The 144,179-nt window shown below is 44.6% G+C and overlaps 6 protein-coding genes, 2 long non-coding RNA genes and 1 pseudogene across 10 annotated transcripts; 3 read left to right on the plus strand and 6 right to left on the minus strand.

Annotated features, from left to right (window-relative positions):
• The first annotated feature begins 1,198 nt into the window (after window positions 1-1,198).
• On the plus strand, window positions 1,199-10,393 carry LOC106562990 (vacuolar protein sorting-associated protein 37B). The gene is made up of 4 exons (XM_014128167.3): window positions 1,199-1,383; window positions 6,385-6,556; window positions 7,529-7,611; window positions 8,854-10,393. The coding sequence occupies exons 1-4, from the start codon at window positions 1,270-1,272 to the stop codon at window positions 9,250-9,252; spliced, it is 768 nt and encodes a 255-aa protein (XP_013983642.1). The 5' UTR covers window positions 1,199-1,269; the 3' UTR covers window positions 9,253-10,393.
• A 150-nt stretch (window positions 10,394-10,543) lies between these two features.
• LOC106562989 (tubulin alpha chain, testis-specific) lies at window positions 10,544-13,799 on the minus strand. The gene is made up of 6 exons (XM_014128166.3): window positions 13,660-13,799; window positions 13,291-13,513; window positions 13,026-13,174; window positions 11,716-11,868; window positions 11,016-11,543; window positions 10,544-10,903 (listed from the first exon to the last, which is right to left on the minus strand). The coding sequence occupies exons 1-6, from the start codon at window positions 13,660-13,662 to the stop codon at window positions 10,607-10,609; spliced, it is 1,353 nt and encodes a 450-aa protein (XP_013983641.1). The 5' UTR covers window positions 13,663-13,799; the 3' UTR covers window positions 10,544-10,606.
• An 8,361-nt stretch (window positions 13,800-22,160) lies between these two features.
• On the plus strand, window positions 22,161-23,021 carry LOC106563015 (uncharacterized). The gene is made up of 2 exons (XR_001319163.3): window positions 22,161-22,667; window positions 22,782-23,021. It is a non-coding gene; the product is annotated as an uncharacterized LOC106563015 (long non-coding RNA).
• Window positions 23,022-30,430: 7,409 nt separating this feature from the next.
• On the minus strand, window positions 30,431-33,740 carry LOC106562991 (tubulin alpha chain, testis-specific). Its single transcript, XM_014128168.3, has 6 exons — window positions 33,621-33,740; window positions 33,141-33,363; window positions 32,897-33,045; window positions 31,600-31,752; window positions 30,905-31,432; window positions 30,431-30,792 (listed from the first exon to the last, which is right to left on the minus strand). Exons 1-6 carry the CDS (start codon window positions 33,621-33,623, stop codon window positions 30,496-30,498), a joined length of 1,353 nt encoding a protein of 450 aa, XP_013983643.1. The 5' UTR covers window positions 33,624-33,740; the 3' UTR covers window positions 30,431-30,495.
• Window positions 33,741-38,711: 4,971 nt separating this feature from the next.
• On the minus strand, window positions 38,712-40,715 carry LOC106562992 (polyubiquitin-B). Its single transcript, XM_014128170.3, has 2 exons — window positions 40,522-40,715; window positions 38,712-39,636 (listed from the first exon to the last, which is right to left on the minus strand). Exon 2 carries the CDS (start codon window positions 39,627-39,629, stop codon window positions 38,712-38,714), a length of 918 nt encoding a protein of 305 aa, XP_013983645.1. The 5' UTR covers window positions 39,630-39,636; window positions 40,522-40,715.
• Window positions 40,716-42,514: 1,799 nt separating this feature from the next.
• LOC145859183 (uncharacterized) lies at window positions 42,515-44,901 on the minus strand. Of its 2 annotated transcripts, none has more exons than XR_014379433.1 (3): window positions 44,750-44,901; window positions 42,867-43,170; window positions 42,515-42,727 (listed from the first exon to the last, which is right to left on the minus strand). It is a non-coding gene; the product is annotated as an uncharacterized LOC145859183 (long non-coding RNA). The 2 variants fall into 2 exon arrangements; XR_014379434.1 differs by having other exon boundaries at window positions 42,867-43,241; window positions 44,750-44,886.
• A 63-nt stretch (window positions 44,902-44,964) lies between these two features.
• Window positions 44,965-113,381, minus strand: LOC106562994 (seizure 6-like protein). The gene is made up of 17 exons (XM_045689890.2): window positions 113,003-113,381; window positions 71,081-71,569; window positions 70,708-70,847; window positions 67,581-67,776; window positions 64,738-64,923; window positions 64,386-64,557; window positions 64,060-64,226; window positions 63,760-63,954; window positions 63,321-63,459; window positions 50,774-50,970; window positions 49,938-50,132; window positions 49,456-49,647; window positions 47,651-47,845; window positions 47,278-47,313; window positions 46,491-46,605; window positions 45,920-46,025; window positions 44,965-45,784 (listed from the first exon to the last, which is right to left on the minus strand). Exons 1-17 carry the CDS (start codon window positions 113,088-113,090, stop codon window positions 45,755-45,757), a joined length of 2,838 nt encoding a protein of 945 aa, XP_045545846.1. The 5' UTR covers window positions 113,091-113,381; the 3' UTR covers window positions 44,965-45,754.
• Window positions 113,382-121,076: 7,695 nt separating this feature from the next.
• On the plus strand, window positions 121,077-124,758 carry LOC106563016 (nucleoplasmin). Its single transcript, XM_014128186.3, has 10 exons — window positions 121,077-121,332; window positions 121,554-121,627; window positions 121,721-121,803; window positions 122,028-122,144; window positions 122,434-122,527; window positions 122,760-122,875; window positions 123,066-123,091; window positions 123,215-123,248; window positions 123,430-123,468; window positions 124,663-124,758. The coding sequence occupies exons 2-9, from the start codon at window positions 121,591-121,593 to the stop codon at window positions 123,460-123,462; spliced, it is 540 nt and encodes a 179-aa protein (XP_013983661.1). The 5' UTR covers window positions 121,077-121,332; window positions 121,554-121,590; the 3' UTR covers window positions 123,463-123,468; window positions 124,663-124,758.
• LOC106562995 (uncharacterized) lies at window positions 124,389-139,274 on the minus strand (annotated as a pseudogene). Its single transcript, XR_014379311.1, has 11 exons — window positions 139,116-139,274; window positions 137,681-137,878; window positions 137,369-137,512; window positions 137,082-137,171; window positions 136,794-136,906; window positions 136,479-136,596; window positions 130,958-130,967; window positions 130,357-130,428; window positions 130,067-130,184; window positions 129,657-129,842; window positions 124,389-126,723 (listed from the first exon to the last, which is right to left on the minus strand). The product of XR_014379311.1 is annotated as an uncharacterized LOC106562995 (transcript).
• Window positions 139,275-144,179: the final 4,905 nt, after the last annotated feature.

A 144,179-nucleotide genomic window follows, 5' to 3' on the forward strand; every position in this document is an offset into this window, starting at 1 on the left:
ATACCTTTAAAAAAAGGGGCACAATGGGCCTCAGGATCTCGTCAATGTATTTTTGTGCATTCAAATTGCCATTGGTAAATGCAATTGTATTCATTGTCCATAGCTTATGCCTGCCCATACCATAACCGCACCGCCATCATGGGGCACTCTGTTCACAATGTTGACATCAGCAAACCGCTCGCCCACATGATGCCATACACGTGGTCTGCGGTTGTGAGGCCGGTTGGACATACTGCCAAATTCTCTAAAACAACCACGGTAGCGGCTTATGATAGATAAATTAACATTTATTTGTGTAATGATCATTCTGTTTTGTCAGCTTCTTGATATGCCACACCTGTCAGGTGGCTGGATTATCTTGGCAAAGGAGAAATGCTGACTAACAGGGATGCAAACGAATTTGTGCACAACATTTTTGACCTTTTTTTTGTGCTGTTGGAAAATTTCTGGGATATTTTATTTCAGCTCATGAAACATTGGACAAACAATTTACATGTTGCATTTAGATTTGTGTTTTCTGTGTGTGTGTGTTTGTGCCTCTCTCTCTCTCTATTATAATTGTTTTGGACATAAAATAAAAAAATCTTCTGAAAGTGATGTTAATTTAGGAAATCTGTTACCAATTATTCCCATGCATAAATAAGAGGCATATGTGATAGTATCCCAATGTAATCAAGGTTTGAAATTATTCTGTTTTTGTCAAATACTGTATCTGTTTGAGCTTCTTGCGGTCAATTTGCAGTGTACAAATGATGTATAACTATGTTCAACTACGTTCAAGAAAAAATTGAATCGCGGATGAATGTAATTTGGAACCCCTGGTTTATAGCATTTATTCGGGGTATTTTGCATTCAGTGCATTCACCTTTGAGTGTATGTATACATTTCAGAGTATATTTACTTTGTATTGTAAAGATTTACAAACAGATGTTAATAAAATAGTATGCAAATATGCTACAGGTCTTGTCTGAATTTAGTGCGATTTCTTTTGCCCTGAGCATTTATCCTTTAGCATGTAAACAACCTAATAACGTCATGGGCTTCTCAGATACGTTTTTAAGAAACAGAGAACTAGCATAAAAGTAAAGATAATGTTGATTGAAAAAGTTGCCAGCTAACTACATCAGAAATTCTACAATCATTTTCATGATTTCTACACTCCCTTCTGATTTGCCAGAAATCGTCCCTATTTCCGGTTTGTGATCCAAACACTTCTCTGTTCTGAGCCGAAACAACTGTAGCTAGACTGATCGATAGACAACAACCATCATGGGTGAAATGGCAGAACTCACGGATAAATTCAGCTCATTCACAATGACTCAATTAAACGAGTTGCTTGAAGACGATGAAAAACTAAATGATATTGTCAAAGAAATGGACGAGGTAAGTTTCCATTGTGTTTTGCTAACGTTAGCTATCCCTAGTAACGCTAACCAGAATCAAAACATCTAGCTAGCTGTGCACTTATGTATGTCGTCAGGCAGACCTGGCTTCATTCAGAAATCCCGTGTGAATGCATTGAGCGAGCTCATCAACATCCACCTCTTTGCAGCACAGTTGAGAAGCATGCTTCTTGTACTGTACTCAACATTTGGCACCTGTGTTGTGGATGCCATTTCCATATTTCTATTGTCGAATCACTTTCGACATTAACCCTGTTTGTGTACATTTAGCAGGTCACAAAATGTATTGCGGCATTGTCATTACGGCACAAATGATATCTGATGCCAATTTTTTTACAGAAGTAATGGACCCACCAGCGTTTAGGAACTGAACAGATTTGAAGGGACCTGGTCCCTGCTCTGTTTTATGGTACCTAGTAGGGGTGGTATTTTCTTCCTATTATATGCTAAGGGAACACACAAGACAACCGGTCATCAGCTCTCTGGAAGGTGCGACATCTGTGAAAAGTTGGGAGAGGTTTTGCTATTGAGTGACACATTTAGCACACAGAGCACAGCAGGTTCATACGCAGATATATTATGACTATAAACACCTAGGGCTGGGCGGTATACCGGTATTGATGCACGGACCGGTTTGGGTTTTTACTTTACTTTCAATACCGGTATTTGAATGTTTGGTTTGTTAAATGTGAAACGCGGTGTGTAACGTCCATTTTCATAGTTTACTTCGCTACTTGAGCCATCTCCACTCTCTATGCCGCTTTCCACACGGACCTAGCCAAGCCCCCTGTCACTCAAGGAGCGCATTTGACGTTTCTCAGCCATGAGACGCTTGTATTCAGTCGGCATAGTCAATGCAGCATATGCAACACTGTTGATGACAACGATGCCGTTGTCACTTTGCTTCTTAATATAAATACACTAGCATTCTAAAATTACACTAGCATTCTAAAATTAAACTCTCTTGTGTTTCTTACATCTGCAAACAGTTAGTTTGTCTTTTCTTCGAAAGTTGTTCCTAAATCTTGTCAGCCGCAAATGCTAATCGCCAGCTAGCTATTAAATGTACTGAGTCAGAGCAAGCGTTATTAGCTATCCAGCCTGATAATACCAGTGATTGTGTAGACCTAAATCAGCATGTTGTTTTTGCAACAGTGTCTTCTAAATTAGAGGTAAACGCAAAGCAAGAATATGTTAGCTACATGAAGTAGCTAAGAGAACACATTCAATGTAGCAAAAAAAACAAATATAACCAAATATTATAGGGTCCCCTAGGAAACACCTCTCAACACATTAGTTCCTACCCTGTCACAATAACTCCTCCCTGATATTTTCATTCGTTGTCATGTCAAACAACACTGTATTAAAAGTGCCCACCATTACATTCTAACAATATAATTAGAATATACATTATATTCCGATGATTCCAACAGTTAACCCAAGTGTTTTGCTCTAAATTGCAAGTCAAATTGCAACATTTGGTTAAAAATAAGGCCCAGATTACCAGCCCTACGTGGCAGTGTGGAGATGATCTCAAATGCAGAAATTTATGAAAATGTTGAGTTTTTTTGGGGTTGAGGTTGAATTGAACAGTATAAAACAATCAGTATGGAGAAAGACCCATTGAAATCACTTAGAATATGTGTTGCCACCCTAGGGTCACGCACTACTCATAAAGCAAATTTAGAACTTTTATTATTAAAAAACAAAATAACGTCGTAGCGTCATTTAAAAAAAACAATTATACCGTGATATAATTTTTTGGCCATATCGCCCAGCCCTATAAACACCTCTCACAGCCTGTTGACATCTGGTTAAATAAGATATACTTTATTAGTCCACGCAAGATGGACATTTGTCCTCTTCGTTTATCCAACCCCACCGATATATACACACATTAGGTTGGAGAAGCTGGAGCAGAGGACGGATGTCAGTGTTTCCAAAAACTGTGTACAGCATTCTGCCACCATGTTGTTCATCATCTCGCCATCCCTGGCTAGTCTTGTGTAGTGTAGGTATTGGGAAATCTGTGTCTTCTGGCTTCTTCATCTTCTGTATTTGTATATCCAGTAGACATGTACAGTACCAGTCAACTTTGGACACACTGACTCAATCAAGGGTTTTTATTTTTACTATTTTCTACATTGTAGAATAATAGTGAAGACATCAAAACTATGAAATAACACATATGGATGCACGTAGTAACCAAAAAAGTGTTAACCTGTTAGGGCTAGGGGGCAGTATTGACACGGCCGGATAAAAAACGTACCCGATTTAATCTGGTTACTACTCCTGCCCAGTAACTAGAATATGCATATAATTATTGGCTTTGGATAGAAAACACCCTAAAGTTTCTAAAACTGTTTGAATGGTGTTCGTGAGTATAACAGAACTCAAATGGCAGGCCAAAACCTGAGAAGATTCCATGCAGGAAGTGGCCTGTCTGACAAGTTGTGTTTCATCTTGGCTCTTTTTATTGAAGACTGAGGATCTTTGCTCTAACGTGACACTTCCTACGGCTCCCAGAGGCTCTCAGAGCCCGGGAAAAAGCTGAACGATATCGAGGCAGCCTCTGGCTGAAACACATTATCGCTTTTGGCAAGTGGCCGATCAGAGTACTATGGGCTTAGGCGCGTGCCCGAGTCGACCCCATGCTTTATTTTCTTTCGTCTGTTTACCTAAACGCAGATTCCCGGTCGGAATATTATCGCTTTTTTATGAGAAAAATGACATAGAAATTGATTTTAAACAGCGGTTGACATGCTTCGAAGTACGGTAATGGAATATTTAGACATTTTTTGTCACGAATTGCGCCATGCTCGTCACCCTTCTTTACCCTTTCGGATAGTGTCTTGAACGCACGAACAAAACGCTGCTGTTTGGATATAACTATGGATTATTTTGAACCAAACCAACATTTGTTATTGAAGTAGAAGTCATGGGAGTGCATTCTGACGAAGACAGCGAAGGTAATAACATTTTTCTTATAGTAAATCTGACTTTGGTGAGTGCTAAACTTGCTGGGTGTCTAAATAGCTAGCCCTGTGATGCCGGGCTATCTACTGAGAATATTGCAAAATGTGCTTTCACCGAAAAGCTATTTTAAAATCGGACATATCGAGTGCATAGAGGAGTTCTGTATCTATAATTCTTAAAATAATTGTTATGCTTTTTGTGAACGTTTATCGTGAGTAATTTAGTAAATTCACCGGCAGTGTTCGGTGGGAATGCTAGTCACATGCTAATGTAAAAAGCTGGTTTTTGATATAAATATGAACTTGATTGAACAAAATATGCATGTATTGTATAACATAATGTCCTAGGGTTGTCATCTGATGAAGATCATCAAAGGTTAGTGCTGCATTTAGCTGTGGTTTGGGTTTATGTGACATTATATGCTAGCTTGAAAAATGGATGTCTGATTATTTCTGGCTGGGTACTCTGCTGACATAATCTAATGTTTTGCTTTCGTTGTAAAGCCTTTTTGAAATCGGACAGTGTGGTTAGATTAACGAGAGTCTTGTCTTTAAAATGGTGTAAAATAGTCATATGTTTGAAAAATTGAAGTTTTTGCATTTTTGAGGTTTTTGAATAACGCGCCACGGGATTACACTGGCTGTTACGTAGGTGGGACGATTTGGTGCCACCTACCCTAGAGAGGTTAAACAAATCAAAATGTATTTTATATTATTCAAAGTAGCCACCCTTTACCTTGATGACATCTTTGCACAGTCTTGGCATTCTCTCAACCAGCTTCATGAGGAATGCTTTTCCAACAGTCTTAAAGGACTTCCCACATATTTCTGAGCACTTGTTGACTGCTTTTTCTTCACCATCTTCTGTATCTACCTTGTCACAACACCACTGATTGGCTCAAACGCATTAAGAAGGAAAGAAATTGCACAAATTAACTTTTAACAAGGCACACCTGTTAATTGAAATGCATTCCACGTGACTACCTCATGAAGCTGGTTGAGAGAATGACAAGAGTGTGCAAAGCTGTCATCAAGACAAAGCGTGGCTACTTTTGAAGAATCTCAAATATAAAATCTATTTTGATTTGTTTAACACTTTTTTGGTTACTACATGATTTCATGTGTTATTTCATAGTTTTGATGTCTTCACTATTATTCTACAATGTAGAAAATATTACAAATAAAGAAAAAAACAGAAATGAGTAGGTGTGTCCAAACTTTTGACTGGTACTGTATGTGGCTGAATGGAGACTCCCCACCATGACGCTGGTGGAAGATGCTAGTCCTTACCCACCAATGTGGAAATAGCTATACACAAACAACCTGTGAGCAGAGATGCAAATCTGTGGTTGTGGCTGCCTCTACGGCTGGAAGGCTGTCTAGTGCCTGCTACTCTGGCCTGATGCCAGCATACTATCCCAACCATGTTATTTATGACTTAATTATAGCTTAGTTCATTAGTACTGATATCTTTATAATCCCCTTCACCAAAACCTACACACGGATTATAAATCCCTGTAATAGACACACGAGTCGTAGGCCACTATATCTGCATTGTAGCTAGTACTCCACTGTAGAAAGCAGAGCTCTGATCGCTCTGAGGGCAGTGAAATCAATACAGGACAAACACATTCAAACACAGTTTAAACACCGTCAGTGATAGCCTGCTGAACTCTATAGTGAGCCGGTGCAGGGCTGTGGTCATGCAGGGCTAAAACACAGTATTCAACAAAGATATGGAGTAATCAGTGTCCTCCATAAGAATAGACTCATATATTTAACCTCCAGCGGTTAGGCTCTAAGCTGGTTTGTCCCTGACCTATAGGTCTACGTACCACGGCGTGGAGGTCAGGATGGGTCGATCTCTCTCTGTCTGCATGTATTGTGTTTAGTGCTACTGACACCACCTTCCCTCTGTCTCCTTATCTCCCTTTTACCTCTCTCCCTGTGTGTACGGTGTGTGTACGGTGTGTGTACGGTGTGTGTACGGTGTGTGCGCGTTATAGATGCGTGAGGTGCAGCAGGTGAAGGAGCTGACCCTAGGCAGTAACATCAGCCTGGCTGAACAGAACCTCCAGGTGCAGCCAAGACTGGACCTGCAGAAGAACCAGCTCACCTCACGCTACCGCCACCTACAGGAGCTCTACGACAACTACCAGCTACGCAAGTCCACACTCGGTAAGCGCCTTTGTAACTAGTCCACACTTGGTAAGAGCCCTAGCTAGTCCACACTTCGTAAGCGCTTTAGCTAGTGCACGCTAGATAAGAACGCTAGCAAGTCCACATTACTAAGTCCACAGCGTGTACCAGTCTCTGTCTCTACATCTCAATCCGTGCACTCTTGCTATCTGAAAGACTAGTCTTTCTCTCTCTGTCTGTGTCGGTAGCTGACTGTTTTCTACCACCTACATGTCTGCCTGGTCTTGCCAGTTCAGTCAGTTGTCGTTCCAAGATACTGATCCTCTGTCATTCGGGTTGTCAGAACATGACCAGGATAGAAAGGAGGGAAGCACACAGCCTTTCTAATATGGCTGTGACGATACCAGTATCGCAATATTTTTTTTCCCCAGGTCAAAAATTCAAACACGAAGCAGGCCAAACTCTTTGGTCCTTTAAAAACTTGCTGTATGTAAAATATTGTGTGGTACAGCTTGGAAAATAAATACATGTGACTCTGGATGACAACATAATTATTTTTGTTTCCAACATTATGGTTGTTTTCCTAAAGAAGTTAAATCCGCTTCATGTTTTGTTTCCTTTCCACAGTACTAACAAGTATCGCGATCGTCCCGGCCCTACTTTCTAACCACAGTTTCCACCACCAACCTAAGCCCTAACATTAACCCCTAAATCAAGAACAGATATCTTATGTGCTTGATCTTCCAATACATTTACTTTGTCCTTTCTAGCATGGCCATCTCGTGATCACTGTGTCAGTCAGCTGTTACCTGATACCCCTGGCTTTCCTGTACTCAATGCTGCTTTGTGTCCTTTGAATGGCCCAGCCAGCCAGCCAGCTACTGTAGTCCCATCACATTACAGCCCTGACCCAGAAATCAGGTCACGACTTAGATTCAGGACAGTGATTCACTGTGTGGTGATCAGTGTTTGTTTTAGTGTTTTCTAACTGTTTCTCTCGCTCTCTCTCAGACCCTGGTTCAGAGAACAGTTCTCTGGACATTCTGCTGGCTCTGCTGCAAGCTGAGGGAGCAAAGATAGAGGAAGAGACTGAGGTGAGAGACACACTATAATACACTCACAACTACACTTATGCTACAATACACTCTCACAACTACACACGGGCACAGATCAATACAGTCATGTACACACTCTGGGTTGAAAGTAAAATTAATTTCTTCCCGGTACAGGATCTCCTATATTTGCACGTGCACCAACATTTTTTATGGGCCAAATATTCAAATATGTAATTCTATCTCATTTTTATTTCACCTTTATTTAACCAGGTAGGCCAGTTGAGAACAAGTTCTCATTTACAAGTGCAACCTGGCCAAGATGAAGCAAAACAGTGCGACAAAAACGACACAGAGTTACACATGGGATAAACAATCGTACAGTCAATAACACAATAGAAATATACAGTGTGTGCAAATGAAGTAAGGAGGTTAGGCAATAAATAGGTCAATAGTGGTGAACTAATTACAATTTAGCTATTGACACTGGAGTGATATGTGGGATGAGGATGTGCAAGTAAAAATACTGGTGTGCAAAAGAGCAGAAAAACTAAAACAAATATGGGGATGAGGTAGGTAGTTGGTTGGGCTATTTACAGATGGGCTGTGTACAGCTGCAGCGATCTGATATAAAATCCATATTAATTCAAAAGGATCTCTGTGGGCCTTGTCATAAAGACTTGTCATTTCACTTTTAAAATGTATTACCTTTTATTGGGGCATAAACACAACCAGTCATGTTTTTTATCTGATTGTCAAACAATCACTTCAAAGGGCTTTACAAGGCTACACGCACACGTTCACACATTCCGTTCTCCAAACAGTGGTAAATGGAACGAGACATGTTACACAAAACCTCAAAAAGTGTAATGACATTTGGCGATTGTTATTAGGCCAGAATGTGTGTGTCCCTTCTGTCCGTGCACGTCTCTGTATCGGCCACTCCTCTCTGCCTTGGCAAAATGTCAGTGTTTTCGTTTAACCACTTCGGATTTTGGAGTGTAGGCTATACCACTTGTTTTCAATACCATTTGCATTTTTCATGCCTCAGACATGCGGTAATGATAAAAAGGAGTGTAATAGCCTACAGTTTTCTTGACATTTTATTTTAATTATTGTGATAGGTTCATGTTTTACCAGTACGGCATACCCTCACTATTTATTTTGCCGGGATACCGTACAGCCTTACTTTCACCCCTGCTACACGTACAATAATACTCTCTAAGGTATTTTGTGTTGACGTGTGTTAGTTTAAGTGTGTATGCTTGTGCCGTCCCTGTGTAGAACATGGCAGACTCGTTCCTGGATGGAGAGCTGCCTCTCGACTGCTTTATCGACGACTACCAGCGGAGGCGCCATCTTGCTCACCTGCGCCGCGTCAAGATTGACAAACTCCGAGAGCTGGCGCTGAAGGGTCTCACTCGGCCCCCCCAGATCCCCTCCCAGCCCAGCCGACCCCAGGACCTCCCCTCTACCAATGGGGCCCCCTCCCCCCAATCCACGCGAGCTGCCCCTTCTCCCTCCCCTCAGCACAGCGGCCTACCCTATCCAGTCGCCCCCTATCCCCCAATGCCTTTCCCCAGCTGCCCTTACATGCCCCAGCCCTACCTTCAAACCCCCCAGCAACACCCCATCTCGCCCTCTCCACACCTGCCCCCCAGGACTGGCTTCATCATGCAGTGAGGCGGTGTCCATCCGCATAGAAACGCCATGGATGACCTTACCTACCGTTTGACCTGTGACTGTGGCACACTGGAGGGATGACCCAATGAGGGTTGGTGACCTAACCAATTATAGCCCCTCTGTCAGTAACACTGAGGGAAACCTCCTCTGACCAGCTTCTCAGAGAGGCTCTCACAGACGGACTCTGTCCAGTGACTACAGCCTGGACGGTACATTAGGGGTTGGTTCTCTTTCAGTTTTATTCCAAGACTAACTTTCTGATTTAATCTTCTGAACACATAGCTAAACCTAACCATCTGTCTGACTGGTAGATATGCTGTGTATATCAGCTATGGTAACTTGCAGTATGGATGAGTTTTTGTAAGCTAAAGGGTGTGGGTTACATGTGTGCGCACACACAGAGGTTGGTATAACATAGTTAGCTCAAAAGTTCCTATTCCTCTAAAGGAAGGAGTCCTGTATTGTCAAATAGAGCTGGTCCATCAACAATGAACTGAACTACGCATCTAATAGTACATTTTCATTTCAAAATGTACTGCATGGCATCGTAAATATTTTTAAAATCGACTAATTGAGTCTTGCTTTCATATTCATTGTTGGTAGGTTCTTTCCAGCTGGTTGGATGTGAAGTGCTTATAAAGACTAGGGATGTACCGTGTTAAGGAGATGGACATGAAGCTTACGACACACTTGGCATAAGAGGAATTGATAATTATGTAACATTTTTAGAGCAATAACCATGCAGCTTGTCCAGGGTAGGGAGTGTTAGTATGCCTAAGTAGTTCTGTTTCCCTGATGGGCTGTGTGCTCACCAGCCAGGCTACAGCACTATTGGACTAGTATCAGTGATTGATCCTATTCAATTATTTTAATAACTAATTCTATGCACTACACCTAGTGGGGAAGAGATTACAGCTAGCTGTATCTCTACAGTGGGTTATCCCGAGTTGCACTTACAGAAAAGCTCACGTCAAGTAAAGAAAGCATATGGGGGTTCAAATATGAAATGTGTAAAGGTATTTTTTGAAAGCACCCCCCTCCCATATGGTACACCTGTTTTATACTCCATTAGAAACTAATGTAATGCTAGACTAGCAGACTTGCTCACTTTCCATAATAATCAATAAACTTTTATAATTGATACAGTGTGCTCTGCCTAATGTCCCAGTCGTCTGTTTGTTGTCATCAATTGGACACCAAACATTAGGAACAGATGGTACAAAAGATACTACCATATTTTCCTGCTTACTTGAAAGGGTTTGAAATGATCATTCAGGAAAAACCACAGGAGAATAGACCAAAGAACATTTATTAAAATTGACAGCAAAACATTGGTCTATAAGTAGGTCAGGATTCAGTACTCCTCTCCTTCCTCAGCCTCTCCCTCCACTGAATCCACTCCAACTTCCTCGTAGTCCTTCTCCAGGGCAGCCAGATCTTCTCTGGCCTCAGAGAACTCTCCCTCCTCCATACCCTCTCCCACATACCAGTGCACAAAGGCACGCTTGGCATACATCAGATCAAACTTGTGGTCGAGTCGAGCCCAGGCCTCAGCGATGGCTGTGGTGTTGCTCAACATGCAAACGGCTCTCTGGACCTTGGCAAGATCTCCACCTGGCACCACTGTGGGTGGCTGGTAGTTGATACCTACCTACAGGGAACAAGAAGAAAGAAAAAAAGTATAATAATCTGACTAGCCAATTATACTTGAAAAGTTTAGGAACATAGATCATTGTGAATGAATAAACCCATTGCTTGTTTACCTTGAAGCCGGTGGGGCACCAATCGACAAACTGGATAGTGCGTTTGGTCTTGATGGTGGCGATGGCAGCATTGACATCCTTGGGCACCACATCCCCACGATACAGCATGCAGCAGGCCATGTACTTGCCATGGCGAGGGTCACACTTCACCATCTGGTTGGCTGGCTCGAAGCAAGCGTTGGTGATCTCTGCCACAGAAAGCATCTCGTGGTAGGCCTTCTCTGCAGAAATGATGGGTGCGTAGGTGACCAGGGGGAAGTGGATACGGGGGTATGGCACCAGGTTGGTCTGGAACTCAGTCAGGTCCACGTTAAGGGCTCCATCGAAACGCAGCGAGGCTGTGATGGAGGAGACGATCTGGCCAATGAGCCTGTTGAGGTTAGTATAAGTGGGGCGCTCAATGTCCAAGTTACGACTGCAAATGTCGTAGATGGCCTCGTTGTCGACCATAAAGGCACAGTCTGAGTGTTCCAGGGTGGTGTGGGTGGTCAGGATAGAATTATAGGGCTCCACCACAGCTGTGGACACCTGAACACATACACAAGAGGTAGAACAGTCATCTGGTGTCACGTTTTGATAATAAGCATCTCAATATAGAAGAAAAGTATTGAGTACAGGACAATTAAGTACAATACGATTTTGCTAATGTAGAAATCTACCAAATATTAATGTGAGCAAGTAAATTAAACCACTGCCATACCTGAGGTGAAGGGTAAATGGCAAACTCCAGTTTAGACTTTTTGCCGTAGTCCACTGACAGTCTCTCCATGAGCAGAGAGGCAAAGCCGGAGCCGGTTCCACCACCAAAGCTGTGAAAGATCAGGAAGCCCTGAAGCCCAGTGCACTGGTCTGACTGGGGTGAAAAACAGACAGGCCCCACAGGTTTAACACCTGCCGCAGGTAGATTTTTGGCATTTGTGGCTAAGATGGCTTTCACCAGCCACGTTGGCAGGTGGTCAGGACTCCACAGTGCAAGCATTACACTAGCATTTGAATTCATACTTTTCATTCATATCCATATGGTTTGGTTTCAATACCTAAACCAATTGGAAGGTCCAGGTAGTCACAAAAATAGATGGGTGTCAAATTGTGTTTAATGAATGGAGAGAATTTTTGTGTGAGCATGGAGCGGATTTTAGCAGTGGTAGAAAAGGACATGGAGTACTGAGAGGAGCCGTAATTAAGGCCATTTTCTAATCCCGCTCATTGCTCTCTGCTCACATACTCATGACAGGCACAAACATGGCCTGAGTCGCACTACCACGGGAACCTACTGCCCTTAAAGGGTCAGGTGCAATTAAGTCTCATCTGTGATATTTTGGTTAAGACACATTACTGCTTACTAGTAATACATGTATTGTTGTAGAAACATTACAAAGCATGCTCATCTGTTTTCAGAAGTAAACAGCCACTGTCACGGCTTTTAAGTCATGTTGGCTTGCAGTGATGACGCAAAAATGTATGCATTCAGTTGTACAATTCACTAAGTATACTCCCTTCCCTGTCCTTTTCTTGTTTTTAATCTGCGAGAGAAGCGCTACACCTGGTGGAGAGAGGCTATACGACACAGAATGAGTTGCAATTATGCGCGCTGTACGTTACGTCATGACACGTCACATTTTAACGTATAGCGTCAGAGGGGCCCGTTTTTCAACTTTTCACCAATACTATCAGGTGATCTCAACCAACGCTTGAATAGAAAACGTAGTTCCCGCCCAAGATTGACGCCAACAGTCCCACTAGTTTTCATTGCAGCCTCGTTTGAATGCCACGGTTGCGCAAATTTGTACGGAATGTGATTAGTCAACAGTACATTTCTTAACTTGAGCGCACACGTTCTCGTAAAATGGATAATCATAGAGCCATACAATACAACAAGAACGTTACTTTATTTGTTCCCCCAAAAAGGAAAACGCTGCTGTACAACTATAGTAGCTAGGTTACACAACTAGGAATCGAAAGCACATGGTTTCCGTTCAGGGTAACAAAATGACTGCTAACATTACTCACCAGCTTGCGAACTCGGTCCAGCACCAGATCCACGATCTCCTTGCCAATTGTATAGTGGCCACGGGCGAAGTTGTTGGCGGCATCCTCCTTACCGGTGATGAGCTGCTCCGGGTGGAACAACTGACGGTATGTCCCGGTGCGAACCTCATCTACGAAAACAGTTCAGGCGCGATTTCTTAAACGGGCCTTTTTTATACAAGTTACATTCGCTAGCTAACGTCACCTAGATTAACATTTGAATACCAACTTTATTTTCGTCCTTTACCAACAACAGTTGGTTCGAGATCCACAAACACAGCACGGGGGACATGTTTTCCCGCTCCAGTCTCGCTGAAGAAGGTGTTGCATGAGTCATCCCCTCCGCCGATGGCTTTGTTACTGGGCATCTGCCCATCGGGCTGGATCCCATGTTCCAAGCAGTAGAGTTCCCAGCAGGCATTCCCGATCTGCACACCAGCCTGACCAACGTGGATAGAGATGCACTCACGCTGTGGGTAGAAATGAAATCATTATATTGACTGGCTAATTAATGTTAGCTAAAGCAAGGTAATTCAGCTAACGTTAGTTAGGCCAAAATGAGTTCGTCCGTTGAGCTAGCCACCGCCACTAAAGTTACTCTCGACATAAAACGTACCATTTTGATTCTAGAAAGTATGACCTGCAGTTATTATGGCTTGCTAAGAAACGTCGGTCTTGACTATGTAATTTCAAACGGTTAACTGCTCAATTGTTTTGAAAAATATACGTCGATTCACGATGATATATACCCCAGAATGAGCCCCGCCTTTGTTTCAACCCGATTGGTTGCGTCTGTGTGACGTACTTCTTTCACGTCATTCAACGTTCGAAGCATTTCTTTACGCCTAACGTCTTCACGGAGCCCCGCTAATGAACAGACAAAACATATTCCGCGTTCAAAACAACTGGGAACTCTGAAATAAACGCTCCGACTGGGAGAAATCTATTTGAACGGTCATCAAACTCGGACACTCGTGCCGCGTTCGAAACAACTGGGAACTCGGAAAAATACGACGTCAGTGATCTTCAGGTTGGAAATAGTTGGAATTCCGAGTTGGATGACCCAACTTGCTTTTTTCCGAATTCCCAGTTGTTTTGAACGCGGCATAGATATATTTCAACGCAAAATGGAGTCTCTTGTCAGAGATCGCATTTATTTTGGGCGATTGCAAAATATGATCCTGTCATTCGAGTCAGGATAATTATGTTGCTTCAGGTGACATTAAAACATGTTTTGTTTAGTTACGTTTTCCTCAACTTGGTTCTCTAACTTTACTGCAGGCCAAGCTAGCGCCGCAGAGCGCTAGTTTATGCTTCATCTGGAAATGTGGCTCTGTACTGAGGTTGTGATGCAATTGCAGAGGCCGAATCGCCTTGCTCCTCCCATATTTTGCATTTTATAACAATGCGAGGGCTCTGTATAGCACCGCATTGACATGATTGGTTGACAACCATGGAGAACTTTAAAGCAAGGCTATCAGAACAAGGTCACAAATAAAAAATATATTTATGGTACCTCATGTAGGGATTTCAAAGACGCGAAAATGGGTTGAAATACTGGAAAGAGGTCAATGGAATGCAAGGACTCTGGATTGGCGCACATTCAACAAATCTGATCTAGGAAAGTGGATTTTTGTCAAATCCATAATTATTTATGTATTTTAACAGTCCCAGAATGTGGTTACTAAAATCCGATTTGGATATATTTGGCTGGTTTCGTTGCATAACATTTGGAAGCTGTCCCTTTTCAGGTTAAGAAATGTGACTGCGCAATGCTAACTCCCATTCGTATAAGCTGGTAGCATAGTTAGCATATAGAAATCGGTGGTGGTAGTCAAAGTAGTTTTTAACTGTAATGCATTTCATTGATGACGTCAACATGTATTGGGGTTGACATCCATACAAGCATTATTCTCCAATTTATACCTCAACAGAGTGAAATGCACATAAACAAAAGCCTAAATGTAGGCACATTTTGCTGGGGGGCAATTGGGGGATTCGGGAACTAAGGTAAAGACAGTTTCAGGTTAGATATTTGCGCTTTCAAACCTCAATAGCTTTCAAGCCACTTGTGCCACAGACTCCAAATATGTGTCAAGATGTTGTAAAAATTGCGCACAACATTGCAGAGATCTTATTTTCACAATTTTGACCTTAATTCGATTTGCAAAGCTGATAAACATGTGGAAATGTGAGCAACATTTTTTCTAGTTTAATTAGGAGTGTAAACAAAGTCCAAACTTTTTTTAACATTTGAATTGCAATAGCTCCTTGGTCATGTGACCTACAGACTTCAAACAATGTTCAGAATGTACACTCAGTGGCCCTACACATTGCACACCCTTTAGTTTGCCCATTTGCATCTCACACGTGTTTACATGGATTTTTCAAACTTTCAAATGTCAATAGCTCTTTGTTCATGTGACCTACTGACTTCAAACAAGGTTCAGAATGTACACTCGGTGGGCCTACACATTGCACACCCTTTAGTTTGTCAATTGCATCTAATGCAATTTTACATTCATTTTAAATTTTTCTAATTTCAATAGCTCCTTGGTCATGTGACCTACTGACCTCAAACCAGGATCAGAATGTACAATCAGTGGGCCTACACATTGCACACCGTTTAGTTTGTCCATTTTCATCTCACACAATTTTACATGAATTTTGTAAACATTCTAATTTCAATAGCTCTTTGGTCACTCACACACCTATTCACTTGAGGCTTTTCCCCATTGACCTGGTGACCTCTGACTCCTGGCCTCTAGGCCTACACTCCCTGCCCTCTCCCTGGGCCTGAGAGTGTATAGCTTACCTGGAATTACTAAGACGTCTATAGTCCCGCTGTCAGGAACCACATGCACAGAGCCTGTTACGGGTTACCAGGTGCACGTGGTTCCTGACAGCAGGAATTTGAAACAGGCTCTGTGAATCTGGTGACCTGCCTGTTTTTTTCTGCTCACAGTCTAAGCTTTCTCACAGCTGCTCTTGGGTTGAGGAGTCATTCTCTTCAAACCTAATCGCAAACAAATAAAAAGAGGGGGGGGGGGGGGGAGAGACTTCGTGTCAGGTAAGCAGCCTCAAAGTCTACCCTCACCAACTTACCAGACTGACTGAGTTCTAAACAACCCTTGCTGTTCTCTGATCCTGCGTCCAAGTCTTATTGGGGCTCTTACTGGTGGCTCTGTCTTGACTCTTTAGTGTGTTTTTTTGTTCTTTCTCTGGCTTGCCTGAAAAACACAAAAAGATGGCACATACATAAGGATAACAACAAATCCACATATTAGCAAGTAACGACATTACAGCGTTCCCCTTGCTTTACGAAAGCAGCCAATCTACCGTCACCAACTTACCGGACTGAGTGAGTTCTGAAGAACCCTCGCTGATCCTGCTTCCAAGTCTTCTTGAGTCTTCATCTGTATCCAAGTCGATCTGATCCAAAGACTTGCCTTAGTATGCATGTGGTCCCTTTTCTATTGCTTGCTATCAGCAATTTGCTAACTTTGGCAAGCTGCATGGTATTCTCATGACCCATAAACTTAGCGACTTGGTCCATTTTGTGATCTTGTAAATTCATCATCTGTTTTCTACGTTTAGTTGACCTGAGGCGCTCAGGATATTCCGCTCCGCAGACAGAGGTAAAGTGCCGTAGGCAGTCAGATCCCCTGATGGGTGTGTTGGACGACAGTCTGGCAAAGAGGGTTTTCTTTGGGAACTCCCACCTGGCTCCTATGTATTATGAGGATGTCAATAGATGATGCTGTACGGTCTGTGAGAAGAACAGGAACTTTTTTGATGTTGATAGTTGTTGTATTGCATCATCTTCCACACCCCTGAGATGAGTATGAAGTTTATTTTCATCTTCTGTAAGGGGAATGAAGTCATCTTTGTTCCACTTAGCTCGTTTAAGAGTGTTACGTACACCTCTTGATACAGACGTGTTTCAGCTTGTCTCCAGTAACTCAATGAATTTGAAAAAATATTATAGTGTATACTATGGTAGGAATACTATAGTATTCGCTGTATTGTTTTGGCTGACTTTACTGTAATATTCGCTGTAGTATACTGTAGTATTTACAGTTTACTATAGTATACAGTAAATGCTGCAGCAAAAAAAGATGAGTATATACTATAGTATATACTCATCGTGTTTTTGGTGGACTGTAGTGTTTTTATTTTATTATCTTTGACATAGAAGTGGGGGAGGGAGGGGTGGGTTTCTCCTTGAGGAAAACTACTGGAGAAATACTCAAAGAGCACATTTTAAATAACTTCCATAACTGTAGAAAACACTAAGTATTTAATTTGCATATACCCTGCCCATTCCCCTCCCCCGAAGCTCTAAATTCACCTTCAGAACACAGTCCTATACTTGCAATTCGAAGAGCTGTCATACGCATCCAATAAATTGTTCTGCACTGCACCACTCTATAGCCATCCAGCTAATTAGAAGCAACTTGCTAAATTAAAAGACAAGACCTTACCTTACCTTATATCTCTTCTGAGATGTTGGAGTCTGTTTCCCGGTGCATGACATAGTAGCTCAGCCAAGATAATAGCATGAAGTAAACACTGCACCGTTTCCCTACCTGCATCTCCATCCCGAATCACCGAGGTAAAGACAGATTCAGGTTGGATATTCCACCAACAGCAGTTAGGGCAGTTAGGGACCGTCAACATAGTGACAAAACTAAGTTTTCAAATTTCAATATCTCTTTAACCATTACTCCTACAACTTTCAAAACTGGTTCTAGCTGACCCGAAGGCATAGACACACATTGCACACACTTTTTTTTTTGTCGATTTACATCTCGCACTTTTTAAAATTATTTATTTACATTTTCAATAGCTCTTTGGTCATGTGACCTACTGACTTCAAACAAGGTTCAGAATGTACACTCAGTGGGCCTACACATTGCACACCATTTAGTTTGTCCATTGTCAACTCACACGATTTTACATTAATTTTGTAAACATTATAATTTCAATAGCTCTTTGGTCATTTGACCTACTGGACACAAAGAAGATTCTGAATGTCCACTGACTACCCATCTATATTTCACACCCTTTAGTTTATCCATTTTCATCTCACATGATTTGACATGAATTTTTCAAGCTTTCAAATTTCAATAGCTCCTTGGTCATGTGACCTACTGACTTCAAACAAGGTTCAGAATGTACACGGACTGGCGGAGACGGGCGCTGCGAGGCATCCAGTGCAGTAACGCGACCGATCCCAGAGAAGTTGGCGGGAGCCCCGGGGAGAGTTCTCTTTTCTTTGTGAAGGGCAGGGCGCCCTGGAATGGGTTCGCCCCAAGAGAGGGGCCCAAGCCCTTGAAAGCATAGCGGTTTTGGCGTTGTCCGGTGAGCTCTCCCTGGCCCTTGAAAATCTGGGGGAGAGGGTGTAAATCTTACGCCGGCCCATACCGATATCCGCAGCAGGTCTCCAAGGTGAACAGCCTCTGGCATGTTTTAACAATGTAGGTAAGGGAAGTTGGCAAAAAAGATCCCTAACTTTGGGATAAGGATTGGATCTAAGGGCTGGGTCGGTCGGGCTGGGGTGCGAAGCGGGGCTGGGCTCGAGCTGCGTCTGGGGGAGCAGTCGCCACCATTGGAAGTTTGTTGTGCAGCCCATCTCGTTGCGTCTCATTCGTGGTCTCGCAAGGGGCTGCATGCGGGGGTTCATGGGGTGGTGTCCGTCAGCGGGCCGAAGGCGGACCGGTGGGAGGTTGGGTCCTGCGGTTGGCGGCGGCAACTCTGGACATGCGCCGGGCCCTTCTCGCAGATGTCCCCAGCTACGGCGCTCGCCGGCCCCACACATTGTAGGGGGGAGGTCTCCTCTACGCTCACTAGACTTGAGGCGGAGACTAAACCCATTGGCCCCTCAGTGATAGGGCATTGCATGGATCTGGTTCATGCTCTACGAAGTGGGTAGAGGTATCTCCAGCTTGTCTGGGGAGGGAGGCCTACATCTGATGTGGGTAGTACCATCCACTCCAATGGATTTGCTGCGGAACCATAAAACGGACAGAAGAAGCCTAGGTTCCCACTGGGCACTGATCACTGAATGTCAACTTGATGAAATTCAAAGGAGTGTACCCACCTGTCAATTGGTATTTGCGCTGGAAATTGATGTCAATTGGGTGTAAAAACCCAGTTAAAGTCTGCTGAAGGTTAGTAGCGGCAACTGATGTCCAGTTTGTAAGACAGAAATGCCTCTGATGATACCACTGGCGTGACTCAAATGGATGTCAATTTGATGATATCTGATTGTAGCATGCTACCCTTCACGGTCGCACTCAAACCACCTTCGGGGTAGCTGTGACCCCCTCATGTCAACGTGAGGAAATTCAATGAAGCGGGGGTAAACGGCAGGACATAATTAAGAGTCTCTTGAGGTAGCCAAATGCCTCGTCATCTAATTAGTGACGCGCATGAATGGATGAACGAGATTCCCACTGTCCCTACCTACTATCTAGCGAAACCACAGCCAAGGGAACGGGCTTGACGGAATCAGCGGGGAAAGAAGACCCTGTTGAGCTTGGCTCTTGGCACTGTGAAGAGACATGAGAGGTGTAGAATAAGTGGGAGGCTTCGGCCGCCGGGATAGCCTCTTTTGGCAGGTGAGTAGAGTCGTTCGTGACAGGGTTGGGGTGCAGCCGGATGAGTTGCTGCCCCTCTCATGATGCGCACCGCATGTTTGTGGGGAACCTGGTGCTAAATCATTCGTAGATGAACTGATTCTGGGTCAGGGTTTCGTACGTAGCAGAGCAGCTCACTCGCTGCGATCTATTGAAAGTCAGCCCTCGATCCAAGCTTTTGTCGGGGACGGAAGCGTCTTCCTCCTCCATCCTCCTTTTTTACGTACGGGTTACCAGGTACACTGAGAAGGACCAGCGGCCAGAGGCTAGACACAGTGTGAGAGAGCACAGGCAGGTGGGTAGAAGGCACAAGACATTGACATTGGGCTCTGGATAGGTAGGGGACTAGGTGGTGGTCGCCCATCCACTCGGGCCCGTCCTCTGGTGGGACTGGGAGTCAGGTTGAGACTCGCTGTGGAAGTCAAAAGGTCACCAGGTGCACTCAGAGTCCGAGCAGGGGCGGCCGGACTCAGAGGCTGGGGGCAGCACTCGGGCTGTGGAGGTTGGGTTGGGGACTTAGTCTCTGAGCGGATAAAAGCGGGCGGATCACCAGGTTCACAGAGCTTGTTTCAGGTTAACAGGTGAACACGGAGGCCTCAATAAAGGCGGAAGGGGAACTCCGAGTCCAAGCAGGGGCAGCCGGACTCGGGGGCTGGGGACAGCACTCAGGCCATGGCTCTCCGCGGCCAGTAAAAGGCTAGCATGCGATGAAGTTCACACAAGTGAATGGGAGAGTTGTAAAAGATGAAAAGCTTTTTAGACATATCTCCAAAATGCAGGTCATTGTTGAGCTCTTGATTTGGTTCTGCTCTTTTTTTATTTGTATTATTTTTGTGGTGGAAAACAGTGTGTCGAGCATAACACGTCAACCCGGTTACCCATAGATAATTGCAATTTCATTTTTTGGGTGAAGCTTGCATTCAATTGCCACTTCCTGTGGTACACAACACGCTTCCATTCCCCCTGTCACAAGGAATGTATGCATGATTTAATATGAAATCCTGTTATGGGCAACCGTTAGTTTATTTGGCACTTACTATAGTCATTTTTTCATTGAACCTCTTGAGATGGGGAAAAAAACGTTTTATTTTAGTTTTTATTCATTTGAATGTGTTAGGTGAAGTTTAAGTTATGAATATAAACTGGCAATAATCTACAAGCATACCCCGTTCAAAGGAACTTAAATATTTTGTCTTGCCCATTCACCCTCTGAGTTGCACACACAGACAATTCACGTCTCAATTGTCTCCAGGCTTACAAATCCATCTTTAACCTGTCCTGTTCCCTTGATCTACAAGTGACATCAATAAGGGATCATAGCTTTCACCTGGATTAACCTGGTCAGTCTGTCATGGAAAGAGCAGGTGTCCTAAATGTTTTGTACACAGTGTATTGTTTTCTCTTTATTCAACCTGCATGCCACCCACCCGCCTGGGGACTGTGGGTTATGAGACAACCCCAGCATCACTAGCTTGCATGTTCTGCAGCCTTGTAAAGATAGGGAGAGGATGACTGGGAGGCAGGTTGGCATTTATTGTCATGAATCTTGCCCTGGAGGCAGTTCTGCAAAGTGGTCACTAGCTGGCACAGGCATAAAATAATAAAATCTGATTTTAAACCTAACCTTTACAACACTGCTAATCCTTAACTTAAATTAAGACCATAAAACAAAATGATTTTCCATAAATGTTTACGATATAACCAATGTTGACTTTGCAGCTGGTATATCTAGAGGTAATCGCGCAGTTCTGCCTCCAGGGCAAGATTCATGACAAATATCAACCTGCGACTGGGAGAGGCAATGTAAAATCGATAACAAAATTGTTTTGACAATTAACATGCTTTTTCTTGCTTCAAGTATGTTTTATTATGAAAACTACAATATATTCATGTACAATTCGTTTTTCAACCTAAAAGACATCAAAAAAAAATTGTACATTGGTATTTCAACAGTGTTATTGTAAGAATTGAAATGTTTAAACAGAGGATACATCAAAAACAGTACAAACAAGTGCAGTATGTTCTGAGTATGTTACTTTAACGTCACACTATAACTACATGGGATTCTTGTGGAAAGACTGCATGTTGTTTTGGGTGTATTGAGTTACGTCTTCATCAACATTTGCAGAATATTCCTGTAATGTTTTCACCTCTTGTCAGATGGCAGCAGCCTAGTCGGCTGCAGACACTCATAAGGAGTTCAAGTAGTTTATTTTCCATTTGCAGGTATTAAAAGTAATACATACATTGGAATTCCTTGTAGGAGCTCTCTCAAATATAGGAAAGTGCATACCAGTGGTGGCAGCTGAGGGGAGGATGGCTCATAATAACGGAGAGAATGAAATGGCATCAAACACATGGAAACTATGTGTTTGACGTATTTGATACCATTCCATTCATTGCGCTCCAGCCATTACAACGAGCCTGTCCTCCCCAATTAAGCTCCCACCAACCTCCTGTGGTACATACACATAAGCAGTAACAAAAACTTCAATAAAAATGCAGTGGAAAGATCATAAAATAAAAAAAGGTTCAGTTATGTTCTAAAAGAATGATTAAAAGCAGTTTAGGTCCCAGATAGAACTGGGATAGAAGCTGTTCTTTAACCTGTGATCACTGGTCCTCACTAGACTGGTGCCCTGCATGTCTATTTTTTTATTGGAGTTTTTCAGGTTTTGAATTGATATCTGTGTTTGTGGAACCACTTAGGGCTGGAATGAGGTGTCTGTTTGTTCCCAATTCTATCAGAAATTAGGGTCCTCAAGGTCCTGTGTCAGGAAGGTGCGTGTGTGTGTGCGTGTGTGTGTGTGTGTGTGTGTGTGTGTGTGTGTGTGTTGACAAAGCATACAAGACAGGTAGCTTGTTAATGCCAACTAATATATTTGGGTTCAGTTGTCTTAACAAAACGTTTGTTTGTTTTCAGGATGACATCTTCATCCCTGAAAATGTTTTCATCCTGGAGGAGACTGTGCAGGAGGCAGAGGTGGTACATGCAAATCCATGTTATTTCTAAGGCTATTGTTTATTTCAAGTATATGCAGTGATTCTTGAATATAACTATAGCCTAATAGATGTCTTAATTGTTTTCTACCAACAGGAAAGAACGGTTAGTACAGCATGCCAAACTGACCCCTGGGTGCCTGAGTGTTCCTCTGCTGCGGCGGAGAAGAGGTCCACCAGGACCACCACTAAAGAGCTCGAGGCCCAGCTAGATTGCACTGACGACCATCAGTATACAACCGAGGCCTGCCCCTATACGCCACAGATGGAGCTGACGGAGAGTGAGATGAGTGAAGACCAGGACTCGCTGTATGAACCTGAGTGCACAGAATCACAATCATCACAGTGCGAGCCAAGAGATACTATCGATCACTTTGGGGTAGCGGGATGGCATTCCGAAAAATGGGAAAGGAGCATGCCATTCAACAGCGAATTCAAAGATACACCCATCCATAAAGGGAATCGGAGTGGAATAGTTTTTCCGCAGATAATTTTTTTTTTTTTTACAAATATTACGTTTCAATGGATGTGCAACCTTGTCCTAGTCCTGCTGTTTCAACTCTCTCTTTCAACCTATCAATTCTCAGTTATGAAAAGCCAACTGACATTTGCTCCTGAGGCGTTGAACTGTTGCACCCTCTATAACCACTGTGGTTATTATTTTGATGTAAAATGGGCTTTTGTAAAAAAAAAACAAAAAAAAAAAAACAAAAAAAAAAAAACATTTGATTGATTGTCTGACTGATGGGACATTTTAATAGTATCTGTAACATATTTTGGTGCGTATTTAATCTGCATTTCAACTTCATAAAGTGGCAATCCGCAGTAGAAACAATAACAAAGTGTCTCCCTGCTCCTCTTTCTGTAAAAAGCTGAGGGATGGGGCTGGAGAAATGTAAGCACTCTCAAATGCATAGACAGAGCTATAGATGCAAGGACTGACCATCCATCCATGATATCAAAATTATAAACCTGTTTCTATGATCTGTTTCCACTACCATGTACCCAGTTCGCTTCCTTTCCAATAGATGGCAGCCAAAGCTAGTTTAAGTCGCTACTCTAGCGACAGGGACACGGGATTAGTGCGCACTGAAAGTTGTTTATTCTTCAAAGCAAGTTTATCTGGTTACGCTTGAACCTGTTATAGTGGACAAGCTAACAAATAGTATTTTTACATAAGGTGCAGGCATTAGGTCTATGTCTTTAGGCTAGGCTAGATTTACTAAATGAACTGGGTTTATTCAATGCTATGCGCGCTTCATGGAAGAAACGACAAACGCAGGGATGAGATACCGTACACCTCGTCCAATTCTCACTCCCCATTATTGGTTAGAATGAGATTAAATGAATCATGACGCTGTCTGCGATTCGGACTCCGGTCGTTTAATCAAACGTTAAATGTGTTACCAACGCGCCAAACAGCGCTGATGATGAACATCGTTATAGGATACTGATTATATATATTGAGCACCTACCCACGACTGATATAAACCTTAAACAATTTATAATCAAGCAACATTTCGCCAATTATTTAACTGGCATATCGGCCGCTGACTGGCCGAGTAACCTATTATTTTGTATTTGTTGTTTTCACAATACAAATAAAATAATAAAAACATGTACTTTTTTGTGCACTCACAATTATTTTATTTTTTTATATAAAAAAATAAATATTCTGCAAGGAAGTCCTTCATAAGAATTAGTGGCACGTCCAATAAATACATTGCCATCCAGACACTGACAGGAACCTATCCCACCTGGACAAGAGGAATACCTATGTAAGAATTCTGTTCATTGACTAGAGCTCAGTATTTAACACCATAGTACCCTCGAGACCCTGGGTCTCGATCCCGCCCTGTGCAACTGGGTCCTGGACTTTCTGAAGGGCCGCCCACAGGTGGTGAGGGTAGGAAACATCTCCACCCCGCTGATCCTCAATACTGGGGCCCCACAAGGGTGCGTTCTCAGCCCTCTCCTGTACTCCCTGTTCACCCATGACTGCGTGGTCATGCACGCCTCCAACTCAATCATCAAGTTTGCAGACGACACTACAGTGGTAGGCTTGATTACCCACAACGACTAGAAGGCCTACAGGGAGGAGGTGAGGGCCCTCCGAGTGTGGTGTCAGGAAAATAACCTCTCACTCAACATAAAAAAACAAAGGAGATGATCGTGGACTTCAGGAAACAGCAGAGGGAGCAGCCCCCTATCTACATTGACGGGACAGTAGTGGAGAGGGTGGAGAGTTTTAAGTTCCTCGGCGTACACATCACGCACCAACTGAAATGCTCCACCCACACAGACAGCGTGGTGAAGAAGGCACAACAGGTGCCTCTCCAACCTCAGGAGTCTGAAGAAATTCAGCTTGTCACCTAAAACACTCACAAACTTTTACAGATGCACAATCGAGAGCATCCTGTCGGGCTGTATCACCGCCTGGTACGGCAACTGCTCTGCCCACAACTGCAAGGCTCTCCAGAGGGTAGTGCGGTCTGCACAACGCATCACCGGGGGCAAACTACCTGCCCTGCAGGACACCTACACCACCCGATGTCACAGGAAGGCCAAAAAGATCAACAAGGACAACAACCACCCGAGCCACTGCCTGTTCACCCCGCTATCATCCAGAAGGCGAGGTCAGTACAGGTGCATTAAAGCTGGGACCGAGAGAGTGAAAAACAGCTTCTATCTCAAGGCCATCAGACTGTTAAACAGCAATCACTAACATAGAGTGGCCGCTGTCAACATACAGACTCAAATCTCTTGCCACTATAATACATTTAATAATGGATTTAATAAAGGTATCACTAGGCACTTTAAATAACACCACTTTAATAATGTCTACATATCCTACATTACTCATCTCATATGTATATATTGTATTCTATACCATCTACCGCATCTTGCCTATGCGCATGGCCATCGCTCATCCATATATTTATATGTACACATTCTTATTCATCCCTTTACATTTGTGTGTATTAGGTAGTCGTGAATTTGTTAGATTAATTGTTAGATATTACTGCACTGTTGGAACTAGATGTCACGCCCTGGCCATGTAGAGGTTTTTATTCTCTATTTTGGTTAGGCCAGCGTGTGACTAGGGTGGGCATTCTATGTCCTTTTTTCTATGTTTTGTATTTCTTTGTTTTGGCCTGGTATGGCTCTCAATCAGGGACATCGTTGTCGCTGATTGGGAGCCATACTTAGGTAGCCTGTTTTCCTTTGGGTTTTGTGGGTGGTTTATTTCTGTTTTGTATTACGTACCTGACAGAGCTGTTTGGCTGTCGTTTTGTTTATTTGTAAAGTGTTCATTTTTTCCCATTAAATTACAAAGATGAACAAATTCCATGCTGCACCTTGGTCTCTTCACAATGACAGCCGTTACAGAACCACCCACCACCAACGGACCAAGCAGCGTGGGAAAAAGGAGTCATGGACCTGGGAGGAAATCCTGGATGGGGCAGAACCGTTGACAAGGCCGGGAGAATACCGCCGCCCGCCGGAGGAGATAGAGGCAGCGAAGGCAGAACGGCATTTCTGGGAGGATCGGCTGGCACGGCAAGAGGAGGCTGAGAGGCAGCACCCAAAACATTTTTTGGGGGGGGCACACGGGGAGATTGGCGGAGACAGGCGATAGACCTGAGCCAACTCCCCGTGCTTACCGGAAGCAGCGTGGTACTGGTCAGGCACCGTGTTATGCGGTGAAGCGCACGGTGTCTCCAGTGCACGCTCATAGCCCGGTGCGCTATAGGCCAGCCCCCCGTAAGTGCCATGCTAGAGTGGGCATCGAGCCAGGGCGGATTGTGACAGCTCAGCGCGTCTGGTCTCCAGTGCCCCGTCTCGGCCCAGGGTATGCTGTGCCGGCTCTGCGTACTGTGTCTCCGGGGTGCTGGGAGGGCTCAGTTCGTCCTGTGCCTGTGCTCCGCCCATGCCGGGCGAAAGTGGGCATTCAGCCTGGAAGAGTGGTGGCAAGCCTACTCACCAGATCTCCAGTGCTCCCCCACAGCCCGGTCGATCCTGTGCCTGCTCCCAGAGTCAGGCCTCCTGCATGTCTCCACAGTCTGGTGAATCCTGTGCCTGCGCCCAGAGCCAGGCCTCCTGCATGTCTCCCCAGCCTGGTGAATCCTGTGCCTGCACACAGAGCCAGGCCTCCTGCAAGTCTCCCAAGCCTGGTGAGTCCTGTGCCTGCTCCCAAAGCCAGGCCTCCTGCAAGTCTCCCCAGCCTGGTGAGTCCTGTGCCTGCTCCCAGAGCCAGGCCTCCTGCATGTCTCCCCAGCCTGGTGAATCCTGTGCCTGCGCCCAGAGCCAGGCCTACTGCAAGTCTCGCCAGTCCTGAGCCGCCAGAGCCGCCCGCCTGTCCGGCGCAGCCAGAGCCGCCCACCTGTCCGGCGCAGCCAGAGTCACCCGCGGCGAGGGTCCCCAGTCCGGGGTCGGCGGCGAGGGACCCCGCTCTAGAGGTGCCACCAAAGTGGGGTGAGCCAGTGGTGGAGCGGGGTCTGCGTCCCGCCCCTGAGCCGCCACCGCGGATAAATGCCCACCCGGACCCTTCCCTAGAGGTTTAGGTTTTGCGGCCAGAGTCCGCACCTTTCGGGTGGGGTACTGTCACGCCCTGGCCATAGAGAGGTTTTTATTCTCTTTTTTGGTTAGGCGAGGGTGTGACTAGGGTGGGCATTCTATGTCCTTTTTTCTATGTTTTGTATTTCTTTGTTTTGGCCTGGTATGGCTCTCAATCAGGGACAGCTGTACATCGTTGTCGCTGATTGGGAGCCATACTTAGGTAGCCTGTTTTGCTTTGGGTTTTGTGGGTGGTTTATTTCTGTTTTGTATTACGTACCTGACAGAGCTGTTTGGCTGTCGTTTTGTTTATTTGTAAAGTGTTCATTTTTTCCCATTAAATTACAAAGATGAACAAATTCCATGCTGCACCTTGGTCTCTTCACAACGACGGCCGTTACACTAGAAGCACAAGCATGTCGCTACACTCGCATTAACATCTGCTAACCATGTGTATGTGACCAATAAAATTTGATTTGATTTGAACCTCTGACTGGATGTAATACAGCCACCATCCACTGGGATTTTCTGCCGTATCGCTACCATCTCTCTATCACAGTGCCATCCATTTTGTCACCAAAGCCCCATATACTACCCACCACTGCGACCTGTTTGCTCTCGTTGGCTGGCCCTCGCTACATATTCGTCGCCAAACCCACTGGATCCAGGTCATATATAAATCTTTGTTCGGTAATCTCAGCTTACTGGTCAACATAGCAACACCTACCCGTAGCATGCGCTCCAGCAGGTATATTTCACTGGTCATCCCCTAAGCCAACACCTTGTTTGGCCACCTTTCCTTCCAGTTCTCTGCTGCCAATGACTGGAACGAACTGCAAAAACCACTGAAGCTGAAGATTTATCTCCCTCTAACTTTAAGCATCAGCTGTCAGAGCAGTTTACCGATCACTGTACCATTACACAGCCAATCTGTAAATAGCACACCCAACTACCTCATCCCCATATTGTTATTTATCTTTTTGCTCTTTTGCACCCCAGTATCTCTACTTGCACATCATATGCACATCTATCACTCCAGTGTTAATGCTAAATTGTAATTATTTCGCCACTATGGCCTATTTATTGCCTTACCTCCCTAATCTTTTACATTTGCACACACTGTACATAGATTTTTCTATTGTGTTATTGACTGTACGTTTGTTTATGTGTAACTCTGTGTTGTTTTTGTCGCACTGCTTTGCTTTATCTTGGCCAGGTCGCAGTTGTAAATGAGAACTTGTTCTCGACTGGCCTACCTGGTTAAATAAAGCTGAGAAAAAGAAGAAGAAAAAACACACTCATACCCTAGCCATTACCTGGCAGCATCCCCCACTCACACCAGTTTGTTTGCCTACGCCGACCTTCTAGCTGAGGTGTTTCAAGCGGCATATCTGTGTTACTGCTACGAGAACAAACTCTTTGATCTGGGGCAACGATCGGCTCAAACATGAACGGCTTCAGTAGTTTTATTGGCTCCCTAACATTATTTCATTCTCTGTAATAAACTCATTCTCAGACTTGGAGCTACTCGGGAAATTCAACCATTTGTGGGAGTTCCAAAATGTTCTCCCCTGCCAGTGATGCAACAATGCCAATATGGCGATTCACAGTTAGCTGATGTTCTAAATCATAGTGTTTCCATTCCCATTTAAATTATGCCAATTTACATTTACATTTACATTTAAGTCATTTAGCAGACGCTCTTATCCAGAGCGACTTACAAAATGGTGCATTCACCTTATGATATCCAGTGGAACAACCACTTTACAATAGTGCATCTAAATCTTTTAAGGGGGGGGGGGGGGGGGGGGGTTAGAAGGATTACTTTATCCTATCCTAGGTATTCCTTAAAGAGGTGGGGTTTCAGGTGTCTCCGGAAGGTGGTGATTGACTCCGCTGTCCTGGCGTCGTGAGGGAGCTTGTTCCACCATTGGGGTGCCAGAGCAGCGAACAGTTTTGACTGGGCTGAGCGGGAACTGTGCTTCCTCAGAGGTAGGGGGGCCAGCAGGCCAGTGGTGGATGAACGCAGTGCCCTTGTTTGAGTGTAGGGCCTGATCAGAGCCTGAAGGTATGGAGGTGCCGTTCCCTTCACAGCTCCGTAGGCAATCACCATGGTCTTGTAGCGGATGCGAGCTTCAACTGGAAGCCAGTGGAGAGAGCGGAGGAGCGGGGTGACGTGAGAGAACTTGGGAAGGTTGAACACCAGACGGGCTGCGGCGTTCTGGATGAGTTGTAGGGGTTTAATGGCACAGGCAGGGAGTGCCTGGATTAGGACCTGCGCCGCTTCCTGTGTGAGGCAGGGTCGTACTCTGCGAATGTTGTAGAGCATGAACCTACAGGATCGGGTCACCGCCTTGATGTTAGTGGAGAACGACAGGGTGTTGTCCAGGATCACGCCAAGGTTCTTAGCACTCTGGGAGGACACAAGGGAGTTGTCAACCGTGATGGCGAGATCTAATTTATGTGGCTCGTGCAATGGAATGTATTTGTAATGCTAGTTGCATTGATTCAACAAATCACAGCAGACTGATGGTACACTTACTGCTTTGCTCCTATGGGTACATTAGCAATAGCGAGAAATAGTAAAGGCGTATTTTTGTAGGCACCAACTCCACCATGGTTTGTTGGACAAAGGCTTTTAAGAAAACGAATGGCGTTTTTGGATAAAAGCCGAAAATAAGGTCTTTGATAAACAGACTTAGATCTCATACGTTTTTTTTTTCTGAGATAATCTTCATCAGCTAATGTTACTTTTTTGTGAATGTTGGAAGAATTTGTTATAAAAAAGTACCTAAAGGCTTCATAATTCCTAAATATAATGTTAAATGACTGCTATCATCTCATTGAACAAAACATATAAGATCTCCTAAACCTGTTAACCGCTTAGTTATTCATATTAAACATGCTCTACAAATCTTCAAACAAGGCCTTTTCAAAAGCCCCCCTGGTACTGTATACCTGTTTTATACTCCATAGGAATTTACAGTAATCTGATAAAACTAGACTAGCAGACTGGTTGATTTACCCATTTTCCATTTAATCAATAAATGTTTAACTGATAATTATATTTGCTCTGCCTAATGTCCCAGTAATCTCCATTTGTTCTATCAAGTGGACATAGTGAGTTATATATTCTGTGCAGATACTGTTAACTGAATAATTTAGTGAAAAAATCCACAGGAGAATAGACCAAAAACAGAACTTTTATTAAAATTGTCAATCAACAGTAAAACATTTTTCAATCAGGTCAGGATTCAGTACTCCTCTCCTTCCTCAGCTTCTCCCTCCACTGAATCCACTCCGACTTCCTCGTAGTCCTTCTCCAGGGCAGCCAGATCTTCTCTGGCCTCAGAGAACTCTCCCTCCTCCATACCCTCTCCCACATACCAGTGCACAAAGGCACGCTTGGCATACATCAGATCAAACTTGTGGTCGAGTCGAGCCCAGGCCTCAGCGATGGCTGTGGTGTTGCTCAACATGCAAACGGCTCTCTGGACCTTGGCAAGATCTCCACCTGGCACCACTGTGGGTGGCTGGTAGTTGATACCTACCTACAGGGAACAAGAAGAAAGAAAAAAAGTATAATAATCTGACTAACCAATTATACTTGAAAAGTTTAGGAACATAGATCATTGTGAATGAATAAACCCATTGCTTGTTTACCTTGAAGCCGGTGGGGCACCAATCGACAAACTGGATAGTGCGTTTGGTCTTGATGGTGGCGATGGCAGCATTGACATCCTTGGGCACCACATCCCCACGATACAGCATGCAGCAGGCCATGTACTTGCCATGGCGAGGGTCACACTTCACCATCTGGTTGGCTGGCTCGAAGCAAGCGTTGGTGATCTCTGCCACAGAAAGCATCTCGTGGTAGGCCTTCTCAGCAGAGATGACGGGTGCGTAGGTGACCAGGGGGAAGTGGATACGGGGGTATGGCACCAGGTTGGTCTGGAACTCAGTCAGGTCCACGTTAAGGGCTCCATCGAAACGCAGCGAGGCGGTGATGGAGGAGACGATCTGGCCAATGAGCCTGTTGAGGTTAGTATAGGTGGGGCGCTCGATGTCCAGGTTACGACGGCAGATGTCGTAGATGGCCTCGTTGTCGACCATGAAGGCACAGTCTGAGTGTTCCAGGGTGGTGTGGGTGGTCAGGATAGAATTATAGGGCTCTACCACTGCTGTGGACACCTGAACACATACACAAGTGGTAGAACAGTCATCTTTAGGTTACACATAATGAAAATGTACATATTAAACAAACACAAGTATTGAGTACGAGGACAAAGTACAGTACTAGTTTTGATGGCATGGAAATCTACCAAATATTAATGTGAGCAACTAAACCTTAGAAATACCTGAGGGGCGGGGTAAATGGCAAACTCCAGTTTGGACTTCTTGCCATAGTCCACAGACAGTCTCTCCATGAGCAGAGAGGCAAAACCTGAGCCGGTTCCACCACCAAAGCTGTGGAAGATCAGGAAGCCCTGAAGCCCAGTGCACTGGTCTGACTGGGGTGAGAAAGAATAAAAGGGGTAAGGGTAGAGTCCTGCATCGTGTTGGATACTCACGGTTCGATGCGGTTGACCAGCAAAAAAAATCAGCTGGTGGGAAATAAAACATTCTTTCAGCCCCCAGTTCAGAACAGTTATATTGCAGGTCAGAAACTTTTTAAGTCAAGATAATACTTATTTTTTACAACCCCAGGAGCTTAATTTTTTATTGTGGTGCAAATTCCATTACGCTACATGAGCAGTGAGGCAGACATAGCCAGGCCTAGAATACAAGCCACGCAGTGAGAGAGTGGAGCAGGGAACTGTCCATCCGTAGGCCTATTTGTGTGGTGCTGAAACATTCCGAATTTTTCCAAGCGCAGAGTTCATGTTCCCTTCCCCCACTCGACAATACATTGCCAAATTGATTTTCCCTGACTCCTAGATCATGCAAAATTGGCTAATGAAATCCCCCGGTTTGGAAGGATTTTGGAGTCATTGAGGACAACAACCTGGTAGATGGATACACAGCCAGCAAAAGTGCAAGCAGGTATTTGTTTACAACAATTTAGTCAATTATCAGATAATTATTACATTAATTCCGGCTTTTGTTCATTTACACTACACACAGGCCATATAAAGTTTAAACCTGTGCGGCTGGTAAATGCTAATGCTAGTAGCCAATAGCCTACTAAATACATGTAGGCACCTTTTGCAGCAAAAACCCAATGATCATCAACTAGATTCTGCCTCAGGCCACTTTTTTCTTGAGCTGATGGTCAGGGGGCCAGAACATAATTGCAAACAATTTGTAGACTGCAAACCCAAACAGATAATATTTGGCTAAGACATACTTATGTCAAGCCTGGCTTACAATCACATATCTTTCTATTATACAATTTTTTAAATATATATATTTTTTTACTTGAAGCTGATTTGCTGGTGTTTTAACAGTCTTTTGATGTTGAATATCAGTTTAGGCTTGGCATTGATGTGGCCGGCGCGGGGGTGCAGATCCAAAAAAAACCTGACCTGTGCAAGACACTAGGTCAGGGACAGACTGGCCTCACTGGTGTACAACCCTGTTCAAGTAGCTTGCAAGTAAAGTTACATAACTTCTAGTTGGAAACACACCGCTATGAGTTCGCATGCTGTTACTCACCAGCTTGCGAACTCGGTCCAGCACCAGATCCACGATCTCCTTGCCAATTGTATAGTGGCCACGTGCATAGTTGTTGGCGGCATCCTCCTTACCGGTGATGAGCTGCTCCGGGTGGAACAACTGACGGTATGTCCCGGTGCGGACCTCATCTATGAAAAATCACAACTCAGTTCAGGCGGGATTTAAAAAAATAAATGTAAAAAATCTTAGTCATGTCAATATTTTAGGAAATGTTCATTCTTACCAACAACAGTTGGTTCGAGGTCCACAAACACTGCACGAGGGACATGTTTTCCCGCTCCAGTCTCGCTGAAGAAGGTGTTGAAGGAGTCATCTCCTCCGCCTATGGTTTTGTCACTGGGCATCTGCCCATCGGGCTGGATCCCATGTTCCAAGCAGTAGAGTTCCCAGCAGGCATTCCCGATCTGCACACCGGCCTGACCAACGTGGATAGAGATGCACTCACGCTGTGGAGAAATAACATTTGACACAATTTACTAGCTCTTAAGACAAATGTGTAAAAGCTGGCCGATTTAGGTTGATGTTGCTTAGCTAGCTATTACATCATTGCTGAATTGTTAGTTAAGAGGTAGCTAATATTAAGTTAGCTAGCTAGCTAGGTAGCCAATGTAAAAAAAAAAAATGTTTGCCAATGTTAGCTACCATTATATAATTTGACCAAAATTGTTTTGTTGGTCACTCATCTTCTTGACAGAAAACTTACCATGTTGATTATAAGTAAGACCTGTAGCTAATTAATGTTTAACAAAAATGCGTTCGACGGTTGGCTAGCTAGGCTAACTTGGCCCTACAACTTCCAACGGTTAACTGACAGAAAAATTGAAAATCATCGCGGATTCGCGATAATATAGGTCCCTGAATGAGCCCGCCTTCCTTTAAACCCAATTGGGTGTATTTCAAACAGATGCTGTGTCAATCAATCTTTATTCTTTTGCAATTGGACCATTATATAATTTTTCAAAAATCAACTTGATTTACGGCTGTTATATTGGCTTGTTTGGTTGGACCAATCCTGCATTTTCAAATGACAGCGCGGGCTTTTTAGGTCAAGTTCAAGAAATTCAATTTTACCCAAGTCAGTGAGGTGAATTCAATGCTTCCTTCTGCTATTCACTACTGTGTAGCTGGCAATATTGGAATTGATGATTATTTTTGATTCAGCTCAAAGAAAAAACGCAAAATCTTATTTATGACAAAAACTTACTGGTAAACTTGTAACTGGCCAAGAACTGGAAACAGCAGTAGCCTACTAGGTCAAGGCTAGCTCTTATTTTAGTCCTGCAGCATGCTTTATCTTCTAGCCCAAAGTAAACTGCTCTATAGCCCTTTTCCAGGGTTACCGATAATGATGCTGGACAAAGTGCTCAAATGAACTCATCTTTCTGATGTGTGTGTTGTTGTCCTTCTACTCATCTGAATAAAATAAATGAATAAAAATGAAAAGACAACATATTTTCCAGCATCATTTGGAAGCAGAGGAGGAGGGTGAGACAGGAGGAGAGAAGGGGAGGAGTGAGTGAGGGGAGGAGAGAACATAGCTCAATTGTGTTGGGGATTACAGTTCAATAGGGTTCAATCTGGTTTGTAGAACAGGTATTCTATTAAGAAACATTTGAAAAAGAGTTAGATAAACAAAGTTTCACTCCACAAATGATACAATGGTTGACAATATAAAATACAGATACAAAAAAATTACATTGTAGACCACTCAAATTAAATAGTTTTAAGACACTAAAAGCAGTCAAACATGGGACATCATTAAAGCCATAAACTAGCATTGGTGTAAAATACTTAAGTAAAAATACTTAAAGTATTACTTCAGTCGTTTTTTGGGGTATCTGTACTTTACTATTAATATTTACTTCATTACATTCCTAAAGAAAATAATGTACTTTTTACTCCATACATTTTCCTTGACACCCAAAAGTACTCGTTACATTTTGAATGCTTAGCAGGACGGGAAAATGGTGCAATTCACTCACTTATCACTACTGCCTCTGATCTGGAGGACTCACTAAGCACACATGCTTCATGTGTAAATTATGTGTGCCCCTGGCTATCCATAAAAAAATACATGGTGCAGTCTGGTTTGCTTCATATAAGGAACAATAAATTATTTATACTTTGACTTTTGATACTATACTTAAGTATATTTTAGCAATTACATTTACTTTTGATACTTAAGTACATTTAAAACCAAATACTTTTAGACTTTTACTCAAGTAGTATTTTCCTGGGTGACTTTTACTTGAGTCATTTTTTATTAATGCATCTTTACTTTTACTCAAGTATGACAATTGTGTACTTTTCCCACCACTGTAAACTAGATGTACTAAAACTAAACTTTTATTGGCCATATTAATTAATCATGATAAATTCAGAATTAACTGCTCTTAGCACTTGGTCTACTAACTTTATGGTGTCGAAGAGACCTCCCACAGCCTTTAGTTTAATGACCATATGAGGTCAGCTCACCCAGTGTTTCTTTATCAGAGTCCTTGACACCGTTTCACATTTTCTATCAGAGATGTTAAATTATCTTCCATTTAGTTCACTAAGTACGTTGTGTAAAGAAGGGGACTGAGCATCATGATGTACTAGACTACATTTCTTTATAGTGTCATTTCTGCCGCTGTTTTGCCTGTCTGGGACATGGGCTCAGGGAGAGAGTGGAGGGGTCAGAGAGACTGACAAGACTGAGGGAGAGAGCAGAACGAGAGGACTTGATAGCCGAAAGACTGAAGCTGCAGAGATGTCCCAGAAACAGCCAAACAGCCAAACCACCACCACCACCTGACATTTGGGCTGAGCTGAGAGCGCTGAGAGACATGTTGGTGGAGCAGAGAGTGGAGTTGAGGAACATGGAGACCTGACTGGGGGACAGTGAGGGGGAGGTGGAAGAGCAGAAAAACAAGGTGATGGTACTAACAACGGATCTGGGAATCACCAAGAATGAAGTGCAGTTCCTAAAAAACTAAATTGGCAAGCTGGAGACAGAGAATGCAGATAATGATAAGAGCAAATATATATTTGAGTTAAATGAAGTTTATGAGACAAATTAACTCAAGTTCCTCTCTTATGTAATGACTGCCATGGGTGCCAGAATGACAGCCAGTGAGGGAGGTGGAGGAGCAAAAAAACGAGGTGACGTCTCTTGGAGAGGTACTGAGCGCCACTAAGACAATTGCAGCCCCAGAAGAAAAAGGTGGACTAGCTGGAGAAAGAGAATGCAAGTAACTGTATTTAGGAATGGAATACTTCACATTTGTAACTTGATCAAGATAGAAGGATAAAGCTTGTTATGAAAGTGTTACTTATTGATTCAGTGGCCACTTAGCCTATTCAAAGACTTTTCCTTTCTGTTCAATTTAACCCCGGAGGCCAATGACAGACATTGATACACTAATCTACCATTTTCTGGAAACAGCCTTTGAGGACAGACTGAACACCAGGAAGGTGAAGGAGCTGAAGAGAGAGAATGGCAGTTAAAATACCTTATATATGACCTTCTAATTCACAGAAACATTCCACGTTTCAACATTTGTAGTATGAGGTCTGTCAAGATAGGGACTTTCCTTTGTTTGGGCTTCAAAATATAGTGTGGTGAAGGCAGTGGTGTGCTGTTAGTGAATCTTTGAATTCACTAAAAGACCAAATGCGTCCTTCTCCGCTGTTTTGACTGATGGAGTCGTAGGACCCCTCAATACCGAAACCTCACTGGTCTACAACAAAAGTCACCACCAACATTTGCACGGCCTACATACCAAACACAGGTAATGAATAAGGTGACCAGTGACCAAATTAATCTACACTAGTAAGAGTCTACTACTTCAGGTTCACTGCCAGGGATTACAGATCTCCGTAATGGATGGGTGTTTACCTATACCACAATGACCAGACTTACGTGGAATAGGGAACAAAACAATGGTAGTGAAAGTGATATATACATATCTAATGCATTGTCTCTATGGCTGGAGGAAGGTGACATGGTCTACATGCATCTCCCCTCAGTTCAAGGGCTATATGATGGTGCTGAATACAGTCCCAACACCTTCAGTGGCATCCTGCTCTTCCTTATGAAAGGGACTTTCTGATGTGAGCAGTTCTGGGGTTAAAGCCCTCATGTCTACTGGACGTAATAAACATCAATAGCTCTGGAAAAAATTAAGAGCCCACTGCAAAATCATCAGTTTCTCTGGTTTTATTATTTATAGGTATGTGTTTGGGTAAAATGAAAATTTTTGTTTTGTTCTATCAACTACTGACATTTCTCCCAAATAAAAATGTGATTTAGAGCATTTATTTGCAGAAAATGACAACTGGTCAAAATGACAAAAAAGATGCAGTGCGGTCAGACCTGAAATAATGCAAAGAAAATAAATTCATATTCATTTTTAAACACAACACTAATGGTTTAACTGAGGAAGAGTTCAGAAATCAATATTTGGTGGAATAACCCTGATTTTCAATCACAGCTTCATGTGTCTTGGCATGCTCTCCACCAGTCTTTCACAATGATGTTGGATTACTTTATGTCACTCATGGGCGCAAAAATTCAACCAGCTCGGCTTTGTTTGATGGCTTGTGACCATGCACCTTCCTCTTGATCACATTCCAGAGGTGTTGAATGGGTTTCAGGTCTGGAGATTGGGCTGGCCATGACAGGGTCTTGTTCTGGTGGTCCTCCATCCCCACCTTGACTGACCTGGCTGTGGCATGGAGCATTGTCCTGCTGTAAAAAACAATCCTGAGTTGGGGAACATTGTCAGAGCAGAAGGAAGCAAGTTCTTTCAGGATAACAGTGTACATGGCTTGATTCATGTGTCCTCCAAAGACATCTGCCCGATTCCAGCCTTGCTGAAGCACTCCCAGACCATCACCAAGCCAGTCTCACAACCACTGTGACATGTCAGTAGTTTAAACAAAAATCTGTAAAACCAGAAAATTTGGATTTTGCAGTGGTCTCATTTTTTCCCCAGAGCTACATAAGCATTAAGAAAAATTACTTTTAATCCATTGATACATTTCCTTAATGGTATATGCAATCTGCAGTGAGTGTCAGCTTAGTCTACAGGGACATCTTGTGGTTATAAGTATGAATGACATTTTGCTGTAGGTACTGAATACCTATAGTACCATGAAAAGAGGTTTGATGTAAACCAATCTGAAACAGTCAGATCAAAGCAAGTCATGTCAGTTATTACTCAGGCAGGATGCATTTCAAACTAATCCCTTAGTTCTAGTGCCCACACAATTTAAGGCCTTCAAGCATGAATTACGCAGTACATTAACCATGCATCTCAATTTTTGATTGATTGCGCAAGTGGTAGCTCTAAGTGGTGTCAATTACCCCCATAGGTATTTACAGGCATCCCTTGATTGCAATGTCTTATGTACATCCATTGCACTGACCAGCCCATCTATTTCCTACACAACGAGTACCTCCAAATTTCCCATAGATAACTTCAGAAGTTGAAGTGAGTTTGAATATAGTACTGAACTCGTACCTCTAAAAGCATGAGGCATTTCATTAGGTTTAACATTAAAACATCCCAAAATAGAACTTCCTTCAAGGCTTTGTACTTCAAAAATTTGACTTCAAAGACAACGTCAGGAATGCTTGAACTTTATTGAAATTTAAAGGAATGAAGAGCTGGGATGAGAGGTTAGGGGAGAGGGGAAAGAAAGTCAGAGGTTGGGGTTAGAGGGAAGGGGCGGTCAATGGGTGGGATTGGAGGTAAGGGGGGAAATTGGGGTTAAGATAAGACATCGTTAAGAGCAGAGGAGAAGCTGCTTAGTTGCCACCACGGAGACGCAGGACCAGATGAAGAGTGGACTCCTTCTGGATGTTGTAGTCGGAGAGAGTGCGACCATCTTCCAGCTGCTTGCCAGCGAAGATCAGGCGCTGCTGGTCTGGGGGGATGCCCTCCTTGTCCTGGATCTTGGCCTTGACATTCTCGATGGTGTCACTCGGCTCAACCTCCAGGGTGATGGTCTTACCAGTCAGGGTCTTCACGAAGATCTGCATACCTCCCCTCAGACGGAGCACAAGATGGAGGGTGGACTCCTTTTGGATGTTGTAGTCGGAGAGCGTGCGACCATCTTCCAGCTGCTTGCCAGCGAAGATCAGACGCTGCTGGTCTGGGGGGATGCCCTCCTTGTCCTGGATCTTGGCCTTGACATTCTCGATGGTGTCGCTCGGCTCAACCTCCAGGGTGATGGTCTTACCAGTCAGGGTCTTCACGAAGATCTGCATACCTCCCCTCAGACGGAGCACAAGATGGAGGGTGGACTCCTTCTGGATGTTGTAGTCGGAGAGCGTGCGACCATCTTCCAGCTGCTTGCCAGCGAAGATCAGACGCTGCTGGTCTGGGGGGATGCCCTCCTTGTCCTGGATCTTGGCCTTGACATTCTCGATTGTGTCACTGGGCTCCACCTCTAGGGTGATGGTCTTGCCGGTAAGGGTCTTCACAAAGATCTGCATACCTCCCCTCAGACGGAGCACAAGATGGAGGGTGGACTCCTTCTGGATGTTGTAGTCGGAGAGAGTGCGACCATCTTCCAGCTGCTTGCCAGCGAAGATCAGACGTTGCTGGTCTGGAGGGATGCCCTCCTTGTCCTGGATCTTGGCCTTGACGTTCTCGATGGTGTCACTGGGCTCGACCTCTAGGGTGATGGTCTTTCCGGTAAGTGTCTTTACGAAGATCTGCATCTTGACACTAAGGAAGATAAAATATATATTAGACTAAACTGCTCCCAAGACTAAAAGCAATTAAAATTTAACAGGCTAGACAATTCAAACTTGGTCTCAATCTAGTGTTCATATCAACTTCGTGGGCGAATTTCTAAATAGGGCAGCGCAGAGAGCCTCCCATTGGGGGCAGTACTCAGCTGACGTTGACATCAGCAGGCTCCAGGTGCCACCATTTTAGAACAATTTTGGGTCGTCACTTGTTAACACGCCACATAGCCCTAAACCCGCCTATTTCTAAAATGTATCTTCAAATCTGATAGTCGTCAAGTACGGACAAGCTGGTTGATCATTTGGAAATTCTATGGAACAGCCATTTCATTTGTCGTCGACACGTATTTAACGTTCTCCTGTTAACAAATTAATGTTACATAATTCTAACATTAACTTAATTTCAATTAGGCCTAATCTAATGCCCGTTCAGCCGAATAAGAGATCGTAGCAAGTTGGGTTTAGTTCACGAGCTGTGCCTCACACTATGCTAGTCACTTACTGTATTTGAATGGCGCCTCAAATAAAACGTTAACTAAATCGCTAGCTAAGTCGAATGAAGGTTAAGGCTATCAATAGTAAATAATCATACGGTTGCACACCTTTTTAACTTGCCAATTTAACACCATACAGTCAACTCTATTTTCTACTTAAACAAGCTAGTTGCAGTAGCTAACGTAAACTAGAAAATTAGCTGGTCTGACCAGCTAACGTAACAGCAACGTTAGCTAGCGTCGACGTTTGCTTGTACATACACAATACGAACGGAAAAGCATCGAGCTACAAATATACACCAAGCTGAATGAAATGTCTGAAAAATGTTTAGTCATTCGTGCTTATTTTTGGATAATACCCTACTTACAGAAAAAATGATCCACCGGTGTTCTGCCTCTGTCTTCAGGAAACGAGTCTGTTATCGCAAACAAAGGGCTGTGGTATTTATACCTTACCGTCACGTATCCTTCCGCCGTTACACCCAAGTCGAACTATAAACTGCGGATTCGATAAATATCCGTTATCATATGGATTCTTTTGGATGAAGGGACAAAATCTACGACATACCACAGTAAAAACGTTTTATATCAAAGTTAATTTTTAACTCGAAGTACCTGTGTAGGAATGGACGGTCGGATAAAAGAAGTCGATCGTTGGGCGGAGATAGAAATTAGCAAAAATAGTGATTCGTCGTTCTCTAGCAACAAGCTGCTCAGTCAACACGAAACTAGTCGGCCTCGGGCAGTATCAACCTTGCCAGCTAACTAGTCAAATCGGTTTATGTGTTGGCTATGTCAGTAAAGCCTCAAACTTTACTTTTTGAGTAAGCATAGTTTTGCTACATTTACAAGCATCAACATATTAGGATCTCTCCCAGAGAATATTTTTTTGGGTGCATAGAATACTGTATTATTTAATTTCATGCAACACAGATGTGGACGGTTTATTTTAGGGCATCAACGTGATTGTATAGAAATTGCATTAACAGATGGATCAACATTTTTATTCTACACAAACAGGAAAGGCCATTTCCCTCCAAGCCAGACTCCTTCCTAAGCTCCACCAGCAGATCTAGCACTTATTCAGATCTATGAGGTCTAGAGAACACGCACGGGTGTCCCTTTTGACTTAGTGCTGAGTCAGCAGACTTTTGGTTGACGTTGTTGTCTTTCCTGAGAGGTCATACTGACCATTGTTCCAGACGCTGACACTTTCTATCTGTGAACCATTCATGGACGTCTAAAGAAGGAAGTAGACAGAACCAACGTTGATTAGTTCTGTAGTAGAAACAGTCAATAAACAGTAATCTAGACATTGAGGATTGGTGGTTCTTCTGATAGACTAACCAGGGCCGTCCTTTCATATGTAGGCCTGTTACAGGAGTTTTAAAGTCTCCCCTTGATCTAAACTTATCAGAGAGAGGACATAAGGTTTACATCAGCAAAACCATGTGTGTGTGTGACCTTACCCTCTGTGTGTTGTTGAGGACCTGTGGGTCAGGCTGTCCGTAGTTAGGTGGCTTGGCTCTGGGGTGGCAGCCTAGTCTCCCGATAGCATCCATGTCTGCCACTACGTCTGGGGGGATGTGACCTAACCACTGAGTCATAGCCTTCACGTTCACTGGCCTCATCACCTGGTCTGTGGACCACGCCGTGCTGACACACACGCACACACACACACACACACACACACACACACACACACACACACACACACACACACACACACACACACACACACACAAACCCTAAACCTAACCACTAACCCCTTACCCTAATTTTTAATTGTAACCCTAAACCTAACCCCTAAGCTTAAAATAGACTTTGTCCTCATGGGGATGTGGGAAATGTCCCCACAAAGGAGAATTTTCCTTGTTTTACTATCCTTGTGGTGACTTTGGGGGATTTTAGGTCCACACAAGGATAAAAGGACCCCCCCACCCACACACACACACACACACACACACACACACACACACACACACACACACACACACACACACACACACACACACACACACACACACACACACACACACACACACACACACACACACACACACACACACACCTTAGTGCATTGTGCCACATGGCCTGTGTGGCTGGGCTCCACTTGGCCAGGCAGTGCTTGTAGCTAGAGAGGTCAAATCCACCGGTGTCTTGTGGTGTCTGTCACACTTGTGGTGTCTGTATGGCTGATATGTGTCAGCATGTGATCACAGCAGTGTTTGTAGTGACAGAGCCTTTTTGGTTCAGTAAGGTCAGCGTATATATGTGTCTTCTCGACGGAGGTATGTGTATCTGTGTAGCAAAGTACATCAGGCCTACTTGGGGAAGAGCTAAGCGAGATACTGAGCGCTCTTCAGAGTCAAAGGGTCTTTATTGCAGAGTACAGGTGATATCAGGTGATAACAGGTGAAACTATGATATCAAGAAGGAAGGCAGTGACCACTCGGTCCAGGACCACGGTGCTGACCCCCTCCTCCTCATTAGCCCAACCTCAGACCCAGCAGTCTGGTCACAACCCTTGTCTCCTCCCCACACCACACAGCAGGGTGGGCATCCAGCACGGCTCTACACACAGTGGGAAATAAGACAGAGATCAAAATGACAGGGTACAGAGGTAAATACATATTTTGGGGATTCTAATAATACAAGTACATGGGTAAATACAAGTAAATAAATACTCTCCCCCTGCTCTCTCTTGATGTACCTCATCACGGTGGCTTCCCGGAGTGAGGCACCCCTCCCACAAACACCAGAGGAGCATCAGCACTGACCCTCCACCTGCCCTGGACCGGCACCGTCACAGGTCTACCACCACCCTGGAACGACCGCCGGCAGGGCAGACAGAAACGGCGGAACTGGGTCAGGGTATAGAGTCCACCCAAGATCAGGACCCCTGTTAATCCCATCCGTGCTGACACACGCATCACCGATGGAGATGGTGGTGCTTGGTCATGGTCCCTTGGTCACAAGTAGTAGGCCACCCGTGTGCGCTGCTTTTTTGACGAGGTCTTTCTTGCAAAAGAGACGTTTTAGTTTCAGTGAGACTAACCTTGGTGAAATGTACAGAGAGAGGTACTTTCTGGAATAGAGGGAGAGAAACAAGACCGAGGGAGATTTTATTTCTCATATTCATACAGAAACAAACTCCCTCTTCTGTCAACACTGCAGAACGGGAGTGTTTATCTGAGATGAAACTATTATGGCAGGTCCATCCGAATGTCCACTTCCCTCTCCACATATCTCTGAAAAAAAAGCCTGGAAATGTTTTTTTGTTTCAGAACAGAAATGTTACAACACACCTAGAACTATTCCTGCAGAGGGGAAATCTTTCCTTGGCATAGATGGAAAAGTTTTGTTTAAATCTATGCAAATATAAAGGATAATGGTAATGCAGCAAATTCAAACAAACCTCTTGTCCTGACTCTTTCTGTGTTGCGTTAGAGTTAATACTGTATTATTATTCATCGAGTCAGTGCCTGTCAGTAACTGTGAAACGCAAACTTCACAAGGTCTTATCAGGCATTCTAGAACCTTCGCTGTTACTCCAGTGATCAAGGTCAGAATTAGAAGAGATATGCAGCTAGACAAACCAACAGAGTGATAAAGGGAGAGAGAGGGAAGGTGGAGGGGACAGAGAGCGAGAGAGGGATTTGCAAGTGAAAGAGATACCAACAAGCAAGAAAAAGGTCAAATGAAAGTAGACTTCATGCTATAAAACATTGACATGAGAGATACGTTTGCCGCGCCTTAACGGACGGAAGAGGAAGTTGAACTGTGGTTGAACTACTTTGACGGTGAAGGCTGGCGCGGAACAGAGTGACTTAGAAAAGGACAGAAGTAAGAATGAAGAGGGGTTAGAGAAGAGAGGAGAGGTTGAAGCATTTTTCAGGCCTGATTTCTCTGACTCACTAGACCTTATCCTGTTTTATATGTACACTATAGGACAGAAGTCACCATGGCAACTTCCATTTTGATTGAAATGTCATTTGAAGGAAAATCTCCCCTGACCCTACATTAAAAACACATACAGTAACTCATATACTTGCTCCATTGTTCTGAGGCTTAGGGTATGGCTTTTTTATTGTTGACGCTCGACCATCTTGTCTACTTTGTGTTGCACTACTGAGTTAAGCCTGCCTTTACATCCTGAGGGCTTTGTATGACTCTGACACCCTCTCTGTTCAGCTGTTTTGTTGGGTAATTACACATATGCCCTGACAGACAGACAAATACACACACACACACACACACAGTTGTTTTCACAACTGTTAAGTGTTTAGTACCTGCTTTCGCAAAAGTAACTTTTCATTTGTGAATAGCAGCAATAGGCATTGAAACAGAAAGCAACTTCGTTTTTGAGGCTGTTGTCTACTGAGGGGGAACAAAGCTGTTGAGTCAGAATGAAAGTAAACCAGTTCCAACAGCTCTGTCACCTCTGCTGTGTGAGAGATTGTGGTAAAGGATCTTCACACACGAACGTGACAAATAACACGTTTGATCGCCAGACAGCCTTCCTGTGCCATGAAGTGACTGGAAGTGCACACAAAAAAGTCCAGTGTCTGGAATGGATCCAGTTCTTTTACCTACCAGACTGTGTTCTTGAAGGAAAGGAGACTAGGAGCTGTGATGGAGAATCGAGACATAGCCTGTGTGTGCGTACGCGTGTGTGTGGATATACTGTTGCATTAGCAGGACAACACTGCACAGTGTCAGAGGAGAGATTGTCATCTTCTTCATGTTCCCTGTTCTGCCCTGTGACAAAGGGAGGGACTCTCAAATAAATAACTGACAACAAAGACAAGTGCGTGTGTTTTATTTTAATAGAAAGATTCTTTCATACTTTTTATTTTTACCATTTATTTAGGGAAGTCAGTAGCATGGTACATCTTTTCTTTTTTTATTCTCAAAATGAAAATGTACATTCATTAATCCGCATAAAACATCACATTTACATCAAAATAAATACATCATCTTGTGGTATTCTCTTCTGGTGTTGTTATGGTTGGTTGAGCTTGTACGGGTCAGTTACTACGGTAAAACCAGTACTATAAACAGGTCTAAAACAAGGCCTTAGAAATGACTGCAGGCAGGAAGATGGGGTACAACCAGGAAGAGATGATGACCTCACTTCCTGTGAGGTCACTTCCTTCTATCTTTCACTCCTCTTTCTCGCTCCCCTTCTCTCCCTCACCTCTCCCCCTCTCTCTCCTTCACATATTCCCTCCCTCCCTGTCTCTGTATTTGTTCTCTAATGGTAGACACATGAGTAAATAGACACAACTTGTCACAAGTGCTTCAGTCTCTTTATCCCCCGAATCCTGCAGCCCCCTTTCACAGTATCTCCTGTCCTCCCCTTTGTCTTCTCCCCCATTGCCTCTCCGACTCAACTTCCCTCTCCCTCATTCCTCTCTTTGTGATTGGAGGACAGGGTCATGGGGGTCATGGGATCATGGGGGGTAGGGGCAAGACTATAGTCAGTCTGTATTTACATAACTTCCACCTGGGTCGGGTCTAAGGAGGAGGAGGAAGGGTAGGGGGATGGGTTGGTGGGGTGGATGCTTCATTTTGGGATTCCAACAGTGGAGATGGTCCTCATATTGATACCTCATATTCGCGGTTGTCCTGAGAGAGAGGGGAGAAAGAGAGAGAAATGTTAAAGACCAGTAGTAAGGACCCTCCTGTCTCATACAATGACTATGTTCGCGTGTGTGTTTTCACTACGTGTGTGTGTGTGTGTTTGTGCGTGTTCTTCCTCACCCCTCCTGTCTCGTAGAGCGGGTTGTCAAACTCGCTCTCCACGGTGATCTGACTGTAGGGGTGTGGGTAGATGAGCGGCAGCCGCAGGTTGGAGTGGTAGCGGCACCTGGTGGCCAAGAGAGGAACAGCATGGTGTCAGGAGTATAAAAACACCCAGAACCTTCAGGACACCACCACTGTTTCCATGAGCAGAGAGAGAGAGAGAGTATGACCTAACACCTCATTCATTTGAGTCTATACATTGACGTGAAAAGTTCAGCACGTGGCAGATAGAATTGTCACATGTAGAGCAGCTGACGTGATAATATCATATGACAGAGAATAATATCTGTTCTACACAATACATTCCTATCTGAATGTTCTGTGACGTTGCAGCCTCCTGTTATTCAACCATGTCAAAGGCTGCACAGTCAAATAGGAAGGTAGCCAGGGCAGTTTGTGTTTATTCAATCGTCACAGAGTTTCCATATGATCACGGACAATATAGCGTTTAAACCGAATTGAATACAGAATATTCAGCTCCAGTGTATTCAAATAAGCAATGTTGAGGTGAGAGGGGGTGTGGTCTAACCTTGTGATGTAGACGTAGGCTCCTCCCAGCAGCACGGAGAGCAGAAGTACAAGGATGAAGATGGCCAATGCCATGTTGCCACCATCCAGACCTGACCCGGCTGCTGCCTCAACAACTGGAGGAGATGGAGGAGATAGATGGATAGAGGAAAGGAGAGGGGAGGGAAGAGGAAAGGAGAGCAGGGGGGAATAAAAATACTCAAATAAATGAGAGATAGACATGGTGGCTTCATTGAAAAGGTCAAAACAACAGATAAGCATTATAAAAGGCAAAAAATATGAAAGCGACTCCAACAGGCATCGACAATTAATATAGCATACGGGTAGTTAGGGAAAAGAGTGCATCGCCATCATTTACATTTGAGTCATTTAGCAGATGCTCTTATCTACAGCGACTTACAGTTAGTGCATTCATCTTAAGATACCGTAGCTAGGTGGGACAACCACATATCACAGGCATAGTAAGTACACTTTTCCTGAATAAAATAGTTATCGGCAAAGTCAGAACTAGAAAAGGGGGGGGGGGGGGGGGGGGGTCGAGTGCAAGTGTTGGTTCTTTAAATATAGATTTTTTTGTATCCCAGATAATCTGCCCAAAAAAAATAGATTGACAGCCCACTGGTCACAGATGTAATATTTAACGTCTATTCCACGTTGGTTCGACGTCATTGGAAACAACGTTGATTCAACCAGTGTGTGCCCAGTGGGAGACATGCAGACAAGAACACGGACAGACAAAAACAGAGACAGACAGGCAGGCTCACAGAGAGAGAGACAGACAAACTCACCTTCCAAAGCGTGGTTGCCAAAGCAGTCATGGTTGGCTGCAAGACATCAGACATTCTCTCAGACATTGACAGGGTAGATAAGGTATATCATACTGGTGGCAGGTACAGTATTTCTAGGGCTATCTAGAGATCATACATTTTCTATACAGTTGCACTACTTCTGACCACAGCCCAGCAGTCTTAAACAACTACAGAGAGTGGAGGAACTACAAATATGGCTGCCGAGAGCTGTATCATGCACAGGGACAGTATCATTACTTAAACAAGCACCATTCACATGTAGCATGTCTATGTGGAAAGTCATGGTGAGGAATGTTCCATTCCATGCAGGTCTGCGGGGGTGGCGTGTGGGTGCTTGGCGGCTGGGCCTCACCCCTGCACAGTGGCAGTGGTCCGCTCCAAAATGACGGGTTCCCCAGGATACACTTAATGGCGACCTCGCCTATGAGCTCGAAGCCTTGGTAACAGATGAAGGTGAGCGACTCGCTGGGCAGGTAGAGGCGCTTGGACAGGATCTGGTATCCGTTATCAGGGAGACCAGGGTTCTCACAGGAAACAGATTCCTCCGCTGGAGCGAGGGACGGAGAAAGAGATAGAAAGTGTGCACGCGCGAGTGAGAGAGAGAGAGAGAGAAAGGGGTCAACATTAATCTGCTCAACATTTATCGAGCCCTTGACCAGTTGAATCAATGCTAGAAGTGAAATAGCTCAATTAAGTGGAACAGTGTGGGGTACTGGAGGTAGAGGGCTGGAGAACTGGTTCTAAGGAGGTGTGTCACACAGTCCGACAGATAAGGAGGGTAGGGTGTTTGATTGACAGCTTCTCCTCCTGGTCTGACAGCCTCAAGCCGAGCTGCTATGACTAATGGGTAACCTCCGCCCCTCTTCCAGGTGGCAAGGGCCTGATCTGCATACTGCATTAGCATATTAAACGCCTCACACACGCGCGCACGCAGCTGCGCACACCCACGCACATTCACATAGACACACATTAGCAACCATGAGAACGCAGAGAGGAGAAGGAAGTTGTCATACACACACACACACTCATACACACTTTAATACCCATGAACATACACGCTGGGAGCGGTGTCAGCAGAACAAAGAGAGAGACAGCCCCTGTCGAGTTGTCTCCGCCAGAGATCAAGTGTTCATCACAGATTACCTCTGCAACATCAAACGCTATTAAAATAAGCCTCTGGTCTACCGGAGAGAGCGAGAGAGTGAGAGAGAGAGAGAGAGAAAGAGAGACAGAGAGAACTGCACTGTTCAGGTTTAATATACAGTGACTGACGGTCGACATGCAGCCTCACCTCCCGGAAAAACACACTAGGGGAGAGTGGGGTAAGCGGAGTCCTTTTTTTTAAACATTCAGTATCACTCCGTCAAGGGAAATATAGTATTCTGTCTAACAAAGATATCTACTTATATTTCAGGATGTTGTGTATCCCTGGAATTCATATAAACATGTCAGTTTTGAAGACATAGCTTTTCCAGAAAAAAAAGTGGTCTCTTGGCACCACCTACCCCGGGTGTGAGGTAAGTTGAGCCACCTAGAAATGTCTGTACTGAATTAAATACTACCACTACCTCGATCCTTATTTCTCAAACGCATTGCAATCGCTTTTTTTGTATTTGAATCATTTTAAGCATCTTTTAACACACTTAACATAAGCCAGGCCCTGTTGTTACCTCATATCCCAGCGATAATGCCTTGCGATAATGCCTTACTCAACTTGCCATTTTGACTATATTAGCCTACACTGCTACAAGGAGCCACTTTCATGCTAGGTTTAGGACTTCATGTTGAAGCTTACAGAGACCCCAACTGATGTATAAAACAATCTTACAATTATCTACTTTGGTTTAGATACAAGCATCATTAAACCTCTTACACAATAAATTAATTTGACTCGGTGAAAATCCTTTTTTGGACCAAACTTGCTTACCACTTTGTCCATGTAGTTTCTTCCTTCGGTCAAATGATACATTTTGTATAGAGTTTCCTAGAATCTAAGGTGGCTCAGCTTACCCCTTTGACTCAACTTACCGCAGTCCAACTGTAGCACAAACTCATCCATACATAGCCTGCGCCCAAATGGCACCCGATTCCTTATATAGGGCACTACTTTTGACCAGGGCCGCACTTACGCACGCATGCATACACACAGGTACTCACAGACACAGTGGGGTAGTTTAGACGTCCAGACAGGGGTGCCAGGCTCTCGTCCGTAGCAGGTGAGTGTGGCACCGCCCTGCAGGATGAAGCCGGGGTAGCAGATGTACTGGATGGTGGTCCCCACCAGGAGTTTAGGGTCTGACAGTGACCTGGTAGAGTGTTCCACATGACCCGGGTCTGAACAATACATTACTGAAGAGAGAGGAGGGGGGAGGGAGAGCGTGAGAGAGAGGGGGAGAGCGAGAGAGAGAGAGAGAGCGAGAGAGAGAGAGACGAGAATGGGTGTCAGTGGGGTTTGTACTAGGCAAGAACTCTCAATCTCTCACACACACACACACACACACACACACACACACACACACACACACACACACACACACACACACACACACACACACACACACACACACACACACACACACACACACACACACACACACACACACACACACACCCTCCCCCATCCACCCTAGCTAACTCACTCTTCTCGCAGAAGGGGGGCTGTGTGCTCCAGGTGAGGTCTAGCTGACAGGTCAGAGTCTCTCGTCCAACCAGGTCGTAGCCTGGGTCACACTGGTAGGTGATGCGAGCACCCCGCACCAGGGCAGTATGGGATGTGGTCTTCCAGCCATTCTGGATCTCCGGCAGGTCCGGACACGAGTCGTTACGGGACACCTCTGTGGAGACACACAAACAAACATTTGCAAATGCTTATTAATATTTACATAAATGTATTCTTACATACAAAATAACAAAGGAGAAGGGTTGCAGATGTATTTCTGCAGGCACGTCTTTCTAATTTTCTGTTGAAAGAAGTGTATATATGTGTGGGTGTGTACAGTGTACATATAGAATGATCGAGTGTGCATATTCTAATGCGATTGCATGTTCGTGTTTCCTCGTGTGAACGTGGAGAGCATTCCAAATAATTGCGTGTGTGTGTGTGTGTGTGTGTGTGTGTGTGTGTGTGTGTGTGTGTGTGTGTGTGTGTGTGTGTGTGTGTGTGTGTGTGTGGGGCGGTGAGGAAAATAGGATGTGATTGAATAAGGGCAGAGAGAGAGAGCGAAAGAGAGAGAGAGGAGGGTAAAGTGGAGGAAGAGAAAAGGGAGAGGAGACAGAAAGACAGTCTGGGACATTACACTGTCTCTCTCATTTCCTCATCCTCCTCTTTATCTCTCTAGCTCTGTCTCTCTTTCACTGACTCCCCGTTTCAACTCGGCTGCCGACTAGGCATATATCCAAGTCGTCTATTCCTCCAATATTGGCTACCGTCTCTCATCAATTCATCTTGTTACTTCTCCTTCCCTCCCTCGCTTACCCATGTAGTTTATGATGAAGCCCTCTCCCTTGCCGAAGACGAGGCCGGCGGGGTCGGAGTGGAAGGTCACGGTAAGGTCAGGGGTCGTGGACTGTATCTTGAAGGGCCCGGCTCCGCCCACGTACTGGCCCAGGATATGGGTGGTGACTTCATCACCGTCCAGTATGGTCAACATGTCACTGTCACTCAGGTTCAGACTGAAGGGGGGGGGGGGGGGTGAGAGAGAGAGAGAAAGGGAGAGAGTGCATAGTTGATTCAATTTCTAGTTGTTGAATCAGACATTTTTCGAATGGTAATTTTGCCCTGTGGAATTGTCCGTTGCTTTGGCAATAAGTAGCCTACTTTTGTCATGCCCATAAACATTATGAATTTAAATTGGACACATCCAACACGTCCCAAAGCACATGATATGAGTGTATATGGTATCAGCACCATATGGCAAACTCTGTGCAATGGCGACCCGTCATTCATGTTTTTAACCCCACCTGTTTAAACAACAACAAAAAAGTTGGCCTGTTTTGCATGTAAATCTGGCATTAATTCGTGTCACATATAATTTCAGCAAACAATGTAAAAAAAATCCTTGAGTTAATAAAAGCAGCATACAAACTTGGCCTCTTTCTTTAAGTAAGGCAGCTCCAAAATGCAGCAGTTTCAGCCTAGCTCAGTGCTTTCTGTAGTGGAGGGGCAGCCAGCGAGATAACAGAGCGTAGGCATTGTTTATCTCTAGTTGCGCCGTGATTGGCTCAGGGTTCTGTCGTTTTTCTGTGCTCCATTTTATTTACTTAACAAATAAGGAACACTCGAAATGTGCACTTATAAATCCTAACAATTGTAATCAAAATACAGCTGTAGACAGAAGTCAAAGATCAAACATCACATATACAACTGATGTCTCTCATGAGTTCCGCCCCATAGGAAAAGTCCAAGTTGCTTTTATCATGCTTGTAGTCAACCCCCTGTGATATCACGTCATCACCTGCTACTCCTCAGACCAAGCCCATGCATACACAGTGATACAAACTTGCAAGAGATACAATAGTTCCAGTGTTTTCTAAGGCCTCAGCAGTAAATGTCCAATCCCCCAAGTTGATTTATAGAGGTATGTCTGACTGGCCTCTTATCTCTTCTACTCCCCTGCAGGGCTCTTTGTTTATCTTTGAAATGTTTTCTCACGACCCCATTTCTTTATACGATGCAGAGACTTAGAAAAAACTGTGGAACAATTCTAAAACCTTACAATGAATATATATATATATATTGTTAATCTGTAGTCTAGGACCCTATAAATTTAGAGGAGCAAGGGTCCCACAGTCCCTCCCCTTCTATTAATACAACATATTCTAATCAATTATTATAATACATCAAACATTTGGTGCAGCCCTATCATGACCCCATCAGTACTGTCACTCATGGGGACACCACGTCACCGCAGAATCTGCGGGAGAGCTAGGAAGATCAAGCCCCCCTGCAACCCTACCATAGATTTACAGTAGAAGTGCCTGTCCAAGAAGGCTCAAGGTCATTGGCCACAGACAAAAATTACGTCAAATCACGCTATCAACTCAGCAAAAAAAGAAACGTCCTCTCACTGTCAACTGTGTTTATTTACAGAAAACTTAACATGTGTAAATATTTGTATGAACAAGATTCAACAACTGAGACATAAGTTCCACAGTGTGACTAACAGAAATGGAATAATGTGTCCCTGAACAAAGGGGGGGGGGGGGGGGGGGGGGTCAAAATCAAATGTAACAGTCAGTATCTGGTGTGGCCACCAGCTGCATTAAGTACTGCTGTGCATCTCCTCCTCATGGACTGCACCAGATTTGCCAGTTCCTGCTGTGAGATTTTACCCCACTTTTCCACCAAGGCACCTGCAAGTTCCCAGACATTTCTGGGAGGAATGGCCCTAGCTCTCACCCTCCGATCCAACAGGTCACAGACGTGCTCAATGGGATTGAGATCCGGGCTCTTCGCTGGCCATTGGCAGAACACTGACATTCGTGTCTTGCAGGAAATCACACACAGAATGAGCAGTATGGCTGGTGGCATTGTCATGCTGGAGGGTCATGTCAGGATGAGCCTGCATGAAGGGTACCACATGAGGGAGGAGGATGTCTTCCCTGTAATGCAGTGTTGAGATTGCCTGCAATGACAACAAGCTCAGTCTGATGATGCTGTGACACACCGCCCCAGACCATGACGGACCCTCCACCTCCAAATCGATCCCGCTCCAGAGTACAGGCCTCGGTGTAACGCTCATTCCTTCGACAATAAATGCGAATTCGACCATCACCCCTGGTGAGACAAAACCGCGACTCGTCAGAGAAGAGCACTTTTTGCCTGTCCTGTCTGGTCCAGCGACGGTGGGTTTGTGACCATAGGCGACGTTGTTGTCTGGTGAGGACCTGCCTCACAACAGGCCTACAAGCCCTCAGTCCAGCCTCTCTCAGCCTATTGCGGACAGTCTGAACACTGATGGAGGGATTGTGCGTTCCTGGTGTAACTCGGGCAGTTGTTGTTGCCATCCTGTACCTGTCCCGCAGGTGTACCGATCCTGTGCAGGTATTTTTACACGTGGTTTGCCACTGCGAGGACGATCAGCTGTCCATCCTGTCTCCCTGTAGCGCTGTCTTAGGTGTCTCACAGTACGGACATTGCAATGTATTGCCCTGGCCACATCTGCAGTCCTCATGCCTCCTTGCAGCATGCGTAAGGCACGTTCACACAGATGAGAAGGGACCCTGGGCATCTTTCTTTTGGTGTTTTTCAGAGTCAGTAGAAAGGCCTCTTTATTGTCCTACGTTTTCAGAACTGTGACCTTAATTGCCTACCATCTGTAAGCTGTTAGTGTCTTAACGACCATTCCACAGGTGCATGTTCATTAATTGTTTATGGTTCATTGAACAAGCATGGGAAACAGTGTTTAAACCCTTTACAATGAAGATCTGTGAAGTTATTTGGATTTGTACAAATTATCTTTGAAAGACAGGGTCCTGAAAAAGGGACCTTTCTTTTTTATGCTGAGTTTCTCTCTCGTAGCTTTGATTGGACATCATACTTTCAAAATCTTGGCTAGCTTGTCGTCATTGAATGTCGTCATTCCAGCCCCAGGCTGAAACACATTATCGCCTTTGTCAAGTGGCCGATCAGGGGACAGTGGGCTTAGGCGCGTGCACTGGTCGCCCCTGTCTTTCTTTTTTTTCCTCTATTTACCGAAACGCAGATTCCCGGCCGGAATATTATCGCTTTTTTACGAGATAAATTGCATAAAAATTGATTTTAAACAGCGGTTGACATGCTTCGAACTACGGTAATGGAATATTTAGAATTCTTTTGTCACGAAATGCGCCATGCTCGTAACCCTGATTTACCATTTCGGATAGTTTCTTGAACGCACGAACAAAACGCCGCTGTTTGGATATAACGATGGATTATTTGGGACCAAACCAACATTTGTTATTGAAGTAGCAGTCCTGGGAGTGCATTCTGACGAAGAACATCAAAGGTAATCAAACTTTTGTAATAGTAAATCTGATTTTGGTGAAGGCTAAACTTGCTGGGTGTCTAAATAGCTAGCCCGTGATGGCTGGGCTATGTACTTAGAATATTGCAAAATGTGCTTTCACCAAAAAGCTATTTTAAAATCGGACATATCGAGTGCATAGAGGAGTTCTGTATCTATAATTCTTAAAATAATTGTTATGCTTTTTGTGAACGTTTATCGTGAGTAATTTAGTAAATTGTTGGTAAATTCCCCGGAAGTTCTGAACGTCACATGCTAATGTAAAAAGCTGGTTTTTGATATAAATATGAACTTGATTGAACAAAACATGCATGTATTGTATAACATAATGTCCTAGGGTTGTCATCTGATGAAGATCATCAAAGGTTAGTGCTACATTTAGCTGTGGTTTGGGTTTATGTGACATTATATGCTAGCTTGAAAAATGGGTGTCTGATTATTTCTGGCTGGGTACTCTGCTGACATAATCTAATGTTTTGCTTTCGTTGTAAAGCCTTTTTGAAATCGGACAGTGTGGTTAGATAAAGGAGAGTCTTGTCTTTAAAATGGTGTAAAATAGTCATATGTTTGAAAAATTGAAGTAATAGCATTTCTAAGGTATTTGAATATCACGCCACGGGATTAGACTGGCTGTTGCGTAGGTGGGACGATTTGGTGCCACCTACCCTAGAGAGGTTAATACGTTTGAGCCAATCAGTTGTGTTGTGACAAGGTAGGTATGGTATACAGAAGATACAGTTGAAGTCGGAAGTTTGCATACACTTAGGTTGGATTCATTAAAACATCGTTTTTCAACCACTCCACAAATTTCATGTTAACAAACTATAGTTTTGGCAAGTCGGTTAGGACATCCACTTTGTGCATGACACAAGTAATTTTTCCAACAATTGTTGACAGACAGATTAATTCCCTTATAACTCACTGTATCACAATTCCAGTGGGTCAGAAGTTAACATACATTAAGTTGACTGTGCCTTTAAACAGCTTGGAAAATTCCAGAAAATGACGTCATGGCTTTAGAAGCTTCTGATAGGCTAACTGACGTCATTTGAGTCAATTGGAGGTGTACCTGTGGATGTATTTCAAGGCCTACCTTCAAACTCAGTGCCTCTTTGCTTGACATCATGGGAAAATCAAAAGAAATCAGCCAAGAACTCCACAAATCTGGTTCATTCTTGGGAGCAATTTCCAAACGCCTGAAGGTACAATGTTCATCTGTACAAACAATAGTACGCAAGTATAAACACCATGGGACCACGCAGCCGGCATACCGCTCAGGAAGGAGACGCATTCTGTCTCCTAGAGATGAACGTACTTTGGTGCGAAAAGTGCAAATCAATCCCAGAACAACAGCAAAGGACCTTGTGAAGATGCTGGAGGAAACCGGTACAAAAGTATCTATATCCACAGTAAAACGAGTCCTATATCGACATTACCTGGAAGGCCACTCAGCAAGGAAGAAGCCACTGACCCAAAACCGCCATAAAAAAGCCAGACTACGTTTTGCAACTTCACATGGGGACAAAGATCGTACTTTTTGGAGAAATGTCCTCTGGTCTGATGAAACAAAAATAGAACTGTTTGGCCATAATAACCATCATTATGTTTGGAGGAAAAAGTGGGACGCTTGCAAGCCGAAGAACACCATCCCAACCATGAAGCACGGGGTGGCAGCATCATGTTGTGGGGGTGCTTTGCTGCAGGAGGGACTGGTGCACTTCACAAAATAGATGGCATCATGAGGTAGGAAAATTATGTTTATATATTGACGCAACATCTCAAGACATCAGTCAGGAAGTTAAAGCTTGGTCGCAAATGGGTCTTCCAAATGGACAATGACCACAAGCATACTTCCAAAGTTGTGGCAAAATGGCTTAAGGACAACAAAGTCAAGGTATTGGAGTGGCCGTCACAAAGCCCTGACCTCAATCCTATAGAAAATTTGTGGGCAGAACCGAAAAAGCGTGTGCGAGCAAGGAGGCCTACAAACCCGACTCAGTTATACCAGCTCTGTCAGGAGGAATGGGACAAAATTCACCCAACTTATTGTGGGAAGCTTGTGGAAGGCTACCCGAAATGTTTGACTCAAGTTAAACAATTTAAAGGCAATGATACCAAATACTAATTGAGTGTATGTAAACGTCTGACCCACTGGAAATGTGATGAAAGAAATTAAAGCTGAAATAAATAATTCTCTCTACTATTATTCTGACATTTCATATTCTTAAAATAAAGTGGTGATCCTAACTGACCTAAGACAGAATTTTTACTTCGATTAAATGTCAGGAATTGTGAAAAACTGAGTTTAAATGTATCTGGCTAAGGTGTATGTAAACTTCTGACTTCAACTGTAGCTATATTTGGTAAAAGACCAAGACCATATTATGGAGCGAACAGCTCAAATAAGCAAAGAGAAACGACAGCCCATCATTACTTTAAGACATGAAGGTCAGTCAATCCGGAAAATTTCAAGTGTTGTCGCAAAAACCATCAAGCGCTACTATGCAACTGGCTCTCATGAGGACCACCATAGGAAAGGAAGACCCCAGAATTACTTCTGCTGCAGAGGATAAGTTCAGAGTTACCAGCCTCAGAAATTGCAGCCCAAATAAATGCAAAAGTAACAGACACATCTCAACATAAACTGTTCAGAGGAGACTGTGTACATCAGGCCATGGTCCAATTGCTGCAAAGAAACCACGACTAAAGGACAGCAATAATGAGAAGAGACTTGCTTGGGTCAAGAAACACGAGCAATGGACATCAGACGGGTGGAAATCTGTCCTTTGGTCTGATGAGTCCAAATTTGAGATTTTTGGTTCCAACCGCCGTGTCTTTGTGAGACGCAGAGTAGGTAAACAGATTATATCTGCATGTGTGGTTCCCACTGTGAAGCATGGAAGAGGAGGTGTGATGGTGTGGGGGTGCTTTGCTGGTGACATTGCCAGTGATTTATTTAGAATTCAAGGAACACTTAACCAGCATGGCTACCACAGCATTCTGCAGCGATACGCCATTCCATCTGGTTTGCACTTAGTGGGACTATCATTTGTTTTTCAACAGGACAATGACCCAACACCTCCAGGCTGTGTATGGGCAATTTGACCAAGAAGGAGAGTGATGGAGTGCTGCATCAGATGACCTGGCCTCCGCAGCCACCCGACCATAACCCAGTGCTTTTCAATTATTTTCTGTTACGCCCCCCCCCCCCCTAGGAAGAAGTAAACATTTCGCACCCCCAACTCTCCGCCGCGACTGTAAATAGTATCATTTGTCTATAAAATTGTTATAAGTACACCTCTGCATGACATTGTATCCTTATTAACATTAAAGAAAACTAAAAAAGAAAAAAGAAAGAAATATAGATCAACTTACAACAAAGAATAACTTTATTAACACTGTTTTTTAGTCTGTAACAGAAAAGACTTAAAGTGCATAAATTTGCCTGAAATTCAACCCTTATTTAAACTGTAAACATTTTTTGACCATTTGATACTGAAAAATAAAATAAAATATAATCAATAAATAATAATACATTCAAATTAATCAGCAACATTAACTCAGGAGCACAATATATGAAACACTTTGACCTATAAAACAAAAATGAATAAAACAATTTGTGCTGATTTTTTAAAATCAAAATGAGGAAGTCAGGATTAATGGCTACAATGAGCACGTTTTGCAGAGCACAGCTTTTCGAAGCGGGGTTTGAAGCATGATACTGCAACTCTCAGCTCCTGCTCAATGTTTAGCTGGGACCTGTACTTGGTCTTCAGTGCAGCAACAGCAGAGAAGCCAGTCTCACAAAGATAAGATGTTGCAAAAGGAAGAAGAATGCCCATGGCCCTCTGCCCTAAGAGTGGATACTGCCTCTCTACACTCAGCCAGAATTCACTCAGTGTCTGTGATGTGAACCTCAGTCTCAATGTGGAGTCAGATGTCATATCAATGAACTGGTCCTCCTCTGTAGAGCTGAAACCAGTTGGAGCTGGTGCATTGAAAGGATCTCTCACCCAGTCATATTGGGAACTGTTTTCAGGGAAGTACTTTTTAAAGAATCCCATCAGTGATGAAATATGCTCCTTAATATACGGAATCACTGAGGTGGCATCATAGTCAGTAGTGTCAACAAATTCATGCAGGTTCTCGAATGAATCAGTATTTCCTTCATCAAGTCGCCTGCCCCACATTGCAAGCTTTCGAGTGAAAGAGCTGATCTTGTCTGTGACCTGAGGGAGGTGTTTATCTTTCCCTTGAACCTGTAGATTTAGTTCATTTAGCTTTCCAAATATGTCACTCAGGTAGGCCAGTTTTGCCAGGAAGTTCTCATCACAACATTTTTCTGCGAGGTCATACTTGTGCTCCTGCTCCGAAAACATTCTTATCTGCTCTCTGAGCTCAAAAACACGGGACAAGACTTTTCCTCGTGACAGCCACCTTGCTTCACTGTGAAACAGCACAGCTTGATGTTCAGCTCCCATCTCCTCACAGATAGCAGAGAAGACTCTTGTTTTTAGTGGTCTGGTCTTTATAAAATTGACTACACCTACAATGTCAGTCATAACCTCACTTAATTCAGAGGAAAGGTGCCTTGATGCCAGTGCTTCTCTGTGTATAACACAGTGTGTCCACTCAGCATTAGGTGAGGCCTTCTTGATGAGTGCCCGAAGTCCTTTTCTCATCCCTGCCATGGTCTGTGCACCATCACTGCAAACACCAATGCAGTTCTCCCACTTTAGCCCATTCTCAGTCAGGAAGCAGTCCAGCATTTTGAATAGCTCTTCAGCTGTGGCTCTGTCTCTGACATATTTACAAAAAAGTAGATCCTCACACAGGGAGTTTGTCATGTCAAAACGTACATAAGCGATAAACAAACAGTCTTTGTTGCTGTCAGTTGCTTCATCGAACTGTAACGCAAAACATTTGTCTTTGAGTTTATCTACCAGCTGTTCTTTAAGATCGTTAGCAATGTCATTTATACGTCTGGCGACAGTGTCATTGGACAGAGGGATAGTTTTTATTTTTGCAGCACTTGCGTCATCCAGCATGACAGAGACCATGTCTAATGCTGCAGGCAGTATCAGCTCCTCTGCTATGGAGTGGGGTACGCGTCGTCATATTTCCTCGTCTTAGCTTTCGGGAGACTTACGTTTGTCTCATTATCTCCGTCTTTCTTTTCATCCCTGTTAAATATTTTTCCATGGTATCTCTTAAGGGTTTGTTATCTGCACTTCATATCTCCTGTTCTGTGCTGTGTGCTCTTGTTCGGTGCAAAAAAAAACTACTCCCTGTGGCAAAAAAAAAGCATGTTCCCCAGGGTCACACGCCCCCCCTGCATCGCTCGAGCCCCCCCAGGGGGGCGCGCCCCATTATTTGAGGACTGCCTTAACCCAATTGAGATGGTTTGGGATGAATTGGACCGCAGAGTGAAAGAAAAGCAGCCAACAAGTGCTCCGCATATGTGGGAACTCCTTCAAGACTGTTGGAAAAGCATTCCAGGTGAAGCTGGTTGAGAGAATGCCAAGACTGTGCAAAGCTGTCATCAAGGCAAAGGGTGGCTACTTTGAAGAATCTCATATAAAATATATTTCGATTTGTTTAACACTTTTTTTGGTTAGTACATGATTCCATATGTGTTATTGCATAGTTTTGATGTCTTCACTATTATTCTACAATATAGTAAAACAAAGAAAAACCCTGGAATGAGTCGGTGCGTCCAAACTTTTGACTGGTACTGTACATCACAGAAGACTGAAATATAACAAAACAGCTTGACACAGAAACACCGGATTTTCTGTGTAAAATAATAATTAATCTATAAAGGTGTATTTATAACATTCCACCCATGAGGCCACTAGGACATTTGACTGCGGATTTAAAACATCTGTCTAAAAGGGTCTCAAAACACGAGAATTGTGCATCACATATAGACAACGCTGTTAAACGTAGAGTACTGGGGAAATCAAACGTTGTGACTCAGCTAGACAAAGCATATAGGACAGCCATGACCTTCACAACCAACAAACGGACGAGAATAGGTACGTGCTCGCCCGAATTATGGCACGCATTTAAATTGGGAGGCACCTTGCTATGCCGGAGGTCAGGCAAAAGAGAACCGTAAGGGGGCACGGAAATACAGATAACCCGCGATGGGCCAAACCAAAATATAAAAAAACTTTTACAATCGCGTGTATGTACAATATAGATATGAAAAAGTGTTTGTACACCAAAAACTAACATTAGCTATGCAGCTGTAATTATATATATATATATAAAAACACACTGAATTATTATTATTATTATGAAATTATTAACATCCCCTCTTGACTTGGCCTATTTGAATTGGTCCTTGTGTGCGATTTGGTGCATAATCTAAGGGAACAACGTCACACTGCTACACATGCAAATCAGCTGCGACGGGGTATGCCTTAGTTCAGCACATTCGAAATGGACAGCGACAGAAATTCAGATAGACGTTGGTACAGATAAATTCAGCAAGACGTTGAGGCCTTTTAACTTTACTCTTAATCAAGTCACCACAGAGAAAGAAAGAGGGGGCGCGGATTCAGCGGTTATGTGGTCTGAAAAGGAAGGAAAATACAATCACAAAGATCCACTTATAGACATTACTACTGACGCACAGACAGCGCAATATGACCTGGAATTACATGGATCTATTACTGAACTTTTTGTTGAATACAAATGTTTAAATGTGAAGAGACGGTCACTGGTAAACGTGGTTACAGACCCAACAACATTATATAGTATGCCCTCCTTTTGGAGAAAAGCACGAGCTCTTTATAATACGCAAAGTAAGCAAAACAATTAAATACATAATTCTAACATTGCCTAAAATTATGAATAAGATACTAATGAGAGAGACCTATATACTGTAAGCAATATAACAATTGAGATGTACAAACTATGGCATAAGGGAGAGATGAGTGGATAAGAGGCAAGCTGCAATTTCGTCATGAGCGGGCTGATGGACGTAGCCTATATGCCTATTCGTTTAGCCACCCAATTGTGACTTCGCCAAGGGCTAACATATTGTGTTGTCTCTTCGTGTGCGGGGCAAATTAAAAAATCATCCAACCAGCAGACCTCCAGTTGTGGCAGTGTCCTAATTAAAAGTACACAACGCAGAACGAACCACGTGCACTTGCTTATACTTCGAGCTAAGTGTTAACGATATGAGAACTAACATGATGAATTTACTGAACATAAATGGAATCATGTTTGTGTTATGGTTCAAAAGTCATGTTGGTATTCGTTATTATTGAAGGACAATGCGGTTCTTATCGAGTTACACAAATCCACAAGGAGTCAGTAGAAACCTTATTTAAAAGTAAAAAAAGTCAGCCGTTTCAGCAGTTTTTTTTCTTCTTCAAAAAGGCAGTAAATGAGGCTGAATGAACTGTTTCGCTGCCAGACGAGTCTCCGCTGATAGCCAGGTGTAACCGTGGTAAGGATTCACTCCATGCTGCTGAAAAGAAAGCTCAGCCGCCGGGACAGCTTTAAGTAGGCCCTAACATTTAACGTATTGTTTAGTGATGTGTAGTGGCTTCACCCGCATCCATCTAAAAAAAAAATTGTTGAGTTTGCCCCGCCAAGATTGTCACGCAAAACAAAATCACCACTGACGCACGTGTGAGGTAATGGGGTGACGTGTCAGAGACTGAAACGCTGGATGAGTCAGATGGAATGCTGGGAGCTTGATGACCTCAGAGGCTAGGTGATGAGTAACATCGGGCTACTTTAACAACCTATTACCATCAGAAATCTGACAGGTGTGTGTATGTATGTATGTGTGTGTGTCAGTTTGTATGTGGCAGGCAGGTAGCCTAGTGGTTGTAGAGGCGAACCAGTTGACCGGAGGGTCGCCAGCTCAAATCCCAGGTCCCAACCACAAAAATCTGGCGGGACATATAAAATACTAGATGCCATTGCCTGCAGTTATACCCTTAAACAAGGCATTTAACCCCCCCCCCCCCACAACAACAGAGTCCAGTGTGGCAGCCCCCCAAACCTCTATGTCCTTTAGACATGGTCATAGAGCTTTCCCATCCGACCCGATATGCATAAATATATATTTCTTAATATAGAGAGAGACCCGTTCCAAATGGATCCGAGGACAACTAGACACATTCCGCATAGACCTGGTCAGATCCAGACCCGGTCTGAGTGAGGGAAGCAGCAGAAAAGTCCATTTTGAAGCGACTTTATTAACCGGAGCAGATAAAGTGCGAGGGAGAGGTAGAGAGAGGTGACGCTCTAGCAGGGGCCGTGCTGTGTGTTTAGGTTACTGTGAGTGTGAGCGAGTGGCACGGGAACAGGGAGGAGGGAGGGAAGAAGAGACGAAAGACAGCAACCAACCAAGCTGACACGGGCTATAGTAGCTGCATCAAACCTGGAGAAGTTAGTTAAGCTAGGCTAATTTAGGCTGCGTGCGCTTTCTCGTCCTACACAGTTAGCCTACAAACAACAACAACTTCATTCAGAATATGAAGTAGCAGCCTACCTTTTGGCTCTTGGTTGTTGTAGCTTCTCCTTTAACTTTTCATACCATCATTTTAATTCCATCTTCCCATTGATTAGATATTTCCTCACTTTTGCCCAACTATGAGGCTCTATTACTGTAGCCTATTGCCGCCTTGATGACTTATGATTGGCTAACAACAACAACAAGCTATACGCGCCACTCATGAAAAGCAAGAGCAGCAGCATAAAATTATCCAGTTTATCTCTCTTCTGCAACAGTCGCGTTCGGATCTGTATGGATCCTTCCGGACAAGTCATTTAAAAAGACACATAGGCCTACCCGATACCCGTGGCGATCATATCGGATCCAACCCAGACCCGTGACATTATTTAGAACTCTGGATCTGGGTCTCGGTATTCGGGTACAGGTGGATCCGTGAAGACCTCTAGTGTGTATGTCTTTTGGAGGGGTTAAAGGTCACATTTTGGTTGGAACTAATCTTAATGTGTGTGTGTGTATATATATATATATCTCACAGCTGTACGTCGAGCAGCACGCATTTGTCCTCCCCTACGTGTATCCTCCAGCTGCAGTCCTCTCCCTCTCCGTACCACTCGGGCCAGTTGGGAGACAGGATCACACCCCCAGGACCTGCTAGGTCCCCCCCACACAGGGCTGGAGACAGAGGGAGAGGAGAGGAGGGGGGAATATCCCAATTAAAAAAAATTAAAAAACTAAAGGAACTGGATGTTTTCACATTAAACTCTGTGTTGTCAAATTGTATCATTAAAGATAAATGCCTCACAGCTTGATATCAGAACTCTCTCAATGTGAAAGAAAATGCCACCATAGGATTTTCAGAAGTCTACACACACACACACACACACACACACACACACACACACACACACACACACACACACACACACACACACACACACACACACACACACACACACACACACACACACACACCTTTGCAGAGTGGTTCCGTGTCGTTCCAGTAGGGGTCTCTGGCGTTGATACACTCTATGACGGGTGGCCCCTGCTCCAGAGAGTGACCAGTATCACAGCTGAACTGCACCACAGCGCCAACACCGTAGGCCTGGTCAGTGGTGCTGAAGTTCCCATTCTGCAGGTAGGGCTCATAACAATGACCACGCTTAAACGCTGCAGAGAGAGAGAGAGAGAGAGAGACGGGAGAGGGAAAAGAGAGCGCAGAGAGGAGGTTAGACAGAAAGGTTTGAAAATATGATGAAATGTGTGTGCTCTTACCCTCATAGCGGATGTTGAAGCCTGTATTGTGGTTAGGTTGGTCAGTGATGAACTGTACCCTGACTGCTGGACCCTCACTGATCACCCCTTCAAACGGTATTGGACCACCCCGCCCCGAGTCAAACAGCACCACAGACCCAGCGTCCAGACCGCTCCATAACACAAGTCTGGGGGGAGAAATGTCATTGGAACACTTTATGGTTCCCAGATTATTGTGATATGCAGACCTATAAACCACTTGAAGATTTGATCCATTTAAAAAGTTGATTACAGCACAATTATAGGTTACACATTCAAAGCTCAAACACATTCCCTCTCTCTCTGACCTTTCGGTGGGTCCAAGGGCCAGTCTCTCCAGGTGCAGGTGTAGTCTCTGTGCTGTGGGGGCCTCCATGGACCAGGAGCAGGAACGGTCCTGGGTGGCGTCGGGCCCCAGGCGGGGAGAGGGAGACAGGACCCTCCCTACTGTAGCATTCTTCACTGAGCCCCCACATAGTGCTATGGAGGGAGAGAGGTGATGATTATATGTGTGTGTGTTTGTGTCTCCCCAGCTCTGCAGCTGGGAATGTTGTTGCTCCAGACAGCAGCATGGTATTGAGATGTATGTGTGTCCCTGTGTGTGTGAATATGTATGTGTGTGTCCCTGCATGTGCATGTGTCTCTCCCTCTCCTCCCTACCTCTACAGCTAGGCTCCTTGCCACTCCAGACAGGCAGAGATGCATTGAGGCAGGTGAGCGCCACTGCCCCCTGCAGGTGGTAGCCCATGTGGCAGTGGAAGCGGGCAGTGCCCCCTGGCAGCAGATCCAGCACTGACACCTCCCCAAAATGAGGCCTTCTCGGCAGGGCACAGCTCAGACGGAATACTGTCAGGGGGAGAGGGGCAGGGAGGAGGGGAGAATGAGAGCGGGAGAGACAGAGATTTCCATTCTGTCATTCTCTCCCATTATATTTTATGCTATTCTGTTCCACAGTTGGCTTCCTGTTCTAATTTGATCTGAGATGACTGGACAGGCCAGAATAAAGATAAAGGAGAGGACAGGGCAGAATAATAGATAGAGGAGAGGACAGGCCAAGATAATAGATAGAGGAGAGGACAGGACAGGGCAGGACAATAGATAGAGGAGAGGACAGGAAAATAGATAGGAGAGGACAGGCCAGAATAATAGATAGAGGAGAGGACAGGATAATAGATAGAGGAGAGGCCCGAATAATAGATAGAGGAGAGGACAGGACAGGCCAGGATAATAGATAGAGGAGAAGACAGGACAGGCCAGGATAATAGATAGAGGAGAAGACAGGACAGGCCAGGATAATATATAGAGGACAGGCCAGGATAATAGATAGAGGAGAAGACAGGACAGGCCAGGATAATAGATAGAGGACAGGCCCGAATAATAGATAGAGGAGAGGACAGGACAGGCCAGGATAATAGATAGAGGACAGGCCCGAATAATAGATAGAGGAGAAGACAGGACAGGCCAGGATAATAGATAGAGGACAGGCCCGAATAATAGATAGAGGAGAGGACAGGACAGGCCAGGACAGGCCAGGATAATAGATAGAGGACAGGCCCGAATAATAGATAGAGAAGAGAACTGGATAATAGATAGAGGAGAGGACAGGCAGAATAATAGATAGAGGACAGGACAGGCCAGGATAATAGATCGAGGAGAGGGCAGGATAATAGTTAGAGGACAGGCCAGGACAATAGATTCAGGAGATGACAGGCCAGGATAATAGATAGAGGAGAAGACAGGACAGGATAATAGATAGAGGAGAGGGCAGGACAGGCCAGGATAATATATAGAGGAGAGGACAGGCCAGGATAATAGATAGAGGAGAGGGCAGGACAGGCCAGGATAATAGATAGTGGAGAGGACATGCCAGAATAATAGATAGAGGAGAGGACAGGACAGGCCAGGATAATAGATAGTGGAGAGGACATGCCAGGATAATAGATAGAGGAGAGAGGACAGGACAGGACAGGCCAGGATAATAGATAGAGGACAGGATAATAGATAGAGGAGAGGACAGGACAGGCCAGGATAATAGATAGAGGAGAGGACAGGCCAGGATAATAGATAGAGGAGAGGACAGGCCAGGATAATAGATAGAGGAGATGACAGGATAATATATAGAGGACAGGCCAGGATAATAGATAGAGGAGAAGAGGAAAGGCAGGTGGTTTTCATGCCACGTTGACTTCATCTATCCAGAGACGTAGGAGTAAGCGAGGCACCCCACTCCCTAATTTCTTCTGGTTACATTACAGTCAACAAACTAAGCTATTGCATTGGCATCTATGGGAGAACTACCCCGTTAGGCAGACCGGAATTGACCATTTATTTTTCAATGGTAAACGAGTGAACTATTATCCACCATATTTGTCCAGCCCTGTCACATCTGAACTGACACAGAGGTTGCAGTTCATACTCATAAAAGACACACCCTTGTCCACTTACCCTCCTCGCCTTATGCCCTTGGGGGAATCCTGGAGGAAGGTCCAAATGATTAGCCAAGCAAGGGAAGTTTGCAACGCAAGACCCTCAGCCCTCGTTTTTAGTCGAGTTGGCGAGTGCACAATTATGTTCACGTCGGATGTAGAAACTGTGCTACCAATGCACATGACGGCACCAACACGTCTCATGAAAGTAAATATGTTTTTGTTTGGTTATCTTTTGGAAATTGTAGAAATAAAACATGTTCATTGTTCAGAAGTTCCAGCTAGGCAGGCTAACGTTAGTTAGCTAATTAATTTGCTAGCGATCATACAGTAGGTGTAATTTAATAATTATATATTTAATATAAGTAGACATGCACTCATAATTGACTGTAGCCATATAAAGCTACCGGTGGCTGAAAACACAATCATCGCGGGATGAAGGAGTGGCGAATTTCCGGCCAAGGGTGGTCCATTTAAAAAACCTTCCTTCCTCCCTCGCCCTGCAAGTGTATACTCGTCAGAAGTGTCCACTTAATTTGAGGGCTGAGGGTGTGTCTTTTAAGTGCACTCTCTCTTTTTATCTATTTTTCCTTTATTTAACTAGGCAAATGAGTTATTTTCAATGACAGCCTCGGAACAACAGGTTAACTGCCTTGTTCAGGAGCAGAAGGACAAGTTTTTACCTTGTCAGCTCGGGGATTCGACCTAGCAACCTTTCAGTTACTAGTCTAACGCTCTAACCACTAGGCTACCCTGCCGCTCTGACTGCAGCCAGAGAGTACACAGGGGTGAGATGAGAAAGGGCGACATTACAGATGACACATACAACCACACAATCATGTGCACACACAACTACACTATCAAAGGGCTGAGATGAGATGAAAACCAATTAATCAGAGTTCCAATCAGCTAATTGATATGACACATCCAATCACAGCGCTAATTAATTACAAAACAAGATTAAGTGGGTAGGCAATTAACAGATCAGGTAGACAGAGATTCAACAGCACCTGAGGACTTAATGAAGGCTTTGATTTCAAACCATGAAAGAGTGTGTGCGTGTGCGCGTGTTCTCACTCTGGTAGTGCAGCTGGAAAATGCCCATGGCCCCCTCAGGCAAGGAGCGGTAGTATACTGAGATGGTATTGGTCGGACTGCGGATCACCTGACCCTCCACCAGAAGCGTGTGATTGGCCAGAACCAGCAAGGCCCCACCCTCATCCACCCCTCTGATTGACAGCTGCTCTCCCTCTGACAGATTCACACTCTTCACCTGAGAGAGAGAGACAGAGGGAGAGAGAGAAGGAGAGAGGCAGAGAGAGAGAAAGAGAGAGAGCGAAAGAGAGAGGGGGGGTGGAGAAAGACGGTGTGAGAGAGTTTAACATCTCATGAACCATGTTACTACGATACAGAAATATTCTAATATTCTAAACAGCCCCAGTGTTGTGTGGAGGACAGGGTGCTGTTCCAGCAGACACCACTAGGGGTCAGAGTGAGATCACCACAGAGTCAACTATTGCCACACAGATCGGTGTGTGCCACAGGAGGTTGGTGGCACCTTAATTGGGGAGGACGTGCTCGAGGTAAAGGCTGGAGCGGAACGGGTGGAATGGTATCAAAAACATCAAACACATGGTTTCCAGGTGTATACGTAAGCTTATTAAATATCAGTGATACTATCAAGAGCAGTGTGCAGTTTCCTTTTTTCCTTCATCCTGTTTCAACTGTTGCCAGGCACCTGCAACAAGATTGCTCAGATGTGCGAGTGCCTTTTGAATTTTGAGGATTTGTTAAATGGAAACTGAAATCTGAACACTGAAAGTAGGTCTGTAACCTCTCACCCCTCGATCAGACCGACAGTATATTGTATTTTGGTACACCAGAAGTACATTCATTTCCAATGGAACGCTGCGTTTTCCTCGCAGCATTGCGTTGCAGAGTCAGTTGCAGTGCTTTCTGTGTGGTGCATACGTTGGACGTAATGAACGTATGCATCAAATTGTATGCGGAGACTTGACAGAAATACTTGCAGAAGGTGAATGTAGAATTTTTGTTGCACACATATCCACTAAAATGTTGGATTACATAATGAAAAAAGTTTAACTACAGAATTTATTACGCGGTATTGACGCAAATACACTGTTGGTCTGATTGAAGCATTACTATTAATTCCTGCAGAATCAAGCATTTCTTGCAGTAAAATTATACACCAAATGTAGGCAACATTTTTACTCGGGAACAGGAGTGGAGAAATAGGATTTCTTTCATCATCTTGAGAGAATGTGAATGGTCAGTTAGATACCGTCTGTAGAGGTGCTGTCTTTATCAGCGTCATAAACTCTGATACCATTTCAAACACATCAAATATGGGTCCAAGCCCAACTGAAATCTTATCAGAACCACGTTGGGTCGTTTACAACTTTCTATTTCCTTACAACCGGTCAAACTGATATCATTTGGAAATGTTGCACAGAAAATCTGCTCCTCGAAAAAAAAAGCAGAGATGACAGAGAAAAATGTACCCACGTCAACTATAAAGGTAGCTAAGATAAATACAATATGACTAAACTAGAAAAGGTACATTTCCAGAAGAACATTTGTGGGCTCGCTTCAGCTGAATAAAAATATTTGTAGCCTACCATAGCCGTTCGCTCTTTGATATAATGAATGAGCGAATTTTTTCAAAAGGCATAAAAATGACTTGGTTGTATTGTTGCTATGTTATACATCAAGGGTGGTCAGCCGTCCTCCAGGAGAGCTAATGGGTGGGCAGGCTTTTATTCCAGTCCCCCTCTAACAAACCACTTTTTCTTTTTTTTATCAGCTGCTCAACCAGACCTTTGATAAACTGGCTCTGATGTGTTTTAGCAGGGCTTGATCAAAAGCCTGCATACACTCTCCAGACTGAGCGTTGACCACATGTCCTTTATACAGGTATTCTACTTTGTGTGTGTGTGTGTGGGGGGGGGGGGGGGGGGGGGGGGGGTGCTTTACACAATGACGGGAGATGGTACATGGGATCAAAGCGCAGTCTCCCAGTGTCGATACCACAACACGCGTACTTTTTGATACATACATAGAGACACCGCCAATTGTTGATCATGGAAATGTGGTTTAAAGTCACGGAGAAGTCATGAATTTCCATCTGTCACAATGTGTATGAACCCTGCATACATTCACACTCACAAACACGTGCACCCAATGATATGTGATAATGTGAAAATCTGAGGCTGCAGTCTACAGTCCGAGACAGCAGAATTATTTTTTGACAGGGTGCAGGATCATTTTTTTGCCTGATTTAGATAGGCTATATTTCTGTGTATAATTTACCAGATTTTTTTAGGCAATTTGTTAGTCAACTTGTCTAGAATTAGATACATTAAGCTTTTCTGCTGTCATTGTATGTTGCCCTAGAAGACTAAATAAATAGTTGCTCACCAGAATAATGTCATAAATCGATAGAATGAATGCTTCAATATAGTAGTGTTTACTTTGCAGGCTATTGAGATGCAATGATACAATAGATGGCCAAATCAACTGGAAGTATGCACAAAACGAGTTTTGAAGGCACAGAATCCAAAACGCTACATCTAACGTTTTCTCCTAAAATGACTCATTCTCAAATGATTATTTTGATTCACATGGTTCGATTCACCACGATTTAACCAAATCCCGACTGATACAATGGCAAAGTGAATCGTTCATTTCGTCAAAAAGAATCATTTAAGTGAATCATTCAAAAAGCAAATCAACTTTGTATGACCTTATTCGCGAGCGTCGGTAGAACGTTTTTTTATTTTTATACATGCTAATAATCGCTGAACAGTTAATTCGAGGATACAATATACAGTGTATGTTTTGAATTGTCTACTTAGTTATTAGTCTGTTCTCTATCATATTTTATAGGCTTACCTGCTGATACAATGTCCAACTGTCTAATCTCTCCTTGAGCAAAGGCCCACTCATCTCGTACACATGCTGGTGATGCGCGCAAACACAGAACGCGCTAGTCTCATTCCGATCCTGGCTGACATGTTGATTTTTATTTGATTGATAAAATATTTAAAAACTGTGCCTAAATAAATGACATTAACAGACATTATGAAATTAATTTCCATGATTTTTCCACGCCTGGAAAACACGACCAGTTTTTTTTCTCACGACTATATGAACCCTGTGTGTGTCAATGTGGGTGTTTGTTTACCTGTAGCTCGACTCCATAGCCTGTGTACACAGTGATAGTGTATGTACAGTGTAGAAATGTTCCATCTGGTAGTGGGGGGTCGTCAGAAGAGTCTATGTATCCCTCTGGGTCAGAGAAATTCACCATACAGCCAGACACAGCTGGAGAGATAGTTTAGGAGAGGGGGAGGAGAGGAGGAGGGAATGAGAGGAGAGGAGAGGAGATGACAAACAATACTGGAAAAATATTGGAAAAGCAATTTATTTTCACAGCGTAATCCAGGATGCTGGTGAGATAAGCACATCTATGTCTTCAGTCAGAGAAAGGTAAACAACTGCTTTCTGTAAAAAGGACGAGGTGTTCTCTAACATTGAGAACATTCTCCAACATATACCTGGTGAAGGTGTGTCTGCAGCCATGGTCGCCATGACGATAGCAGTGACCTCATCTCGCTGTCCCAGCGGTGTGTGTGTGGATGTGTGTGTCCCGGGCTGGGAGGAGGGGATGGGGTTGTTGTCGGATTGGGAGCGCTGTGACGGGAGGAGGGGTCCACTGTCGTGGGGCTGTGAGATTAGGGATCCTATCCTCTTCAACAGACCCTGCTGATCCAGAGAGAGACCTCCAGACAGGCCCCTCACGCTCAGTCCTCTGCCCAGGAGAGGCAGCAGGTCCTGGGGCTGAGCAGAGGGCAGGACCACCCCCCCTGTCTGGTAGAGGAGACGATCCTTCTGGGCCAGGAATGACTCGAGCAGATCACCAGGGGCACCCATCCCGGCCCCGGGCACTAGCCCAACCACGGAACTTCTCCCTCGGGATGAGTCTGTGTCTTTGTCCCCTACGGCTTGAGAGGGGGAGGAGGGTGGAGGTGTGGAGTCAACTTCACCTAGAGAAAACAAAGAGAGAAAAAGAAAGTGTAAAAGAGAGCGAGACTACAGGTGACATATAGTCTTTACACTAGTGCTGCTTTTAGCACTGAGAATAATTGTATTTTTATACTCATTCTATGTTAGGGCTCTCCTGCAGCCGGTCCTGTTTCCAGGGAGAAATGCAAACCAGTGGGACTGAGGAACTGGAGGACCTGCTGTGCATGCTTAAGCTGGAGCAAAGAGAGAGACAGCTCCGAGCTCCCAGAAAGCCTTTCTTCTCTGTGTGTCTATTGAATGTGGTGTGGCTGTGTTAGGACCTGTTTTAGCCTGGTATAACATTACACAGATAAGCAAAAACCAGCAGGACTGAGGAACTCAAAGGGAAGCTCCTGAAAACCTTTCTTTCCTGCGTGTCTAGTGACTATGTCTGGAGAGTGTGGCTGTGTTAGGGCCTCTCTGGAGCAGGAAACTGTCCAGTTTCACTGTGTTCCGCTTTCTGTTCTACTGTGTGTTCCACTGTCTGTTCCACTGTCTGTTCCACTCTCTGTTCTACTGTTTGTTCCACTGTTTGTTCCACTGTCTGTTCTGCTGTCTGTTCCACTGTCTGTTCTGCTGTTTGTTCCACTGTTTGTTCCACTGTTTGTTCCACTGTCTATTCCACTCTCTGTTCTACTGTCTGTTCCACTGTTTGTTCCACTGTCTGTTCCACTGTCTGTTCTGCTGTCTGTTCTACTGTCTGTTCTACTGTCTGTTCTGCTGTATGTTCCACTGTCTGTTCTGCTGTATGTTCCACTGTCTGTTCTACTGTATGTTCCACTGTTTGTTCTACTGTCTGTTCTGCTGTCTGTTCCACTGTCTGTTCCGCTGTCTGTTCTGCTGTCTGTTCTACTGTCTGTTCTGCTGTCTGTTCTGCTGTCTGTTCTGCTGTCTGTTCTACTGTCTGTTCTGCTGTCTGTTCTACTGTCTGTTCTGCTGTCTGTTCTGCTGTCTGTTCTACTGTCTGTTCTGCTGTCTGTTCTACTGTCTGTTCTGCTGTCTGTTCTACTGTCTGTTCTGCTGTCTGTTCTGCTGTCTGTTCTGCTGTCTGTTCTGCTGTCTGTTCTACTGTCTGTTCTGCTGTCTGTTCTGCTGTATGTTCCACTGTTTGTTCTACCGTCTGTTATATTGCCTGTTCCACTGTTAGCAGGACTACTGGGGCGATCTGGCACCAGGACGAGCAGCCCAGCCCAATAACCTGCTCTTTATTGCACACACAAACAGGCAGAATGCACACACGCGCACACGCGCACACACCACATGCATACACACCACCTGCATGCACACACACATTCACACGGGCAGACCACAGACTCTTTGGGCGAGGAGAGACAGGGTAGGCAGTCAGGCATGGCGGAGACAGAGAGAGAGAGAGAGAGAGAAGGGGGAGGGAGAGAGAGAGAGAGAGAGAAAGGAGAGAGAGAGAGAGAGCGAGAAGGGAGAGGGGGAGAGAGAGCGAGAAGGGAGAGGGGAGAGAGAGAGAAGGGAGAGGAGAGAGAGAGAGAGAGAGAGAGAAAAGGGAGAGGGAGAGAGATAGAGAGAGAAGGGGGAGGGAGAGAGAGAGAGAGAGAGAGAAGGGGGAGGGAGAGAGAGAGAGAGAAGGGAGGGAGAGAGAGAGAGGGAGAGAGAGAGAAAGGGAGAGAAAGGAGAGGGAGAGAAAGGAGAGGGAGAGAAAGCGAGAGAGAGAGAGAGAGAGAGAGAGAGAGAGAGAGAGAGAAGGGGGAGGGAGAGAGAGAGAGAAGGGAGAGAGAGAGGGAGAGAGAGAGAGGAAGAGAAAGGAGAGGGAGAGAAAGCGAGAGAGAGAGAGAGAGAAGGGAGAGAGAGAGGGAGAGGGAGAGAGGGAGGGGGGAGAATGAAAAAGGGAGAGTGAGAAGAACATTTAAAAAAAGCAGAGACAGGCACACTGCTCCCACGCATGCTAAAATAACATCTCCAAGTGCCCAGCACTAAAAAAGGACAGAACAGTGGACACAAGCCCGCAGGCACACACACACACACGCACACCAACGCATACACTTGCCACACACACACAGTCAGGCCCTTCATGGCCAGTGTAACACTGTGTTGCTGCCTAAACAACAGCAACCCCTCCACTCCAACCCCTTCAAAACACTGGACCACTTACCACCTGCTCTCAGAACAGGCTGCTTTCTACAATCCCATATCCTCACAGTGACATAAGGAAAACAGCTTTGGACTTTGATAGTGTCGGTTGCGTCTGCAGAGAGTGTCAACTCCACCCATCGAACCTTCATCAGCCACCAACTCAACGTCTGCAGAGAGTGTCAACTCCACCCATCGAACCTTCATCAGCCACCAACTCAACGTCTGCAGAGAGTGTCAACTCCACCCATCGAACCTTCATCAGCCACCAACTCAACGTCTGCAGAGAGTGTCAACTCCACCCATCGAACCTTCATCAGCCACCAACTCAACGTCTGCAGAGAGTGTCAACTCCACCCATCGAACCTTCATCAGCCACCAACTCAACGTCTGCAGAGAGTGTCAACTCCACCCATCGAACCTTCATCAGCCACCAACTCAACGTTGCAGAGAGTGTCAACTCCACCATCGAACCTTCATCAGCCACCAACTCAACGTCTGCAGAGAGTGTCAACTCCACCCATCGAACCTTCATCAGCCACCAACTCAACGTCTGCAGAGAGTGTCAACTCCACCCATCGAACCTTCATCAGCCACCAACTCAACGTCTGCAGAGAGTGTCAACTCCACCCATCGAACCTTCATCAGCCACCAACTCAACGTCTGCAGAGAGTGTCAACTCCACCCATCGAACCTTCATCAGCCACCAACTCAACGTCTGCAGAGAGTGTCAACTCCACCCATCGAACCTTCATCAGCCACCAACTTGCATCCTACTCACGAGGAGATGTGGATGATACACGACAACAGCTGTGCCTGATCTGATACAAATATACTTTTTTCTTCCTCATTGGGTTAAACACTAAAAGGGCTTTGGTACAGTACATTTCATTTTCTTGGCTGAGCTCTTTATATTGCGAATCCATTCACAGATCTATATTGTAAACGTGTGACTACAGTGCACACTGTGTACATTGACTGTGTCTCTCAATCCAACACTAGTGCCCCATGTATTTAGGACTAGAAGTGGATCAGACCGAACCACTACCATCTAACTCCAAACCCTCCTCACAGGAACACGGTGGTTCCTGTTGAAAAAGTAGTGCTGTATTCATAGAATGACCAAGGACAATAACGAGGATTTTACAGACCCAATTTTCTTTATACAACAACAAAAGAATGATGAAAATGCGGTACAAACACTATTAAACCAATGTCTTTGTGGCGGTGATGACTCACTCCCTCACAGTAGGGATGTTTTGGTATTACCAAGGCGTTATATTCTGCATGCTCTGAAAAGCCCCCCAAAAAAACACAACAATGGATGAGATGATCAGGGATGAATGGAAACACCTCCCTCTCTTACATCCTGATGTCAGTATTCGGTACCTCAGAGATTTGGTTTGTGGAGAATTAAATACAAGATCTAATGCTGCCTTTAAAACGCGTTAAAAAAACGCAACCTAGAAACACACAGACTCGCTACCACTCATTCACTAACTCTCTCTCTCTCTCTCTCTCTCACACACACACACACACACACACATTCACCCACCCACGCACACTCACAAGATATCAAGTTCACACCCTTGTGGAGCTGAGTAACACATTATCATGTTCCTGACACAGTGTTCAACACATCGCTGTGTGTGTGTGTGTGTGTGTGCGCGCGCGCACGTGTGTGTGTGTGTTTGTGACTATGTGCCGAAACATTAACAATGCCAAACATCTCAATGAAGAAGAGAAGAAGTGAGGAAGGGCAATTGTGTGTGTGTGTGTGAGAGAGAGAGAGAGAGAGAGAGAGAGAGGAGAGAGAGAGAGAGAGAGAGAGAGAGAGAGAGAGAGAGAGAGAGAGAGAGAGAGGGAGATAAAAGGAGGGAGAGAGAGAGAGAGAGAGAGGAAGAGAGGGGGAGATAAAAGGAGGGAGAGAGAGAGAGAGAGAGAGAGAGAGAGAGAGAGATAAAAGGAGGGAGAGAGAGAGAGCTGTCTATATGATGTGTGGGAACGCAATGAAGACATCCAAGGTTACGAAAACTCAAAAGGAACACACAGGAGGCGGTGTGGGTAGAGAAGAGGTAGACAGCTGATTATACTATCTGTTAGTCTGTTTTTATTGATGCTGTTGTGAGATCTGACTGGCTACAGCTGAACACATCTGCAGACCCCAAACTGGCAACCTGGGACCCACCGTACCTATGAAAGCATTCCTTAGCTACGACGACAACACAACACCAAAACATACTCTCATAACCGTCAGCTACATACACACACACACACACACACACACACACACACACACACACACACACACACACACACACACACACACACACACACACACACACACACACACACACACACACACACACACACACACGTCGATGCTATCTGTAATTGGATGTTTGAGTCTGGCTGTGGGTTGGCTGGTGGACTGATTTAAAGTAGAGCAGTCATCGACTCGACCAATCAGCAATAACCTCAGAGCAGATCATCAGATGAAGCAAACTCCCCGCACGAACGCACGCACGCGCACGCACACACACACACACACACACGCACACGCACACACACACAGACACACACGCACACGCACGCACACGCACGCACACACACACACACAACCAATGTTCCCTCAAATTATTTGGGGGCACTGAGCACATTTCAGGTCTGCTGAGCGCAAATTTGAACGTTGTGAAAATTCTGTGAAACTTCCAGAGCGCGTTTACTGTGAACACCGAGACTGTACCTGTTTTAAGTAGGCTACTGTAGCTATTTGATCATAATGTAGGCCTACCAGAGTGGCCTACCATCAAAAACAATGGAGAAAATGCATCCCATAACATTATAACATGGAAATTGCGGTTTTATCATTCACCCTATAGTAGTAACCAATGTGTGGTTTACATTCCATGATACTTTTGAAAAAAAACATGCAGGGCTTGATATTAATCTGTTTATCCACTTGTCCTTGAGATAAGGAGGTGACAGAATATTTTTCTGTGTTGTTTTATGCAAGAAACCACTTTCCAAAATAAAATGTATTATTACTCCCATACCATTATTACAGAGAATCAGACAAATTATGCTACCCTCTGCCTATTGGCTACTTAGCTTATTCAAGCCTGTCTCTAAATACAACACTTTCCCTTTAAGACATAAAAAAAATCTCTTTATCTGACTTGCTTTTCAAAGATGTCTAGAAACAGTGGGGTAAAGTACTTAAGAAGTACTTTAAACTATTTTTACCTAAGTCATTTTTGGGGGTATCTGTACTTTATTTTACTATTTATATTTTGGATAACTTTTACTCCATACATTTTCCCTGACACCCAAAAATACTAGTTACATTTTGAATACAGGACAGGAAAATGGTCCCTGGTCATCCCTACTGCCTCTGATCTGGTGGACTCACTAAACACAAATGATTCATCTGTAAAGTATGACTGAGTGTTGGAGTGTGCCCCTGGCTATCTGTAAATTGAAACAACATGGAAATTGTGCCATCTGGTTTGCTTAATATAAGAAATATGAAATAATTTATGCTTTTACTTTTGATACTTAAGTATATTTTAGCAATTACATGTACTTTTGATACTTAAGTATATTTAAAACCAAATACCTTTTACTCAAGTAGTATGTTACTGGGTGACTCACTTTTACTCGAGTCATTTTCTATGAAGGTATCTTTATTTTTACTCAAGTATGACTATTGGGTACTTTTTCCACTACTGGCTAGAAATGTACACGTTTGGTGATCTTGTAAGCAATCCCTCCCACATTGCTGACTACAAATTACCTATAACTGGGATAATAACTCACTAACTAGCAAAGAATGTAAGCAAATGTGGCTACAGCTCTCACTTTGATCTCAAAACAAGCGCATAATAATCGTGACAGCTCATATTGTAAAACAGTCCAGTTCAAAGAGAACGGCACAAATCCATATATGGCAATGGTCGATTTGCATATAGGCCTACTGCAGCTCTGATTGGTTATGGCGCACTGGTCTGAGTCGTGCCTATCAATGCAACAGAATCATACTACGATGCGCTCTGCCTACAAGAAAATCTCTTGCATAGTTAGTTTTGCATTTTATTTATTTAAATAGTTTATTTAACCTTTATTTAACTAGGCAAGTCAGTTAAGAACAAATTCTTATTTACACTGATGGCCATACACGGAAGACACTGGGCCAATTGTGCGCCGCCCTATGAGACTCCCAATCACAGCCGGATGTGATTCAGCCTGGATTCGAACCAGGGACTGAAGTGACGCCTCTTGCAATGAGATGCAGCGACTTAGACCGGTGCACCACTCGGGAGCCCAAAAGTCTTGCATAGTTTGCATACTAAGTCTTGCATAGTTCGTTTTGTTTCGGTATGTTGCATTGAAAGTGGCTAATATTGCGTTGATCCAATAACAATTTCCACAGTAAAGGGAGACGTTGATAGTGTTAATTAACAGGGAAAACTCTAGAAAGTTAAGGGAAGTTCAATCTCATGCTTCTCTGCACGGGCTGATATTTATTCTGGGCAGCAGTCCCGGGGAGTTGCAGCATAGAGGGAACATTGCACTCAACTACTAAACAAACACACACTAAGTTCGAAAGCCCTGGCTTCTAAAGCCTTTGGTTCTTGACTCACACCGTCCTCATGCCATTGTTCAGGGTTCCAGGCACAGAGTCCCATCTGGGTCGTATGTGGTGTTAGAAGCAGGTGCTATTCCACCCAGGCATGACCAACTCTTATGAACAGATGGCATCATCTGTGGGCTCTCTCTCCTCTCTCACACACACCCTCCTCTATCACTCTATTTATATACCTCCTCTGTACTCTGTCCATACCTCTCCTCTCCTTTCATCCCATCCTCCCTCTCTCTCTGCCCCCAGATCTTCTCTATACAAAGAATGTTGTGTAACTATGTATCTCAAGGGCAACACATAAGTTATTAATAAGCACTATTAGCGATGATTAATAAGACCTTTCAACGTAATGTGTGTTGGCCTACTGTTTCAAACTGCCTCCCAACTCAATCATGTCTAACAAAGAAGATTCGGTAAACCACGCTCACAAGACGAGTCACCTCGCCTGAGACCTGAAGACTTGTGTTAGCTCCCCAATCTGATGGGAAGGTTCTTGAACATTCTCCATGTTGACGTCCAATCCCCATGGAAACCCTCAGGTACTTGCTAAAAGGCATTCTTCCTCCCCTCCATTCGATCTCTCCATTCACAATTAATGTGGCCAGTGAAGAGAAATATCTATCTGTTATTTTATTCATGTTTTCCTGCTCAACTTTAGGCTGGAAGAAGTCCATGTACCTGTGATACATGTTCTATCACACACACACACGCACGCGCACGCACGCGTGTGTATGTTTGTGTGCTCACTGTGCACAAGTGTGTGCGTTAAGATCAGTGAAAACAGAACAGGGCTTTCTGTCCCTAGAGAGAAGCTGTCTGTTACTTCTGCCAATGCCCCTTTGCTACTGTCCCCCCCCACCCCCCTCTCTCGTCTCCTCCTCCCACACTTCCCCCATCTCTCTCGCGCCCTCCTTCTCCCACCATTCATCTCTCAATATCCTCCTTTCCTTTATTCTCTCTCCCTCAATCTCATTCCTTGATGCTACTGGTAACTGGAGGGAGTCAGGAGTGTGAGTAGAGTTTCAGTGACTTCTGAACATCTCTCTCGCGTGCGCACATTTAAACACACGCATATAGGACCCTAACTAGGCTATAGTGGAGCCAAAGAGCAGGCTTCAGTGAATCCTAACCGTTTCTTTCAATAGCAACACGGCCATGTATAGCTCGTTATTCACTCCTCCGCTCTCTCACTTGCTATCCTCTCTCTATCTATGGTTGTACTGTAGGTTTCATGATGACCACCTTCTCCACTTCTCTGCTTCCCTCCTCCTCTTCTTTCTATTCTACTACAGTGAGGGAAAAAAGTATTTGATCCCCTGCTGATTTTGTACGTTTGCCCACTGACAAAGAAATGATCAGTCTATAATTTTAATGGTAGGTTTATTTGAACAGTGAGAGACAGAATAACAACAATAAAATCCAGAAAAACGCATGTCAAAAATGTTATATATTGATTTTCACTTTAATGAGGGAAATAAGTATTTGACCCCCTCTCAATCAGAAAGATTTCTGGCTCCCAGGTGTCTTTTATACAGGTAACGAGCTGAGATTAGGAGCACACTCTTAAAGGGATTGCTCCTAATCTCAGTTTGTTACCTGTATAAAAGACACCTGTCCACAGAAGCAATCAATCAATCAGATTCCAAACTCTCCACCATGGCCAAGACCAAAGAGCTCTCAAAGGATGTCAGGGACAAGATTGTAGACCTAAACAAGGCTGGAATGGGCTACAAGACCATTGCCAAGCAGCTTGGTGAGAAGGTGACAACAGTTGGTGCGATTATTCGCAAATGGAAGAAACACAAAAGAACTGTCAATCTCCCTCGGCCTGGGGCTCCATGCAAGATCTCACCTCGTGGAGTTGCAATGATCATGAGAACGGTGAGGAATCAGCCCAGAACTACACGGGAGGATCTTGTCAATGATCTCAAGGCAGCTGGGACCATAGTCACCAAGAAAACAATTGGTAACACACTACGCCGTGAAGGACTGAAATCCTGCAGCGCCCGCAAGGTCCCCCTGCTCAAGAAAGCACATACACATGCCCGTCTGAAGTTTGGCATCAACTCAACTCGCCGTGTTTGGAGGAGGAGGAATGCTGCCTATGACCCCAAGAACACCATCCCCACCATCAAACATGGAGGTGGAAACATTATGCTTTGGGGGTGTTTTTCTGCTAAGGGGACAGGACAACTTCACTGCATCAAAGGGATGATGGACAGGGCCATGTACCGTCAAATCTTGGGTGAGAACCTCTTTCCCTCAGCCAGGGCATTGAAAATGGGTCGTGGATAGGTATTCCAGCATGACAATGACCCAAAACACACGGCCAAGGCAACAAAGGAGTGGCTCAAGAAGAAGCACATTAAGGCCCTGGAGTGGCCTAGCCAGTCTCCAGACCTTAATCCCATAGAAAATCTGTGGAAGGAGCTGAAGGTTCGAGTTGCCAAACGTCAGCCTCGACACCTTGATGACTTGGAGAAGATCTGCAAAGAGGAGTGGGACAAAATCCCTCCTGAGATGTGTGCAAACCTGGTGGCCAACTACAAGAAACGTCTGACCTCTGTGATTGCCAACAAGGGTTTTGCCACCAAGTACTAAGTCATGTTTTGCAGAGGGGTCAAATACTTATTTCCCTCATTAAAATGCAAATCAATATATAACATTTTTGACATGCGTTTTTCAGGATTTCTTTGTTGTTATTCTGTCTCTCGCTGTTCAAATAAACCTACCATTAAAATTATAGCAGCAAAATCAGCAGGGGATCAAATACTTTTTTCCCTCACTGTATCACACTGCAGCCATACATGCCTCGTCAGTTCATCTTTTTCTCCTCCACTCTCTCACTCCCACGTTCCAACTACCTAGCCGTATCTCATTCTGCTACCAAGAACGAAGACACCATCCAAATCATCTCTGGTCATATCACAGAAATATCAGTTATCCTCCTGGGTCATGTCGTCAATATGGGGTCTGGGTCAACTGAATAGGTGATGTCATCAACGTCAGTCAGTCATCGTCCCATCAGTTCTATCCATCTGGGACCTCAGGTTGCAGAGAAGAGTCTTTGTGTGTGTGATCTATCGATCCTACAGAGGTGTGTGTGTGTGTGTGTGTGTGTGTGTGTGTGTGTGTGTGTGTGTGTGTGTGTGTGTGTGTGTGTGTGTGTGTGTGTGTGTGTGTGTGTGTGTGTGTGTGATGAATCTTACAGCAGGACTGTACCAGAGATTTTTCTTCCATTAAAATGCTTCTGCGGACCGCCTAAGCATTTTATTTAGATATTGGACTTAGACTGAGTGTATAAAACAATAGGAACACCTGCTCCTTCCATGACATAGACCAGCCGAATCCAGGTGAAAGCTATGATCCCTTATTATGTCACCGGCTCTTGTGTGTTCTTAAGGGTCTAAAATGACCCACCACTATGTTTAACAGCAGAGAAAAACCCCTAAATGATATTTTTTCAACTTGAAATTTGATTACTGTTCCTAGAGTGACCCCAACATTAGAAAAAGTGAAACATCGCCTTTGTTCATATTTCCATGAAAGCTGTACACCACCAGGGTACAAAGATTGTCTTAGGGTCATTTTTGACCCGGCAGTTATAAAATAATTTACACACACACACACACACACACACACACACACACACACACACACACACACACACACACACACACACACACACACACACACACACACACACACACACACACACACACACACACACACACACACAATGAGAAATTGAGATTATGTGTGCTACTGATTGAACTCAGACAAAACTAAAACCTTCTTGGGCATGTGCAGCATCTCCCCTCCACATGACTCAAGTTCACAGACAAAATCAAAACAATTTCAGACAAAATCAACAACATTTCAGAAAAAATAAAAAAATTCTTGAAAGCATTGTTTACTAATGGGGAATGCAGTCAGAGGCTATACAGGTGCTGCAGATGACAGTCCCTCCAGTTCTCTCTTTGCTGAAGCCATGAGTGCACGTTTCAGTGCCCAACAGGTCATAGATCGGATTTTTTCAGATGTCCAGGAGGAACAAGAGAACAATGATTTAAAAGAGGAGCAGGTATCTGAAGAAGAATGTGGGTAAGAATACAACCCAGAGCACGATGCATCATCTTCAGATGAAGAAGAAATCCCCCAAGCTTTAAGAGAGACATTTTTGTCAAAGAACAGCAAAATAACAAAGTCCTTGTCACCATATGACAACCAGGGCAGGATGGCAGCACAACATGTCATAAGGATGACCCCAGGGCCCACAAGACATGCAGTTGCCCATGCCCAGGACATTGCCTCAACATTCTATATGTTCATCACACCAGCCATCGAAAAAAATCACACTGGAGATGACAAATTTGGCGGGTTTCCGTAAATAAGGATGGATGAGATTGACCTGCGTGCCTACATAGGGCTGCTAATCTTAGAGGGTGTGTATAGGTCCCGAGGCGAGGCTACATGTAGTCTCTGGGATGATGAGAATGGAAGGGCGATTTTCTGTGCCACGATGCCACTGAAAGTCTTTCACACTTTCTAAAGAATGCTACGATTTGATAACTGTGAGGCAAGACGTGTAAGGTGTGTGAGATACAAACTGGCAGCCATAAGAGAAGTCTGGGTGAACCCTGTGCCAGAAGTAACAGTGGATGAGCAACTGGTTCCATTCAGAGGTACATTTTTATTTTCATATCTGTAATGTAAGTGATTCTCACTGTTCATTTTATTATGTGTTGCTGTAATATCATTGATTTATGTGATTGTTTTCTGTGACACTGATACTAATTACTGATAGTAATCTATTTTGTCAAAAAGTTGCTGTCCTTTCCGGCAGTATATGCCCAGCAAAGTATGGCATCAAGATATGAGTGGCCTGTGACGCACAATCTAGCTACGCTTGGAAGATGCAAGTCTACACAGGGAAGCTGACCATTGGAGGCCCGGAGAAGAACCAGGGGATGCGGGTTGTGCTTGATGTGACAGATGGACTGAGGGGGCACAATGTCATTTGTGACAATTTCTTCACCTCTTATGAACTCAGCCAGAAGCTCCTGAAGAGGAAGATCACCATGGTTAGCACAGTTAGAAAGAACAAGCTTGAGCTCCACCCTGCACTCCTCGCAACAACGGGGAAACTTCTCATCAAAGTTTGCCTTCACCCCCACCACTACTCTAGTTTCTTACCTCCCAAAGAAGAACAAGAATGTGGTCCTCCTGAGCACACTGCACAAAACGGATGAGATCAGTGATCATGAGGACAGGAAGCCAGCCATCATCCTGGACTACATCCACAACAAAGGAGGCGTGGACAACCTGGACAATGTGATTGGAACTTACAGCTGCAGGAGGATGATTGCCCGCTGGCCCCTGGTCATCTTCCATAATATCATTGATGTGTCCTCATACAATGCCTTCGTGATATGGAACAAGATCAACCCTACCTGGATGCTTGATAAGCGGAACAAGAGGAGGGTGTTCCTGGAGCAGCTGGGAAAGGCACTTGTAACACTCTCTCTAATTCTCTCTTTCTCTCTTTCTGTCTTTCTCTCGGAGGACCTGAGCCCTAGGACCATGCCTCAGGACTACCTGGCATGATGACTCCTTGCTGTCCCCAGTCCACCTGGCCGTGCTGCTGCTCCAGTTTCAACTGTTCTGCCTGCGGCTATGGAACCCTGACCTGTTCACCGGACGTGCTTGTTGCACCCTCGACAACTACTATGATTATTATTATTTGACCATGCTGGTCATTTATGAACATTTTAACATCTTGACCATGTTCTGTTATAATATCCACCCTGCACAGCCAGAAGAGGACTGGCCACCCCTCATAGTCTGGTTCCTCTCTAGGTTTCTTCCTAGGTTTTTGGCCTTTCTAGGGAGTTTTTTCTAGGGAGTTTTTCCTAGCCACTGTGCTTCTTTCACATGCATTGCTTGCTGTTTGGGGTTTTAGGCTGGGTTTCTGTACAGCACTTTGAGATATCAGCTGATGTACGAAAGGGCTATATAAATAAACTTGATTTGATTTGATTTTGATTTAACACCACAAATTCAAAGAAGGGAGCGCCTCCCCCGCACAGCAGCCTCTGCTGCGCTTGTGAAAGCTTTTCAGTGAGCTGAATCTTGTCCTGATCCACCTGAGGCTGCAGCTGGGGCAGGCAAGAGGAGGAGATGCCAATTATTTCCCCCAAAGAAGGACTGTAAAACAAATTCTATGTGCTGCACATTTGAGAAATACATCTGTAAACTCCATGCACACACACTTGCATACTGTCCTAAATGTACTAATTAGAGTTGATTGGTTTATGTTCTTCACGTTTTTGTTTTGTATCTATTATCTTATTTTATTGTTATTTATTGTTGTTGTTTATACACCTTGTGGGTGGGGGCAATGGTTAAAAAATGGGAGAAGACTAGTATTTTGTATTTGAATTCCTCATTGTACAGTATAAAAGAATACATCACTATGTTGCCCAAAAAGTTCAAGACTGTTATTGTTTCCCTTCAATAAAATGCATTCAAAACTACTTTCTGCACTTTTCTTCTACTTTCTTAGGTTATACAAGTGCTATCTCTTGCTAAAAAAAATCATGTTAACACTTATGCAGTACCTTTAGCAATAATAATAATAATAATAATACACCTCTACTTTAGTAAAAAAAAACAATTACGACAGGTGTGTTGTAATAAAAACGAGTGGTGTCCACTGATTAAATGCAGTCTTTCTGGATTGTGAAGAGGGAAAACCCAGATATTCACAAAGTTTGGGTGTTTGCAACGCCAGGGTTGTGGGTTTGATTCCCATGGGGGACCAGTACGAAAACATTTTGTTTTTAATGAAATGTATGCATTCACTACTGTAAGTCGCTCTGGATAAGAGCGTCTGCTAAATTACTAAAATGTAAAATGTAAAAATGAATGACAGGTTGTTTCAAATTCAATTAAGCTGCTTTATTTTAGGGGTTTAGTGAAGGTGGGTCATTTTTTTTACCCTTAGGACAAGGGGCGTACACAGAATGTTAAAACTACACGAGAGTTAAATCCACTTCAATCAGTGTAGATGGGAGGGGGGGAGAAAAGTTAAAGAAGAATTGTTAAGCCTTGACAAATTTGAGACATGGATTGTGTATGTGTACCATTCAGAGGGTGAATGGGCAAGACAAAAGATATAAGTGCCTTGGAACGGGGTATGGTAGTAGACTCACTGGTTTGAGTCTGTCAACAACTGCAACGCTGTTGGGTTTTTCACGCTCAACAGATTCCCATGTGTATCAAGAATGGTCCAGCCAACTTGACACAACTGTCGGAAGCACTGGAGTCAACATGGGCCAGCATCCCTGTGGAACGCTTTCGACACCTTGTCTAGTCCATGCCCCCACAAATTTGATTTTACTAAGAGAGTCACCATGCCGGAATGTTCTGTATTTAACTGTACTAATCGCCACTCGAAAGAGTCTAATCTTAAATCAGTCGTAATCCTGATTATCGTAGTTAAGAATTGCCGTCCGTTTTGTTTTCCAATGTTGACCTGGCTAGGTTTTAGGTAACGCGAAGCTTTCAAATTAACCTTCTGCTGTAAAGGTTTAACAGTAGGCTAGCAACAGGTTCATAGACATTAAACCAGGTTGACTCTCTCAGGCAGGATGAAAACAACTACATGGACCATGATCATTTGCATTCAGCCCCATTCAGTAATATGGCTCGCTTCAAATTCAAATATTTCCAGCTTCATGTGCCATAGAGAGTTTTCCAAAGGAATATGTCACCGCTATCGCTATCTACTGGTTTTAATGTCAATGGTATTATATGATATCCGTCTCTCTCTCTCGCTCCCCCTCTCCACTCTCCCCTACTCTCCACAGGCACAGATCAATCCCGTGTTCTAATTTCTGAAAGTCCCAACTAGGTCAAACGTTAAAAAAATTGGTAACGTTTAAACTGCCATGGTAGCCATGACTGCGGTAGATGGAACTGCATTGCCCCCTAGCTGTCATAAGCAGGATCATTTTGGCCTTGTGTACATGGTTTAAGAAAAAATAATACAATTATATGTGAATTCATAAAGGCAGAAATGGTACTGCATATGATAGCTATGGGGCAATGCAGTTCCATCTCTACCAGACAAAATCAAAATCAATCAAAATCAAATCAATCAAAATCAAATCAAATTTTATTAGTCAGCTTTTTAAACCAACATGGCTCAGTTTAAATTGTTTTTACAGTTTAAATTGTTTTTACATTGTAGTAAAACAAAAAAGAAAAGAAAAACTGGTTTGAGTTTTACATAAAAATTACATTCAGAAAACAGAAGCACAAAACCTATTCACATTCAGACCAGTCTACCAAAATGTGACTTGTTGCACTGAGAGCTATCTGTGGTAAATCTGAGTTACCATGACATGCTTACTTACGAGCCCCTAACCAACAATGCAGTTCTAAAAAAGATGGATAAGAATAAGAAATAAAAGTAACAAGTAATTAATGAGCAGCAGTAAAATAACAATAGAGAGACTATATACAGGGGGGCTACCGATACAAAGTCAATGTGTGGGGCACCGGTTAGTTGAGGTAATATGTACATGTAGGTAGAGTTATTAAAGTGACTACGCATAGATGATAACAGCAGAGAGTAGCAGCATTGTAAAAGAGGGGCGGGCAATGCAAATAGTCTGGGTAGCCATTTGATTAGATGTTCAGGAGTCTTATGGCTTGGGGGGTAGAAGCTGTTTAGAAGCCTCTTGGACCGAGACTTGGTGCTCCGGTACCGCTTGCCGTGCAGTAGCAGAGAGGACAGTCTATGACTGGGGTGGCTGGAGTCTTTGACCATTTTTAGGGCCTTCCTCTGACACCGCATGTTATAGAGGTCCTGGATGGCAGGAGCTTGGCCCCGGTGATGAACTGGGCCGTTCGCACTACCCTCTGTAGTGCCTTACGGTCGGAGGCCGAGCAGTTGCCATACCAGGCAGTGATGCAACCAGCCAGGATGCTCTCGATGGTGCAGCTGTAGAACCTTTTGAGGATCTGAGGACCCATGCCAAATCTTTTCAATTTCCTGAGGTTTTGTTGTGCCCTCTTTGTCGTGCCCTCTTGTCTTGGTGTGCTTGGACCATGTTAGTTTGTTGGTGATGTGGACATCAAGGAACTTGAAGCTCTCAACTTGCTCCACTGCAGCCCCGTTGATGAGAATGGGGGCGTGCTCGGTCCTACTTTTTCCTGCAGTCCACAATCATCTCCTTTGTCTTAATCAAGTTGAGGGAGAGGTTGTTGTCCTGTCACCACACGGCCAGGTCTCTGACCTCCTCCCTATAGGCTGTCTCGTCATTGTCGGTGGTCAGGCCTACCACTGTTGTGTCATCGGAAAACTTAATGATGGTGTTGGAGTCATGCCTGGCCGTGCAGTCATGAGTGAACAGGGAGTACAGGAGGGGACTGAGCACGCACCCCTGAGGGGCCCCCTTACCACCTGGGGGCGGCCCGTAAGGAAGTCCAGGATCCAGTTGCAGAGGGAGGTGTTTAGTCCCAGAGTCCTTAGCTTATTGATGAGCTTTGAGGGCACTATGGTGTTGAACACTGAGCCATAGTCAATAAATAGCATTCTCACATAGGTGTTCCTTTTGTCCAGGTGAGAAAGGGCACTGTAGAGTGCAATAGAGATTGCATCATCTGTGGATCTGTTGGGGCGGTATGCAAATTGGAGTGGGTCTAGGGATTCTGGGATAATGGTGCATATGTGAGCAATGACCAGCCCTTCAAAGCACTTCATGGCTACAGATGTGAGTGCTACAGGTCGGTAGTTATTTAGGCAGGTTACGTTAGTGTTCTTGGGCACAGGCACTGTGGTGGTCTGCTTAAAACATGTTGGTATTACAGACTCTGACAGGGAGAGGTTGAAAATGTCAGTGAAGACACTTTCCAGTTGGTCACTGCATGCTCGCAGTACACATCCTGGTAATTCATCTGGCCCTGTGGCCTTGTGAATGTTGACCTGTTGAATGGTCTTACTCACATCGGCTGCGGAGAGCGTGATCACAGTCTTCCGGAACAGCTGGTGCTCTCATGCATGTTTCAGTGTTATTTGCCACGAAGCGAGCATAGAAGAAGTTTAGCTCGTCTGGTAGGCTCGTGTCACTGGGCAGCTCTTGGCTATGCTTCCCTTTGTAGTCTGTAATGGTTTGGAAGCCCTGCCACATCTGACGAGCGTCAGAGCCGGTGTAGTACAACGGTGTAGAATGATTCAAACCTTATTTGTCAAATGCGCCAAATACAACGGATGTACACTGCGTGCACAATTATTAAGCAAGTGAGTATTCTGATCTTATCATTGTTTCTATTCACATTTTCGAACTCCAAATCATATAAACTTGAATGCTTATTGGATTTAATCATTTTCAGGTGATATGTATTTGTGTCATGAGGGAGGTGTGCATATATCAAGGTGTGCATAATTATTAGGCAGCCTCATTATCTCAGGTAAAATGGGCCAAAAAATAAATTTAACTGACACTGAAAAGCCAAAAATATAAAATGCCTTTCAGACGGATGCAACACTCTTTAAATAGCTAAACTATTGAGGTGTGACCACCAGACATTCAAACGTTTTGTTGCGAATAGTCAACTGGGGCGCAAAAAACGCATGGGGAAGAAAAGGCGCAAATGAACTGCAAAAGACTTAAGAAGAATTAAACATCAAACTACCAGGAACCCATTATCCTCCAGTCCCACCGTATTCCAGAACTGCAACCTACCTGGAGTGTTCAGAAGTACAAGGTGTCAAGTGCTCAGAGACATGGCCAAGGTCAAGAAGACTGAAACAAGACCACCACTGAATAAGATTCACAAGTTGAAGCGTCAAGATTGGGCAAAGAAATACCTGAAGACAGATTTTTCTAAGGTTTTATGGACAGATGAAATGAAAGTGACTCTTGATGGACCAAATGGATGGGCCCGTAGCTGTATCAGTAATGGACACAGGGCACCACTTTGAGTCAGGTGCCAGCAAGGTGAAGGAGGGGTACTGGTATGGGTTGCTATCATTGAGGATGAGGTAGTTGGACCTTTTCGGGTTGAAGATGGACTGAAACTCAACTCCCAAACCTACTGCCAGTTTCTGGAAGATTCTTTCGTCAAACAGTGGTACAGGAAGAGGTCCTCAGCATTCTAGAAGGCCATGATCTTTATGCAGGACAATGCTCCTTCACATGCATCCAAGTATTCCACTGCTTGGCTAGCCAGCAAGGGCCTCAAAGATGCCTGAATAATGACCTGGCCCCCTTCCTCACCTGACTTAAATCCTATTCAGAACTTGTGGGCCCTTCTCAAATGTGAGATTTACAGTGATGGAAGACAATACACCTTTTTGAATAGCATTTGGGAGGCTGTGGTTGCTGCTTCAGCAAAAATTGATTGTGAACAGATCAAGAAACTGACAGACTCCATGGATGGAAGGCTCATGGCAGTTATTGAAAATAAGGGTGGCTATATTGGTCACTGAATATTTTTGAAAGGCCAAAAATGTTATGTAATTGTCCTTTTGTGTTACTTATCTGTTACACTTACTCTAAAAATTGAGAATAAACAAGTGAGTTTAGAGAAATTATTTTTGTAATTTAGTTGCTTAATAATTGTGCACACTAATAGTTGCCTAATAATTGTGCACACTTATATATTTCCCTGAGAAAGACAAAACTCACTTTTCCTTTGTTAAACATTCAGGTTTGAGGTTCAAAAACATTTTGGATTGACTGAGAGCATTGTGTTTGTTCAACAATAAAATGAATCCCGAGGAATACAATTTGCCTAATAATTGTGCACGCAGTGTAGACTTTCCCGTGAAATGTTTGCCTAAGAGCCCTTCCCAATGATGCAGGAAAATAATACAAAGGAAAATAGTAAAATAAACAACAATGGAGCTATATACAGGGAGTACCAGAACCAGATCAAAGTGCAGGGGCACGAGGTATTTGACATAGATATGTACATGAAGGCAGGGTAAAGTGACTAGGCATCCGAATAGATAATAATAAGAGTAAAATAAAGAACAGAGTAGCAGCAGAATATGAGTGTTAAAGTGTCTTTGTGTGTATATGTGTGTTTGTGTTGTGTCGATATGTGTGTGTGTATTTAGTGTATGTGAATGTGTGTGGGTTGTGTGAGAGTGTCAGTGTAGTGTGTGCAAGTGAGTGTGTATATACTGTATAGTCCAGTGGTGGTCGGTGCCGTTTAAGATGAGGGAGGACAATGATTTATTTTTTATGAGCATGGCTTTATCTCTATTACAGCATATTGGATGACTGTCATTCATATTCCATTCACCCAGCTTAATGTACAATCGATAGGTTTAGGCTACTACATGATACTCAACCTTTCCTTGTACCTATCATGAGGTTGCTACAACTTTACAACGTATGTGCACAGGTCAAGAGAAAAATTAAGAATAATCAAGGTGACAGGCAGTCTTGCCTGCATCTAGCTGATCTAGGGTGTAATCATTAGTCCAACAGTTGCAAACGACAGTTTCTATTGGACAAATTCAGGTATGTTTAAAAAGCTTCATTCCGTTAAAGATTTTTTTTGCCACAGAATCGGCAGAATGAATACACCCCATGATCACATGCAAACACAGTTCACTTTCATAGCAGCCACATACAAACAGCATGATCATTTTGCTCGTTGTAGAATTCCTTCCCACATCTACACACTTTCCTCCTATCACCTTTTCCCTTCGCTTGTGGACTTCAGAGCACAACACATCAGCTGTCTGTGACCAGGTGAAAAATCCTTTCCTAGTCAAACCTTCATATCATAACCCTAACCGCTATAGCTACATTGTTAATGTCACCATATTAGCTAACGTCATAGCTAGTCAACATAACTACTTGTACTAATGTATTTGTAAACCCGCTACAATCTTGCCATACAGTGTACAGTCAGCAAGCAGTTTAGCGGTTACACCGGCCGAACCCGGTGGCAAAAATTTATAAAAACAAAAACATACCTTGACTTGGAAGAGTTCCAGTGTTGGATAGCCATAGCCATAGCCAGCTAGCTAACATAGCATCCCTCTCTGTTTGAGCCAGGTGTTTGAGTAGGCTAAACTAGCTAGCTGCCTTCACTAGCTCTCTCTCTCTCTTTTGCTTCTCCTTCATTTTTAAATAAATACATTTGTTCAAAAGTGTTCAATTATTGTGTTTCTCTCTCTTTGAGTCAACTACTCAACATATGTTATGCACTGCAGTGTTAGCTAGCTGTAGCTTATGTTTTTAGTACTAGATTCATTCTCTGATCCCTTGATTGGGTGGACAACATGTCAGTTCATGCTGCAAGAGCTCTGATAGGTTGTAGGATGTCCTCTGTATGTTGTCATAATTGCTGTGTATGTCTATGGAATGGGGTGAGAACCACGAGCCTCCTAGGTTTTGTATTGACATTTCTGAAGCTTCTATTTTGCAATAGTCTCTAGTACACACCATAGATTTTCACAGCATACTACTATTCCCAGAGTGCATTTCAACCCCCAGCGTGTAATGCTCCGCCCAGGACTACTGGCTGGCTGCAGACAAACGTAAAATAGTCCAAATATATGAGTGAATTTCACTGAACTTTTGGTTGATAATCATATTATAATGCTCACATGAATGTCATGCTGAATATATGCTCATATCATTGACACTTCAAATTTAGTAGCTAGCAGAATGACGTTACAATGCAAATGTAATGTGTAATGAAATGTTGAAACTAAACCTCCCTTGAACTGCACCGCTTTGTAACACCTTTAGTTGTTTCAGTGGGCTCGCCCTAGTCATCTGCTCTGTAAGCAAAGTATTGTCATAGTTCGTTTCTGGAGCCCGTTTTGTCAACAAGCTGCCGGTTTTGGAGGTATGATGTTTTTGTTCGAAGAAGCAATACTGTCTCTATTCTCACATAGATATTTCCCCTCTCGGACAGCGCTCAGCTTACTGCTGTCCCACGCCCACTCAGCAATGATGGTAGTTAATGCCATTTTTAGGTTCCCCGCTGTGTGCCTCTCCTCTATGTTCTCAGTGTTCAATACATGGGACTTCATATCTTATTTCTCATCAATGTGATGGCTCGCTGCAGTGATGCGTGTTCATAAATGTCCAACAATCTGTTGTTAACGCCACGTTTGGGGTGTTTGAGAGCTTGCGTTTGTACCTGCAGTGCAATCACTGTACAATTTCTCCATCCTGACCGTCACAGTTTCTCAACATGGCATCTTGTAGTCTGGTTCTAGATATGCCATCGTGGGGACTGAAGCCGAAATTCTCTTTGAAAAAAGGTGCCATCTAGAATCTAAAAGGGTTCTTCGTCTGTCCCTTTTCCACAGAGGGTTCTACATGGAACCCAAAAGGGTTCTACCTGGAACCAAAAAGTATGCTCCTATGGGGACAGTCGAAGAACCCTTTTGGAACCCTTTTTTCTAAGAGTGTACCATTGACAATGGCGCTGTGATTTTCTCACTCTGTCACTTATCGCACTTCCGTCGTGTGAAGAGCCTGTCTAATATCTGTTTTTGGGGGCCTGCGCTGCTGCCAGCAACAGTTTGGGTCTCACGGTGCCTCCCTTTCAGATGGTTAAGCACTGCACTTGTACTGCCACTGTAGCTCAATTCTACCTTGAAAAGTTTGCATTTCACCACCTTCTCATTTAATTGAATTGCCATACAGGACTGTTGCTTCCCTGTCTCACTCTCTGCCATTTTGACAACTGTTAACGATGATGATGTGCGGAGCGCTTCATATCCGTGGCATAGTTTGAAAGATGCATATCTCCTCCTACTAACATCATAGCATTGTTGCGTTAGGTATTTGTTGAATTAAAAATGTTCCCTTTATGATGATGATCAGGACCTGTTAGTGGTAGTTTTGTGATAACTGCATTGTGATTTAGATTTTGTTGGGGGGAAAAAACTTTTTTGGTAAGGGATTTTTTTTTAAACGTTAATGATCCCAATGTCATAGATTAGCTGAAAACTGGAGCGCGACAACAAAGAGCCAGAGGGATAGTGTTAGAATAATTTGTATGTGTTAGGATAATGACTTAAGTGTTCCACTCTGAAATTGTAGGATAGGGGGAAAAGTTTGAAAATGATGAGAAAATGAAACCAGGATGGGGGTAGATCTGTTATTAGTGTAATACTATGATGTTGTATTCTTTAGTAGGGATGTAAACAGAGTGAAGTTGTAGAGTAGGTAATAGAAAAACAGAGGGTTTCAAACCAAGAGTGTCCCAACGGGGGAGGGGAGGTGAAAGCCTTGAAGAATGTGACAACTTTTATGGTTCTTTGTGGTTAGTGGAAAGGTACTGGTTGTTTGAGAAGGGAGTGGTCTAAAGATAGGAATGTATGTGTGTATTATAAAAGGACTGAGTCCTAATTTTTTACTTTAGAGCTCTCATGAATAAAGATCTTTGAACCTTTTTTTAATCAAATCTGAGACTTTGCCCAATTATTAGTGAATCAAGGGTCTTACAAACCTCGTTGAATTGGTTAAAGATTAAATGCATTATATAAATTATATAATTATAATTATATAAATGCAGATAGTTCCAGGGGGATGGATTGTTTTCACTGTCTTACAGCTTTGATAGGCTTTTCCACCAAACTATCTCTGACATGCTGACCACACTGCAAGCGTAGCATTGCAAAATGAATTTACACAAACATGTTATTCAATCACTGCACCCACACTGCTCACGCACGTCAACGATAAAATAGAACTTGGTTCTGCTTGTGACGCATATACCCACGTGGGTGATTGACAGACAAACTGAGGTCCAGTTAGGGGTGGTAATGCACCTTAAAGTTGGTTGCCAACCGCCATATAAAGTCCAAACAAGAAGTCTGAAGGAGGAGAGATTACTAGAAACAAACTCTGTTTACCCCTTTATCTGTGGATTAATTGTCAGAGTAGAGGACCTTGTGCATTTCAGGTAAATTAACAACCCAATGTTTATATCCCAGGACAAATGATTTGGCAACAGCAAGCTAGCTAGATAAATTGCCTTCAAATGTTTAATGCTTTTTGACCTGTCCCCAAATGAATATAGTTGGTTCAGAGTTCGTTTTGATATTTCAACCTGCGCGTCCTGATCGCGTCTGGTGTGGGTGGACAAAATCAACGCACACTGATGCACGCGCGCGAGCGGTCTGGACAGCAGGTGAGACGATGTAGGGAGAGAAGTAGAAAACTCTCAATAACAGTCATATCCACACACAGTTAGGATGAAATCTGAGTTCAATAGAAACGTTTCAGTTTAGAAGCTTTCAGAGTGTTAGCGTAGCTGCCACGTTGGAGTTGCGTAACACTGCTGCATTCAAACTCTGCAAGCTGTTCTCCCCCCCCCCCCCCCCTCTTCCGTAGTAGCTCAGAGAAGAGAAGCATCTGAAAAGTGAACAAGACAAATATGTTTATTTAACATCACGCCAGACAGCCGTAGCTATCGGTGTCGATCTGAGTAGCGCCTTCCTTTATCACACAGACACACGCGCGTCACGCGCACACACAGAGTTTCGGGAACAGGACCAGACAGGCTCTTCAATGGGACTCTGTAATGAAGGGAGACGGAAGAGTGGGCCATTCAGATGATGGCGATGAGGGATGAGACTTTGAAGAAAAGGGAAGATGAAACATTAACAGTATAAAACTCTCGGCTGGAAACGCTCCTGACCGTGCCAATCAACTGAAGCCACAAACTCAGCTCACAACCATCAGACTTAAAATGACAGTTAGTATTGAACAGGGCCTAGACAGAATGGCTTACAACACTTCATACTGTGCACAAATGTGATGCTAACCAATGACCCTCAACCTTTAACTCTGAAATAGCTCAGGGTATTGCACATTTTCATCCTTTTCAACATCTAGACATGCCATAGCGTCATCCTATGATTATTGGTTTCAAAGCCATGCTATGGAGAGGAGAGTGTGGTTGTGAGTGTGAAACATATGATGTGTAATCAAATCAAATTCAAATCAAATGTATTTATAAAGCCCTTCTTACATCAGCTGATATCTCAAAGTGCTGTACAGAAACCCAGCCTAAAACCCCAAACAGCAAGTAATGCAGGTGTAGAGGCACGGTGGCTAGGAAAAACTCCCTAGAATCCAATCAGTCAGGTATAGAGGAGTGGGACTAGGACCGGGATTCTATCTGATCAGTGGTAGAGCCGCCTTAAAGCGTGCTTGACATTTAAAGGTAATTTTGGATTGAGCCGACATAGTCTGCATTTGCCGTGAATGCGGTCTCCGCGAGAGCGGAAACGTAGGCTTTAAAAATGTGCATAGCTGACAAATCACGATCACTACTGAATCCCGGCCTAGCACTCTCACTGAGTTATTATCCTGATACAAACTTCTGTTCTGTTCTCATCCCGACCCTAGCAGAGGCTGGGCTTAAAGCCACGGAAACGTCAAAGCACAAACACCTAGTCAGGCCAACAACAGCAGCAACAGAAAAAGAGCAGAGGAAGACAGCCCAACACAAAAGCCCTGACAGTTCAATCACACACGCACGCCCCCCCACACGCACGCACGCACACGCACGCACATACACACACTGCGGATAGGTTCAGAGCAGCTTAGCCACACAGTTAAGCTGCAGTTAATTGCTTTTATTGTGGAATAGCGTCAGCAGCATCCCTATAACCCCACAGTCAGCCAGAACTGATAATCCTGGGCACACACACACACACACCGTTTTGATGTTAAATGGAAATAGATATTCTGTCCATACTATGGCAAAAATGTGTTATAGGATTCTTAGGACTTGGTTGGTTTTCCAATAATAAGACTGGGGTGATTGCGCTAAAGGACATATTTCCCTGTGTTGTTCACACTTACAGCTTCCCTCTACTCAGCCTTTAGAAAAACAAGAAGAAGGAAGGGTGGGCCTCTGCCGAATGAGAGAAAACGATGGACGGCGAGGAAAAGAATAAGAGGTGATGTGATGAGAGGAGAAAGACAAATTACGGCTGAGTGAGTTTTACAGAGGAGAGAACAGACAACCTGCCACAGCGAGGAGAGAGAGGAGGGGGAGAAAGATATTGGAAAGGAAGGGAGATGGGAGTATGGAGAGAGAAGAAAGGAAAGGGGGAAGAGGAGAGAGAGAATAGAAGAGAAAAGGATGACAGGAAAGGGGAAGGAGGACAGAAAAAGTGGAAGTAACACCAGGGGAAGGGTAGGTAAGGAAGAGGAGAAGAGAAAAGGGGAGAGGTGAAGGGGGGAGGAGAAAAGAGTGGAGGAGAAGAGAGGAGAGAAGTAGAGGAGATAAGAAGAGAGAAGAGGAGAGAGGAGAGGAGAGACTGGCTAGACTCTAGAGTAGGGGTCTTCAGCCTTTTCTGGCATGAGTGCTACTTAAAAAAATGTGAAACCTGTCGCAAGCTACTCATTTTTTCCCCTAGCTTTCAAATAGGCACATTCTTCTCTTCCCCGGGTCCTTAGTGTACAAGAGAAAGTAGTACATTATGTTTTCTGTCAATATACCTGGTAAAATAATGATTAATAAACAACTCTAAGGGGGGCCCTATAAAATCGGTGATTTCCCCCCCCCAATTTATGTTTTCTCAGTTTTATTTTTCCTGAGTTTAGATTTTTGCTGGTTTTCACTCTCAAAATTACAATTGTTCATAGAGAAAAAAACGAAATAGGATGTTCTGGGCCCATGTCAATGCTTAATTCACATCAGAAGATCTTGTTATTTATATCTGGAAGAAAACTAAACAATTTGGATTTTGGAGTGTAATTCCCCTTTAATTGCGCATCTGGCCCTTTAATTGCGCATCTTGCAAGTGAGTAATGTGTTAGTCTAGCAATGATTTTGTACTGCTGTTGCTCATTTCATCGCAAAGTTTGCAAATAACAAATAATAGATACAAATGATATACTTACTCATGATATACTTCTGGCAAGTAAGGCCACTTTGCAGTTAACATTTAATTGAGAAGGTTTTGGGGAAAGTATTTCTGTAAACCCACAAGATGGTCATCACATCAACTTACTACACACGGAGTGATAGACAAATGCGCGCACCACACAGACAGACAGGGGCAATACAGTTGTTAATTAAATGGCAGATATTGTGTTATGTTTGGCTTTTTAAGCCAATAGAACCTAACCAGGGGTGGGATAATGTCAATGTTACGTTGATTAGATAGTAGCTGGGAGATTTCGGTGTCTGATACATGTGAGATTTGTTTATGACAGTTTGCGTTGGAAAACACGAAAAATGTAATGTAGGCCTACGTTCAGGATTGTTTGGCGAGTTACTCATATGTGGGCTGCGAGCTACTGACAGCTCGCGATCGACCTGTTAGAGACCCCTGCTTTAGACCAGGTAGAGCCCTACGTTCATGGAAAGACCAGACCTCTGTGCCCTAGCCGATACAGTCACCGTCAACTGGCGTCGGGTGGGAGACCGCGACGATACAATTGTCATTGACCTCATTTCAGCATGCGAGAGGTTATCTAATAACAACACACATTCTCCTCCCGGTGAAATATCTGTGCATAGCAAATTTCTCAAACGTCACACGCACGCACGCGCACACACACAGCAGAAGCTGATACAATGAACGTATTAGAGACAGTTGCATGGCAGCCTACTGTATGTGATATGACTAGAAAACAGATCGGCTGTATGGCTACCGAACACAGAGTTCTAATAGGATAATATTATATCGCCGTTTTGATCAACACGTGATGAGGAGGAATAACTAACAGCCTCTCGGAAGGCTAAACACACAATCATTTGTTGTTGTATAGCCCATGAACTGGGCAGAAGAGCGAGAGAGTGAGAGACCATGTTGATTAAATAGACAACATCAGCTACAGAGAAACGGTGCTGTCTTTGTCTGACATTCAGTTAGCCGCCGGGACAGTGGAGGTTAATAGATAGCGCGCGCGCACGCATGCATGCACGCACACACACACACACACACACACACACACTAGAGGGGGGACCCTGCAAAGTCTTCATCACCTTTGTCGAGTGCGGCTCCAGATCATGCTGCAGCAACCAGACAAACCCCCACGTTTTATAAACTCTGCACACGCCACACACACGCGCGCGTGCACACATGTATTTTTCTTTCCCGACAACCAGAGATATTCATCAATTCGTAGGCAGACTCCCGAACAACGATTGGCTGTGCTAATTGCTGTGTGTTTTGTGTTATTTCTTTGTTGGACTCCCACTCGTCACGTTGTAGGCTTTGCCACGGCCTGTTTAACAAGCTCTCTCATCAAGACCAGAAAATAATGGGTAGACTGTAGCTCTAGCCTAATGGCCTAAGCACCTTCAGCGATGTCCAACCAGTGACGGTCGGGGCATTTAAGTTTAGGGAGGATTTTTTTTTTTTGGGGGGGGGAGCATGGCCTTGTTTCTATTACAGTATTTTGGCCTATATATATTTGGCCTATACCCATCATGAGGTTGCTACAACCTAGCCTACAAATGAAAGTTTATAATGTGATGGGTATAGGCCAAATATATAATGCAGTAGCCTAAACCTATGATGTAACATTGAGCTAGCTGGGTGAATGGAATATGAATGACAGTCATCCAAAATACTGTAATAGAAACAAGGCCATGCTCCCCCCCCAAAAAAAATCCTCCCTAATCTTACACATTTTACATTTACATTTTAGTCATTTAGCAGACGCTCTTATCCAGAGCGACTTACAAATTGGTACGCCCCGACCGTCACTGGTTGGACATCTCTGAAGGTGCTTAGGCCATTAGGCTAGAGCTTTTGTACAGGTCGAGAGACACATTTGAATAATTCGAATAATCAAGGTGGCAGACAGACCGCCATGCACACTCTTCCCTTCATCTACCTGATCTGGGGTGAAATTAGTCCAAACAGTTGTAAAACAGAACTAAACTGAGAGTTTCCATTCGACAAATTCAGGTAGGCCCATTTTGTTCCATTCGCTTCCATTTAAGAAAGGTTTTGCGAGAGAACTGGCGGAATAAATTCACCCCGATCACCCGCACACATAGGTTCACTTAAATAGCAGCCACATACAGCATCATCACTTTGCTCGTTGTATAAGTCTCTCACATTTTCGCTTCGCTTTTGGACAACAGTGCAAAACACAACAGCAGGCGAAAAAAATCTACACAAGCTAAATCTTCATACCATAACCACTAACCGCAAACCGCTATACAGTCTACATCGTTGTCACCAAAATAATGTTACAGTCAACAAACTAGAACTACCACATTAGTAAACCCACAATCCAATCCAGTATTGAATGACTCATCTCATTTCCATATGTACAATCTTGCAGTACAGTGTACAGCAAGAAGTTAGAAGTTACACCGGCGAGTGCCGGTGGAAATAAATGTATAAAACGAAAGCTTACCCTGGCTTGAAGGAGTTGAAGTGTTGGATAGCCTTAGCCAGCAAGCTAACATAAATAGTATTCCTCTCTGTTTCAGTCCGGTTGTTGAGTAGGCTAAATTAGCTGCATTAGCTAAGTAAGAGAAAGGCAAAAAAAATTAAATACACAAACAGAATAAAGCTAGCACTCTCTCTCTCGGCTGCTTCTTAATTTTTGAAGAAATGAATTTGTTCAAAACTGTTACAAACTATTGTCTTTCTCTCTCCTTGAGTCAACTATTCACCACATGTTATGCACTGCAGCACTAGCTAGCTGTAGCTTATGCTTTCAGAACTAGATTCATTCTCTGATCCTTTGATTGGATAGACATGTCAGTTCATACTGCAAGAACGCTGATATATTGGAGGACATCCTTCAGAAGTCGTCATAAGTACTGTTTAGTAATGGTGGCGGCAGGTAGCCTAGTGGTTAGAGCGTTGGGCCAGTAACCGAAAGGTTGCTAGATCAAATCCCCGAGTTGACAAGGTAAAAATCTGTGGTCCTGTACAAGGCAGTTAACCCACTGTTCCTAGGCCGTTGTTGTAAATAAGAAATTGTTCTTAACGGACTTGCCTAGTTAAATATAACAACAATACTTCTTTATTGTGTGTCCCTTTTGGGAAATGTGTCATGCATCTCAACAAACAACAATAATAGGTGCATAAATACATAAATCACAAGCAATAAATACAGAAGACTGTCATGCTCTGACCTAGGAGAGCTGTGTTTTCTCTGTTTAGTTAGGTCAGGGTGTGATAGGTGGGTGGGCATTCTATGTTTTGTTTTCTATGTTTTGGCCGGGTATGGTTTCCAATCAGAGGCAGCTGTCTATCATTGTCTCTGATTGGAAGCCATGCTTAGGCAGCCTGTTTTTCCCTTTGTTTTTGTGGGTAGTTGCTTTCTGTTGAGTTTGTAAACCTGACGGAACTGTTGGCCGTCATTTTGTTATTTTGTCTAGTGTTCGTTTCCATTAAAATATATAACGATGAGCACTCTACACGCTGCACCTTGGTCTCCTCTATACGACGGCTGTAACAGAACTACCCACCACCAAAGGACCAAGCAGCGTGGGCCAATTGACTGGACCTGGGAAGAGATCCTAGATGGGGCAGGACCTTGGACAAGGCCGGAAGAGTATCGCCGCCCGCCTGAGGAGATAGAGGCAGTGAAGGCGGAACGGCGATACTGGGAGGAACGGCAAGGAAGGCAACAGGAGGCCAAGAGGCAGCGGCAAAATTATTTTTTTGGGGGGGGCACACGGGTAGATTGGCTAAGGTGGTTTTAAGACCTGAGCCAACTCCCCGTGCTTACCGTGGGGAGCGAGTGACTGAACAAGCACCGTGTTATGCGGTGATGCGCACTGTGTCATCCATGCGCACTCACAGCCTGGTGCGCTCGGTACAAGCTCCTCACCGTTGCCGTGCTAGAGTTGGCCGTCAGCCAGGAAGAAGTGCGCTGGCTCAGCGTATTTGGTCTCCAGTGCGTCTCTTCGGCCCAGGTTATCCTGCGCCTGCTCTACGCACGGTACCCCCCGTTCACCAGCGCAGCACAGTTCGTCCTGTACCAACGCTCCGCCCTTGCTGGGCGAGAATAACCATCCAGCCAGGACGGGGTGTGCCAACCCTAAGCTCCAGACCTCCAGTGCGCCTCCATAGCCCAGTACATCCTGTGCCTGCTCCTCGCACTCTTCCTCCAGTAAGCCTCCATAGCCCAGTACGGCCGGTGCCTGCTTTGAGCACTCGGTCCTCAGTGCGTCTCCCCAGTCCGGTGAGACCTGTTCCAGTTTCACGAATAAAGCCTCCAGTGATAATCTATGGCACGAAGCCTCTAGTGATGATCCATGGCATGAAGCCTCTAGTGATGATCCATGGCACGAAGCCTCTAGTGATGATCCATGGCACGAAGCCTGTAGGGATAATCCATGGCCCGGCACCTGTAGAGATGATCCATGGCACGAAGCCTCCAGTGATGATCCATGGCACGGAACCTGTATTGATGATCCAAGGCATGGAGCCTGCAACAACGGTCCCTAGTCCGGAACCTACAACGACGCTTCCCAGTCCGGAGCCTCCAGAGACGCTTCCCAGTCCGGAGCCTCCAGCGACGCTTCCCAGTCCAGAGCCTCCAGCGACGCTCCTTAGCCCGGAGCCTCCAGCGACGCTCCTCAGCCCGGAGACTCCAGCGATGCTCATCAGCCCGGAGCCTCCAGCGATGCTCCCCAGTCCGGAGCCTCCAGCAACTCTCCCCAGTCCGGAGCCTCCAGCGACGCTCCCCAGCCCGGAGTCTTCAACGGCGGTCTGCAGCCCGGAGTCTTCAGCGGCGCCCTTCAGCCCAGAGTCTTCAGCGGCGGTTGGCGGTCGAAAGCCTCCGGCGATGATCCAGGGTCTGGTTCCTCCGGACACACAGAAATGGGGGGATCAGCGGGTGGTGGGGGTGCTACCCCCGGAACCAGAGCCGCCGCCAATTATAGATGCCCACCCGGACCCTCCCCAATAGGTTCAGGTACTATCACGCTCTGACCTAGGAGAGCTGTGTTTTCTCTGTTTTGTTAGGTCAGGATGTGATAGGTGGGTGGGCATTCTATGTTTTGTTTTCTATGTTTTGGCCGGGTATGGTTTTCAATCAGAGGCAGCTGTCTATCGTTGTCTCTGATTGGAAGCCATACTTAGGCAGCTTGTTTTTCCCTTTGTTTTTGTGGGTAGTTGCTTTCTGTTTAGTTTGTAAACCTGACGGAACTGTTGGCCGTCATTTTGTTATTTTGTCTAGTGTTCGTTTCCATTAAAATATATAACGATGAGCACTCTACACGCTGCGACTTGGTCTCCTCTATACGACGGCTGTAACACAGACAACATGTGGATAAAGTTTAGAATTCAGTTCATACAATTCTGGGAAGGGGGAGGGGTTGAGCAGTTCTTTATTCAATTGATTTATACTGGTGGGAATGAATGATTTCTGGGCTCTGCCGGTTTTGTAACGATGGACTCTATACCATCTACTGCATCTTGCCTATGCCGTTCGGCCATCGCTCATCCATATATTTACATGTACATATTCTTATTCATTCCTTTACACTTGTGTGTATAAGGTAGTTGTTGTGAAATTGTTAGATTACTTGTTAGATATTACTGCACGGTCGGAACTAGAAGCACAAGCATTTCGCTACACTCGCATTAACATCTGCTAACCACGTGTATGTGACCAATAACATTTGATTTGATTTGGACTGTATCGGCGGCATGATGGTAGGAGCTGGTACTCCTGGTTGAGTGGGTGTGTCTGGTCAGCGCGTCCATGTTCTTGATATTAACTCCACTGGTTTTGCGTGACAGCTTCACTATTTTGTGTAGCAGGTTTTGATTTGCGATGGATAGCTGATTGTACCAGGCTTGGAAACAGAAAATGAGAACACTCTGAGCAAAGGATTTGTAGAATATGGTTATTATTCTTTTATTGACCTGATATATATTTAATCTCCTCATGAAATACAGCCTTTGTTGTCCCTTTTTGTATATCTGTTTTGTGTTTGCAGTCCTGGAGAGTTTTGAGTCAATTATAGTTCCAAGATATTTGTATTTCTCAACTGATTCTATTTGTTCTGAGTCAATGTGAATTGGCCCGGTCTCGTAAATGTATTTTAAATTACGTGGGGATTTTCTTCACAATGAGAATGAGTCTATTTTCCTTGCACCATTGGGTGACGTGTGTAATTTACAGTGCATTCGGAAAGTATTCAGACCCCTTGACTTTTTCCATATTTTGTTACGTTACAGCCTTATTCTAAAATTGATTCAATGTTTTTTTCCCTCAACAATCTACACACAATACCCTGTAATGACAAAGCAAATACAGGTTTCTATACATTTTTGAAAATGTATAAAAAATAAAAACTGAAATATTACATTTACATACGAATTCAGACCCTTTACTCAGTACTTTATTGAAGCATCTTGGCAGCAATTACAGGCTCGAGTCTTCTTGGGTATGACGTTACAAGCTTGGCACATTTAGGGAGTTTTTCCCATTCTTCTCTGCAGATCCTTTCAAGCTCTGCCAGGTTGGATGGGGAGCATCGCTGCAAAACTATTTTCAGGTCTCTCCAGAGGTGTTCGATCGGGTTCAAGTCCGGGCTCTGGCTGGGCCACTCAAGGACATTCAGACACCTGTCCTGAAGCCACTCTTGCTGTCACGGTTGTCGTTGGTTAAGGAGGACCAAAATGCCGCAGGTATGTATATGTATGCTCATCTTGACTTTTAATAAATTCCAAAATGAACACCAAAATAACAAAAAGAGAACGAATGATCAACAAACAGTCTGGCAAGGCACAAGGCTAAACTCAGAACAATCTCCCACAAACACACAGACAAACACACCCAACTAATATAGGACTTCCAATCAAAGGCAACACCACACAGCTGCCTTCAATTGGAAGTCCACCCCAATTAACTCAACATAGAAACAGACTACCTAGACTAAACATAGAATACATGAATCTCAAACAGTGCCCCAAAAACCCCGGAATACTAAATCAAATGCCCTTACTACAAAAACACCACCCTGAACCACATAAAACAAATACCCTCTGCCACGTCCTGACCAAACTACAATAACAATTAACCCTTATACTGGCCAGGACGTGACAGTACCCCCCCCCCTAAAGGTGCTAACCCCGGAAGCACCTCAAAAATAACAAAAACCCCAAACAACAACAAAAAAATCCCCCTAACTAAAGGGAGGGAAGGGAGGGTGGCTGCCGTCAACGACAGCACTGTGCTACACCCCCCCTCCCCAACCCACCTATATCTGGAGGTGGCTCTGGTTCTGGCAGTTCCGGGCAGACGACCCACCCCGGCAGCTCCGGGTAGACGGGCCACTCTGGCAGACCCGGAAGACAGTCGGGCCACTCTGGCAGACCCGGAAGACAGTCGGGCCACTCTGGCAGACCCGGAAGACAGTCGGGCCACTCTGGCAGACCCGGAAGACAGTCGGGCCACTCTGGCATCACCGGAAGACAGTCGGGCCACTCTGGCAGACCCGGAAGACAGTCGGGCCACTCTGGCATCACCGGAAGACAGTCGGGCCACTCTGGCATCACCGGAAGACAGTCGGGCCACTCTGGCATCACCGGAAGACAGTCGGGCCACTCTGGCATCGCCGGGCAGTCTGGCCACTCTGGCATCGCCGGGCAGTCTGGCCACTCTGGCATCTCCAGGCAGTCTGGCCACTCTGGCATCTCGGGGCAGTCTGGCCACTCTGGCATCTCCGGGCAGTCTGGCCACTCTGGCATCTCCGGGCAGTCTGGCCACTCTGGCAGCTCCTGACTAGTGGGTGGCTCTGGCGACTCCTCACTGACGGGCGGCTCTGGCAACTCCTGACTGACGGGCAGTTCTGGCGACTCCTGACTGACGGGCAGTTCTGGCGACTCCTGACTGACGGGCAGTTCTGGCGACTCCTGACTGACGGGCAGTTCTGGCGACTCCTGACTGACGGGCAGTTCTGGCGACTCCTGACTGACGGGCACATCTGGCGACTCTTGACTGACGGGCAGTTCTGGCGACTCTTGACTGACGGGCAGTTCTGGCGACTCTTGACTGACGGGCAGTTCTGGCGACTCTTGACTGACGGGCAGTTCTGGCGACTCTTGACTGACGGGCAGTTCTGGCGACTCTTGACTGACGGGCAGTTCTGGCGACTCTTGACTGACGGGCAGTTCTGGTGACTCTTGACTAACGGGCAGTCCTGGCGACTCTTGACTGACGGGCAGTTCTGGCGACTCTTGACTGACGGGCAGTTCTGGCGACTCTTGACTGACGGGCAGTTCTGGCGACTCTTGACTGACGGGCAGCTCTAGCGACGTCAGACTGGGATGACGCACTTGAAGCCTGGTGCGTGGTGCTGGTACTGGACGTTCCAGACTGGGAACACGCACCTCCAGGCTAGTGCGGGGAGCGGGAACAGGACGAGTCGGACTGGGCTGACGCACTTCCGGGTCCGCACGAGAGACAGGAACTGGAAACCCAGGGCTATGGAGGCGCACAGGCGGTCTTGATCTTACCTCCTGCACAACCCGTCCTGGCTGGATGGAACTAGTAGCCCTGTACGAGCGGGGTGCTTGTACAGGGCGGACTGGGCTGTGCAGGGGCCTGATGGTAGCCGTGCGTAGAGCGGGAGTTGGGTAGCCTGGTCCTCGGAGGCGTACCGGCGACCAGATGCGCTGCGCAGGCATCCTCCTACCAGGCTGGATGCCCGCTCTAGCACGGCACCTGCGAGGGGCTGGAATAACGCGCACCGGACTGTGCGTGCGTATGGGTGAGATAGTGCGCTCTTCAGCGAAACATGGCACCCTCCACCTCATACGCTCCTCCATATAACCACGGGTAGCTGGCTTCCGGCTCTTCCTAAGCCTAGCCAAACTACCCGTGTGCCCCCCAATTTTTTTTTATTGGGGGTGCCTCTCGTGCTTCTCCCTCAGCGCGTCCAAGGCCTCGTACCTCCGCCTCTCTGCCTTGGCTGCCTTAATTTCCTCCCGTGGGCGACGGTACTCCCCAGCCTGGTGCCAAGGTCCAGCCCCGTCCAGAACTTCCTCCCAGGTCCATCTCTCCCGCCAGTCCAATTCGAAATCCCTTTTCCTCTGCTGCTTGGTCCTGGTTTGGTGGGAGATTCTGTCACGGTTGTCGTTGGTTAAGGAGGACCAAAATGCCACAGGTATGTATATGTATGCTCATCTTGACTTTTAATAAATTCCAAAATGAACACCAAAAGAACAAAAAGAGGACGAACGATCAACAAACGGTCTGGCGAGGCACAAGGCTAAACTCAGAACAATCTCCCACAAACACACAGACAAACACACCCAACTAATATAGGACTTCCAATCAAAGGCAACACCACACAGCTGCCTTCAATTGGAAGTCCACCCCAATTAACTCAACATAGAAACAGACTACCTAGACTAAACATAGAATACATGAATCTCAAACAGTGCCCAAAAAACCCTGGAATACTAAATCAAATGCCCTTACTACAAAAACACCACCCTGAACCACATAAAACAAATACCCTCTGCCACGTCCTGACCAAACTACAATAACAATTAACCCTTATACTGGCCAGGACGTGACACCTGCGTTGTCTTGGCTGTGTGCCTAGGGTCGTTGTCATGTTCGAAGGTGAACCTTCGCCCCCCCAGTCTGAAGTCCTGTGCACACTGGAGCTGGTTTTCATCAAGGATCTCTCTGTACTTTGTTCTGTTTAAATTTCCCTAGTCTCCCAGTCCCTTTCGCTGAAAAACATCCCCGTAGTATGATGCTGCCACCATCATGTTTCACCGTAGGGATGGTGCCAGGTTTCCTCCAGAGGTGACGCTTGGCATTCAAATCAAATTTTATTTGTCACATACGCCGAATACAACAGGAGTAGACCTTACAGTGTAATACTTACCTAAAAAAGAAAGAAAAAGAAAAAGTAAGAAATAACAATTGTTTAAAGAGCAGCAGTAAATAACAATAGCGGGGCTATATACAGGGGGTACCGGTACAGAGTCAATGTGCGGGGGCACCGGTTAGTCAAGGTAATTGTACATAATATAACATAATATGTACATGTAGGTAGAGTTATTAAAGTAACTATGCATAGATAATAACAGAGAGTAGCAGCAGCATGGGGGGGGGGGGGGCAATGCAAATAGTCTGGGTAGCCATTTGATTAGCTGCTCAGGAGTCTTATGGCTTGGGGGTAGAAGCTGTTTAGAAGCCTCTTGGACCTAGACTTGGCGCTCCGGTACCGCTTGCCATGCGGTAGCAGAGAGAACAGTCTATGACTTGGGTGGCTGGAGGCTTTGACAATTTTTAGGGCCTTCCTCTGACACCGCCTGGTATAGATATCCTGGATGGCAGGAAGCTTGGCCCTGGTGATGTACTGGGCAGTACGCACTACCCTCTGTAGTGCCTTGCGGTCGGAGGCCGAGCAGTTGCCATACCAGGCAGTGATGCAACCCATCAGGGTGCTCTCGATGGTGCAGCTGTAAAACCTTTTGAGGATCTGAGGACCCATGCCAAATCTTTTCAGTCTCCTGAGGGGGAATAGGTTTAACCGTGCCCTCTTCATGAATGTCTTGGTTTGCTTGGACCATGTTAGTTTGTTGGTGATGTGGACACCAAGGAACTTGAAGCACTCAACCTGGCGGATGTGTTGTTACCTACCCTTACCACCTGGGGGCAGCCCGTCAAGTAGTCCAGGATCCAGTTGCAGAGGGAGATGTTTAGTCCCAGGGTCCTTAGCTTATTGATGAGCTTTGAGGGCACTATGGTATTGAACGCTGAGCTGTAGTCAATGAATAGCATTCTGACGTAGGTGTTCCTTTTGTCCAGGTGGGAAAGTGCAGTGTGGAGTGCAATACAGATTGTGTCATCTGTGGATCTGTTGATGCGGTATGCAAATTGGAGTGGGTCTAGGGTTTCTGGGATAATGGTGTTGATATGAGCCATGACCAGCCTTTCAAAGCATTTCATGGCTGCAGACATCAGTGCTATGGGTCGGTACTCATTTAGGCAGGTTACCTTAGTGTTCTTGGGCACAGGGACTATGGTGGTCTGCTTGAAACATGTTGGTATTACAGACTCGGACTGGGAGAGGTTGAAAATGTCAGTGAAGACACTTACCAGTTGGTCAGCACATGCTCGGAGTGCACGTCCTGGTAATCTGTCTGAATGTTGACCTGTTTAAAGGTCTTACTCACATCGGCTGCAGAGAGTGTGATCACACAGTCATACGGAACAGCTGATGTTCTCATGCACTTTTCAGTGTTACTTGCCTCAAAGCGAGCATAGAAGTTATTTAGCTCTTCTGGTAGGCTCGTGTCACTGGGCAGCTCTCGGCTGTGCTTCCCTTTGTAGTCTGTAATAGTTTGCGAGCCCTGCCACATCCGACGAGCATCGGAGCCGGTGTAATACGATTTGATCTTAGTTCTGTATTGACACTTAGCGTGTTTGATCGTTCGTCAACGGGCATAGCGGGATTCCTTATAAGCTCCACTCCTTGTAAGCGGCAGCTCTACCCTTTAGCTCAGAACGAATGTTGCCTGTAATCCATGGCTTCTGGTTGGGGTATGTACTAGAGGTCGACCGATTATGATTTTTCAACGCCGATACCGCAACTGATTATTGGGGGCCCAAAAACCGGTGCCGATTAATCGGGCGATTATTATTATTATTTTTTAGAATGACAATTACAACAATACTGAATGAACACTTATTTTAACTTAATATAATACATCAATAAAATCTATTTAGCCTCAAATAGATAATGAAACATGTTCAATTTGGTTTAAATAATGCAAAACAAAGTGTTGGAGAAGAAAGTAAAAGTGCAATATGTGCCATTTAAGAAAGCTAATGTTTAAGTGCCTTGCTCAGAACATGGGAACATATGAAAGCTAGTGGTTCCTTTTAACATTAGTCTTCAATATTCCCAGGTAAGAAGTTTTAGGTTGTAGTTATTATATTATTATAGGAATTATAGGACTATTTCTCTCTATACGATTTGTATTTCATATACCTTTGACTATTGGACGTTATTATAGGCACTTTAGTATTGCCAGTGTAACAGTATAGCTTCCGTCCCTCTCCTCGCTCCTACCTGGGCTCAAACCAGGAACACATCGACAACAGCCACCCTCGAAGCAGCGTTACCCATGCAGAGGAAGGAAAAAAACTACTCCAAGTCTCAGAGCGAGTGACGTTTGAAACGCTATTAGCGTGCACCCGGCTAACTAGCTAGCCATTTCACATCGGTTACACCAGCCTAATCTTGGGAGTTGATAGGCTTGAAGGGGTGGGTATAATTTGTGGAACGTTCCAACAGGAATCTGTTCCAAAAAACGTAAAGTAAAAGGTTGCCAACCAACAACGCATACAAAGTAGCAACGCATACAAACCCGAGCTAACTAGCTGCCGAATAGGCATCAACTCACCACGTAGCTTATTCTTAATGTTTGTCCATAGGCAAACAGACATGTGAGGGCAGACATTTTTCGGAATAAACGTGATGAGTGAAAAACGCAATGAAATAGACCACTCACTACCCGGTATCTTATTCTGCAGCTATACAACTTTGTATGCGTTGTTTTTTGGAAACCTTGTTATTTACGAAGTTTTTGGAATAGATTCCTGTTGGAATGTTCCACAAATTATACCCACCCAGGTTGAAGTCATAAACAGCGCAATGCTTGATGCACAGCGAAGGGCTGTTTGAATGAATGCTTACGAGCCTGCTGCTGCCTACCACCGCTCAGTCAGACTGCTCTATCAAATCATAGACTTAATTATAATATAATTAACACACAGAAATACGAGCCTTGTGTCATTAATATGGTCGAATCTGGAAACTATCATCTCGAAAACAAAAGTTTTTTCTTTCAGTGACATACGGAACCGTTCCGTATTTTATCTAACGGGTGACTAAGTCTAAATATTCCTGTTAGGCATTGATGTTTATGGTTAGGTACATTGGTGCAATGACAGTACTTTTTTTTGCAAATGCGCTTGTTAAATCAACACCCGTTTGTCGAAGTAGGCTGTGATTCAATGAAAATTAACAGGCACCGCATCGATCATATGCAACGCAGGACACGTTAGATAAACTAGTAATATCATCAACCATGTGTAGTTAACTAGTGATTATGTTAAGATTGATCGTTTTTTATAAGTCTAATGCTAGCTAGCAACTTACCTTTGCTTCTTGCTGCCCTCGCGTTACAGGTAGTCAGCCTATTAATCCTTGTGGAGTGCAATGTAAGGCAGGTGGTTAGAGCGTTGGACTGGTAACCGAAGGATGCAAAAACGAATCCCCCCTGAACAAGGCAGTTAACCCCGTTTCTAGGCTTCTTGTAAATAAGAATGTGTTCTTAATCTGACTTGCCTAGTTAAATAAAGGTGTACATTTTTGAATTTTTTTTTATCGGCAAATCAGTGGCCAAAAATACCGATTGCCGATTGTTATGAAAGCTTGAAATTGGCCCTAATTAATCGGCCATTCCGATTAATCGGTCGACCTCTAGTATGTACGTACAGTCACTGTGGGGATGACGTCCTCGATGCACTTATTGATAAAGCCAGTGACTGATGTGGTGTACTCCTCAATGTCATCGGAAGAATCCCAGAACATATTCCAGTCTGTGCTAGAAAAACTGTCCTGTAGTTTAGTATCTGCTTCATCAGACCACTTTTTTATAGACCGAGTCACTGGTGCTTTCTGCTTTAATTTTTGCTTGTGATTAGGAATCAGGAGGATAGAATTATGGTCAGATTTGCCAAATGGAGGGCGAGGGAGAGCTTTGTACACGTCTCTGTGTGCGGAGTAGAGGTAGATAAATTTTTTTTATCTCTAGTTGCACATTTAACATGCTGATAGAAATTAGGTAAAACTGATTTAAGTTTCCCTGCATTAAAGTCCCCGGCCACTAGGAGTGCCACCTCTAGATGAGCGTTTTCCTTTTTGCTTATGGCGGTATACAGCTCATTGAGTGCGGTTTAAGTGCCAGCATCGGTCTGTGGTGGTATGTAGACAGCTACGAAAAATACAGATGAAAACTCTAGGTAGATAGTGTTCCACAGAGAATCTTGTTTCTAATGGTCTGAGAGTCCTTTAGGTGCCTTTTGGCAAACTTCAAGACTGAGGAGTGGCTTCAGTCTGGCCACTCTACCATAAGGCCTGATTGGTGGAGTACTGCAGAGATGGTTGTCCTTTGGGAAGGTTCTCCCATCTCCACAGAGGAACACTGCATCTCTGTCAGAGTGACCATCGGGTTCTTGGTCACTTCCCTGACCTAGGCCATTCTCCCCCGATTGCTCAGTTTGGCCGGGGGGCCAGCTCTAGGAAGAGTCTTTGTCCTTCCAAACTTCTTCTATTTAAGAATGATGAAGGCCACTGTGTTCTTGGGGACCTTCAATGCTGCATACATTTTTTGGTACCCTTCCACAGACCTGTGCCTCGACACAATCTTGTCTAGGAGCTACGAACAATTCCTTCAACTTCATGGCTTGGTTTTTGCTCTGACATGCACTGTCAACTGTGGGACCTTGTATAGACAGATGTGTGCCTATCCAAATCATGTCCAATCAATTGAATTTACCACAGGTGGACTCTCCGTTTGCCTGAGAAGGTGTCCCAGGACAATGCGCTCCCCGTGGCCTGGTTTATATGCGAACTGGAACGGTCCAGTAGGCTCTCCGTGCAGAAGGTGTCCCAGGACAACGCAATCCAAATATTTGATTATCACCGAGGTCAAGGAAATGGGACGATAGTCATTCAGGGATTTGGGATTATACACTTTGGGAATGGGCACAATAGTTGCAGTTTTCTAGATTTCGGGGATTCTGCAGCTGTCCAGTAACACTTGAAAACTCTTCTGTATGTCACACAGTTGCCATTTACACTCCCTGATAATCTGCCAGCTTAGATCACCACAGTTTATGACTTCCAAGGATAGAGTTTAAAGAAGACCCTAAGGACACCCTTTTCAGAGATAATTATGGGACTGTCATTTGTGAGGGGTAAGTCATTTACAGAAGGCCTGCCCGCTGTTTCAAATCTATCAAAAAAGATGTTAAGTTCTTTATCTCGGCTGTTGTCAGTAAGCGGCACTGCTGCCAAGGTTTTCTTCTCCATAAATCTGTGTAAGTCTATGGAAGGGGGTGAGAACCATAAGCCTCCTAGGTTTTGTATTGAAGTCAATGTACCCAGAGGAGGACGGAAGCTAGCTGTCCTCCGGCTACACCATGGTGCTACCCTACAGAATGCTGTTGAGGCTACGTAGACCTTCATTGCAAAACAGTGTGTTTTAATCAGATATTTGGTGACATGTTTTATCTAAAAAGGATACAGTTTATCATGTTTTATTTTTTTTAATGAAATTCACTGAGTAGAATGTTCCTCCCCTTCTTCCTCTGAGGAGCCTCCACTGTATCCAACGTAATTGAAAGTGCTCAAAGAAATTAATTAAGATTTGTATCATGATTCTAACTGTAATAGGCTACAATTCTAGTAGCCTATGCTATTTAGAAACACAGACAAAGCAAAGTTGTGATAGTCATTCATGCTGGATAGGAGCCAAGGGGAACCTCAAACAAATCCATCAAATGGGTTAGCACAGAGATAACAACACACACACACACACACACACACACACACACACACACACACACACACACACACACACACACACACACACCAGCCAGAAAGTTAACCCCAGCATCATTACCTTGTGTTTCCGCCGCGAACCCGGTCCAAATCACACAGAGACAGAGTAGCGCTGATAGGGCACCGATTCGGTAATGGCCCGGTGGCATGGCTTCACACAGCCAGACAGAGCCGCTCTGTCCAGATAGACCTGCTAACGGAATGCACGCGGAGAATAGGTTGGTGTTCGACAGTCGGTCTGCACAGTGATCTTCTAGATGTGACGTGCCACTTGTTTTTCTACTCCTCTGTCAGCGCGCAGTGTGGTGGTGGTGATTTCTCTGCGGTCCGCATGTCTTGCCTCCCTTCGCCTGAACCTCGCAATGTGCCACGTCTCTTCTGCCTCTTCTGCTCTTTCTGTCCTGGTCTCTCTCTCTCTCTCTCCTCCCGCTATGCTGTGCCAAACTGCATGCCTCTCGATCTTTCAAACCGCACGCACACACACGCGCACATACGTTTCACACACACACACACACACACACACACACACACACACACACACACACACACACACACACAGAGCCGGTAAGGACAGATCAATACATTAAAAGATACAGTATGTCCTGGCTTGAAAGACCAAAAAGAAGTAGTGCTGAAGCTGCTATAAAATTGAGAGAAAGCTTAAAATATTCAGCCTAAATGTTCATTTGCGGTCTTTTCATACTTGAAAGGGATTTAGTCTACCGCAGACAACATACCTGCCTTTGTCAATAATTAGGAATAAAAACTGCTGATTGTTGTTACACATTGTGTGTGTGTGTGTGCCAGCAGAGCTCTACCCCTTGGTATTCACCTAGCAAATGCCAGTATCCATGGCGGTGCCCTGTTGTACATCTGAAAGGACAGAGGGCAAAAGAGGAGCAAAGAAACACAGAAAAGAGAGTGCAGAAAGAAAGTCTCTCTGTGTTACACTTAAAATGGATAGAGAATGAATAGAGAGCATAACTTGATAGATAGATAGATAGATAGATAGATAGATAGATAGATAGATAGATAGATAGATAGATAGATAGATAGATAGATAGATAGATAGATAGATAGATAGATAGATAGATAGATAGATAGATAGATAGATAGATAGATAGATAGATAGATAGATAGATAGATAGATAGATAAAAAGTGTCAGGGTTTAGAGCGAGATAGAAAGTATTGGGTTTAGAGAGAGATAGAAAGTGTTGGGGATAAGATAGACAGAAAGCATTGGGTTAAGAGAGAGATAGAAAGTGTCGGAGTTAAGATAGACAGATAGAAAGTGTTATCTATAGCCTTCCCTGTAGCTCAGTTGGTAGAGCATGGTGTTTGCAACACCAGGGTTGTGGGTTCGATTCCCACGGGTGGCCAGCACAGAAAAAAAATGTATGAAATTGTATGAAATGTATGCATTCACTACTGTAAGTCGCTCTGGATAAGAGCGTCTGCTAAATGACTAAAATGTAAATGTAAAATGTTATGGATAAGATAGACAGAAAATATTGAGTTTAGAGAGCGATAGAAAGTGTCAGGGTTTAGAAAGTGTTAGGGATAAGATACACAGATAGAAAGTGTCAGGGTTTAGAGAGAGAGATAGAAAGTGTTAGGGATAAGATACACAGATAGAAAGTGTCAGGGTTTAGAGAGAGATAGAAAGTGTTAGGGATAAGATACACAGATAGAAAGTGTTAGGGTTTAGAGAGAGATAGAAAGTGTTAGGGATAAGATACACAGATAGAAAGTGTTAGGGTTTAGAGAGAGATAGAAAGTGTTAGGGATAAGATACACAGATAGAATGTGTCAGGGTTTAGAGAGAGATAGAAAGTGTTAGGGATAAGATACACAGATAGAAAGTGTTAGGGATAAGATACACAGATAGAAAGTGTTAGGGATAAGATACACAGATAGAAAGTGTTAGGGTTTAGAGAGAGATAGAAAGTGTTAGGGATAAGATACACAGATAGAAAGTGTTAGGGTTTAGAGAGAGATAGAAAGTGTTAGGGATAAGATACACAGATAGAAAGTGTTAGGGTTTAGAGAGATAGATTAAACGTATTGGGTTTAGATAGAGAGATAGATATTTTCGGGGTTTAGAGCAAGAGATAGATACATTTGACATTTTAGTCATTTAGCAGACACTTATCAGAGCAACTTACAGGAGGAATTAGGGTGCCTTGCTTAAGGGCACATCAACAGATCTTTTATCTAGTCGGCTCTGGGATTCAAACCAGCAACCTTTTGGGATGAATTGGAACGCAGACTGTGAGCTAGGCTTAATCGCCCAACATCAGTGCCTGACCTCACTAATGCTCTTGTGTCTGAATGGAAGCAAGTCCCAGCAGCAATGTTCCAACATCTAGTGGAAAGCCTTCCCAGAAGAGTGGAGGCTGTTATAGCAGCAAAGGAGAGGACCAACTCCATATTAATGCCCATGATTTTGGAATGAGATGTTCGACGAGCAGGTGTCCACAAACTTTTGGTCATGTAGTGTAAATAGAAAGTGTTGGGGATTAGGATTGAGTTATGCAACTAGATGCCTCATTAAGGACCACAGCAGCTGGCCCTCTCCATCTGTCCCTTTCATAGTCCCCAATCTCCCCAACTATCATACGCAGTGCTTGTGTGTGTGTGTGACAGAGAGAGAGAGAGAGTCAGTGGTGGTCTGAGGAGCTGTCTAGGCTTGAAAGGATTGTGCTCTGTAGTGCGCATCACTGTATGTGCACACACACACACACACTAAGGAAGCAACAGAGTGGGACGGTGAGTGTTACGTAATACGCCCAGTCCAGGACTCGGACTTGACTCGGACTCGACCAGTCGTGACTTTGTTGTCAGAAAGTCTCTCTCCCTTGTTATTATTCAACATGATATATAGAAAAGCAAATGTCAGAGAGCTGCTAGCCTTACCAATGTGCAAGACAGTAAGTTATTCAGCTTTCTACGCTACTAAATGTAGCTTTGAGCACTAACAAGGGACTCGTGACTCGAGCACAAAGGACTCGGACTTGAATGCTAGGGACTTGGCACTCGAATCGGACTGGAGGTTTAGTGACTTGACTACATTATTGTTCCCTCCCCCCACCAATCTCTCCCTCACTCTCGCTCTCGCTCTCGTACTCACACACACACAGACACACACACCACAGAGACCCGGCACTGAGCCTGTCATGTCCTACACAGTAACAGGGCTGGTAGGATTTACATACTAATCACCACAGCAGCAACACTAAGACATCCTCCTCTCCACCTTTTACCCAGACCCAATTAGCATTCTCTTCCTTCTCCCTGAAGTGTGCACCCGTTGCCTCCTTCTCAGGGAGTTAAAAGCATAGGATTGGTGTGTAAAAGGCATGATAGTCCCTCCGTCGACACAAACACAATGCTTATCAATCCTTGAGGGGAGTGTATGAGTGCAACACTTCAGGGAGAGACGTGCGTGCCAGAAATGGATCCCGTTTTGCCGTACAGATGGATCAAAATGAAGACGAGAGAATGAGAGAGTCAAACATCATACAGGCTGCTGTCCATGGTGCTGAAACACTCAACACTATCAGGCCACAGGAACCAGTGGTGTTCAGATCACACGGATGTGTACGATAGAAACACAGTAAAGCTTCAGTGCTTCTGTTTGTTCTCTTATGGCAAAACATCTAAGACGATAAGCAATATCACAGTGTTCTCCCCATCCCTGATAACAAAGGAAGAGACAACACATAGAGGTATGGAGGATGGAGAGAAGCATTACTGGGTGATCTCTCAGTACTCGCCTCCTGGCTTTTCCCCACCACCACACCCTCGCTCTCTCCACTTTCCCTATCCCTCCCTGCCTCCCTTTCTCTCTCTCTCTCCCCTCTCACTCTCTCCTCGGATAGTGAGGGGGAAGGCATCAGAGGGGAGAGATGTGCTTATGCGGCACGTGTGTGTTTGTGTGTGTGTACGCAGAAGAGAGGGGGGGGATAAGCCTCTGCAGTGAGACGAGCTCAATGATTATCACAGACCCGCAGTCTTACCATCTCACACTCACACTGTAGTATTCTAGCATTTATGCGGTGTGTGTGTCAGAAAGGTCACTTTCAACAGTTAAGCTCACATAAGCTAACTCACACCCACACACACACACACACACACACACACACACACACACACACACACACACGCAGTGGGTGATACTGTGGGTCGTCCACTAGTAGTTGTATTGATTCATTGAACTCCTTGCTTCTTGTCCTCTGGGCACTGAGACACACACAACATGGAAAACAGTGTTAGCCATTGAACAGCACAAGATCAATATGCGTCTCTCCTTCTCCGTTTCCTTCCTCTCTCCCTCTCTCTCTCATTGTCATGGCTGTCCCTGAAACCAGTAAGGAATCTCCATTCCATCCCACACACGCTCAGCCGTGCACTGTCGAATGAGGGGGCTAAGTGTGTGTGTGTGCAATATGTGTAGTACCGTGTGTGTGTGTAGCACTCTGTGTGTGTGTGTGTGTGTGTGTGTGTGCCATGCATATGGAGTAGCCCTGTGGCCATGGCAGCTTGGTGTAGATCTCTTAAACTCCTCTCAGAAGGTTTCTATCGCTACGGAAACCATGTTTAGTTTTCCTGTGTTACAACACCGTCAACAGGAACTAGCGCTGGGACTCACTAGGTGCCTGTTGACTTACCGTACATCAACAAGCCTGCATGTCTCCCACGGTCCAATTTTTCTCCAAAGGCTTGATTAGAATGAGTCTTCTACACAGTCAATGCACACAAATCTGTGGATGGGGGACTTGTGCTTCTGTTTTTACGTATCTCAGATCAACATTAGGGATTTCGTCCTCAGCTAGTTTCTATTGCCTCATCTAGTCGATCCCTCAAACCACTCTCTTTCTCACAAACACACACACTCTCTCGTCAGTTTCATTAGTATTCAGTCGATATGTCGCTGCCGTTAAAGTGGTCAATTCCACCGGTCAAGCTAGAAGCCATCAGGGACGCAATCAGCTCCATAATCATCTGAATTATTCCACATTATCCTGCAATTTATATTTCATATGAAATCCGACTGGATGGCTCATTACGGAAGGCCTGTATTTATGTCTGAATGTTATGGGAGAAATATGAGCCAGCATTGCAATCAGAGGACGAGGTCTTGTATTCATCTGGCATAGAGAATGTGCAGCTGTTATGCAGGCTTTGAGTAGGCTTAGTTAAAGAGAAATGGGTGTTGTGTTACAATGTTGAAGTTTGTGTCAAATACACTTATGTCCAACACTTTCAATGGTCTACTCTTTCTCTCATTAAATGGATGCATCTCTCTCTCTCTCTCTCATCCGTTCATCTTTCTCTCTGCTCTCTTCCCAAAACGGTACTCTTTGATGGCCTGTCTAGGAGCAAGTGTGTGTGTCTGCGTATATGAGAATTTGTGGTGTGTGTGTGTGTTAGTGAGTCTGTGTGGGTTCCCCTCAGGGTTGCGGTGGTCGCACACTCAGCTCATGTTTTCTCCACTCTGTTCTCCACTGACTGCAGAGATCCGAGCCCACAGAGATGCATTAAATATACATCCCACGGCTGTCTGCAGAACACACACACACGCGCGTACACACACACACACACACACACACACACACACACACACACACACACACACACACACACACACACACACACACACACACACACACACACACACACACACACACAGTAGAGAATGAGAATTGAAGAACAGAGGCTCTCACACAACAACAAACTGCTTGCTTTATGTGTTTTCAACAACATCACCGTTAAAAGTCATCCCTCATTACGCCACACACACTAAGGTTACACAGTCACACACTACAACGCTGTGTACGCTTACACAGTAGCCTAAACATAGTCACTCACTACTGCTGTTACTAGTCTCAGAAATCCCAGACCTAGGGTAGCAACTACACTGGGGCATTGTGGGAGGCAACCCGTCTGTCTCGACTAGAGAGACTGCTACTGTGCTAGCCAACTCACCACACAGTGGATAGGATTTTCCAACGGGATTTCCCCTAAAGAAAACCTGGAACACAAGCGGCATGAATCCATAGAGAATGATAGAGGCCTCTAGTGGTCAAAAGGCTGTGTTAGCATGGGCAGCGCCATAGAGGGCTTCCACCATTTTAATGTAGTCAACTGGGTGGGACTTCCAACTTCATTGGCTGATCCCTCCTGGTGACCCTGTTGGAGTCATGTCCAACCAGGTCATCAGGAAGGATCAGCCAATTGTGAAGGTGAAAATGTACTACTTCAAAATTGAGATTGCCTCGATTCCAACGCTGTCACGGACACTTTAATGAAACAGATACAAAGATGAGTCCTCTATCTATCTCTATGCATGAATCCAACAACAAATGTGTCTGAACCCCAAATAATCGTCCCTCGGCCCTCCATTTGCGTGTTCACGCACGCCTCCGCCAAGTGTCTCAAAGCTGAGGGAGTGAAAATGATCGAAGGTGTTAGCCCCTCCGGTAGGCACTTCAACTGAGCCTGCAACGCTGCTGGCTTCGAAACGAAGTGGAATCCCATAAGGCACGGTCTTCTTCTTCTTCAGCGGGGTTTAATGGCAGTTGGCATCCAATATTAATGTTGCATTACCGTCATCAACTGGACTGGAGTATAAATCCATTATGCTTTGTGATACAAAAATGGAAAAAGAGAAGAAAACAAATGACCCTGCCAACTAACCCTACACTTATTACCCCCCCATCTGATCCTACACCAGGCCGATGGTTCCTCTGCATCTGCCACCACAACATGTATTTTCTGTGATACCATGGCAATGAACGCTAAGAAACCTTGAAGCCCATTTCATTTGTAGGCCCATCAAAGGTCGAATAGGGGGTGCTTATATTTGTCCTGTTTCACACGTACAAGTGTGTGAGACACCCTCGGAGAGTGGGGTCACGGCCAGGGATCAGCCATTATTGACAGCATGCTGGCAAAAGTCTACTACTCACCGGGAGCCTCTTAGGATCCCTCACCCTTGACCCATTTCCTCTACTTTCTTCACTGCCTCAGCATGCTACACCTTCTGTACAACTCTGACCCTGGCAACCTCCTCCTGCTTCTCTCGAACCGGACACTTCTGATCCCCAGCAACATGGGCACCCCTACAGTTAACACATACCACTTGTTTCACTGATACTACACATTTCCTTGTCCCATGCCCTCCTACACACTGCTGCAACATGACTATAAACTTGGCACCTGAAACACCATAGTGGATTCGGCACTCAAGCTCTGATGGGATAACTGATATATCCTAACATGAATTTGTTGGGCAACGACTTAACATCAAAACTCAACAGGACAGACAGTGACTTTTCTGTTTCACCACATTCGCCAACAGGTCAGCGTCGCACCAAATGGTGACCGTCAAAGACACTGTAAATCTTCACCTCCACCCTTACCGCTACCCCAGAGATCATTCCTTTCAATGGCACCATGTTCTTGAGAGCAAAGCAAGTAACAGGTCTTGTTCCCATTCACATGGCGTGGAGCGTCGCTCCCTCTCGGTGGAAGAAACACAAAAAATCCACTTCGGGTTACCTTCACCGATTCAACAGTAGCCAACTTCATTTTCCCTCAACCTGAAACCACATATGAGTCAGCCAAAAGGAAGGGTCCAGTTTATCCAAAAATCTCACTCCTACTGGACCAGATGAATGACCATTGGTGCAAGGCTCGGGCTCCAAGCTCAACACCACACCTGCCACCTCAGGTAATTCATCGTCATTCTCTTCCATATCACCTCCTTATCCTCTTCTTTTTGGGGGGGGTTACTCTCCTCATCATCCTCAAGCTATTTACAGGTTCCTGAGACGAATGATCGCGCTGAGCAGCAGGCTCACTAGAAGTCTTATCTTCCTAACTTCAACTCTAGCTTATCAACAGCAGTCCATCCAGTATTCCCCTCACTCTTCCTCCCTCCATTGCTGGCATCATCTTCATCATACTCGTCCAGACTTCACACCGCTATCACTCAGATGCCTTGTTTTTTTTTTACTTTCCATTGCCATTTTCGAGAACATGCTCTCCACTCCATGCAGTCTTAGCCCGAGACCGCTCTACTGGGCACCCGATGAGCAGTTTCACACAAAAGAAGGGAGAGGGTGCCTTGTTCCATGCAAGAGTGTTCCCGAAGTTTATGTGTTCTCTGGAAGTCACGGTAGAATCTAGGCGGTGGACTGGGATTCAATTAGTGCCTCTCTGTTCTAGGGTGCATCACCCCGGTTAACGAGCCAATTAGCTTTGGCGCTTGATGCTTTATTAGCGTCACCTGTCTTCTCATCTTCATTATAATCGTCAGTTTCCCGAAGTTGCATTTCTCTCTTTCTCTATCTGTCCAGGACCAGTCGGAAGTGCAGCGCTCTTCGGTAAGCATGTTCATGCGACGTTATGATTGAGGCTTTGATTGCGAAATTCCTTGGTTTTGCTCAGTATTAGCTGACAACTCCACTCAATGGTGAAGGACGTTTCTGATAACCACCAGGAACGTCGTTTAGTCAGCTAAATAAATCTAGGCTTTGACCAACTTCTGCACATTTAATGTGTTAGGTCTCCGTGTGTGACTCACGAGTATTTGTTTTTTCCCCAGGTAAAAGTTTTTGAAGTTTGTAAAAAAAAAAAAAAAAATGCACAAACAGGAAAAACCACTGTCGATGCTATGGGGTAGGTATTTAGTTAGAAATTGTTTTCCTAGAGTGCCCGTTAAATGTAGCTGTTGGACGGAATCGGTTAGGCTTTATTTTATTCTGTTTGTAGGTTGTGAACTCAGTGAGTCAAAGATGGAGGAAACGTTCAAAACGGATGATACAAATTACCAACATCAACTCGCCCTGAGAACTGTAAGTCATCACTCATCTTGGAGCATGACCTTTTACAATCCAAGTGCTGTACAAACACATGAACTGATTGTGGGTTTCAGGTCGTGTATAGCAGCCCTGCTGAGCATGTCTGAAATACACTTGATATGTTACTACGGGTAGTACGACTGCAATCAATGCAACCTGGAACGCAATTTAAATAGATTCAGTGGTGCATTTGCAAATGACTGACTTGTCCCTGGCAGATGTGTCTGGGCGCAGGCGCCAAAGAAGAGTTCAACATTGTGGAGTTGATGACTGGAGAACCAGCTAATGGTGAAGGTATAGCCGTGGCGACCCTGCATGCCAACAGTATGCCCATGGTATGATGTAGTCCCAATGTATTTCTTTTGTGGCAGCCTGAATTTTTTTTTTTTTCACCAATTGTTGTAGGCTTAAATCTATTGCAGTTCATATTTATCAATCATTCAATTGATAAACCTGGGTTTCTATTGTGAAATTGAACTACTTTCCAATTACCTAGTCCTACAAGGCTAAATTAAATCTGACAATGGGAGTAATCACCAGGGGGTTACAGGCCTATCCTAGCTGGGTGCAAGGCTCTATCAGTTTGAATGAGGACACTGTTATTGTCTGTATTCATATCTCCAGGTCAATCTCTCTGGCCTTGAACTCCACCCACCTGTTACCTTCAGGCTGAAGAGTGGTGCTGGACCTGTGTACATCTGTGGGGAACACATTGCATGTGAGTAGGGGGACCAGGGATGCCCTAAATTGAGGGGTTTGATGGGGGTGAAAATGAAGGGCTTAATGACTTCTGGTTCAGCTTGTCAAGGTCTTGATGAGTATCTGGTTTATTACTGTGGAATCGGGTGACGAAATAGTTTAGTTAAGGGGGTAGCTCTAGGAGAGGTTTGGAATCAACTACAGGGCTTTCTAACTGGCAGCTGTCATCTATGTAACTTGTTGCTTTCCAGTGGAGGATGACTTCTCAGGCATGGAGAGTGATGAGGAGATGGAGGACGAGGAGGATATTGAGGAGTCTCCAGTGAAGCCTAAGAAGGCAGTAGCGAGTGGAAATGCTGCAGGCAAGGTATCTGTCTCATATCAAATTCTAGCTCATATTTTTGTTGAAAGATTTATAGGTACAATTTTCACTTGGACACTTGGCACGGCAATACGCATACTTATAGCGCGTGTTCTTACTCACACTTGGCTTGACAAGGAGATGGTATGCACAAACCGATCTGGGATCAGGCTAATGTTGTTTCCCCCTTCTCCAGAAAAAGAAGCCAGAGGCAGCAGATGCGTAAGTTGTGTTAATCAATGCTTCTGACGCATTTACGAAATCATTTCCTGGAAGCGCTTTACAGAAATGTAATTGTTGCTGTATCTGGTTGCCAAAGCCATAATTGATGCTCTCTCCTTCCAGACCTGTGTCGGACGATGAGAACCCTCCCAAAAAGGTGCTTTAATATTTACTCTGCCTTTAATATTTATACGTTGCTATATTTACTTTCCTGTTCAATCTGAGACTCAACCTTTGTCCCAAATGGTACCCTGTTCCCTATATAGTACACGTAATCTTGTCTCCTGTTAGAATCATGACTGGCCTGGATTTAAAATGGTTGATTCTATGCTTTTCAGGGAAAGGGGAGAGGAAAAAATAAGGGAAAGTAATCCCAGGTAAGTGGCTACCTGGTGACTGCCTCAGGACGTAATGGTAATCCCTGAGTGGGCCTCTGTATCTGGTGGTGGAGCATGGTGCTTGCAACACCAGGACTGTGGATTCCATTCCTAGGACTACCCGTATGTCAAATGTTTGCATGCATGACTGTCACGTATAAAATCCACTCACCTATACTGGACAAAATATAAACGCAGCATAGAAAGTGTATGTCTCAGGTTGTGAGCGGAAATATAACATCCCAGAAATTTTCCATAGGTACAAAGCTGCCCTCAATTTTTTTACTGCCCTTTTAGTGAGTTTCTCCTTTACCAAGATAATCCATCCACCGTGATGTACATCAAGAAGCTGATTAAATGGCATGATCATTACACAGGTGCACCTTGTGCTGGGGAGAATGACAAAAGGCAATTAAAATGTGCAGTTCTGTCACAGAACACAATGCCACAGATGCCTCAAGTTGAGGGAATGTGCAATTGGCATGCTGACTGCAAGAATGTTGCCAGAATTGAATGTTAATTTCTCTACCTGAAGCCAAAGCCATTTTAGAGAATTGCAGTATGGCCTCCACTGCACCAGCCCAGGACCGCCACCTGAAACTGTTTGTAATAAGGCCTTTGGTGCAGGGACTTAACTGATTGGCTTGGCTCCTAAGTGGGTAGGCCTATGCCCTCCCAGACCCACCCATGGCTGCACCCTTGTCCAGTCAATAAATTAGGGTTAATTTATTTAAATTGATTTCCCTATATGAACTAACTCAATGGTTAATGTTGTGCTTTGGTTCAGTAATTTTTTTTTTCATTAGTCCACTATACAGTCCCAATGTTTGAAAGTTAAGATTGGCCTTTAAAGCAAAATGCCACAAGTGACACTTTAGCTGTGTTCTCGAGCAGCTCAACTGTATGATGAACATTTTGTTACGGACAGAGCTACAAATATTTATGACGCAAGGTGATTTGTAGGCAGTTGCCTGCAATGTCAAACAAGCCCTTTGCTTCATGAGAAACATTTTGGGACCAACAGTGGACTAATGAATCTAGTTTGACTAATGTTCCTTTATGCTGAAGCTAGATTCCACCCCATTTAATAACCATTAGGGGCATAAAGCATTGCATTTATAAAAAAAAATTACAAAAAACTTGGTGCCTGATGACTTTGCTGAAAGAGTAAATATTTTCTATGGTCTGTTCCAGGTGCTGCTGCTCATCCAAATGTTCAATACAGGGATTAAACTAAGGCTGTTAATCCTGTACATGTCGGTGCTTTAAGTAAATCATTTGGAAGAAGTGGTCTTGTGTCCTTGTCATAGTTTTGTACATCACTATGTAATTGATCTTCAGGTGGGAAAGTCAGTTCTAGCAAGAGGCCTTGACTTAATTCTGAGTTTGAGGATTGGTAAATCCCCCTTGTTTTCTTGGAAGCGCTGAAGTTGGCGAGCTCAGTTTTGAATGCAGCAGAACACCATGTCCCAAATTAACCCCACAATTCCATTGGCTCATGCCTTACATTGAGTTGCACCCCAGACTCAATTTGTAGGGGCCTAGACTCTACAAGGTGTCAAGCGTTCAAGGATGCTGGCCCATTCTTCATACAAGTGTGAAACCCAGCAGCGTTGCAGTTCCTTGACAACTACTCACGTACCCTTGTTTTCCCATACACCCTCAATGGCACAAATGATCCATGTCAAGGTTTAAATCCTTTAACCCGTCTACTCCCCTTCAGTCATGTAGAGAGAGGTGTTTAGAGTGTAGTTCAGGTGACCCGACCTCAACTTAATTGAGATGGTTTGGACTGGAGTAAAAGGAAAGTGCTCAGCATGTGGGAACACCAAGACTATTGATGAAGCTGGTTGAGAGTATGCAAAGCTGTGAGGGTGGCTACTTTGTTTTCATGTCTATTCTACAATGTAGAAAATGAAAGACTGGTGGCAGAACAGTTTCTCGCACAGTGCTTCTAATCTAACAATTTATATTCAGTGGGCTCATTTCAATTAACCACACAATCCATCTTTGGCTTGTATTTATTGATTGTGTATTCAGACCCTTGACTTTATCCACATTGGGGGGGAAACTATTTCATCAATCTACACCCAATAGCCCCATAATGACAAATCAAAAATGGGTTTAGATTTTTTTTTGTTGCTAATTTATAAGTATTCAGACCCTTTGGCAGTGATTACAGCCTCAAGTCTTCTGGGGTATGATGTTACAAGCTAGGCACACCTGCAGTGTCACAGTTCAAGTCCGGGCTCTGGCTGGGCCACTCAATGACTTGTCTTGGCTGTGTGCTTAGGTTTGTTGTCCTGTTGAAAGGTGAACCTTCACCCCAGTCAGTGCGATGGAGCAGTTTTTCATCAAGGATCTCTGTACTTTGCTCCATCTTTCCCTTGATCCTGACTAGTCTCCCAGTCCCTGCCACCACCGTAGGGAGGGGGCGAAGGTAAGTGCTCATGGTGTCTGTGACAGACTTATGCCCTGACTGGTTGCTGATGATACTGCTGCCACGGGGAATGCCCAGCCAATGATGGATGCCCTCGCCAACATCCTCCGTGTCCAGAGATTGAGAACCAACACTAGACACATTGTCGCTGAGGAAGAGAGAAAACACACAGGCAGAGATCACATACGCACAGCCAGTGATGCAAGACTTCTAAGTCAGGGTCAGCCGCAGGACATCTCCTGTCCCCGTCTGTGTCCTCTCTCTCCTGCTGTGAGACCAGAGGTGGCAGACATTCACACTCAGGTGACATACTGGTACTGTATATTAACTAACTACCACCTCTCCCGTCTGCCACCAGAAAGAGGAAAGAAAAGGAACAGAGGTGGGAGTGAGAATTAAAAAATAATAGGTCAAAGAACAGAAGTTGGACAGAACAGGCAAGATTGAGAGAAGGAACAGTAAAATGATGATGGAGAGAGCAGAACTGGCTTCTGTATTCTAACTCCCATGCATCATGGAAGACAAGAATATCAAAGCAGGTGAACTCTCAAACACACCCCTTAGAACAGAGACGAGCTCATTGTGTCTTCTTAAACGTGCGTGTGCGTAGTTCTTTGCTCCAGCCCTGTGGTTCTCGAACTGGTCCACCCACAGACCACAAGACAAACCAACAGGGAGATGGAGCTCGGTGCCTCCGTAGACAGTAACAGTCAGACTACAGCTCACACAGCCACTGACAACAAGGCTATTCAGCTCACAACCACCATTGCAACAATGCTTGTAATGTCTGCACTCAGCTCCGTCACTTGCATCTCCTGAGAACACAGAGAGAGAGAAAAAGAGAGATGTGTCCATAGGTGAGGTGACAGACCGGCCACAAGGAACGCTAAGGATGTGTGTGTATGCACCCGTGTCACAGGTCAACTAAGTTTATCCATGCTATTCAATACAGGCCAGAATGGATGAGTCTTATAATAATGTAGAGTCCTTATCGCATCATCAGTCATATACTGTGACGTACACACACACACACACACACACACCCGCGGGTCCTGGGCCTTCCTGTAGAGTGTGTATGTGTCTGTTGGTCAGGGTTCTCGAGCATTCTTCCGGATTTATACAGAGAAAGAAAGGAGTGATTTATTTATTTTTCTTCCCCTTTTCCCGCTCTCATCCTGTCATCTCTCTCCCTCACAAACACTAGCTCATTCACTCAAATTTACGACACACACACACTAGCGCGCATATGACACACGTGTGTGTCGGGGTGGGGGTTTAGTGGTTGTCATAGAGACACGAGAAATGGGATGGGGTGTGTGTGTGTATCCTTAACCTTGAAAAGGCAATGAGGATTAATCACAACCAGACAGTGGCACAGCTAGAGAGAGAACGCTGGGGAGACAGGGAGTGTGTGTGAGTGTGCTTGTATCTCGTTCTGAGAGCTTTGTGTGTCTGTGTGGTTGGTCATTAGGTCGGGAAAAGGCATCAGTTTTACGGACACTCTCAGAATACGTAACAGGCACATATACACACACACACACACACACACTACAGCTACCACCCTGGTCTCGTGTGTGTGTGTATGTGTGTGTGCCATATGTTTGCGCCTACTATCCTCTTCTCTCTCTGTGAGGTGTGTAAAGTGTGTGTAGTATGTACAGTTGAAGTCGGAAGTTTACATACGCCAAATACATTTAAACTCATTCCTGACATTTGATCCGAGTAAAAATTCCCTGTCTTAGGTCAGTTAGGATCACTGCTTCTATTTTAAGAATGTGAAATGTCAGAATAATAGTAGAGAATGATTTATTTCAGGTTTTATTTCTTTCATCACGTTCCCAGTGGGTCAGAAGTTTACATACACTCAATATTTGGTAGCATTGCCTTTAAATTGTTTAACTTGGGTCAAACATTGCTGGTAGCCTTCCACAAGCTTTTCACAGTAAGTTGGGTGAATTTTGGCCCATTCCTCCTGACAGAGCTGGTGTAACTGAGTCAGGTTTGTAGGCCTCCTTGCTCGCACACGCTTTTTCAGTTCTGCCCACAAATTTTCTCTAGGATTGAGGTCAGGGCTTTGTGATGCCACTCCAATACCTTGACTTTGATGTCCTTAAGCCATTTTGCCACAACTTTGGAAGTATGCTTGGGGTCATTGTCCATTTGGAAGACCCATTTGTGACCAAGCTTTAACTTCCTGACTGATGTCTTGAGATGTGGCTTCAATATATCCACATCATTTTTCTACCTCATGATGCCATCTATTTTGTGAAGTGCACCAGTCCCTCCTGCAGCAAAGCACCCCCACAACATGATGCTGCCACCACTGTGCTTCATGGTTGGGATGGTGTTCTTCAGCTTGCAAGCATCCCCCTTTTTCCTCCAAACATAACGATGGTCATTATGGCCAAACAGTTCCATTTTTGTTTCATCAGACCAGAGGACATTTCTCCAAAAAGTACCATCTTTGTCCTCATGTGCAGTTGCAAACCATAGTCCGGCTTTTTTTTATGGTGGTTTTGGAGCAGTGGCTTCTTCCTTGCTGAGCGGCCTTTCAGGTTATGTTGATAATGGACCTGTTTTACTGTGGATATAGATACTTTTGCACCTGTTTCCTCCAGCTTCTTCACAAGGTCCTTTGCTGTTGTTCTGGGATTGATTTGCACTTCTCGCACCAAAGTACGTTCATCTTTAGGAGACAGAATGCATCTCCTTCCTGAGCAGTATGACGGCTGCGTGGTCCCATGGTGTTTATACTTGCGTACTATTGTTTGTACAGATGAACGTGGTACCTTCAGGCGTTTGGAAATTGCTCCCAAGGATGAACCAGACTTGTGGAGGTTTTGGCTGATTTCTTTTGATTTCCCATGATGTCAAACAAAGAGGCACTGAGTATGAAGGTAGGCCTTGAAATACATCCACAGGTACACCTCCAATTGACTCAAATTATGTCAATTAGCCTATCAGAAGCTTCTAAAGCATGACATTTTCTGGAATTTTCCAAGTTGTTTAAAGGCACAGTCAGCTTAGTGTATGTAAACGTCTTACCCACTGGAATTGTGATACAGTGAATTATAAGTGAAATAATCTGTCTAAACAATTGTTGGTAAAATTACTTGTGTCATGCACAAAGTAGATGTCCTAACCGACTCGCCAAAACTATAGTTTGTTAACAAGAAATTTGTTGAGTGGTTAAAAAAACGAGTTTTAATGACTCCAACCTAAGTGTATGTAATCTTCCGACTTCAACTGTATATGAGTGTGTGTGTGTGTGTACACACTGAGTATGCAAAACATTAAGGACACCTGCTCTTTCCATGACATAGTCTCCAGGTGGAGACAGGTTAAAGAAGGATTTTTTAAGCCTTGAGACATGGATTGTGTATGTGTGCCATTCAAAGGGTGAATGAGCAAAAGAAAAGATTTAAGTGCCTTTGAACGGGGTATGGTAGTAGGTGCCAGGCGCACCGGTTTGTGTCAAGAACTGCAATGCTGCTGGGTTTTTCAAGCTCAACAGTTTCCCATGTGTTTCAAGAATGGTCCACCACCCAAAGGACATCCAGACAACTTGACACAACTGTGGGAAGCATTGGAGTCAACATGGGCCAGCATCCCTGTGAAATGCTTTCTACTGTAGAGTCCATGCCCGGATGAATTGAGGCTGTTCTGAGGGCAAAAGGAGGGGATGTAACTCAATATTAGGAAGGTGTTCTTAATGTTTTGTACAATCAGTGTATAGTGTGTGTGTTACCAGCTCCATGCGTCTGCAGCGACTGTCCTGTTCTCTCTGAGCCAGGTCTTCCATCTCATGTCTCATGTCGTGGAGGCGTTGCTGGTAGTACTGACTGTTTTCTTTCTCCCTGGCCTCTGTCGCAGCACTCTGTTCCAGCTCCTCTCCCAGGCGCACAACACTGTCCCTCAGACGCAGCACCAGCACCTACAGAGACATTTTTCTGAGACATTATTATTTTCATTCTTTCCAGAATTTCTGAATTTCTGCTTTGGAAATATGTACACCATGCCAATATTGCACCATTAAATTGAATTGAGACAAAGAGAGAGAGATATTAGAGTGACAGAGCGCGAGAGACAGAGGAAGAAAAAGTGTGAGTAAAGACATGCTATCTAGGGTTTACTGTCCATTTTGTGTTGTCGTCTCACCTCAAACCTCTTGAACTGTCCTCTCTGGAACTCCAGCTTGTTCTCCAGGTAACACACCTTGACCTCCTGCTTACTGACGATACTACGGCCCACGGTGGACGACTCCAGGAACTGCACCCTGGCCACACTCGTTGCAAGCGGAGGGGGTGGAGAGGAACAGAGAGGAAGAGGAGAGGAGAGGCCGAAGGACAAGAGGAATGGCAGAGTGGGTTATTCAGCCAGTCTCCTATCCACAATAACAGCATGTGTAGGTCACCATCTCCCCACATTACTCAGCTCTCAGTCCTTACCTCTTCCTGTACTGTGTGTGTCTGTTTATTGACCTCCTCCAGTTCAGCAACTCTCTGATCGGAGAGATATCACTGGAGGACAGAGAGAGAAAGATCAGGTTTTGGTCATCTTTAATTTTGAGCACATGTCAAAGTCTTTATACATGGTTTTGAGCCACTATGAGGCAGAGAGGGAACCCACCTTAGCGTTGAGGGTTTTGTGTTTCTTCATGAGTTCATTAAGGTCCTCCTGGTTCTCCTCTAGTCTCTTCAACAGATATGACTTCTCATGTTGGAGCTGGACTTCCTGCTCATCCACCTACACATAGACACACTCACACTTTAAAACGACTCTCTCCAATTGATTGTTGTCCTCACATGTATACAGGATCCTGTTACTGTTGGTTTCAGTAGGATTGCAAACACTTTGATGTTCAAAGTTCCCGGACACGACTGATAATTATAATGTTCTAGAAGCAGTAGTAGTAAGAGTCTAGTACGAGGCCTCTATCGCTCTCACCAGATGCTTGTCTTTGCAGATGTTCTCTAGTTCTATCTGAGCATTCTCCAGTTCCGTGGACAGAGTCTTCTGAACACACCACCTCCGCTCTCCTCGCTTCACTCTCCTCCAGCTGACAGAGAGAGATAGATAGTGGAAGGTATGTTTACATTTTACCCCCCTTTTTTCATGATATCCAAATTGGTAGATAGTCTTGTCCCATCGCTGCAACTCCCGTACGGACTCGGGAGAGGCGAAGGTTCGAGAGCCAATGCATCCTCCGAAACACGACCCTGCCAAGCCGCACTGCTTCTTGACACACTGCTCGCTTAACCCGGAAGCCAGCCGCACCAACTTGTCGGAGGAAACACCGTACAACGGTCCGACTGTATCAGCGTGCACTGCGACAGGCCTGCCACAGGAGTCTCTAGAGCGCGATGGGACAAGGACATCCCGGGCCGGCCAAACCCTCCCCTAACCCGGACGACGCTGTGCCAATTGTGCGTCGCCTCATGGGTCTTACGGTCGCGACTGTCTGTGACACAGCCCGGGATCGAATCCGGATCTGTAGTGACGCCTCAAGCACTGCAGTGCCTTAGACCGCTGCACCACTCGGGAAGCCTATATATTTTATTATTGTGAATCTAAACACACCTTGAATCCCCCTTCATAACATCATAGTGTGTGTGTGTGTGTGTGTGTGTGTGTGTGTGTGTGTGTGTGTGTGTGTGTGTGTGTGTGTGTGTGTGTGTGTGTGTGTGTGCAGGCGCTCTGTGTGTTCCTGGCTGTGTCCAGGGTTGTCTATGGTAGATGGTAGTAGCTGAGCGTTCACCAGCAGAGCATGGGTTCTCTTCAGAGCTCTCCTCAGTCTCTTCTCCACGTCAAAGTCCCTGTGGCCCACCTGGCAGAAGGATGAGACAGGGTGCAGGCAAGGCAGCAGGCTGTTAGCCAGCCTGCCAGCTTAGTGGAGTCTGCCACTAGCACAGTCAGCGTAGTCAGCTCAGCTGCCCCCATTGAGACCGTGTCTGTGCCTCGATCTTGTTCGGGCAAAACTAAACATGGCGGTGTTCGCCTTAGCAATCTCACTGGAATAAAGACATCCTCTAATTCCTGTCATTGTCAAAGAGATTGTGATAATATCTCACATCTCAAAATAGGGTTACTTAATGTTAGATCCCTCACATCCATGGCAGTCATAGTCAATTAACTAATCACTGATCATAACCTTGATGTGATTGGCTTGACTGAAACATGGCTCAAGCCTGTTGAATTTACTATGTTAAATGAGGCCTCTCCTCCTGGTTACATTAATGACCATATCCCCCACGCATCCTGCAAAGGCGGAGGTGTTGCTAAACGAAGGCAAATAAAAAAAACTATTACAAAAATGACTGCATTTTCATCTTTTGAGCTTCTAGTCATGAAATCTATGCAGCCTACTCAATCACTTTTTATAGCTACTGTTTACAGGCCTCCTGGGCCATATACAGCATTCCTGAATTCCTATCTGACCTTGTAGTCATGGCAGATAATGTAAACATTTTTGGTGACTTCAATATTCACAAGGAAAGGTCCACAAACCCACTCCAAAAGGCGTTCGGAGCCATTGGTCCAACATGGGGCGGCAGCGTAGCCTAGTGGTTAGAGCGTCGGACTAGTAACCGAAAGTCCCCGAGCTGACAAGGTAAAAATCTGTCGTTCTGCCCCTGAACAAGGCAGTTAACCCACTGTTCCTAGGCCGTCATTGAAAATAAGAATTTGTTCTTAACCTGTTGAGAGTCTTGTCTTTAAAATGGTGTAAAATAGTCATATGTTTGAGAAATTGAAGTTATAGCATTTTTGAGGTATTTGTATTTCGCGCCACGCGATTCCACTGGCTGTTGACTTGGGTGGGACGCAAGCGGTCCCACCTCGCCCAGGGAGGTTAACTGACTTAGCCTAGTTAAATAAAGGTAAAATAAAAAATAAACCTACGCATTGCCACAGTCATACCCTGGATCTAGTTTTGTCCCGTGGAATAAATATTGTGGATCTCAATGTTTTTCCTCATAATCCGGGACTATTGGACCAACATCTTATTACGTTAGCAAATAATCGGCTCAGATTATCAAAAGCCTGTGTTTGCAACGCCAGGGTTGTGGGTTCGATTCCCACGGGGGGCCAGTACAAAAAAATAAATAAAAAAATGTATGCATTCACTACTGTAAGTTGCTCTGGAAAAAGAGCGTCTGCTAAATGACTAAAATGTAAATGTAAAAAATTATTGGACAACCCGAAGATTCCTAGATTCCCTTCTAGACTCCCTCCACCTACCCAAGGATGTCGGCGAACAAACATCAGTTAACCACCTAAACAAGGATTGCGTAATACCCTAGATGCAGTCACACCTCTGGTAAACAGAAAATATCAGAGCCCTGAAGCAAGCTTCTACAAAACTGGAACGGAAATGGCGCTCCACCAAACTGGAAGTTTTCCAACTAGCTTGGAATGACAGTACCGTGCAGTATCGAAGAGCCCTCACTGCTGCTCGATCAGCCTACTTTTCAATCCTAATTGAGAATATAAACAATCCAACATTTATTTTTGATACTGTCGCAAATCTAACTAAAAAGCAACACTCCTCAAAAGAGGATGGCCATCACTTCAGCAGTGATGAATTTGTGAACTTCTTAGACGAAAATATCATGATCATTAGAATGCAAATTACAGACTCCTCTTTGAATCTATGTATTTCTCCAAATTTCAGTTGTCCCGAGTCTGTACCGAACTGCCAGGACTTAATATCAATGGAGACACTCAAGTTTTTTTTTATCCTGTATCTCTCGACACATTCACAAAATTAGTCATAGCCTCTAAACCTTCAGGCTGTGTACTGGACCCTATTCCAACTGAACTACTGAAAGCACTACTTCCTGTGCTTGGCCCTCCTATGTTGAACATAATAAATGGCTTCCTATCCTCCGGATGTGAACCAAACTCACTAAAAGTGTCAGTAATAAAGCCTCTCCTGAAAAAGCCAAACCTTAACCTGGAACATCTTTACAACTATCGGTCTATATCGAATCTCCCATTGCTCTCAGCATTTTTTGAAAAAGCTGCCTTCCCGAAGACAAATAACGTATATGAAACGCTACAGTCGGGATTTAGATCCATCATAGCACTGAGACCGCACTCATAAAGGTGGTAAATTACCTTTTAATGGCGTTAGACCAAGCATCTGCATCTGTCCTCGTGCTCCTAGACCTTAGCGCCGCTTTTGACACCATCGATCACCACATTCTTTTGGAGAGATTGGAAACCCTAATTGGTCTACACGGACAAGTTCTTGCCTGGTTTAGATCTTATCTTTCGGGAAATATATCTGTTCGTCTCTGTGGATGGTTTGTCCTCTGAGAAATCAATTGTACTTTTCGGTGTTCCTCAATAACCACTATTGATTTCACTATATATTCTACCTCTTGGTGATGTCATTCGGAAACACAATGTCAACTTTCACTGCTATGCGGACGACACACAGCTGTACATTTTGATGAAACATGGTGATGCCCCACAATTGCCTACACTGGAAGCCTGTGTTTCAGACATAAGGAAGTGGATGGCGGCAAATGTTTTACTTTTTAAACTCGGACAAAACAGAGACGCTAGTTCTAGGTCCCAAGAAACAAAGAGATCTGCTGTTTGATCTGACAATTAATCTTGATGGTTGTACAGTCGTCTCAAATAAAACTGAAGGACCTCAGCATTACTCTGGACCCTGATCTCTCTTTTGATGAACATACAGTATCAAGAATATTTCAACGGCAGCTTTTTTCCATCTTCGTAGCATTGCAAAAAACTGAATATTTTGGGTCCAAAAATTATGCAGATAAACTAATCCAAGCTTTTGTCTCTTCTAGATTACACTACTGCAATGCTCTACTCTCCGGCTACCTGGATAAAGCACTAAATAAACTTTAGTTAGCGCCAAATACGGCTGCTAGAATATTTATTTTTGCATATTACTCCTGGTGAAATCCTCCTGTCTTATCTAGTGTCCTGTGTGAACATAAGTGTGCTCCCTCTAATTCTCCCCTCTCTCATACTCACTCACACCCTCGCTCGCTCGCTCTCTCTCGTCAATATCAAGGAGTGGAGGAACTCTGGGGCAATGAGTTAACGTCGGTTGGTGACGTTTGTAATTCAATTTGTTGCTGTGAGGGAGTTAGCGGGGCTGATGCATTGTACACAGGGAGGCATAAACAGACTCTACGTCTTCCTGTAGTGACAGAGTGAGGTGGTGTTGAGGAGGCTCGGGGCCGCCTGCTATATTGGGTGTCTTTGTATTGCCTGTTGGTAGAAGTGACATGCTGAATTCATCACCTAGAGAGCGTTACACTGGAAAAATCTATACTGCCCCAATGCCTGGACTGGAAAGCACACAGACACACGCTAACACACACACGCAAACGCGCTCGCGGCCTAGAGGCACATTAATAGAAAGACCAGCATGATTCAGCAACGCCAATGAGATTGAGTTTGTGCACCAGTGAGTTTGTGTTTGTGTATATGTGTGTGTGTATCAGCAGTCTGACCACAGTCTATCAATATGTAAATTCAGGAGTGCACAGTTACTTTATCAGTGATAGCAGGTTAGTCAACGCAGCATGCAGTGCTGTGTACCCCGTGGTGTTGATGAGGCCCCTGTCTACACTGAGAACTATTACTGTGTGTGTGCCTGCATATCTATATATATGGTGTGTGTGTGTGTGTGTGTGTGTACCTGAGTGTAGCCATCAGTCCCTCCAGGTCGTGTTTCTCGTCATACTCCTGTTCCAACTGCATCTCCAGCTGATGCAGCGACAAGGCAATGAAAATAACCAGATTACAATGACCAAAAATGAGCAAAGGAACCAGGTGTTCTAGAGGACATAGTGTAGCCATGTTCAAGAACAGTCATAGACTGTTCTCTCTGCTACCGCATGGCAAGTGGTACTGGAGCGCCAAGTCTAGGTCCAAGAGGCTTCTAAACAGCTTCTCCCTCCAAGCCATAAGACTCCTGAACATCTAGTAAAATGGCTACCTAGACTATTTGCATTGTGCCCCCACCCCCTTTACACCACTGCCACTCTCTGTTGTTATCTATGCATAGTCACTTTAATAACTCTACCTACATGTACATATTACCTCAACTAACCGGTGCTCCCTGTATATAGCCTCACTATTGTTATTTTACTGCTGCTCTTTAATTATTTGTTACTTTTCTCTCTTATTCTTATCCATATTATTTTTTAAACTGCGTTGTTGGTTAGTGGCTCGTAAGTAAGCATTTCACTGTAAGGTCTACACCTGTTGTATTCGGCGCATGTGACTAATACAATTTGATTTGAAATCAAATCTGAAACAACTGAATTTCAAATAAAAACTAATAGAAATGAAAACAAATATAAAATCACAAAACTATAATAACCTTGCTATAAACCCTCCCATGTGACTCTCGCGTTGCCTTTTCCGTGTCAAAACTCGCATTCTGGCATTTATTCTGCACTCTCACCGATGCATCATGACGTATAACCCAGATCAGCAGCTAACATCCAGTGCAGTCAAATCTTCAGTTCAGTGTGTGCGGGTTTGACCCATTGTTCAATCAAAATGAAAGGCAGTTAACCTATAGTAGTTTCCCAGCTTGTCCCTGTCCAGGACTCTCTGCTCTGGACTTTCTGTTTCTCCCCCTCCAACTGTTTCTCCAGCGCCCCACTGGTGACCTTACACTGGTCCAGATGAGCCTGAGAGAGAGAGGGAGAGGAAGACAGAGTGAGAGAGAATGAGATAACCTCACAGTGTCGTGGACAGACTATGTAAATGACGTGAGATTTTAGTTCTGGCTTAACCTGATATTACACACTGCATTACGTGACACAATTGTAATTGTGCTGTGGCCCTTCGAGTTATACAGAGGTAGATACATGTGTTGTAATACTACCTGTATTTCCTTGTTCTCCCTGGTGAGTTGTAGTCTCTCTCCGTGTCCAGCGCCTGACTGACAGCTTCACCACGGAAACGCTCGTCACTTAGTTCTGACGACACCACCGTCACCTAACGGGGACGCACACTCGCATCTTTACTCGCAACCAGAACTTTACCCACCATCCTCAAACTTGACACGTTACAGTCGTCGTTTACACTATACTGTCCCCCTATAACTTTACACAATGTACTATCCCTATAACTTTACACAATGTACTATCCCTATAACTTTATGCTTTCCCACCTTGGTCTCCAAGATGTCAGTGGTCTGTCTCAGCTCGTTCCTCTCCCTCTCAGACTTCTCCAGCCGTCGTCTCAGAGCCATGATCTCATCCTGGGGAATCAAAGTATTTTACCACATCGCCTATCTCCAAATCTCCAATGTTAAAGCAAAGCTCTTGTAAATCTGTCTTTGGGTCGAGTCAAAAGGCTTTGGACTCTGGATCGAGTAGTTCCTTTGGTTCTAAATCATGAATTAACTAATATCTCTTTAGCTCTGAATCACTGAGTAGTCTGTGAATCGATTCCAACCTCCTTGGCTCTGAGTCTCTGGTCGTCCATGTTAACATCCAGTAGGGGGCGTACTCTACACAGCAGTTTCCACCAGCTCCACTTGGCCACGCGTCTCAGAGTACGGATGTTACTCTGGAAACACCTCACAGCCATCTGCTGCACCTGTATGGGGACAGACAGAGATACATGTGTGTTACACCAGCATCCTATTTACTGTACCTAACCACAATTATAGGAAGACACATTATCGGGTGATACCGTCATGCCAGAGTCAATACATGTGTGTTACACCAGCACCTACCTAACCTAACACATTACAACATGTTTCACCTGGGTTAGCAGTCAGGGGTTAGAGGTCATGGGTCAGAGGTCATGGGTCAGAGGTCATGGGTCAGATGCCTTCATTTTGCAGTATTGTTGTCTAGCCAGGTGTCCCATACAGGCAGCCTGTAGCTGAACCAGCCAATCACTGACCAGCTTGTCTCTCTGCTGCTCCAAGTACTTTAACACACCTCGTTTCATAAACACCTGGGGAGGGGAGAGAGAGAAAGAATGGGGAGAGACAAAGAGAGAGGGTAGTGAGAGGGGGGGAAAGAGCAGGAGGGAGAGACAAAGAGAGCGAGAGACAAAGAGAGCGAGAGACAAAGAGAGCGGGAGGGAGAGACAAAGAGAGCGGGAGGGAGAGACAAAGAGAGCGGGAGGGAGAGACAAAGAGAGCGGGAGGGAGAGACAAAGAGAGCGGGAGGGAGAGACACAGAGAGCGGGAGGGAGAGACACAGAGAGCGGGAGGGAGAGACACAGAGAGCGGGAGGGAGAGACACAGAGAGCGGGAGGGAGAGACAAAGAGAGAGGGTAGTGAGAGGGGGGGAAAGAGCAGGAGGGAGAGACAAAGAGAGCGAGAGACAAAGAGAGCGAGAGACAAAGAGAGCGGGAGGGAGAGACAAAGAGAGCGGGAGGGAGAGACAAAGAGAGCGGGAGGGAGAGACAAAGAGAGCGGGAGGGAGAGACAAAGAGAGCGGGAGGGAGAGACACAGAGAGCGGGAGGGAGAGACACAGAGAGCGGGAGGGAGAGACACAGAGAGCGGGAGGGAGAGACACAGAGAGCGGGAGGGAGAGACACAGAGAGCGGGAGGGAGAGACAAAGAGAGCGGGAGGGAGAGACAAAGAGAGCGGGAGGGAGAGACAAAGAGAGCGGGAGGGAGAGACACAGAGAGGGAGGGAGAGACACAGAGAGCGGGAGGGAGAGACACAGAGAGCGGGAGGGAGAGACAAAGAGAGCGGGAGGGAGAGACACAGAGAGCGGGAGGGAGAGACAAAGAGAGCGGGAGGGAGAGACAAAGAGAGCAGGAGGGAGAGACACAGAGAGCGGGAGGGAGAGACACAGAGAGCGGGAGGGAGAGACACAGAGAGCGGGAGGGAGAGACACAGAGAGCGGGAGGGAGAGACAAAGAGAGCGGGAGGGAGAGACAAAGAGAGCAGGAGGGAGAGACACAGAGAGCGGGAGGGAGAGACAAAGAGAGCGGGAGGGAGAGACAAAGAGAGCGGGAGGGAGAGACAAAGAGAGCAGGAGGGAGAGACACAGAGAGGGAGGGAGAGACACAAAGAGGGAGGGAGAGACACAGAGAGGGAGGGAAGAAGAGACAGAGTGGAAAAATGAAGTAGTGTAACCAGCTAATCTTCAGAAACACACTGTGTCAGAGACTGACTCTAAGGAGCTCAGTACTGTCAGAACAGAAGCCCTCCCTCCCCTCCCTCCCTCCCTCACCCTGCCAGCTCCCAGTATGATACTCTTCCTGTCCAGATCTACCAGCAGCTCCTCCACTTCCTTCCTCTGATCTGGGGTGATGAAGACTGAACCATACCGTTTCATGACCAGAGGAGACAGAGCCTGGAAATGACACCTGAAGTCACTCAGAGTCACGTGTTCCGAATAACCTGGGAGATAAAGAGAGAGGGGGGAGAGAAAGAGAAAGAGAGAGAGAGAGAGAGAGAGAGAGAGAGAGAGAGAGAGAGAGAGAGAGAGAGAGAGAGAGAGAGAGAGAGAGAGAGAGAGAGAGAGAGAGCCTTTAGAGCCATAGACATACAGGTGAGCAAGATGTCGGTACCAAAGTTCCCTTTGTCAGCTTGATAACCTATGCAGAATGGCCAACACTACTAACCTGTGCACAAGGGCTAATTCCAGGCTAACACTAACCTGTGCACAAGGGCTAATTCCAGGCTAACACTAACCTGTACACAAGGGCTAATTCCAGGCTAACACTAACCTGTGCACAAGGGCTAATTCCAGGCTAACACTAACCTGTGCACAAGGGCTAATTCCAGGCTAACACTAACCTGTACACAAGGGCTAATTCCAGGCTAACACTAACCTGTACACAAGGGCTAATTCCAGGCTAACACTAACCTGTGTGGTAGAGCTGCAGGGCGGGGAGGATGTGTGCAGAGTGCAGCTGGACCCTGAGAGCAGGGACGTCAAAACATCCGCTACCGCTGTCTGTCTTAGCAAACACACACTGCATGAACACTGGCCTGGCTCGACCAATCAGATTCAATAGAGCATCCTGGATGGAGGGGGAAGTAGAGAGGTGTAGAAAAACATCCTCAGATAGACACAGTAGAAGTGTGGGATTTTGTATGTTTTACAGTGTTATAGTACTTACGGCCTGTAGTTTGACTGATACACAGTGGGAGTGTATACTGGGGTACTTACGGCCTGTAGTTTGACTGACACACAGGGGGAGTGTATACTGGGGTACTTACGGCCTGTAGTTTGACTGATATACAGTGGGAGTGTATACTGGGGTACTTACGGCCTGTAGTTTGACTGACATACATTGGGAGTGTATACTGGGGTACTTACGGCCTGTAGTTTGACTGACACACAGTGGGAGTGTATACTGGGGTACTTACGGCCTGTAGTTTGACTGACATACAGTGGGAGTGTAAACTGGGGTACTTACGGCCTGTAGTTTGACTGACACACAGTGGGAGTGTATACTGGGGTACTTACGGCCTGTAGTTTGACTGACACACAGTGGGAGTGTATACTGGGGTACTTACGGCCTGTAGTTTGACTGATATACAGTGGGAGTGTATACTGGGGTACTTACGGCCTGTAGTTTGACTGATATACAGTGGGAGTGTATACTGGGGTACTTACGGCCTGTAGTTTGACTGACACACAGTGGGAGTGTATACTGGGGTACTTACGGCCTGTAGTTTGACTGATATACATTGGGAGTGTATACTGGGGTACTTACGGCCTGTAGTTTGACTGATATACATTGGGAGTGTATACTGGGGTACTTACGGCCTGTAGTTTGACTGACACACAGTGGGAGTGCCTGCGTGTGGCGGCCATTCCTCCACTGAAGGTCCTTCTGGGGGGGGGGGGGGGGGGGGGGGAACAGAGGCATGGGGGCCGAACAGCGTCTTCACTACCCCACTGGAAAGAGAGAGAGAGAGAAAGCTAAGGAAAGGTTGAAGCGAACATTTATTAAAATAATTGTAAGGCACATATCAATAATACACGTTTAGTAGATCTGAAAGTGTTGGATTGACACAATATGGTAATAAGCCAAGGAGAGGTATATCTGAGATTGGCCGACACTTACACAGAAGAGTTCTGCAGCAGTGAGATGGCATTGAGAGAAGATGGGTTGCTCTGAATCAGGCTGAAGAATCCAGTCAGGTCATATCTGACCGGGTCAGAACCCATCAGGTGGCTCCTCACACTGACACACTGAGGGGGGAGAGAGAGAGAGAGAGAGAGAGAGAGAGACCAAAAATGTAAAAAAAGGTTCCAGGTTATCTTGGTGGGAGCGACTAGTCCTAAAGAGCCTCAGAGAATTGGTGCATCTGCAGCTCCGTCCTATCAGGAGGAGACAGGAAGTCATGTAAGAGTGTGTGTGTGTGTACCTCATCTCTGTACTGAGTCCAGCCAGCATCTGGGAGAAGACTCAGAAGTTACTCTCTCCCTCCATCTTCTGACACACCCTCCACTTCTCTAACATCATAGTCTGGAGAAGAGGAGGAGAGAGGGATGAAGAAAGAAAGGAGGGAGAGGAGAGAGGACATTGAGACAACTATATTATGACATTAGAAGCAATATACTGGCATAACGGGCAACAGTGTGTGTGTGTGCGTGCGTCCAGCAGACGCCAGTCCAGAGAGAGAACCAATGGCGAAGCGTGACGACGTGTCGCTGTGCTAAGAGCTCACACACCCAAACGACCTCAGGATCGTAAACACTGCCTGGGTACGCTCCACTGGAAACACACACAAGGAGAGACAACATTCTACACACAGGGTGCTATTACCTCACACCCTTCATAAATACACAAAGATTTCAAATTACATTACGCAAACATGCAAGCAATGCACGCAATGCACACACACACAAAGCACTCGCCACTGATGCTGTCTCCGACCGTGCCAGCCTGTTTGAGGAGTGTGTGTGGGTGAAAACTTGGCAGGAGGTGGTCTTGCCTGTGCCACTGCGTCCCACCGTGCACACACTCTGGTCCCTGCGCGTGCCTACCTTGGAGACATACACACGCCTGACTAGAGCGGCCAGGGCAGGGGGAGCGTCCCACACACTGTCCCCACGATGGGAATGAGGGGTCTGGGGAGAGGAGACCACAACATTCCCTTATCATCTAGTTCCCGTGGAACTACAGCAATATAACACCTTGCTCCTATCACTGATGGACCAGAGAGTAGACACACTGGGTTTCCTGGCATGAATCACTCAGCAGAAACTAGTGTTCCTACAGTGTGTGTGTGTGTGTGTGTGTGTGTGTGTGTGTGTGTGTGTGTTCACCTTTCCGTGTCGGTTCAGCGGCGGCCAGAAGTTGAGCAGGTTGGGTCCAGCGTGTGTGAGGGGCAGGCTGGCTTTAGCTCGACTGGTTAAAAGTGTGGAGCGCTCCACACTCAGGTCACTCAAGTCCTCACACAGGTTAAACTCAGACGGATTCAACTGGAGAGAAAGAGAGAGAGAGACTTCTGGATGTCGTGCTCCATGACATCATGCAGTGTTCCGTCTGCCCCCATTCTGACTCACTACGGCTGCTGGGAGATCTGGGGTTCCCTTGTCTTGTTTCAGCTGAGTGGCTGGAACACAGAACCCACCAATCACAGACAATCTCAGTATAAACCCACCAATTGGCAAGTCTCAGGACAAAGCCATTAGTCACTTAAAGCTAGAATCCTTAGTTGCTACATCCATTTTTGGATTAAAAAAACAATTAATATTTGCTCATTCATTCTTGAAGAAAATAACTTATAAATGCCTCATGAGCTTAGATCCACTGTCATTCCCCATCAGAACCCAAAATATAAGCTTGTTTTACTCCAATGTTTGTAAAAAAGGAAATGTAAAGAAACACTGTATAGCCTCAAAACACTTTATAGCCTAGTAAACGTTTGGGAAAAAATGCGTTTTAACGCATACAATGCTATTTCACAGTAAACAAATTAACATCAAGAAGGGCATTCAACATGTACGGCACTTACACAAATGACTGATGATTGGCTGAGAGAAATTGTTGATAAAAAGATTGTGGGGGCGGTTTTGTAAGATTTCAGGGCAGCTTTCGACATTATCAATCATAATCTGCTGCTGGAAAAACATGTGTGTTATGACTGCTATATTGTGGACAGTTACCTGTCTAACAGAACACAGAGGCTGCTCTTTAACCTGTCTGGGCTAGGGGGCAGTATTTTCACGGCCGGATGAAAAACGTACCCAATTTAAACAGGTTACTACTCTGGCCCAGAGTATTAGTATATTTGAATAGAAAACATTCTGAAGTTTCTAAAACTGTTTGAATGGTGTCTGTGAGTATAACAGAACTCATATGGCAGGCAAAAACCTGAGAAAAAGTCAACCAGGAAGTGGAGGATCTGAGAATTGTAGTTTTTCTTTCTAGTCCCTTTCGAAACTACAGTATCCGTGGGGTTACGTTGCACTTCCTAAGGCTTCCATTGGCTGTCTAAAGCCTTTAGAAAGTGGTTTGAGCATTCTCCTGTCACTGGGCAGATAATAGGAGCTCAGTTTCTGAGTGGACTGCCTGGCAACAAAGGGATTGGATATGCGCAGTCACGCGAGCACGCTGTTCCTTCTTTTTCTCCTTGAATGAATACGCTATTGTCCGGTTGGAATATTATCGCAATTTTATGTTAAAAATACCATAAAGATTGATTTTAAACAGCGTTTGACATGCTTCTAAGTACGGTAATGGAACGTTTAGACTTTTCGTCTCTGGTTCCGTGCTTGCGCGTTATACCTTTGGATAAGTGATCTGTACGCACAAACAAAATGGAGGTATTTGGACATAAATATGGATTATTTGGAACAAAAACAACATTTCTTGTGGAAGTAGCAGTCCTGGGAGTGCATTCTGACGAAGATCAGCAAAGGTAAGAGAATATTTCTAATACTAATTCTGAGTTTAGGTTGCCCCGAACTTGGCGGGTGTCTGTATAGCTCACCGTGATGGCTGAGCTATGTACTCAGAATATAAAAAAATTTGCTTTCTCCGTAAAGCTATTTTAAAATCTGACACAGCGGTTGCATCCAGGGGTAGTCTATCTATAATTCTTAAAATAATTGTTATGTATTTTGGCAACGTTTATGATGAGTATTTTTGTAAATTGATGTGCACATTCACCGGGCGTTTTGGTGGCAATACATTTTCTGAACATCACGCGCCAATGTAAAATGCTGTTTTAGGATATAAATATGAACTTTATCGAACAAAACATACATGTATTGTGTAACATAATGTCCTAGGAGTGTCATCTGATGAAGATCGTCAAAGGTTAGTGC

Source organism: Salmo salar, chromosome 11 (genome assembly GCF_965601325.2).
Source record: "Salmo salar chromosome 11, fSalSal1, whole genome shotgun sequence".
Lineage (NCBI taxonomy): Eukaryota > Metazoa > Chordata > Actinopteri > Salmoniformes > Salmonidae > Salmo > Salmo salar.

Excerpts from the sequence above, each read along its gene's own strand:
- LOC106563016 (XM_014128186.3), top strand. The coding sequence starts at position 121,591 with ATGCACAAACAGGAAAAACCACTGTCGATGCTATGGG. Across the intron at positions 121,804-122,027 it reads ATCAACTCGCCCTGAGAACT|ATGTGTCTGGGCGCAGGCGC; the intron begins GTAAGTCATCAC and ends TGTCCCTGGCAG. Across the intron at positions 122,876-123,065 it reads GTGGAAATGCTGCAGGCAAG|AAAAAGAAGCCAGAGGCAGC; the intron begins GTATCTGTCTCA and ends CCCCTTCTCCAG.
- LOC106562992 (XM_014128170.3), bottom strand. The coding sequence starts at position 39,629 with ATGCAGATCTTCGTAAAGACACTTACCGGAAAGACCATCACCCTAGAG.
- LOC106562990 (XM_014128167.3), top strand. The coding sequence starts at position 1,270 with ATGGGTGAAATGGCAGAACTCACGGATAAATTCAGCTCATTCACAATG. Across the intron at positions 1,384-6,384 it reads TTGTCAAAGAAATGGACGAG|ATGCGTGAGGTGCAGCAGGT; the intron begins GTAAGTTTCCAT and ends TGCGCGTTATAG. Across the intron at positions 7,612-8,853 it reads AGATAGAGGAAGAGACTGAG|AACATGGCAGACTCGTTCCT; the intron begins GTGAGAGACACA and ends GTCCCTGTGTAG.
- LOC106562991 (XM_014128168.3), bottom strand. Across the intron at positions 33,046-33,140 it reads CCTCGAACCAACTGTTGTTG|ATGAGGTCCGCACCGGGACA; the intron begins GTAAGAATGAAC and ends GATTTTTCATAG. Across the intron at positions 30,793-30,904 it reads GGTGCCCCACCGGCTTCAAG|GTAGGTATCAACTACCAGCC; the intron begins GTAAACAAGCAA and ends TGTTCCCTGTAG.
- LOC106562989 (XM_014128166.3), bottom strand. Across the intron at positions 11,869-13,025 it reads TGGACCGAGTTCGCAAGCTG|TCAGACCAGTGCACTGGGCT; the intron begins GTGAGTAATGTT and ends TTTTCACCCCAG. Across the intron at positions 10,904-11,015 it reads GGTGCCCCACCGGCTTCAAG|GTAGGTATCAACTACCAGCC; the intron begins GTAAACAAGCAA and ends TGTTCCCTGTAG.
- LOC106562994 (XM_045689890.2), bottom strand. The coding sequence starts at position 113,090 with ATGCCACCGGGCCATTACCGAATCGGTGCCCTATCAGCGCTACTCTGT. Across the intron at positions 67,777-70,707 it reads GCTATGGAGTCGAGCTACAG|GTGAAGAGTGTGAATCTGTC; the intron begins GTAAACAAACAC and ends TCTCTCTCTCAG. Across the intron at positions 47,846-49,455 it reads TAAACTACCCCACTGTGTCT|CGGAGGAATCTGTTTCCTGT; the intron begins GTGAGTACCTGT and ends CCCTCGCTCCAG.